The sequence below is a fragment of the Chionomys nivalis genome, chromosome 18 (genome assembly GCF_950005125.1).
Source record: "Chionomys nivalis chromosome 18, mChiNiv1.1, whole genome shotgun sequence".
Classification (NCBI taxonomy): Eukaryota; Metazoa; Chordata; class Mammalia; order Rodentia; family Cricetidae; genus Chionomys; species Chionomys nivalis.
In genome coordinates, this window is record NC_080103.1 from 41,469,101 (window position 1) to 41,613,279 (window position 144,179).

General features: G+C 42.9%; 1 protein-coding gene across 1 annotated transcript; it reads left to right on the forward strand.

The window, feature by feature from the left end:
* The first annotated feature begins 2,983 nt into the window (after positions 1 to 2,983).
* On the forward strand, positions 2,984 to 72,906 carry Papss1 (3'-phosphoadenosine 5'-phosphosulfate synthase 1). Its single transcript, XM_057793988.1, has 12 exons — positions 2,984 to 3,186; positions 16,059 to 16,173; positions 19,049 to 19,284; positions 19,730 to 19,868; positions 22,185 to 22,303; positions 36,516 to 36,629; positions 38,885 to 38,996; positions 41,720 to 41,925; positions 42,952 to 43,087; positions 53,922 to 54,190; positions 63,427 to 63,656; positions 72,036 to 72,906. The coding sequence occupies exons 1-12, from the start codon at positions 3,127 to 3,129 to the stop codon at positions 72,172 to 72,174; spliced, it is 1,875 nt and encodes a 624-aa protein (XP_057649971.1). The 5' UTR covers positions 2,984 to 3,126; the 3' UTR covers positions 72,175 to 72,906.
* Positions 72,907 to 144,179: the final 71,273 nt, after the last annotated feature.

Sequence of the window (144,179 nt, forward strand, 5' to 3'; positions counted from 1 at the left end):
TGTGTTCCCCTTCCCAAAGTGTCACGCTGATTTAATCTCCTTTGCTTCACAGCATTACTTACGTCTTAAATTGGCATATTGTGACAGGTGAGACAGAGGGCCCGTCTTCACCTGCTGGGGTTATAGCAGCAAGGGATTTGCCTTAAAACCCCTGTAGCAATGGGAAAATAAATGAAGTCCTATAATTGCGCAGCTTATTACCCACAGAGACCATTGGTAGAGCCAGTGTAGAGCTCAACTTTATCTTAACTAAAGAGATGGAGCTGGGGGCATGAGGTGGGGAAGCGCAGCAGGGATGGAGGGAGGAGAACATGCCCACAGTGAGATCCAGACTGCAGAGTCCACCTGAGGGAGAGCAGGCAGGCAAACCCAAGTGAGTCAGGCGAATACCCCTTAAACAGGCCTGAGGAGGAATGCCCGGAAGGAGTTTGTGTTCCCACCAGTGCCAGTAGAAAACCTTGGTATGACCCAAGTATTCACAGTGTTTCAGAACAACTGGGAAGAAGTCAGGTCAGGACACTTTATTAACATAGGAGAAAACTTTCTCTCAGGTGTGGTTTTGGTTACGTGGGAAATGATGTCAAAAGCCAAAAGCTCTACAGTTTTTTTTTTTTTTTTAAGACCACACATCAGAGAACCCATTAGGAAGCAGGACTCACCATTTTCCAAACTACTGTCCGATAGGAGTTTTAGTCAATGCTACCCTGGGCAGATATCTATCTGTAGTGACCACAATGATTTGACAGTTGTATTGTGTTTAGTGGCTCAACCTACATATCAAAAATTTATCTGACTCTTGCTTTATGGACACTTTTGTTCCGTTTTGACATTGTTTTGTCTATGTTTTGTGAGCCACATAGCCCCTGTTCCTTCTTAGCATCCTGAGTTTAACCTGCGTTAAATTTGCACACTTGTCTCCCTCAGAGCAATGATGCAGAACTATCTGAACTCTGTCTCCTGTCCTGGAGCTCTGAAGTCCCAAAGTAAACCTTTGTTATTTTTGCAGTCCCTGAGTTTGGATTGACACCGGACAGATGGATAGATAGCACAGGGAAGGGAAAGCGAATGCTTTCTTTCTCTGTTACCAGTTTAAAAAATCAGTTGGCAGACTGGAGAGATGGCTCAGCAGTTAAGAGCACTTATTGCTCTTCCAGAGGACCTGCGTCTGATTCCCAGAACCCACATGGCAGCTCACAACTGTCTGTAACTCCAGTTCCAAGGGATTAGATGCTTTCCTTGGGGCTCTGTGGACATCAGGCACTAATATAGTTCATAATCATACATGCTGGCAAAACTCTCGTGTACATAAAAATAAAAAGCTGGTTCCATAGCAGCTCCCAAGGATAGCCAGTCCTTAAATTATGTTTAGAAACACTGGGACTTAAACACACTTCATAGTTTCTTCATCTTGTGGTTGTCTCACTAGTCTTCCAATTGCATCCTTTTTGATGTGATAAAGCTTCAACGGAGCTTAGCAATAAGAATCAGCTTACGATCAAAGAGCACTCCCATGGCTCAGAGTCTATCTAAGAACCACTTCCCTCATGCAGGAATGGAGACTCTCCAAGTAAGGGCTGGTTCCAGAGGTGACACTTTATTTTCTTTATGTGAATCTTGGAATCTTTTAAAAAGAAAATATTTTTTAGATGCATACAAAAGAATTTTTTTTATTTATGACATTTTCATAAATTCATACATTTGGGCTTCATGCACATTTCCCTGTTCTTTGTTGTCCTTATTCTGGAATGCTCTTTTAGTCTCCTTCCTGTTACTGGCTGAATTTAGAGCTGTATCGGAGTTCAGTCCTACATCCATCCCCTTACATTAAGTAAGAATTCTCTAGATAGAGCTATAGAGAAACATTGGCATTTTAAGTGGTGGAGGAACAAGAATAGAACTGCATTTTATAAGTACCAGTCTGACTCAGTATTGGGAATGGAGAGGGTGGCTAGGGAGTGGAGGGCAGTATGCTGCATGTGTGTATGTGTGTGTGTATAAGGATGACTACGGTTAGATGTGGGGGAGGGGCTAATTTGAGATCTTGTCGGTGGAATAATAGGGGTTGACTGGCTAGCAAGAGGCTAACCTAGCAGGCCTTAGGTATTGCATGTGTCTGTGTGCGTATCCGTGTGTGTGATGCTGGCAGCTAGCTATCGGGGCAGAGCGAACTGCTGTTTGTGTGATTGTGGTCCGGGAGCAGAAGGTTATGGGGATGGGAAGACAGGGACTATAACTCCTGGAGGAGGCCTCTCGCCCCCAGGCTCCATTTTTTTTATGACTGGTCTTGGAATAGACGAGGTTGAAAGCACCCTTTATAGGTGATCATTCCTGCTTGCTTACTAGGGGACTTGAATGCTCTATCAGTAGCAAGTACTAGAGAAGCCCCTCTGCGGTTAGCCAGTGGTGACAAACACTGCATAGAACATCCTGATATGAAGCGGGGAGGGGAGGTCTCCAAGTGGCAGAGCAGGCACCTTAAAAATGCTTTCCAATCGTGGATGAGAAACTATTGATACACTGAGTAGAATTTTAAAGCGATGAGCAACATGAGAACGGGCTAGTCACTAAGATAATTCTTCCTTTTGCAGGGCTGGGAAACATTTTTGGAAGGTGGCCTTGTTGATAAGTGCACAAATCGAGCGTGTGGAAGCCATAGGCTAGCGGAAGCAAACTAGAGAGCAGCACAAGTCCACGTCAGCTTCTTCCCCAAACAGCCTCCGCCCGGAGCATCTCCCACGCCCCTCCGCCGGCCGCCCTCTGGCTCACTCAGTGCGCGTGCCCAGCATCCGGAGAGGTGTCCCTCCCGCCACCCGCCGCCCGCCCACATTAACCCTCAGGCCCCGCCCTTTTTTCCTGGGTCAAGGCGGAGCTTCAAGCGTCCCCCCTGGTGATTGGATTGGACCTTGAGGTTCAGCCCCCGAGCCTCCCGCTTCGCTCCGCCCTCCACGCCGCAGAGACGCCGAACTCAGACCCAGGCGAGCGCTAGTCAGGGCGCACGTCAGCGCGCGCCCGGAGCCCCGCGAGCAGGCCCCGCCCCTTCCCCTGCTCCGCCCCGCCCCCGGCCTCTCGGCTCAGGCTCCGCTCCCGGGTACTCGCTCCGCAGCCCGGCATCCGCGCTTTGCGGCCATGGAGATTCCTGGGAGTCTATTCAAGAAAGTCAAGCTGAGCAACAACGCGCAGAACTGGGTGAGTGGAGGCCGCGGGCGGGAGCGCGAGGAGCGGGGGCGGCTGTGGGAGCCGCGGGCTGCCAGTGCATCCTGTGGGAGCCGGGGGCGGGGACCCGGGCGGCGGCGGCCCGCGGAGGCTAGCCCGCGGAGGCTAGCCCGGGCCAGGCTGGCGAGGCCAGGGCTGCGGCGGAGACGGAGTAAGGAGCCTCTGCATGATCCTCGTTTTCTCGGCTCTGTCCGTGGGCCTGGGCCGTCTTGGGTCGGTGTTCACGTCTCTGCATCTCTGAGTTGCAGTGTGCTGGGAGCATACCCAACAATGTAGCCATTCATGCATTGGGGCTGCACGGAACTGAGGTTCTTTGTGTCTCTGTTTTAAATCGGAATGCCTGACACAGACATACTTTTAAAGACTCGATTCACGGTGACAGTTAGGTGTGGGAAGATTAATGGGTTCTAACATGGAGCAGCGAGTGCCTGTTGGCCTTATTGACCAAGTAATGTACCCTCAGAAGGTTGTTACTCATTGGTGGCAGCAGCTAAGATGGTAAGCGCGAAGGTGGAGACCGTCCAACTTTGGAGGCTGCAAAGGGACTGGTTTTAGGTTTAGATGGAAAATTTTATTCCACAGCTAACAGGATGACGGGGTTTAAATTCAGTCTTGCAAATCATCACTTGCCCTTGGCAAATCATGGAGGAAGAAAAACGCTGTTTCAGGCGAATGTTCTTTCGAAGTCATTAATTTCCCCTGTCTGCTGTCGGGATCAAGAATTCTTACTGCCTCTCTTCATTCTTTTCCTTAACTTCTTAGAAGGCGAGGAGGGACGAGAGATAAAGGGAGATGAGGGTATTGGAAGGAGACCCGGACTTCTGGCGTGGGCTTCAGCCCCAGCCTTGCCTTTTGTAAGCTGGCTGATCTTGAGCAGAATCACTCTGCTTTGAATCTCAGATGACTGAGGGTGTGACAGTGTGACCTTTCCAGGATTATTTTCATGAGTAGAGAAGATAATGAACTTGAAAGGACAATGAAACCTTTCAACAGGTATTTTATGGGCAGGGAAGTAAGTTGATTAAATCGGAATATTTAAAAATGATTTCAGTGACAATGTCTACAAGTCATTTATTTACTTAAAATTTATGTTATTATTTATGTATCTGAGCGTTTTGCTTGCCTGTATGTACATGCACCATGTGTGTGCCTGGTGTCCAGTGAGGTTAGTAGGGGGTGTTGGATCCCCTCAGACTGGAGTTACAGATGGTTGTGAGCCACCATGTGGGTGCTGGGAATTGGGCACAGATCCTCTGCAAGTACAAGTCCTCTTAACCACTGAGCCAATTCTCCAGCCCCAATCTCATATATATATACATATATCACGATTTGCTAAATGAGTTTGTATTTTATGTAGCGATCCATGCTTGACGCGGATATATATATATTAAAAAAAAAATGTGGGGCTTAGTACAGTTGCCCAGGGCACCTGATTGTAAGTGACATTTATCCCCTGATAGGTTTTCATGGACCACAGTGAGAGGCCCAAGACAAGAGTTTTATTGCAGGATTAGAAGGGATGTTAGTTTGGCCCCAGGTGATTTTATAAGTTAATGGAGGACCTCATATTTATGAGGTGGGTGGGAGCCATTACTTCCCTGAGTGGAGACTTGCTTGACTCCTACGGGGAGTTTTTGTTGGGGAGCAGAGATAACGCTGGGGTGGAGCAGGTCTGTGTCCTGTCAATGTTTAGCTACAGAGTTAGGATGATTTTATAGGAGATTTTGAATGGAGCTAGAATTGTTATCTTTCTGAACTTTGTCTTTCCTCTCTGTAAATGGATAGCCTCCTCCAGCACACTTAAATCAATGGATGGATGCGTGTGTAAAGAAGCTGTACTCTGTTAATGCTCCATTTATGTAAAATTGATAATCCAGGAAGACTGCTTTACAGGAGAAATGCAGGCACTGGCTGCATCATAGTGAGGACCAAGGAGACGAGAAGCATGCCCGACACAGGTGGTTGATCCAGTGTGAGCAGATGAGCGGCAGGCTGGAAGGAGCAAAGAAAGGCCAGGGAAGACCAGACTAGACAGAGATGGAAAGGAGAGAAATGGTCAAAGGAGGTCCTGGAGCTTTGATCTGAGACGGTTGAAATGTTGTATCTAGGTTAACTTTTGAGTTTTTGTGATGTTTGCTTGGCTGGGATGTAAAAACAAGGACCCTGATTGAGTATGATGGTGAACACCTGCTACCCCAGAGCTCAAGCTCACCACACTTAGCATCTCTGTTTTATTAATGTAGAAATTGAGATGCTGACTTATTAGGGTGTCAGTTGGGATTTTAAGCCTGTATTTGAAGGACAGCCTTAGTTGAAATATTTTGTAGAGTAATTCTAAGAGAAATCAAACCACCTGTGTAACAAAAAAATTAAAGACCGTGTTAAAATAAATGAAAAATATAAAATGAGTGTCAATAATATATTTTGTTTAGCCTAATATAGCCCAAATATTTTCATTTAATATAGTTTTCCTTTTTTTTTTTTTTTTTTTTTTTTAATTTGAGACAAGGTTTCTCTGTAGCTTTGGTGCTTGTTCTGGAACTAGCCCTTGTAGACCAGGCTGGCCTCGAACTCACAGAGATCCGCCTGCCTCTGCCTTCCAAGTGCTGGGATTAAAGGTGTGCGCCACCACCACCCAGCTCATTTAATATATTTTTCAATATATATACATCAGTGCTGTTTGTAATCAGTGTAATATTGCTGATGTTTTGCCTTTTGTACCTAAGATCTGAAGGGTGTTTTATCACACATCTTAGTTCAGGGTAGGCATTTTGCACCTGCTCTCTGGGCCCTGTGCATACTGTTGTTACAGGCATTGAGTTAGGTTAGGCTAGAAGTAAAGACCTAATGGCTAACTTGAGTAGGACATAGAAAAGATGCTAACTAACATGTTGAGAGAAGATTCTAGTCTTCTGCGAGGGATGGGTAAAAGAAGTGGGTTCATGGAAGACCATGAGTAAGAGATGGGAAAATGTAGTTCTGTGATCCTAGGAGGTGCATTGGTAGATGTCACCACCTACCCACAGGTGTAGGAAAGAGCAGTCAAGAGTCTGGTTTCCACAGGAACCCCCTCTGTGTCATTCTGAAGGGTAAGGAGTATCCGTCTTAGCTGCGCCAGTCTTTCTCGCATGGGGTCACTTTCCATCTGCCCTTTGTAATGTGTCACCTGTGGTCGCTCATTTGAGACTCAGGTGTCACCCACCCTTAGAATCATGCAGCTGAATGCCCTGCTCGGGTTCTGTGGTAGGCTGGGTTGTCCAAAGCAGCTATCAGACTTTTCAGCGACAAGTCTGCAACCCAGCATGAGATTCGGAAGCATAGATAGTCTCATTCTGGGTTTTCTGTTTTCTTCCCCTACCTCTCCCCATACCTCTGTAGCTCAGCACAACTTCCTCTTTACACCTCACATCCTTAGGATTTTGTATTTCCTCCTGTCTGGGCTGTCTTCAACCCTTTAGCGAGGACTGGGATCTTCAGAGCCTTGGGCTATTTTGCCTTAAGTGTGTTGACTCCCGGGCCTCTTACACACACTTGCTCCTGGGTTGAGTCGCTTGTAGAGTCACTGCTACCCTGTCTGTGTAGACATATTTCGTTAGAGATGCTTCATAGCTACTGAGCTCTTACGTGGCAGGAAGGGCGGAGGGGTAGAGTGTGGAGAAACCCGTGTGCTTGTGAGACTATAAATCCCTTGTCTGTTTAAGGGAATGAACGACATATGTGGTAGGATTCAGATTGCAGTTCTGTCCTCTAACCATTGGTGAGATTGTGGGCACATTTCCTTAACCCCCCGTGCATCAGCATTCTCATCTCTAGTAAGGGTCACTAAACAGCCATCACCGTCAGGCTGAATTATGCATCTGCCAGGGTACAGAGGTTTAGTTAGTTAAAGTTAAGGCTCTGTGGTTCCCAACACATGAGTACTATTCTTGCGGTTACTTATTAATTAATTAATCAGATGTTTAACACCTGCTTGTATATGCACGCCTGGGTGGGCAGAGGAAGGGGTGCCGGAAGGAATTCTGCTCTGGTGGATTTTACTTTCTACTCGGGAAACAAACAGCCAAATAAATGACTGAGATAATTCCTCCTCTCACCAGCTTTACCTATGACAGTCTGTTCTCCTTTAGTAGAAGGCTTGCAACCCAGTCTGCAGTTGGGGGAAGGCTAACATGGTACAGAGTGACTCAGGCTGAGGTGGGACATGTAGAACCTCATCCTCCATCGAGACCAGGACAGATACTGGTCGTCTTACCCTCCAAGTCTGGGAGCAGATGCTCCAGGAAGTGCCCAGACGATAGGGAAAGCTCAGATGCTACCAAGGAACATACTTTTAGTGCTGACTAGTGGGCCTTGCATAAATATCCTCCAAAGGATATTTACCCATGGGGTAAAGCCTGGTTACCAGCCCGTGTGCTGTTGGTAGGTGGTAGAATCTTTAAAAGGTTCTGGTGGGAGGAAGTCTGGTCTTTGGGGACATTCATGAAGGGGCGGTTGGACGCCTGCCTGCGTCTGTTATTTCTCAGCTGCCGTGTGGTGAGCATCTTGTTCCTCATGCCCTCACGGTCGCAAGATTTTGCCTTACAACAGTCCCCAAGGCAGCTGGGGACCATAGCCTGAAACTCTCCAGTCTGAGTCTGCCTTGCTGTTTTGTTATTGTATGGGAAGCTGATTAACATAAAGCCTAGAAGGGTCTTTGTTGTCTAGTATGGTAGCCACTAGCCACATATAGCAACTTCATTGGTAAATAAAATAAACTCAGTGTCTTAGTTGCACTAACCACATATTTTAAGTGATCATTACACTTGATGCTTTTCTGCCTGATTCATTTTCAAGAAATCGCCAGGGTACATCCTTTTTAGTGATTAAATAAGACAGTCTCTGTGTCTCTTGTATTTTCTCTCATCTGTAACTTCAACAGTCTATAGTATACAGTTGAGCTCAGTTTAGTAAGAAAAAACAGGAAATACTTCATAGGAGCAAAACAAACTAAAACATGTTAGACGCAGGCTTCTTCTTGTTTTGGAGCTCAGTGACCTGGAAACATCCCCAAACAAAATGATCAAGTCGAACAGGTTTGGTGAATAGAAGCTGGTTACCTTGTAGAACACTCTTCATCCATACCCAGCAGACACCTAGCTTCCTTCTGTGCAGGAAGGTGGGAACACACTCTGGAGAGGTTCTCTGCTTTTCCCAAGAGGCAGTGTCTGTGTCTGGAACCCTTTCAGGCTTGAGATGCAGAGCTGCCAAGCTTTGTTTCCTTACGAAGTGGGTCCAGTTTTCCACAGTAGAGATTTTCTTAATTGTTCAATCTGTGTAGTATAATTTTATTGGAAATACATGCACCAATGGTATTAGTGGAAGAAGGGTGTAGCTTTTGTGCAGTGCTTCTTAAAAGAACTGTCAGGTTATCGCTTTGTTCTCTGAAGCGTTCACCCCTCAGGGCAGTGAGTCGTAAAAGTCAGTTGGGCAGGAGAAGCCTTTCCTGCATAGGATGGTGAAAGGGAAAGTGGGAAGACAGCCCTACCTCAGGCACTTCCTCACAGCGGAACAGCTGGAGCTGAGCCGGCCTGGCAACTGATTCCTTAGAAATAGCTTGGCTGGATAGCTTGGCTGTTTGAGAGAGTTCAGTTCTCTTCCGGAGGATCCAGGTTTGGTTCCCAGCGCCCGTGTTGGGTGTTTCACAGCTGCCTGCAGCTCCAACTCCAGGGAATCTAATCTAATGTCCGGCCCTCTTCTTGTCTCTTTAGGTACCGGCACACACGGAATATATACACAGATACATTCACATATATACACATAAAAAACAAAAGTCCAGCCGGGCGGTGGTGGCGCATGCCTTTAATCCCAGCACTCGGGAGGCAGAGGCAGGCGGATCTCTGTGAGTTCGAGGCCAGCCTGGTCTACAAGAGCTAGTTCCAGGACAGGCTCCAAAGCCACGGAGAAACCCTGTCTCGAAAAACCAAAAAAAAAACAAACAAACAAACAAAAAAAAAAAACAAAAGTCCAGGAGCGGTGGCTTAGATCTATCATCCCAGAGTTTGGGAGGTGGAGGAAGGAGTGTCAGGAGTTCAAGGTCATCCTTGGTTATCTGGTGAGCCCAGAGCCAGCCTGGTGTACATCTCCTGTCTCAAAAAGATAAGAAATATGGTTATTGGTGGACATCGGCAAGATAGCAGGAATTCCAAGTGCTTGTCTTATGGTAAAATATTAACAACATTGTACACAAATTACCTTCAAAAGCCTTGGAAGCCAGGTGAGGTATCATAGCATGTGGGCACAGCGCAGAAATAAGAACAGATAAATCCATAAGGTGTAAACCATACATCACTGTCTCCTGATTCAGGTAGCACAGCTTGGAGAGAAACACCATCTGCTTGGGGCAAGGAGAAGGAGTGAATGCCTGATTTAGCCTTAGATTAGCCCTGAACTCAGGCTGGTAAAATCCAGCGCTGCTTAAGTTCCAGCAGGTGCAACTGAAGTCTCCAGGTTGGTACCCATAAGTGACCTCCAAGCCTGCCCTGGCACCATATAGGATTCTGCAGCCTAGATTCCAAGCTTGCCATATTGTTAGACTAACCTAAGCAGCTTTTGTATGCACCAAGCTTTGGGGCTCACAGTCTCAGAAAGGCTAATGGGCTTAAAGAGACAGACAATCTTGATAGAACAATAGTAGGTAATTTCAGTACCCCACTCTCATTTCTAGATAGGCATTTCTGATGGCTAGTGAAGAAGATCTAAACAACTTTAGCAGCCCCTTAACAACCTAAGGTTAAAGCAGTGGTAAGAAACCTCCCGGCAAAGACTAGGTCTAGGTGGAGTTACTGCTGAGTCTTTAAAGAGCTGACCAATGTTCTACAAAGTGTTCCATCAAAAAAAATGGGGCACCACCACACACTCTCAGTGACTCCTGTCACCCTAAATCCAAGATCAGAAACAACACAACCAAGAAAGAAAATTGTAGACCAGTTTATCTGATAAACAGATGAAAAAAAATTTCAATGAAATTCTTACCAATGCAATCAAAGGCTCTATGAAGACATTCATATACTGTGACCAGGTTGTTTCTGCTTTAGAGATACGTCGTTCTTTACAAAACAGGAGGTGCAACAAACACAGAGACTTCAGAACCTAGACCACCTCTCAATTAGTACAGAAAAGGCCACTGTCACTAGTCACCAAGCTCAGCATCCGTTCATTATAAATGACCTCAGATTAGGAATGGAGGTTTATAAAGGCAGTATATAATAGACCTGTAACCAGCATTCCACTAGGTGGAGAAAAATTGAGAGCATTTCCTCTAAAATCTGGAATGAGACAAAGGTACCCATGCTCTCCAGTCTTACACATCTCCCTTGAAACCTTATTAGAGCAGCAAGCCAAAGAAAGTAAGTCAAAGGGATAGCAAGTCAAATTATTCTTCTTACAGACCACACAATCCTTCAGAGACCACAAAGACTCCTTCAGAAAACAAAGAGCAAGTAAGTATTTTCAGCAAAGTAACAGCATACAAAATCAACATTAAAGCAGCAACATCTTTTTTACGTAACAGTAATGAACTTGCAGCTGGACGTGTTGGCACACACCTTTAGTCCCAGCCCTTGGGAAGCAGAGGCAGACCGAGCTCCGGGTTTGAGGCCACTCTGTCTACAAAGTGAGTTCCAGGACAGCCAGAGATACACAGAGAACTCTCAAAAAACTAAAGGAAATTGGGGAATTGGAGTGGGGAGATCCCCATTCACCATAGAGTTCCAAAACAAAACAGCTGTAGGAGTAAAGCTAACTAAGGTGGTGAAAGTCCTCAACAGTGAAACTCCAGAAGGAAAATGAAGAGGATGCCGGAAGGTGGAAATACCTCCCCTGCTCATGGCTGGACAGGATTAGCATATGAAGATGGCTGTATCAGTGAGAGCAGTGTATGGAGTCAGTACAGTCCTTACCACAATCTCAGCCAACTTCACAGAAGTAGAGAAGAGCCGTCCTGAAGTGCACAGGGAAGCACCGAGGGCCCAGAACTAGCTAACGTCGTACTCAGACCAAAGAGTTGTGCTGGAGGTGTCCCAGCGCCTGAGCTCGGATTGTATTACAGAGCCGGAGTAACAGTGTATCTCCTGACACAAGAGCAGATCTGTGGAGCTGTGGAAGAGAGTCGGAGACCCAGAGATAAACTCAGGCACAGCACAACTGAAAAATATAATTAGAGAAAACGATAACCTCTGACAGTTGTTCCCACATGAACGTAGATCCTTCTCTGACCCCTCACAAAAGCAAATTCAGAACGGATTCTAGGTCTTCATAGAAGACCTGGAGCTTCGGAGCTCCTAGAAGATACTTAGACAGAGCATTCTGAGATAAAGTACAAGCATTTCCTGAACACCAGTGGCACAGGAAACGATCGTAAGAATTGACAGACTGGGTGATATTAATAATATTCTGTGGGTTGTCGAGATGGCTCCTGGTTGAAGGAACTTGGTGCCAAGCCTGATGACCTGAGTTTGATCCCTGGAACCTGCACCCCACTCAAATAAATACATGTAAAATAGGAAGACTCTCCGTAGTGAAGGAAGCATCCCTGGGGTGACGAGAACCTACAGAACAACCTTTGCCAGCGGCGCATCAGCCAGCGTGCTGGTGCGCACCTTTAATCCCAGCAGTTGAGAAGCAGAGGTAGGCAAATCTCTGTGAATTTGAGACCAACCAAGTCTGTATAGGGAGTTTCAGGACACTCAGAGCTTATGCAGTAAGCCCATGTTTCAAAAAGAAGAAACCCAAAGTAAAATCCCACACCCAAATAACCAAACAAGAAAACAAGCGAGGACAATGATGGCAGGGACTGGGTAAAGAGGAGCCTTCATTCAGCACGAGGGAATGGTAATGTGCGTGGCTACTGTGGAACTCAGTGTGGAGGTTCCTCAGCATTCTGAAGTGGAACTACCATGTGGCACCGCTATCCCACTTGTGATGAAACACCATGACCAAAAGTAACTTGGGGAGGAAAGAGCATCCATGTCATCATCGCAGCATCTTAGAGGCAGGAGCTGATGCAGAGCCACGGAGGAACGCTGCTTCTGCCTTGCTCAGCCTGCTTTCTTTCTTCTTCTTCTTTTCTTAAAATTGATTTTACTGAGCAGTACGTATTTCTCTGCTTCCCTCCTTTCCTTTTCCCTCCCCTTCATCTCCCTCCCATGGTCCCTATGCTCTCAATTTACTCAGGAGATCTTGTCTTTTTCTACTTTCCATGTAGAGTAGAGTAAGTCTCTCTTAGGGTCCTCATTGTTGTCTAGGTTCTCTGGGATTGTGAATCGTAGGCTGGTTTTCTTTGCTTTATGTCTAAGAGCTACTGATGAGTGAGTATATATGATATTTGTCTTTCTGGGTCTGGGTTACCTCACTCAATATAATATTTTCTAGCTCCATCCATTTGCCTGCAAATTGCAAGATATAATTATTTTTTTCTTCTGTATAGTACTCCATTGTGTAAACGTACCACATTTTCCTTCTCCATTCTTTGGTCGAGGGACATTTAGGTTGTTTCCAGGTTCTGACTATGACAAACAAAGCTGCTTTGAACATAGTTGAGCACATGTCCTTGTGGTACGATTGAGCATTTTTGGGTATATGTATTGCTGGGTCTTGAGGGAGGTTGTTTCCTAATTTTCTGAGAAATCACCATACTGATATCCAAAAGGGCTGTAACAGCTTGCACTCCCACCAGCAATGCAGGAGTGTTCCCTTTACCCCACAACCTCTCCAGCATAAGTTGTCATCAGTGTTTTTGATCTTGGCCATTCTTACAGGTGTAAGATGGAATCTCAGAGTTGTTTTTCTTTGCATTTCTCTGATGGCTAAAGATGTTGAGCATTTCCTTAAGTGTCTTTCAGCTATTTTAGATTTTTCTGTTGAGAGTTCTCTGTTTAGAGCTGTACCCCATTTTTTTTATTGGATTATTTGTTCTTTTGATGACCAATTTCTTGAGTTCTTTGTATATTTTGGAGATCAGACCTCTATCCGATGTGGAGTTGGTGAAGATCTTTTCCCATTCTGTAGGCTTGTTTTGTCTTGTTGACCATGTCCTTTGCTTTACAGAAGCTTCTCAGTTTCAGGAGGTCCCATTTACTAATTGTTTCTCTCAGTGTCTGTGCTGCTGGGGTTTTATAGGAAGTGGTTCTCTGTGCCAATGTGTTCAAGTGTACTCCCACTTTCTCTTCTATGAGGTTCAGTGTGGTTGGCTTTATGTTGAGGTCTTTGATCCATTTGGACTTTTTTGTGCATGGTGATAGATATGGATTTATTTTCATTCTTCTGCGTGTTGATATTCAGTTATGCCAGTACCATTTGTTGAATATGCTTTCTTTTTTCCATTTTATATGTTTTGTTTCTTCGTCAAAAATCAGATGTTCGAAGGTGTGTGGGTTGATATCTGGGTCTTTGATTCAGTTCCATTGGTCCTCCTTTCTGTTATTATGCCACTACAAGGCTGTTTTCAGTACTGTAGCTCTGTAGTGGAGTTTGAAGTCAGGGATTGTGATGCCTCCAGAAGTTCTTTTATTGTACAGGATTATTTTGTCAGCCTGCTTTCTTATAGAACCCAGAACCACTATCCTACTTTGGTACCACTCACTATGGACTGACCCCGCCCCCCACTACTAATTAAGAAGATGCTCTACAGACATGGCTAGAGTAAGATATTAAGGGGAGGCATTTTTTCAGTTGAGGTTTTTCCTTCTCAAATGACTCCAGGTTGGGTTAAATTGACACAAAACTAGTCAACACACCGTTCTTGGTTATGAGTTTTGGATTCTGAGTCAAGACACCATGTAGATATTGGGCATTGTATGTATGGTTGGTTGCACTATTCACAATAGCCAGGAAATGGAACCTACCTAGATATTCATCAGCAGATGAATGGATAAAGAAAGTGTTGTCCATATAATCAGTGGGATTTTATGCAGCCATACAGAAAAACGTCACTCTTAGAGGAAAATGGACAAAACTGGAGCATTATCTTAGTAAAATAAGCCTGTCCCAGGCAAATACTGCATATTTCCTCTTCCGCCCAAATTTAAAGTTGTAGCACATTTGTTTGTATGTGTGTGTTTATAGCTTACCAGACTAGAAAGGGGATCCTAAGAGAGAAGGAAGAAATCTTAAGGGAGGGTGGCGATTCCAGGCAACAGCAGAGTAAAGTCCATGGCAGCTGCGGGAAGAAAGGGAACGGAGGGAACATGCTGAGGGGGTGTGGTAGCAGGGCGGGTGTGGAGGTTTGAGAGCCAAGTACCATTTGCACATATGTGTGAAGATGTCATGAAGGTGGGTGCTGGGAGTTGGGAGGGGCTGGAGGGGACACTAAGGGAGGGTGGATGTGCTCCAAGTACACTATATTTTTGCTTGAAATTACAAAAAAAAAAATAAAAAAATAAAAATAAAAAATTCCACTAACCCCTTTCCCCACAGAGTTAGAAAAAGCAATCACAAAGTTGGTAAAGGACTTCAGAAAGTGTCAGATAACCAAAGCTGTCTTAGCAGGAGATGGCACACTGCTTGTCTTCGAAATATACGATAAGGCTGGAGGGACCCAGGCACATATAGAGTCCACAGGGGCAGAAGAGCGAGTCCAGAATTAAAACCCACATACAGTCTCTTGAGTTCTGACAGAGGTGCCCAGAGTGTATAAACCAGGAAAGACAGTTTTCAGGTGGTGCTGTAGGGAAAACTGACTTTTCCCATGCAGGTAAGCGAGACCCACACCCTCTGTCAGAGTTGCTATCTTCATCATTCTGCTGGAGGAAGCCCTCACCCCGTACTTTCCCTTGTCTTCTATTCTGCTTCCTTTTTAATGTGATATGTCTAATACAATTTTATCAACTTGATTATCCAGTTAAATATAAGCTCACCAAGGATGGCGACTTCATTTACTTGACATACTAGATGGATCTCAATAATAACTGATTGAATTAATGATTGACTAAATGTGTGAAAAAAATGAGGGCTGGAAGATGCCAGATTGTACTCCTAGTTATGAGATCTTGGGGGGATTATTTAGTAGCTTTTCTCAGTTTAACGCCTTCCATAAAGCTACAGTGGAAAGAGGACCCCTGCCACTGGGTTGCTGTGAGGATTAAGTTGACTGGCAAATGTAAATGTAAAATGCTGAGTGCTAAACATTATGAGAGTGTGTAAAAGAAAATGAAAGTTAGCAGTTTTAGCTTTTCCTTGCTTTTGGCATCTTATACAGTGTAGTCAGACATTTTTCTCAGGACTGTAGGCTTCCCAAGAATGACATGGAGATTTATTATTAATTGTGAAAGTTCAGCATTAGGCTTAGGCTTGTTTCTAACTAGCTCTTATAACTTTTTGTTTTGTTTTGTTTTGTTTTTTCGAGACAGGGTTTCTCTGTAGCTTTGGTGCCTGTCCTGGAACTAGCTCTTGTAGTCCAGGCTGGCCTTGAACTCCCAGAGATCCTCCTGCCTCTGCCTCCCGAGTGCTGGGATTAAAGGCGTGCGCCACCACCGCGCCCGACTAGCTCTTATAACTTAAATTAACCTTTTTCTATTAATTTACTTTCCGCCTCGTGGCTTTATTATCTCATTGCTGTAGTGTCTATCCTGCTTGTTCTGCATCCCTTGGCGTCTCTGCCTTCTTTCCAGTATCCTCTGTACCCGAAAATCCTGCCTAGCTATTGGCCATTCCGCTTTTTATTAAACCAGTCAGAGCGACAGATCTGCACGGTGTACAAAACAAATATTCCTCAACAACACAGAGTATTGATTGTATGTTTACGAGAATATGTGTTGACATTTTAAAGGACTTGTGTAAATGAGAATTTTTTTTCTTCTTTTCTTTTCTAGGGGATGCAGAGAGCGACTAACGTCACTTATCAAGCTCACCATGTCAGCAGGAACAAGCGAGGTCAGGTGGTGGGGACCAGAGGTGGCTTTCGCGGTTGCACAGTTTGGCTGACAGGTATAGTCAAGAGAGAAACGAGTGGGTGTGGTGGTGCATGCCTGGAATCCCAGGTCTTGGGGAGTTCAACATCAGCCTGGACTGTGTAACAAGGCTGTGTCAACGTGACGGTGGCGTGGTCTTGCAGCAGAACAGGGGTGTGGGCACATAGTTGCCAGTGTGCACAAAGGACCCACCAAGGGGGCACCTAATGGCAGGAACAGTGAGGTAGAGGTGTCAGTGTAAGCCATGTCCTTCCGTGGGAATACTGGCAGTTTGTTCCCATGAGGTAAAGTGGATTCACTGCTTTGTTTTCCTAGGAAACTGAAGTACAATGCCATGAAGAATTCTTCTGGCTTCTTCCTGAAACATTGTGTTAACAGTGCGGTCAATGGAGAGAGCCGCTCCTTCCCAAACCCATAGACCACCGTGTAGAAACCAATGGGCAGAAGCTGGCAGGGGCTGTTCATCCACACATCCAGGGTGTGTCACACGGCTCTCCCCATGTGTACAGATGTCGCACAGCCATCAGAAACAAAATTTAAAAGATATCACTTTCTGCAGTTTACTGACTTCTCTAGGAGAGGCCCCTAATGGGAAACAATTCAGATGACTTTTTCTAGAGATGTTTAATAGACCAGATTGTACTTTGATACTGTATCTCTTAGATATTCTTAGAAAATGTTTTTATGTTTCAGCTTACTTTTTCTAGAGGTATTTAGTAGACCATCTTGTACTTTGATACTGTTTCTTGGAAAGTGTTTTTTTACATTGTCTGGTATATTAGTTCCTAGAGCTGTTGTAGCAAATCAACTGAACCATTGACTTAAAGCAACAGCAGCGACTCTGGCATTCCCGGCATGCCTGCAGGCCAGTTACATCCTGGGTGACGGGAGGGGATGATGGCAGTTGGCGGGGGCGTCTGTCCACTCCTTTTCTTTCTTTCTTTTTTTTTTTAAGCATCTGAGGCTTTTAGAAATAACTGTCATTCTGTGGTTTATAGACAACATCACTTCAGTCTTTCCTAACAAGGACATCAGGTACTTGGTTTGGGGCCCAATCTAACCAGCAAAGACTGTATTCAGTTAAGATCACAGTCTGAGGTCCTAGTGGACCAGAGTACTTGATGGGGATGGGTTCTGTCCAACCCAGAACAGACATTTTGTTTTCTTTAGCTTTGTTGAAGCTGATAGGTCTTATGTACATTCATTTTTCTCCCTCTTTGTTTCAGCCTCTCAGTTTTCAGGGATGTTTATTCTTTGTGCCTATATGTATTTGTAGAATATAGATGTGTGTCCATGGGGGTGTAAACAGACTGGTTACAATTTTTGTTCTCTCTCTTGTACACAAAACTTAGCCTTTCAGTTTTAATTTTTTTTTCTTGCTGGCACTTGGTGTTCAACTAGTGTTTAAAACCGGCAACAAAGCTGAGTATAGTTGCCACTTTTAGCCCCCACACCCAGGAGGCTGAGGCAGGAGGCTAGCTCAGCATTTAGTATTAGTTTGGGCTATGAGTTCAAGGCCATCCTGGAATACCTAGGGAAACTCTGTCTCAAAACAAAATAAACAACAACAGCCAAACAAATAACAGCAACAGTAACAACAAAACAGATGGAAAAGCAGTTGAGCCCTCATGTCTTGGCTCCTGCTCTGTTGTTGCAGCACAGTTACCCCAAAGCCTCACCCAGTGAAACAACAGCTCCTCTGATTACTGAGCACCGCAGAAGCAGAATTCAAGGGACTCCGTGGGCCATCTTTGCCTGGATCTCATGTGGTTGTAGTCAGAGAGTCCTTTGGGCTGCTAAGCTGGTGTCCTTGTCAGCTGGGAGCTCAGCTGATTGACACCCTTGACTAGAACAAGCTAGTGATTTCAGTAACAGAGTGGTCTCGGTGCTGTCCATGTTAAGTGGACACTGAGAAGCTACAGATGCCATTTCTGGTCTAGCCTTGGAAGGCTGCACTCCAAGTAGATATAAATTAAATATAGTGCCACTCACTATCTTTTTTGGCTTCCAGGGTCCCTCAGCCAGCCCAGACTCAAGAGGGTGGCATTAGGTACTTTGTGTTGAGGAGACAGTGGCAGGTCACCCTGTAAGGAGTTTGTAGGGACACGCTATTATGTTGACCTCTTTGGGGAAACAGCCTGGTAATGAATTAAAGTAGCTGGCCGTCTGCTGATCCTCTCAGCACGTCATCTTTTCCTTTAGCTTTCTGGACTGCCATAATTTTGTTCTAACAAGATCACTGGCATACTAGACTTCCATGTTCATCTCTTACCTTACCATTCTCTTGACTTTGCGGTCAGTGTCAGTATATAAATGTTTCCTTTCTTTCTCCTGGTCATTTAGTGAATATACGTGATGGGGAGGAGAGTGAACGGAAGCTAGGGTTTTCTTCTCAGGTTAATTATATTGTGACTTGACTCCAGATAGCTCTGTCATGGTCTGTAAGTGGCATGGTCCTGGAGTGAGGAGGTAGCTTTGTAGTTCCACATTGACTTTTCTCCTTTCCCTTTTTCCCTTATTATATATAATTTGGCATTTGACTATAAAGATGTGGCATGTATCTTTCAATAGTGACGAAGTGGATAGACCTACCCAACCATGACACTAAAATTGGTAATTTTTGAATCTTATTGGTGATTTCTGGGTTATTTAAGTTACCAAAGATACATGCTTAAGAGGAACACTCCATATCCCCCCAAAACATAAAGAACCCTAGATGCTTATAGATATTTTGAGTAGATAAAGGGTTAATGTTAAAGAGCTAATGGGCGGGCAGGGGTAAGTCGTAAGTCTCAGACCCTGGTGCTGAGAGTAACGGATATAATTAACCTTGTCCCTAGACTCTTGGTTCTAACTTCTCAGGTGGAATTTGTTTGGACTGTTCCCTCTAGGATTGTCCGGGGCAGGAAAGACGACTGTGAGCATGGCTCTGGAGGAGTACCTGGTTTGCCATGGCATTCCATGCTACACTCTGGATGGTGACAACATTCGCCAAGGTCTCAATAAGAACCTTGGCTTCAGTCCCGAGGACAGAGAAGAGAATGTTCGGCGCATCGCGGAGGTGGCGAAGCTGTTTGCAGATGCCGGCTTAGTGTGCATCACCAGCTTTATATCCCCTTACACGCAGGTGTGTAGCTTCTCCGCCATCAGGTGCAGATTACGCAGTTGAAGTGCGGTATCAGGCAAAGCGCATATTAAACATTGGCCTGTGTTTTGAGGCTGAATCTGACTTTATTATTTCTCTGAAATACAAATAAGTTAAAAAAAATTGATTGATGTGATCCAGTGTGTGTAAAACCTGCTATTAATGCATCTTGAAGTATAGCAAAATTGTTGAGGTGAAGCCATTGGCTGGCTATTTAAGCTTAATACACACACATGGACACACACTCACACACACACACACACGGACACACACACATATGCAAATACATATATACACCATATGTAAACAAACTCAGGTACAAAGTCCTTTTCATTTATTTTTGGTATTGGTTCATCCACCTTCTTATTGCTTCTTTTTATTGACCCCTTCCTGTTTCTGTGCATGTCTTTTTTCTTCTTTTCTGAAGGACCGCAACAATGCGAGGCAGATTCACGAGGGTGCAAGCTTACCTTTCTTTGAAGTTTTCGTTGATGCTCCTCTGCATGTCTGTGAACAGAGAGATGTCAAGGGACTCTACAAGAAAGCACGAGCGGGAGAAATAAAAGGCAAGCAGCATTTTCTTCGCGGTTTCTCTCTGTCTAGAGAGTTCATGCTTTTGTGTACGGGTCTGATGCCCTCCCCCACTTTTAAATTAAATTGTATTTGTCTGTCTGTCTGTCATGTCAGTGCAGTTGCCTGGGGAGGTCTCAGGCATTGGATTCTCTGGAACTGGAGTTGCAGGCAGTTGAGAGCCATCTGACATAGGTGCTAGGAACCAGACTCCAGTTCTTTACACGATCGTTATATGCTCTTAATCACTGAGCCATCTCTCCAGCCCGCACAACTGATACTCTTGTCTAAGAAATTGGGAGTAGTGACTTGGGGCTGGATAAGGAGGGCAAGTGGTTCTTATCCTGTTCCTGCTCCCAGACTTAGCAGCAGTGCCTGGGACTGTGCCCCAGTGACCTTTGCTGACTGTGTTGGAAACCTGCCCACAGGACAGAGCTGGGACTTTGAGAGGTGGCACTGAAACCCCCTTCATATAATCAGGTGTCTAGAGTTAGGTTGCTAGTCATCACTACTTCTAGTCTTCATTGGAGCCTGACAGTGTAGGATGTCCCATAACTATTGGGGAGAATGCCTGAAGTAGAAACATTTTGGTAGAATGAGAATGTCCTGGTTTTAAGACTGTTGAGTTTGAATTAACATATCCGACCCCATGAAAACATCCACACGTTGTTTAGGGTTTAAGGACAGCTCACAGTTTCGTGTGCCACGCCTTAGGGAATGACAGAGCCCGCCTGCTGTTGTGTTTGACCCCAGTTGTGTTCATTCTGTTGGCATTCCTGGGAACAGGACATATTGCGTTAATGAGTCATTGAAGGTAGGTTATAGAATATTCTTTAGGGATGATTTATGCAGGTAACTTGTTTGCCTTCCCAACAAGGTACGATAGCTTGGGATCATTGCAGGAGCTCTGAATTCTAGATTTGGGCATTCAGTTTTTGACACAGGAAAGGGAAAAGGAAAGTGGGAAGGAGAATATTCTTTACCCATTTTTCATCTGTATTTGGGTCTGGGAATAAGCCCCCGAGGCAAACTCTGCGCTGGAGACGTCTAGTCCTGTGGACCAAGCTGGTGCAGGATCTCACTGCCTTGGGGCCCCGCTCATTGGTGAAGCCTCTCATACCTCTTGCCCCCTAAGCTAGCACCTTCCTGACTCAGACAGGCTACTGTTTGGAGTGATTGGCAGTAGGCAGGACAGCAGATTAGTTATTTCACATTTTCATGCTTAATTATTTTTGAGTGATTTTTTTAAAAAAAGAAAAAAACAAACTATCCTTTTTTTATTTTACACACCAATCCCAGTTCCCACTTCCTCCCCTCCTCCCATTCCCTCCACCTACCCCTCATCTGCTCCTCAGAGAGGGTAAGACACATTGCTTTGGGGAAGGTCCAAGGCCTTCCCTACTATATCTAGGCTGAGCAAGGTCTCCATCCAAAGAGAATGGGTTCCAAAAAGCCAGTACAAGCAGTAGGGATAAATCCTGGTCTCACTGCCAGTGACCCCACATTCTGCCTCAGCCATACAACTGTCACCCACATTCAGAGGGACTAGTTTGGACCTATGCTGGTTCCCTCCCTGTCTGGCTGGAGTTGGTGAGCTCCCATTAGCTCAGGTAAGCTGTTTCAGTGGGTGTCCCCATCATGGTCTTCACCTTTTTGCTCATATTCACACTCTGAGTGATGTTTAAGATGACCCCAGTGTTGAAAATGCTGTGTAGTATTGCTATTTTTAATTACACTTATTTATCATCAAGCATGTGTGTGTAGGCCAGAAGACTGTAGGAGCTGACTCTCTCCTTCCAACACATGGGTCCAGGCTTTGAGCTCAGGTTGTTAGGTTTGGTGGCAAGCTTCTTTACTCATCGAGCCATCTTCCTGGCCCTGTAGTGTCTGAGAGCAGTGATGCTGGAGTAGGTCCCAGAGGAGAGGCGTTAGTGTCATTCTCACTGAGCTGTGTTGTGGCTGTGAGGTTGGTGTAAAGGAATCAGTATGTTTGATGAGGTATCTTTAGACAGAAATACACATGACACCCGAGGCTGGTAGGAACCTGGCCTTGCATTTCACCCAGGAGATATGATTCAGTGTTTACTTCATTAGTATTTGTGACAACTTCATTGGACATAGGTACAGTAAATGATGAGAACCGACTGTATGTGTTGGGAGAAATCATGTTTAATTAGAAGTCTCCCAAGAATGAGCACTCAGTACCACGATGCCCTGACAGGGCAGTGTGAGCCTTAGCTTCAGCATAGACTGGTGCGGATGGAATAACCCTTTATGTTTCTCCTCCCTCTGTTGTCTGCTGTTCTCTACAGGCTTCACGGGGATCGATTCTGAGTATGAGAAACCAGAGGCCCCAGAGCTGGTGTTGAAAACCGACTCCTGTGACGTCAATGACTGTGTCCAGCAGGTCGTGGAGCTTCTGCAGGAACGGGTGAGAGGGAGCAGGCAGAGAGACAAGAGGAGAAAACTGCCTGATAACTTGGCCTCTAAAAATTGATCTGATTGAGTAGCCTGTATTTCAGATTCTTCATAAAAGCCAGAAACTTCCTGTATGTTACTATTTTAGCATTGTGGGGCATACGCAATGCATGAAATACCCCAGTTCTTGTAAATGTCAGAAAGGTTGGGAGTCTTAAATTTTCTCATTAGTTTTACCACACTAGTAATAGTGGAGATCTAGCGAATATTCTACTGTATGACTTAGTGTTAGACTCTTTAAGTTGAGGCACACAGAGTTATTAAATTTCCTAGATATTTGACTCCTGCTTCAAATTGGAGATGCACTTACAGCTAGATTTTAGAGGAGGGTCCTGCGGAGGGAGACTTCCTGGACTCAAGTACCTCTCTCTGGCTGCTGGCATATGGAAGCAGAAGATGCGAGGGGACTGAATAACAGATACATGGTTCCCTTGGTTTTTATTCTGGCTTTAGAAATAATTTCCCCTCTAAACTACCTATTATGCCTTTCACTCCACTGTCCGCTTTAGCTGAGAGGATTCGGCCTCTGTGTGGTGATGGAACTTGCATCTGGCTAGTGTTCATCAGCGTGTCTGTGTCCCTACCTGTGCTGGCCACTTCTGTGTGCAAAGCAGGTGTGGGTGTGTCAGCACCCCCATTCTCTTCTCACTGGGTGATAGTGTTTGGACTTCCTTTTTATACACAGAAATCTGATTAGAATCCCCTTTCATCTCCAGTCTCTCACAGCTGTATTTCCTCTGACTAAATATATTGTGTGTGTTTCAATTTTGAAGTTTTCTGTATTATAATATATCTTCCAGGTAGTTAGTATAAGGCTTTTCTTCTGAATTTATGTTTCTTATTCAAGTTCTCTGAATAAATAGAAATAATAGGAAATAGTGACGTCACTGTTCTGACATCTTATGTATACGTTTTGTATATGTGTGTATGCCGCTGATGCCCTGACCGGTACCTTCAGGCCAATGGCATTATTTTAGGAGGGTTTTTTACTTCATCTTCAGTTCCTAGGTTTCCTATTAACTAACGTCTATTCCTCTGCCTTTGCCGTCCCTCAGTCATTTCTCATCCCCACCAACCATATATGAATTAAAACCCTATTACTGTAGTTAGTAACCAACGCAGGCACTAGCAGTGGAGAGGTTAATCAGGAATGGGTCCATCCTTGAGGATTTTCATTGTAGGTCAGAGAAGAAGAGCAAGGAGGTCGTGGCTCCTGGGAAATGTGTTAGAAGCCATGATTCAGTGGTGCGCGGTGTGTCTGGAGGGAGGGAGGAGCAGTGTTTGGAAGGTCCATCTTTGAGAGTCTTCTCCTGCCTGGTCCTCTCTAGAAGGCATTTTGGCCAGGTGAATTTCTCTCTCGCAGTCCTGTAAAGGTGTTCTTCCCTCTACAGTCATTCCATTTGTCTGCGCAGGCTCTTGCTGTGTTGCCCTGGCTGGCCTAGAGCTCACTATGTAGACCAGGCTGGCCTCCAACTTGCCTCTGGCTTCCCGTGCTGAGATTACAGGTGGGTGTGTGCCACCCCCCCAGCACATCGTTGATTTGTGAAAATTCATGGCCATTGCACTGCTTTAAAATGGATCTTCATTTAACTGACAACAGCATCTTACATATGTGTAGCTGTTGTGGCTTCAGTGTATGTATCCGGTGTGTGAGCATCAGTCTCGCCATTCTCTCGTGTCTCTTTTGCTCTTCTCCAGCAGGGACTTCAGTTAGCCATATGTTAAACAGCGAGGTATTATTGCACAGTTAATAAGTAGCTTTGATTATTTGAATTAATTTATTTTTAAGTTTCTTGATTCTTTATTGTACTCAACATATTGGAAAGCTTATAAAGGATTTTTTTTTAAAGCTTTGATACAGGGTCTCTCTCTATTTCTGGCTGTCCTGGTGCTCCCTATGTAGGTCAGGCTTGCCTCAAATTCCCAGACATCTGCCTCTTTCCTAAGTGCTGGGTTTAAAGGTATGCATAACCATGCCTTGCCCAAGCTTTTAAACTGTAATAATCATTAACTAACAGTTTTGGGGTTGGAGAGTTGGCTTGGTGGTTGAGAACATTGATTGTTCTTCTAGAGCTCCTTGGTTTAATTCCCAGCACCCACACAGAGGTCCACAGCTGCTTGTAACTTCAGAGCCAGAGAGGATGATACCCTTTTCTGGCCCCCAAGGGTACCATGCACACACATCATACACAGATATGTATACTGGGCAAAACACTCATACACATAAAAACAAACAAACGAAAAAACAAAACTAGAACCAAAACCAATTTTGTCATCATTTGGCTTTTTTTCCCCTATCATGTACATCTCTGCTGAAGTTCTCCAGGGATTCATGCATGCTGACCACATCCCACCCAATTGTGTGAATCAGTTATCTTACTGTTAGATTCACCATTTAAAGTCTTGGTTGATGGTTGAACTCTGGTGATTTCTGGATCTAGCTCTGATGGCATTGACCCTTGACTGTGGGTGGTTTCCTCCCCCTTTTGGTTATCTCATAACTTTATTAAGTGCTGGATATTGGATCTGAGCATATAACAAAAATTGAGATAGTGGTTTTTCCCTAATTAATTATTTCTTTATTTATTTTGTGTGTATATGTATGGGTAGGTGTGTACAGCCATGGAGCACATGAGGACAGCTTACTGTATTTGGTTCTCTCCTCCTAGGTAGGTTCTGAGGATTGAACTCAGGTTGTCAGCATTGATGGCGAGCACCTTAATCTGCTGAGCCATCTCACTGGCCTGAGATAATGTTTTTCATTTGTATTTCAGGATGGCATTAATACATAACCGGGGATGACTTTGAACTTCTTAAGTAATATGTAACTGGGGATAATACATAACTTAATTAATACATAACCTTGAACTTCTTTATGTTCCTCTGCCTCTCGAGCACTGAGTGCACAGTTGTGTACCACCACCAAGCCTGGCTTATGCGGTCCTGAGATTGAACCCTGGGCTCTGCGCATGGTAGTCAATCATTCTGTCCGAAAGAGCTGCATCACCAAGCTGTCTCCTGCCCCACCCCCTTGTCCAGCCTTTGGTCCAGGGTGCCTATGAGTGTGGCTCATAAATAAAATTAACTTTAGTAAAACATTCTGAGTTTTTTTTGGAGGGATTCATATTATTATTGTTAATACTTTGTCTCATCATTTGGTTGTGTGGTCCTCAAAGGTGAACTGTGTAGGTAACGTGGGAATGTTGAAAGGCTGGACATCCTTATGTTGTAGATGTATCTGTCATGCTGTTGGCGTAGTGTTGAATTTGGTCGGTAATCACCTGTATTGCACCACAGGCTCCAGTTTCTCCAGGGTCAGCGATTCTTCATGCTCAGTATAGGGTGTGGCTACATTTGTCTACATCGAACTTCCTTTGTTTTACTTGAGTTTTGTCAGATGAAAGTTAAAGGGTTGTATGTAGTCTTATTTCATGATTTTTATCTGTGTAATCAGCAGTCCTTAAGCGTTTTGCAGAATCCTAGGAAACTGTACAGGTACTGTTGTATGGACTACAGATAATACTAAAGTCAGCCACGTAGGGGCTGTTCAGCTGGGTGTGTGCTGACTACTGCTGGCATCATCCTCTTTTCTCCTTACTTTGATTTCCTTCAGGGCACTATTTAGAAAACTCATTTTTCGGACTTCATGTTTTGCCTGCGTAAATCCGCCCATGACTCTACTGTTTCTGATACACCCCCTAACGCTTTGTGCTTGTTGGTGATTTGTGTTGTTCCTTACATGTTTATTCTGTGACGATTCCGCAGTTCCTCTCTAAGCCTAGGACTGGCAGAGTCCCATACCCCCTTCAGCCAAATCCCGCCTGTTCCGTTGTCCACGAATGTCCTTTCTACCCAGCATCCCACACAAGAGCGAGCATCTGCACAGGGCTGCTCGGGGCTGCACTGTCACTCTGTAGGATGAGCACAGACTTGCGGGACTTGCGAAGCATGCGATGGACATGTTCCCCACTGTTGGAGGACAGGGTCAATGCCACTCTGCGATTCTGTGACCACGCCTGCGTTCTTTGCCTTTTATTTCATGATGTGTCATTCACAGAATCATCTCTCTGAAGTCTGATCTAAGTATTTCTTTTTTATTACTGATTGTCCCTTTTTTTCATAGGATTAAGGTGATTTGTGTTGAGAATTCTTACATACTTTAGTTCTAAGATGCATACCTTTGTAAGTATTCTCACGTATTATGCCATAGTGTATGTTCCCTCTCTCCCTCCCGTTCCTCCTTCAGCCTTCTCTTCCCATTTATCTTAATCTCTGTAGTCTTAGGTAATGCCTTCCTCCTAATTTATTCCATCTTAATTAGAGATTGAGTTAATTGCCCTTTTTATCTTATGCTTGCCAGACAATGTGATAATTGGACACTTTCATCACCCAGTGTCTCGAAAAGAGGCCTAGGGATATAGTATTCCTCCTCCTTTGCTACTCGCCGAGTTAGATAAAGGGCACACGTGTAGTGCTTTATCCCGTTTACGGTGATTCTTTCTGACCTATAGAAACTGGGGCAGCGGCTCATGTTTCCCTCCCAGTTTATCTTCTAATACCCTCTTCTTTGTCTGTTTTTAAATTAAAGATTTATTTATTTTTGTTTTATGTGTATGGGTGTGAGCACTGCACATATGTCTGGACCATATGTGTGCAATGCTCTTGGAAGCTCGAATCCCCTGGAATTAGAGTTATAGACAGTCGTTAGCTGCCATGTGAGTGCTGGGATTCAAACCCAGGTCCTGAAAGAACAGTCAGTGTTCTTAACCATTGAATCTTTGTGCTCCCCACGCCATTTCTGTGGCATTCCTAAGAGGTCTTTGCTCTCAGTTCTGCCTGTGTGTTGTCTCATTTCACACATGAAAAGCCTTGGAAGTAATTCAGAGCAATTAGATTTGCTTATGGCAGTGTAGGATTCTGCTTTTGGGTATTTCACAGAGATTTTTATGTGTCCTTGGTTTTATTTTTAGAAGTCGTCTTGTTACACTCAAGTCTATGTCTAGAAAGTGATTCTGACCGTATGGGCTCAGAATGTAGACCTTTTCTTAGGAAGGTTGTTTTTCATCCAAAGCAGGGTGTCCATGGAGAAGAAACCCGATGCTCCATTACCTGTAATGTGTTTTCTGGGCATCATCCTTATTTGGGGAAAGGGATTTCAGCAAATGCTTTCCTAAACCAGCGACGTCTGTGGTGCGTGGTGAAGCGTGTTAATTGGAGACCACTCAGTGCCATCTGTGGTAGACACCACAGCAAACATGGGGGCGTGGCAGCCGACCAGATAGTACGGTTGCTTTACTGACCTGCATGTTCGGTCCTTGCCACTCTTATAGTTTATAGTGTGTAGACAGGATGGCCATGCGTACATTAGTTTATCCTGATTCTTTTGTAGCATGATGTAGAATTCAGAATTATAGTTGGAAGAAAACACACAGACAACACTCCATCTGTTTTAACATGGATTCTTGTTGATTGTCCCCTAGTTAACTTGACTCTCAGACAAGCCTTATGGCACATGGAGAAACTGATGGACAGATGCCAGGTCACAGTGGTTAGTTGGTGGGATGCACGCTGCTTTCCCATGGAATGGCGCTTGGTATAATGCACACAGCCCAGCCATGGGCAGGAAGCACAGTTCACCTTCTTTACTATTGCAGCCATGTGTGTGAGACTGCCCACAGGTGGGCAGGGGAGAGCGTCTGGTGGAGTCTGAAGTAGATTGGGGGGGGGGAATGAATGAGTGCAGCGCTGATTTAAAGCCAAGGAGGACAACCCAGTTGGTTTCCAGTGTATGCCTGGAGTGGCGGTGTGAAGACAGGTTCTGACTAATCCGCCGTGTGTCCAAGTATAGCTGTGCCAGAAGAGACTCAAGGAACAAAGGTGAGCATCATGAATAACTCGTTAGGCCTCTTGTTTCTGTGTTAGACTGTGTGGTAGGTATGTCGGTGGCCTTGGTGAATTCATATGTTTTAAAGCCCCGAGGAGCATTTATAGCTGTCACCGTTTTACTAATGAGAAGCAGGGTTGGGTTTGTGATGGAGCTCAGCAGAGTCCAGTAAGGTGGGGTTGACACTGTCACAGGGTGGACTCTGAAGCCCACACTTGGGTTTTTCTAATGTGCCATCATTTCTAGATTATAATTACTCCGTTTTTAGTGTGTTATTGAAATATGAATCTTTTATCTGATTCCCTTTTGTGTTCCTTGGTAGTTGATTCCTGAGTGTAAATGAAATTAAGAAATGGCAAGAAAGGCACTTCGTTGGTCATAGAAAGACTGAATATTTTTATAATATTTAAAAGTACTCTAAAGAAAGCCAAGGGCAGTACTGCCTGGCTTGGAAAAGATGTTCATTATGCAGAGAAAGACACTTCCCAGGTTTGAGTCTAGAGTATGAAATGTTCTACATGGTGAGAAATAAGGTCTTTGAGGCTATTTTTGTTCAATGGTGTGTGTGCTCAAGCACACTCATGTACTCACCTGCATGCCTGCATGCCCACAGAGGTCAACAGAAGGCATTGTGTCCCCCGGAGCTAGAATTACAGGTGGTTGTGAGCCACCCAGCATGGGTGTTAGCAACTGAATTTGGGTCCTTTGAAAGAGCTGCAAGTGTTCTTAGCCACTGAGAAAAGTCCCTGTGAGTATTATTATTATTATTATTATTATTATTATTATTATTACTGCTATTTTAAATAAGAGCTCCCTGGCTACCTGGAACTTGCTATCTAGATCAGGTTGGCCTCCAACTCATAGAGCTCCACCTGCCTCTGTCTCTGGAGTACTGGGATTGAAGGTGTGCGCCACCACACCTTACAGCATGACAGGGCTTTTTAAAGCTTAAGTGAGGAGATTTATTTAAAAGTCGGTTTGAAACAGTTGTCCTTGGCTGCAAGAATCATTCACATGTGTGGTGTGCAGTCCAAGGTGGACAGGTATTGCACAAGTATTTCGTCTGCAAGGTTCTGGCTGTGTTCCGGCAACTGCCTACGGCAGCTCCTGTTATCTCGTGTGCGTGAGGTCCTCTCCTTGCTTGGGATCCTAATAAATCCCAATACTGCTTTATAATGACAACTTTATTTCTGAAATAAACTAAGGGACGTTTTATCTCTCCTTTGGGTTCAGTTCTAAGGGTTTTTGTTTGATTTTCCTTACAGTGGCCAATTTTCTTACCTCTGATATCATTGGAGCATCCCAACAGCTCAGCTCAATTCTTATCCATTCTGGAGTTTGTTTGGCTTACAGGATAAGGACCCAAACTCAAAAGATTGCCTGTTCAGACTTGAGTCCTGAATGCGGTTGTCTAGGTCACCCACCATTCTGCCCAACTGTTTATATAACTCAGGGCTCCTCTCCTTAAGCTTTGTAATTGGTCAGAATAACTCAGGAAAGCACTTTATTGGTCAGAATAACTCAGGAAAGCACTTTATTGGTCAGAATAACTCAGGAAAGCACTTTATTGGTTGCTGATGGTTTATTATCAGTTTAGGAGCAGTTTGATGGAAGAGATGTCTAGGGTAGCATGGGGTGTAGGAGCCAAATTTTCATGACTTCTTTAGGCTGCCCCTCTCTTAGCACCTCCACATGTATTACAATCAGAAGCTTTTGAATTCTCTTGTTTAGGGGTTCTTATGGAGGCTTGAGTTGAAGTTGAACGTTACCAATGTGCAACGAGGTAATCCAGAATTCTGGTGACAAAATTCCATCTTGAAGCTGTTCAGGACACACACTAAGAGTCTCTCTGTATGAAAGACATTGTAATTTAGGAGAGTCAAAGCTTGTAGTTCTGTTAGGAACTGGGGACAAGGACCAAATATCTAGTGCATTTCCCACTGTGTGTCTTTGTGTTAAGAGAGAAGCCGGTGGTCTGAAGGAGCTTGAGAAGGCTGTGCCCATGGGAATAATGGCAGATGGCGTTCTCTTATCAGCAATAATTTGGGGGGACTCTTCTGAGATGAATTCTTCCTCGTATTCTTAACTCATTGTCAACAAGGAAGATACTCATTTTTCATGTTCAAGAAAAATGGATGCTGCCACTATGAGGCCTTTGGTACATGGGTACTTAAGATTCTGATTTCTCTTTCAGTCTGGCTGTGTGATATAGTCGTTCAGATAAAGAATACATGCCACAGCATTTAGTCAAAGGACCTTTGCTTTCTTAGCCTGCTTCATTTCGTATGCATTTACTCAAGAATACAGAAGACAAGCAAGCGTGAGACTTTGTCTTTTCTTTCCACTAACCCTTGAGTGGTCACTAGATGGCCTGCTCGCATTGCGTTTTAACTTGGTCTGTTAGAACACAAGGGAGTAGGCTTCTTGCCGCTGGTTTTAATCTAAAGTGATATTTTAAATGCTGTTTTTAAATCTACCAGGAACTCTGGATTTACTAGTGCTATAAATTATTTAAAGGTTTGTCTTCTTACAAAATGGTGGTTTAGTGCTCTAAATGGATTTTATACTGCACATAAAAACCAGACTTTGTAGCTCAGTTTTAAAGTGTTGCCAGAATGGCGTTTGCTCGTGCTTTAGATGCATGGAGTTGAGATAATAGAAACTAAATAGTCGCATGAAAATGTGAGTGAGCCCCAGCCTTCAGTCTGCCGAGCAGATCTGGCTCCAGGAGAAGTGTAGCAAATATGTCGAGGAAACATGTGAAGTGTGGACTCACTGTCTATTACTAGGCTCGGCTGCTATGTGAGAACCCAGATGAGAGGACAGGAATCGCTAGTTTTAATGGCGATTATTTGTCCTGCTCACAGTGGCCCAGATAAGGCTGTAGATGCTGCATACATCGGTCATGTATAGTGTTGGGTCAATTAAAACAAAGTTTTGTATCCATCTTGCATTTTAAATCAAATGAGTATTTGCATTCATAACATCTACTCTTTCTGCCCTTGGAGGTCTGGAACTCATGCACCCCTCATGCAGGGTGATGTGTAATACGTAAACTGTTCACCAGCCTCTGCTCAGGACACACGAGCAGCCCAGGACTCTGTTAGTCTCACCTGGAACCCTGGAGCCTCTCGGAAGGGGTGAGGTGTCCAGTCATAGGAAGACTTTCTCTGGCCAGCCTTGTGCGCTGTCTTTTCCTTGAAAGTCAGTTTGCTGAAATAACGGGGATTATATGATAACAATGGTACAATGTTTCTGATTGCTAGGTGAGGCTGTGGAAGTCCTTTGGAGTCCCAAATAAGCAATCATTTCGTGTGGCAGGGACTCCACCTTCTGCTCTCTCAATATCCATTCGTACTTTGAGGTGGTATTGGTCCTTTTGGGTGTTTAGTGGTGCTTTTGGAGACTGAGGTTTGTCATTAGAATGTGCTAGGAACTGGCTGTGTCTACATTCAACATAAGAAAATATGCATGGGTGTTTCGTCTGCTTGTATGTCTGGGCAGCATGTGTGTGCCCGGTGCCAGAAGAAGGCATTGGATCCTCTGAAACTGGAGTTACAGATGGCTGTCTGCTGCCATGTGGGTGCTTGGAATTGAATCCAGATCTTCTTAAGTATTGAGCCATTTCTCCAGCCCTGTGTCTGCATTTTAAAGGTTCTCTTTGTGTTTCTGATAATCAGTTGCCTCATCTCTACCCAGAGTCTACACAGAGCTCTCTTCCACTGAGCAGATGTTCCATCTTCCCCTTGACTCATGCCATTGTGTTTGTGCTAATTCCAGAAATATTAACTTTATCTTTCCAGAAGAAAACAATGGCAGTCTCTTGACCCTTTATTTAGCATTGGTTATCCACCAGAAGAATCGCACACCCATATTGTAAGGCTAAAATGAATTTTATGAATATTGTTAGATATGAATCTGCAAAGGGAGGGATTTTGTTGAATGTTTGTGATGAAAAGTTATTTTGACTTAAAAATAAAACATGATACTATTTCTTCTTGATTTTGAAAAAAAAAATGAGTATAGCTCCCTGTTGATACTTGAAAGCAGCACATAATTAAACTTGCATGCTTGCTGAAACGATGTGTGTGACAAAGTCTCCTGACGTAGTTTCTATGAGGAGACACCGAAGGACCTTTAAAGTTGAAATTCCAGCTCTAGCACCCATCAATTCAACTTTATGGCCTTGGGAAGATTTTATTTCTGGCCTCACTGCTTTCCTGCGTGAAATAGAACTGATAATGGAACCCGCCTTAGAGTTTGCTGAGAACTCTATCTGAGTTGATGGACTGACAGCAGGAACCTAGGCGTGGTTCCTCATGTACGATTCTGGTGAGTATCATTGTCATCATCATTTATTACCCATGTGCTAAGTGCAGTGGAAAACAGGTATAGCGGGGTTTGTTCATCTCCTGGGCCTTAGCTCCCTCCTTTGGGGAGGGGCAGAGAGCATAGTTTCTTCTGCCTTGACAGGTAGGTGTTAGGCCACGTAGCCTTTTGAACAGTGTGTTGAAGGCATATCCCTGTAAGTATTAGCCCTACAGTTCAGACACCATGATGTCTTATTCTTACAACAGCCCTGGGGAATGGGTGTCTGGATGTTTTTTAAGTGGTTGAGGAAAAGGAGAAACCAGGCGGTGAGGTGAGAAAGCCCGTCAGGGCTGTGTATTTAGAACTGAAGAAACAGATCACCGAGTGTTAGGCAAAGAATGTTCGTGTCTTCCTCTCTTTCGTCGCAACTGTAAGAACATTAGAAATAACTGACGTACGGACTCCTGCCACCTTCTGTCTCTTCTTGGTTTGAAAATGTGTCCCTTAAATTTTGTGACTAGTTTACTGACTTCGTGTCCTTTCTGTGAGCCTCCCTGTACTCTCCCTTCTAGAAGCCTAACGAGTACCTGGCCTTGTCTATAATTGGTCACTCTTAGCATCTTGCCCTGTGTAGGGTTTCAGTTCTTTATTTCGCAGCTGGCAAGAATATGTATGCCTGAGTGTGCCTTTGGTGTCTTGTGTGTCCGACTGAGCGTGTGTGGTGTGTACAGCTGCTTCGCGCATGCCCCACTGTCCCTCAGGGAAAGTGGATCCTGAACTTTCCCTTTCCAGTTGAAGCTTGGCAGAGACTGCAGACAGGCCATTTGCCCTGTAGCACGTTCATGGCAGAGAACTCTTAAGCGGGACACCAGGCTAATGACAGTGACACACACTCAGGATATAGGGCACCTGCCTACCAAGTGCTCTTTCCACATTTAAAGTAAATGCAGAGAGCTATACCTAAGCTGTTTATCTGGCTAGATTTTTCTTTTCCTTCTGTGTGTGATTTTCCTCTTCCGACGCATTCTTAAAGTCCGTCATTCCGTATAAACTGACTGCTGACCTGTCGTACCCCTCCCTCCGTAAAGCTGACACAAACCTACTTTGGTGTGAGTTCATGTGTGTGTGTGGAAGCCCACCTTGTGAGAACATGATCGCATGTGACATCCACCAAGTCAGACTGGAGCAGCTGGAGCAGCTGGGCCGCCTTGGTTCCCTTTTTTCTTTAATGGCTTCAGATAGTCTTTCTCCTCAGTAAATACAGCAATAACTGTCTGCCATGAAATATGGAATGTCTGGGAGGTTTATGGACAGTTGTGCTGGGCAGTTTGTGCCTTATGTGCTTGCTTCCTGTTTCCTCCTTGATTAGCAGGGCGAGAGGGGCGCTTGAGGGGCAGAGGTCTCTCAGAAATGTTGCTTTGCTCCAGGAGTGAGCCTGTGGGGCCAAACTGGCTGTGGTCCCTCACTGTAGGTTTTGATTTTATTTTTTTCTTTTTCTGTATGTGTAGTCTTACTTGCTCTTGGGTTTATTCTGAGAAGTTGGAGGCCTTGAATATTACCATAGGAGAAATCCGGTTTTGCTACCTGCTTTTTTCTGTGCTGAACTGTGTTTCTCCTTTTTCCCCATTGTGGAGCAGAGCATCTGAGAAGATGGCTCTGTGGGCCACTGGTTCTAGATTCTCAGATCCCCATAGGGGTTGTGTAAACTGCTACCCCTGGTCTTCATGGACCTCTTTTGCGTAGACATGTAAGTTAGCGTTATTAATATTTTCCTCTTTTGCTATAGAACCAGATACAGCTGCCACTTTGAGCACTCCCTTAGACGAGGCATGTTGTACAAACATCTGTAGGTGGTGCTACTCAAACTAAGATGGCTGGGGAGCCACTGGGTCACAGATACCTACAGCACTGCTGTCGTATGTTTAGTCCACCGTTAGCTGAGCGGACTAAGTTACCTGCTATGTGGCAGGTACTAACTGTGAGTAGGGTATGTCCTTAAAGTTTTGATTTTTGGGCTCAGTCAGAAAGGAGCTTGCCGCACAAGCATGAAGACCTGTGCTTAGACCTTCAGTATCCACATAAAAAGCCGGGCACAGCAGCACATGTCTGTAATGGAGGCCTGGGGAGGCAGACACAGGAGGGTGCTGGGTGTTTTCATATAGACAGTCTGGCTCCCTGTTCAGTGAGAGACCCTGTCTCAGAAAATAAGGTGGGAACAGTGTGGACCTCAGCGTGCTCATGGGTGAGCACGTGTGCACGCACGTGTACACACATGTACACACGCGCATGTGCGCGCGCGCACACACACACACACACACGAACAAGATGGAGAGTGACTGAAAAAGACGTTTGATGTTGGCCTCTGGTTTCCGGGTGTTCTCTCACACACGGGTATACATACCTGAACATGTACACACATGCATATGCCCAGAAAGAGAATTTGATTCTTCTATTAATATTTTACTTGAATTACTTTGGTCATTGTTGCTTCATGCTTTAAAAAAAATACTTCTTTTAGTAGAAGTTTTAGCTTCCTGCTAACACTGATGCTGTGTAGTGGGCATCATGCCTTTGAGCATGGGCTTCTTTCATGCAAGTCGCCTCCGGCTCTTGTCCTGGCTTGGTGTGCTTAGGTTTACACAGTATCTGTGCCTTTGTGTGTTCTCACCAGGTATGGGTGGAAGCTCTTGCTCTGCCGTCTGTGCTGTGGATTTTGGTCTTTTTGTCAGGGCAGTGTGATGCTGGGTGTCTTCATAGGCTTTTATACCATCCGTGTATCTTTGGTGAGGTGTTAATTCAGGACTTTCTCTCTGACTGTTGGTGTAGGTTTGTTTTCTTACCTCTGTGAAGGATATCAGTGATACTGTGGTAACTGCATTCCAACCTATAAAAACGGGATTTTTTTTTCCTGTGTGTTTTAAGGTACTTTGTGTATTTTGGCAACAGTTTCCCCTAGGCTTTGGCTGTATCTTTTTATTCTCTTGAGAATTGTTTTATTTCGAATAACAAAATGTTGCCTGTACACATGTATGAAAAACCCGCAATTGGTTCCATATTGTGTGCTGAGAGAGATGACCCGGCAGATTCGATATTAAAAAGAGTTAATGTGCCTGAACCAATTTAGAATTCATTAGGGCACGGTAGTGTCTTGGGAGCCAGTCTTGTGAAGCTCTCCTAGTGGCAGTGTAAGTGGTTGTGTTATGACACACACACACACACACACACACACACACACACACACTGCCTGCACCCCCTCCCTCCACTCTGTGCTCACGCGTGCAGTATGTGTAGGATGTACAGGAAGAGATCCTGTCTTAGTGTCGTAGGTGAGCACTTAGAATTTTGACTGCAGTTCTATTTCATGTGGGATCAAAAAGCACTAGTTTTCGGCCAATATCCCTGGAAGGCTTGCCTGCATCTGAAGAGAAACAGTGGAGGAGTAGTGGGTGGGGTGGGATGTGGATGGGGTGGGGCGTGGGTGGGGTGGGGGAGGAACTGGGAGGGGGAGGGAGAGGAAACCTTGGGGTGTAAGAACAAAAACATTTTTAAAAATTCAGTGGTTGTGGGAAGGAAGCTGACACTTCTGAAATATGAATTTTATGAGCAACATAGCTTCAGTGACACTAAGGAAAAAGTGCATAGGGAAAAATGGTGGTGTCTTACACGGATTGTTTGTGTTTAAAGTTTTCGTCACAGTGTATCTGAGGGCAGCTCTAGTTACAGGTAGCTGAAACATAGAAGATTCTAGGAATGTTTTCTTTTCTATTACGTAGTGGGGCATAATGCTGATTTCTTGAATGTGAGATGTTATTTGGGAGTAGACCAACTAACATTAGGGAAATTGAGGAGGGGACATGGTGCTAGAGCCCCCTTTTCTGCTAGAAATGCTGGTTTCTCTTCCCTGAGATGCCGTTTGGGGGTGCCTGCAGTGCTGGATCTCCTGTCTAACTGCCCTCTTGTCGCTGTGCAGGATATCGTCCCTGTGGACGCCTCCTATGAGGTGAAAGAACTCTATGTGCCGGAGAACAAACTGCATTTGGCAAAAACGGATGCAGAAGCCTTACCAGCGCTGAAAATCAATAAAGTAAGTTCTCCTTCGCTTCTCAGACCAAGTGGTTCAGCCAGCCGAAGAGCCGTTAGCTTGATGAATGTGGGGTTTAGCGGCCGTGTTTGAAGTCGGGGTGGCAGTAGCAGGTCAGGGTGCTGTGGCATATATCACAGTGCCCAGGGATGGAGAATGTGTTTCATGGGGAGCAGCATTCCCACAGCACCGTGACTTTGATTTGCTTTTAGTCACATTTGTTTATTTTGAAATATCAAAGGACAAAGATTATGTGAGATTTGGGGGCGTAAGAGAGAAAGGAATGTTTCTAAAACATTAAGAAGTGCTAACCCATAATAATTAAAGTGAACTTTTACTGCTTTAACCATGTTTCCCAATTTCCTGTCCAACACTTGACTCTCCCTTATATTAGGAAAAATGGACACATTAGGAATTGTTCTGTTGTATATCTGTGTCTGATGCCACCATTAGGTGCCTTTCTCAATTATCAGTTCCTGAGTTAGACTAAGCAGGATGAGAGTGGAAACTGTGACCTAGTCTCAAATCTTAGGAAACTTTAAGCTGTATAATTTATACATATTGTAAAAACAGAAAAAAAAAGCAAAATCCCACAAAGGTAAGAAATAAGAGTATGGAGTAGCAGCTGGCTTTCCCTTCAAGTCTTCATTTACTCCAAGAAGAATCTAGAACACGTGAGGAAGTTTCACCTCTCGGTACTGAGGGTGGAGAAATGAGCTTGGCCTGGACAAAGGCTCCTCCATAGTTGTTCGCTTCTTTGGTCCGAGTTGCTTTAAATGGGCTGCGTGTGACCTGGTGTGAGGTGGACAAGTGTCGGAAGGATGGTGTAAAGTGGGGGCTGTGGCAGTGGCCATGGAGAAGGACCGTAGTTTGCAGAGAGAGAGACAGAGAGAGAGAGAGACAGAGAGAGAGAGAGACAGAGAGAGAGAGACAGAGAGATCTACCTGGAGGTTTACAGCACTACAGAACCCTGAAGGAGAGCTTCCTTCAGTCTGGGAGCATGTGGATTCAGTGTCTGGCACCCACCCATAAGGCACGCTGCTGGTAGCCCATTCCCAGCTTCCTCACAAGTTCCCTTTAGTCATATGGAAGGCCAAGGCTTCAGTAAGGAAGCTGGCAGGAATACAGGCGTTCAGCGCCTAACAGATGCCGTCCAGACTGAGATAAGCAACAACCACTGTCATGGGTTTAGGAAAGGTTTATGAATTGAGTCTGTGTAATTCCCCATGTTGTTTGCTGTTTCCTTGCACATACACGGCCATTGTGCTTTAGGAATGGATGGGAGACTCCATTTTAGTGCACACCATGGCCCATGGGCATAGTCTTTTCTCATTGGGGATCCATTGCTGTATGAGGTATGCAGTTAACCAGTTTTTTACTGTAACCACAAGTCTGGAAGTTTAAGCAATAGTGGTCTTTGTAAGATGCAGTTACTGTCTGGGGAAGAAATTTCTTGGTAAATATTTTGTATAAAGTATCTTTTGGTTTAGGATAGTGACTGTCAGTTGGGTGGTGGTGGTGCCCGCCTTTAATACTAGCACTCAGGAGGCAGAGACAGGTGGATCTCCTTGAGTTTGAGACCAGCCTTGTCTACAGAGTGATTTCCAGGACAGCCAGGGCTACAAAGCAAAACTCTGCTTTGAAAAACAAACAAAACAAAGCAAACAAACCAAACAAGGAGGAAAGGGGATAGAGAGACTATCAACATGCAGCTTCCAGATCTTCACTGACAGCAGTTCTAGGAGCTTGACAGAGTTAGAAGATTTCCACTGCCTTGGAAATCGAATGTGAAGCAATATGCATTTGTTTGTCTGCTTGCTTTGTGACAGGCTCTCGCCACACAGCCTGGCTTGACTTGAAGCTTGCTGTCTATCCCAGGCTGCCTTTAAACTCAGAGATCTGCTCGTCTGTCTCTGCCTCCCAAGTGTTAGGATTAGGTTCGCCCCACCAGACCCATCTAGCAATCAGCACTGTAGCACACCTCCCAGAGGTTGTCTGAAACACAGTAACGTTCGAGAACCACTGGCTTAGGGGAGGCTGTCCCTGTGGAAGCAAGTGGAGGGTAGTGCGTTACAGGTGGGATAGAAGAACGGTTTGTCCTCCAGGGTTCCTGTTCTTTCTTCAGTTTGTAGGAGCCACAGCCACTGCTGACATGTTTGTTGCCATTGCTTTTGAAATCAAATGTGTAACACTTTTTGCTGCCTGGGTTCATAAGTATACGAAATTAGTGGCTTTTTATTTACGATCTAATTTCCTAGGTGGATATGCAGTGGGTGCAGGTTTTGGCGGAAGGTTGGGCGACTCCTCTGAATGGCTTCATGAGAGAGAGGGAATACTTGCAGTGCCTTCATTTCGATTGCCTTCTGGATGGTAAGACGTCTACATCTGAAATTCAACTGGGTGTGGAGGAGGCCCGGCATGACGTCAGGTTTTGTCACTTTCCACAAAGGCAGTCATGGCCTTTCAGTAGTAGTCAGGAAAACTAAGCTCCGCTGGGACACTTTAAGTGGACTGTGGGATCTTATTTCCACTCTTCCTTTTCCTTCCTGTAATTGTTACTCGTTGTGGAGGAAGAAGAAAAAACTGTGATCAGGACAGAAAGTGAGTCATAAAAGCCAGTTGTTCCCTGTGCCTTGCCAGCCTGGCCACTATGGAGTGCTCCCCCCCCCCCCCCCCCCCGGGCTCGGCTCATACACCCTGAACCATTCCTCTACGAAGCCTGCGAACTCAGGGTCTGTTTGTTTGTGTGTTTGTTTTCTGTAAAGATTAAATACTGCATTTTTATTTTCCTCTTTCGAGTCCCTGGTAGTCTTTACTTACCCGCTCAGGAATGACTCAACTTAGAGTTTAGTGCACAGTCATTTATTAGTTTTCCGTCTTAACCTGTTCCTGGTCATTTTAGAAGTGTATCTAGATTTGTTGATGGCTGACAGCTTTGTCCATGATTCTCTACACAGTAGGATTTCTTCTGTGTAGAAATCCCAGTAGGAACTTAAGAGCCTACTCTAATTTTCTAGCCTGTATATGTTATAGTGACTTACACACACACACACACCCTACCTCTGGGTGTGATGGTGCATACCTTTAATACTGAGAAAGGTAGATTTCAATGAATTTGAGGCTAACCTTGTCTATATAGCCAGTTCCAGGATAGCCAGGGCTACATAGAGAGAGTCTGTCTCCAAAACTAAAGAAAGCAATGCAAAGCAAAACACGTAGAACGTCACAGGCTGGGAACTGAGACTGTGCTTTGGGCTCACTGGTATCACAGTTTGAGTAATTGGAACCACTGATTACTGTTTTTGTTTCTTGTTCAGGTACACCTGACATTGGTTTGATTCTGACTATATTGAAAATGTAATTTAAAGGGAAAGGGCTGGGCAAATGTCTAGGTGGGTAGGAGCATTTGCTTTGAAAGAAGAGGGACCTCAGTCCAGATTTCCAGGTCCTATGTAAAAGCTAGACATGGCCATGAGTAACTGTGACCTCAGTGTTGACAGGTGGCTCCTGGGAGTTTGGTGGCCAGGCAGCCTTCCTGAGCTGTCAGTTTAGTAAGAGACCTATCTCAAGGGAGCAAGGTGTAGGGTGTTAGAGAAAGACACATCACCCTTCCCTATATATACACCTACTCATACACACACACACACACACAAGCACGCACGCACGCACCCCAAATGATTAAATAAATAAAAAGAAAAAAACTGGATTATCTTTGTCATGTAAGTATACTCCAGGATACATAATCAATTTGCCACTTGAAATGTAGTTATTTGTGTCATTCTCTTTTCAAGAAAGATTTAACTTTTTCTTGGAAATGAGATAGAGTTCTTGGTCTCATTCATATAGTGGGATGTACAGTGTTATAGCCATAGCCATCTGATGTGTCTTTTGTAAGCTAGTTCCTTTACTTTTACAGTTCTGTATAAAATTTCTCCCCAGGACAGTTGGGTGACTTGTGAGAATTAGTATGTGGTATGTGTTGGTTCTTTCACTTTTCTTTTATTCTCCCTCTCCCCTCCTTTTTCCTCTCTACCCCTCCCTCCCTCCCTCCCTCCCTCCCTCCCTCCCTCCCTCCCTCCCTCCCTCCCTCCCTCCTTCCCTCCCTCTTTCCCTTCCCCATTCCTACCTCTCTCCTTTCCCATTCCCTTCCTCCTCCTTTCCCATCCTATCCTCTCCCCTCCCCTTCCTCTTCCTTCCTTTCCTCCCACCTCTTCTTCCCTCTTTCCCTATTCCATCTCTTTGCTTCCCTTCCTCTTCCTTCCCCCGTAGTTGAATATTTTTCTCTGCCCCCCTGGTGCCCCTGGACCAATTTCTTTATCGCTCGCGGGTCCCTGCAGCTGCTTATAAGATAACACTTAGAGGTTTAATACCAATTGTGATTGCTCAGCCAGTAGCTCAGACATATTACTGACTAGCTCTCACAACTAAATCAACTCATTTCTATTAATCTGTGTATTGCTACAAGGCTGTGACTTACTGGTGATACTCCGGCATGTAACTCCTTCAGTGACTACATGGCATCTCCCTGACTCTGCCTTCCTTCTCTCTGCCTCTTAGTTTGGATTTCCCGCCTATCTATATTTTTCCTGGCCATTGGTGGAAACAGTTTTATTCATCAAGCAATGAAAGCAACACATATGTGCAGCATACAGAAGGGCATCCCACATCATCCTCCCTGTCTTCTTTTTCTTTTTTAACTTTCTGAATAAATTAGTTGCTTCTGATTCTTTTGTGCCAGGTACTCAAGAGACAGTCATTGGCTCTTTAAAAACGTTTGCATTAATTAATCAGTAATTCATTGTATGTATGTTCATGTGTATGTGCCTTTATAATCATTCACGCCACAGCACACATGTTGAGGACAGAGGAAAACTTGTGGCTATTCATCCATTTTACCATGTGGATTCCAGGGATCGAACTCTTGTTTGTCAGGTGTGATAGCAAGTGCCTTCAATTGCTGAGTGTTCTCACTGGCCCTGCTTCTTTAAACAATTTTATTGTTGTTGTTTTGAATTGTGTCACTGAAGACGAAGGTGACTATACTGAGACCCACTGAGTAAGCTGTGCACTTTGTGTTCTTTTGTGTCCTGCAGGAGGGGTCATCAACTTGTCAGTGCCCATAGTTCTGACAGCTACGCATGAGGACAAAGAAAGGCTGGATGGCTGTACAGCATTCGCTCTGATGTATGAGGGTCGCCGTGTAGCCATTCTTCGAAATCCTGAATTTTTTGAGCACCGGAAAGAGGAGCGTTGTGCCAGACAGTGGGGAACAACATGCAAGAACCACCCCTACATTAAGGTCTTGACTCATCTGACAGTAACATTTGTGTTGAAATGTGGCCGTTGGCTGTGTGTTAATTGTTCCTCTGGGCTGTGAAGTTTTGCAGAATCGAGACTGGCTCTTAGATGAGTGTAATGAGCAGCTGGTCTTGTTGTTTTGACTCATCTAAATATTTATTCAGTAACTCTTTGTAGTTTTTTTTTTGAAATTGTTGATGCTGGGGATTAAATCCAGAGCCCTGTGCATGCTAAGCCTGCGCTTAGCTGTGTGTATACTCCAGCGTGTAACACATAGCTTACAGTGTTTGCTGTGCACCAGGTGCTGAGCTCGCCTGGCTCAGAACTCAGGGCTCAGACGCATTGGGCAAAGGTTCGTTCTCTTGGAATGTAGTGGTAGGGAAAGATATTAAAAGTGTTCTTACAAGAAAGATACGAGGGGCTGCAGTGGGGGTCCACAGCAGGGCGGCTTAATATTTCCGGCCTCTTAATATTGCATTCTTGAGGAAAATTAGAGAAACATGATTCATCTCCCCGAAGTGCCTCATTTGTGCGTTGGGTGTGGAAATGTCAGTATTGAAGGTAAGTATCTGTCAGTTGTCTAGTGTTTTAAAGTAGATTCTGAACTTCAGAAAAAATGAAGTGTATGTAGGCACCAAGCAGCGCGGTGTAGGGAAAGGGTAGGCTTCAGGTGTGGCCTGTAAGCGGGTCCTGAGGGTGTTCCACACGAGACTTTCGGGATACCCATAGGTTATATGTCATTCTGTTAACCAACATCTAATAACAGTGGGGGGGAAATGCCTTTTTTCTTTTTTTTTTTTAACTGAAAAGTTATAATAATCATTCACTTAGGTTTTGGTCGCTTTTCAGAAATTCCTTCAAACATTGTATCACGGTATTTCTGCAGTGTCTTTCATCCCAGTGATGTTCATAGGCCTAGCTTGGCCTTTAGGATGGAGACCGGCTTTCAGAAGCTGCATTTAGCTTGTGGGAGAGTAATGGTCCTGTTTCTGTTGTGGTAAATAATTTTCCTTTTGCTTCCTGTTAGATGGTTATGGAACAAGGCGATTGGCTGATTGGAGGAGATCTTCAGGTCCTCGACCGCATTTACTGGAGTGATGGCCTTGACCAGTATCGTCTTACTCCTACCGAGCTCAAGCAGAAGTTTAAAGACATGAATGCTGGTAAGAAGCTGGCCTGCTCGCCTTGTATGAGGCTCCTTGGCGTTCCAGAATTTCCTGACACTATCAAATGTATAGAAAAGGGCGATAACTAAAGGTGCATGAGGCAATGAAATAGACAGAGAAAAGTGGCAATCAGCCAGGCCTCTGTAGGTTTTTTGTATTTTGATACCTTCTTAGAATTTTTTGTTTTTATTTTTGTTTTCTGTTTTTCGAGAGAGGATTTCCCTGTAGCTTTGGAGCCTGTTGTGGAATTTGCTCTGTAGACCAGGTTGACTTTGAACTCACAGAGATCCACCTGCCTCTGCCTCCCAAGTGCTGGGATTGAAGGCATGCGCCACCACAGCCTGCTTTTCTTAGAATTTGATATAACATTTTGCATATGGTGTAAAAGATGGATGTTCATAGCAAATTGGCTGTTTATTATAAAACTCACATGTTAAAGCTGAGCAGAACTATGCAAGAGAATTTATCAGAATTGCTCTCACACCAGGGGTGTCTCATGGAACAAATGATGGAGCAATGCCACCTAACCGTGTCTATTCCATTAACCTGCGTTTGTTGTGCATCTGTCTGCTCCTGTGCCGAGTGCTGAGGTTCAAAAGTAAACGTGAGAAGGGGCTTTTCCGGGTAAAGAAGACATTGAGCAGCAGCAGGATGAAGCTGCTTCAAGAGTGGTCTGGGAGCACCTCCCGAGCTCTCATCATTCTGGGTTGGAGTGAAGCGCAGCACCTACAGTGCTCACATCATTCTGGGTTGGGGTGAAGCGCAGCACCTACAGTGCTCACATCATTCTGGGTTGGGGTGAAGGGGAGCAGTGTGTTCAGAAAGGCCGAGGTGATGTTTTCCGCAGCCTTGTACTCCAAGCGCCCCAGGACAGCGTCTTCTCACCACATGTGCTGCATGGGTGTTGGTAAATGATGTGCTTTCATGTGCACCAAACATTTCTGCCCGCGCGCCTCGGAAATTAAAGGTGCTTTGGTGACAAGAGCATTTCCTTAGACTTGGCCAGACTGTTCTGCCATTGTTATTGTCATCTCTGTCAACCACCAGCAGAGGTGGCAGGCCCGCCACTCCTTAATGCTTTCTGTGAGGATGCCTGGATGCGACGGGAGGGGTGGGTGAATGTGGTGTGAGCAGTGCGGAATGGATGGTGAAAGACTCAGCTCTACCTGAGAGCCTGCAGCCTCTGTCCCAGGTGACAAGAGAGCGATGGGGACAGGAGAGCCCCACATGACCCCAGCAGTCGTCTTGGCTTCAGGTTTTTCAGTCCTGAGTATAGATAGCATCCTGTCTTACCGTTTGGGAGTTTCATATCTTATTTTCCTCTGTAAGGCTCATTGACAGATGGTGAGAACACTTATGGAACCTAATACATAGGGTTTAATTTATTTATTTGAAATAGGGTCTCACAGTAGCTCTGGTTGGCCTGAAACTCATTGTGTAGACCAGGCTGATCTCAAACTCACAAAGATTTGCCTGCCTCTGCCTCCCAGGTGCCACCATAACTGACAGGGTTTTATTTTAAAAATTGAAATGAGATCAGTTGAGTAGCACACTGTGAATAGCACCGGGCACACAGCAGGAGAGTAAGTTAGGCTGGTTTCTGTGTAGCTAGCCTGAAGCTAGGCTGCCTGCATTGGTGTGAAGGTTAGAGAAGGGGTATCTGTTTACTCTGGAGCCTGCTGCACTTGGTTGGAATTTGAAATCATGTGGTCATAAGGTAGTGTAGACATGGAATCTTCTGATGTCCACACCCTGCCCAATGATTCTGCTCAGCCTGCTTCATTCATTGTTAATTCGCATTTCCTGCTTGGCTCCTTCAGTTGCAGGATAGGACCTCCCTGTGTCTCTGAACTTCTCTGTGAATTTGAAGCAGATACTTGGTATATTAGTCAGGGTTCTCTAGAGAAATGGAACTCATAGGATGAATCTATCTATCTATCTATCTATCTATCTATCTATCTATCTATCTATCTATCTATCTATCCATCCATCCATCCATCCATCCATCCATCCATCCATCCATCCATCCATCCATCATCTAAAGGGGATTTATTAGAATGGCTTATGGGCTGTGGTCCAGCAGTCTGACAATGACTGTCTACCAATGGAAGGTCCAAGAATCCATTAGTTGTTCAGTCAATGGGGTCTTAGTTAATTCTAGACGTAGTCAGTTGACAAGAATCCCCATCACCGTGGTTTAACATCGGTGACTTCTGAGTGTTACATACAATGGCAGGCCGACTGCAGCTTCACTTCCTGCTTTCAGACACACCGGGACTCATCTGGCACGTGAGTAATGACCAGGGTTGGGCAGCAGCGGCTTGCAGTTCCCTTAGATAAGTATGAGATTCACGGAGCCATGAAGGCTGCTTCTCGCCATTGTCCTTTAAAGGAGAGAGACAGCTTCCAGAAAAAAAAAAAAAGTCCTTTTTGACAAGAAACTGTATTATCACCAAGAAAGAAAAAGAAAAACCATTTGCCTGCCTTTTTTCCCCCTCCGGGTGCTGTCAGTGAGGACAGAGTCTTTGGAGTTATTGCAGCCATTCTGTGTTCATGAGAATCCCAAATATGTGTTGTGTGTTGACTTTGTCATTTATCTCCAGACTTCATATTAAAGAGATACTACATATTTAAATTATTTAAGACATTTCTAGTCGGGCCTTTTATTTATAATCAGTAATAATAGGTAGGGCATTTCATTTCCTCCCTTCCTCCATCCCTCCTTCCTGATTCTGGTGGTGAACAGAAACACATTTAGAACTTTTTGAGACCTCTTAATTTGTTTTTGCCAAAATCTGAATTCATATCTTGAATCGATGTTAGTCAATTATTTGGCTCTGTTGAGACGTCTTATCATGCTATTATTGTTCATAATTAGAGACTTTACTACTGCATCTGTTTTGTGCTCTTTCTGAGCCAAACATTTTAAGTCATTCAGGGAACTTGTTGCATAATGAGTGATTGCGACTTTGTTTAAAGTAGCTGAGAGCCAGTTATTAGCCTTACATCAAACGAGGAAGATTTGTGGTGTTATTTTGTTTCCTTTTCCATTTTAGACCAAGGCAAATAAGCAACAGACCGAGGGAGTTTACTGGGCAGCTCTTGTTTACTCATTAGGAAGCCAGTGACAACCGGCCTGCCTGCTGATGTGTTCAAGAGAGAGAATGCAGAAATAGTCCCCATTTTCATCTCCAGTGTGGCCATGCCTCTGTTTGCTCCTCTCCACCTCATCTTGAGTGTGTCTGGGACCTGGTGTAGAGTGTTGTCCTGTGAACACGGATGGGACAGTTCAGTGTTGGAGTCCCTTCTGCAGCTGGGAGGATTGAGATTTCCCTGTGGCCTGAATTGCTAATCAGGAGGTGAACTGTTTACTAACAGCAGGTTCTTGGAATCCAGATGATTGACTGACAGGCTAGAGAGAAGGAAGGATTTCACCAGGCAGCCTACGAGTCTGTTATTCTACAGAAAACGTTGGTGTCCTGCTGGTTACAAAGTGAGAAGTTCGTGGACTTCCTTCAGGCCAGCGTGGTGCTGCACAGTTCTGGGCTGTCCACAAGGGCTTTTGTTGAGCTGTTGAATTACAGGCTGCTTTAAAGATGGATAGAGATGTTAGAAGGACATCTCAGGCAAAGTTGAGGGCAATAGAGAAGGTTAGTGAGGGAGTGAAGTTAGTGTGTTTTCTTATGCTGACAGCAGTGAGCTAGAGATGAAGAAACCAGATGAAGAGAATCCCTTTCTAGCAGATTCTGGCTGCAAGCAGAAGCACCCTCGGATGGAGTCTAAAGTTAATGAGATGAGCTTGGGTGGAAGAAGATATGGGTGTAGCTATGGGAACCCAGAAGTAGTGCTGGGGGATTGAACTGGCAACATCAGGTAGGGGCAGGAAGCAATGCCTTGCCTTTCCTTCCTTCCCTCCCTCCCTCCCTCCCTCCCTCCCTCCCTCCCTCCCTCCCTCCCTCCCTCCTGTTTCCCGAGATGCTCTCACTCTATAGCTAGGCTGACTTTGTGATGGTGTTCTTCTGCCTCAGACTCCTACGTACTGAGATTCCAGGTATGAGCCGTGTGCCCAGCAGGGATCTGCGTAGGAGACAGTGCTGTGATGTAGTGCTGTAGGGCGATACAGTGAGATGCTGTGTGTGGGGCTCTGTGAGGAGACACACAGGTCATAGTTCTGTCAGGAGTTGCTGTGGGCATGGTGGGCTTGGCTGTGAGCTTGTGCAGAGGCCCGGTGAGGGCTAATGTAGGTGTGGTGTGGAGGCATTATGGGTTGGCAAGGCTCCTCCAGATGTTTCTTCCTAATCCTCTGGTTGCCAGCCAGAGCCTTCTGTCCTTGACACAGGAGCTTGGTGCCTCTCCCCAGTAAGTCCTGGAGAACCCTGTGTATCCTGGCCAGACAGCAGAGACAGGTGTGGAGAGTAAGCACACAGAGACCAGTCAGTGAAAGAGCTGCCTACCCAACAGTTTGAGACTGGCAGCTTCTTGTCGCCATGCTTCAGGGTGTGAGAGTACCAGCTTGTGAAAATTGGTGGCCCATATATGTGCATTAACCCGGGTGCCCCTTTACTGTTTTATTGATCCCTCCCTAGTTCTAACCAATATATGTGTGCTTACCCAGGCGCCCTGTTACTGCCTTACTGATCCCTCCTGCTGACGGTCCTGATGGCAGAGGGACGATCCTTCCCGTCCCTTCACAAAGACCCTCTTGAAGAGCCCCGACTCCCTGCATGATCTGTCAGCTGCGGACTCTTGTCCACGCTGTCTCGTTGGGCTGCTATGTTGGTTTAGGGAAAACAAGCAGTGCCTGATCTTTGAGTTTGGGGTGGTTAAAGTGGCAGTTAGTAGCCTTTTTCCGGTGGTGTGTGGACACTTACTGAGAAGAGAAGAAAAAGCAGAAGTTGTATCTGTGGGTCCCACTTGGGGCTGGGAGTGAAGCATGGGCCCGAGAACTCTGAGGAAGAATGGCTGACACTTGGGAAGACTTTCCTGCTCATTGCCTCGTTCATTCACTCAGTCATTCATTCACTCCTTCATCCAGTCAGTCCCTCCCCTTCTTCCCTCCCCTCTCCTCCTTTTTTTCCCCCTCCCTCCCTCACTGACTGCCTTTGTCTTTGGTCACTCAGCTGGAGCAGAGCTTGGTCCTTCTAGCTCTTTGCAGTAGGTTCTGCCAGTTCCTGCTGCCCGTGCCAATCTGTGGGTTATCACGTGACCTGTGCTATACACATCAGGGAGCCGCTGCTGTTTTCGCCATCAGGAAATGCTGACACTGTCCTTTACTTTCTTAGCAGTGAAACGCAGTTCGAAAAGGGCCTTCTCTGCTCTCCTCTTCCCCCTTCACTTGTGAAAGGAAAGGGCTCCAGTTTCCCTTGCTTCTTAAAGGAGAGCTTGCCACACTGAGCTGTCCTTTACACAGACAGCTTTACATAGGAGGTTGGGAAGGAGGGCAGGAATGGACTGAGTGGACTGGGGTTGAGACGTTGATGCCCACGGTGGGAAGACAGAATGGATTTAGCAATGTCTATAGTGAGGAGCTGGGAATCGGGCCGTAGAGATATGGCTGAGATACCACATAGTAATGGAGTACCACTGATGGTGAGGTGTGGGCAGTTCCTGAGTGAGCGTGGCAGTAGGGCAACACACAGCCTGGCAGTGAGTCCTGCTGCTCCAGGTGCAGTGAGAAATGGGGTTAGGCCCAATGGAGCCTGACATTTTATATTTGTTTGATTATGGTTGTATAAAATATGTGCATGAAAATTAATTAGGAGACTAGGCAAAACCAAGCATGAACCCCAAAGACAGCAATACTGAAATAGTCTATCTACGGACACTCTCCCCTCAAGTTCTCTGCAGTGGCTCCTGCCTTTTATTTTAAAGAGGGCTTAGGTAAGAGGCTGGTGAGTTTAGAAGCCCAGGGCCCTGTGTGACGTTTGGCCTGCGAAGGCAGTGGTAGACGTTCACACAGAGACAGAAAGCAGGGCACCTTTGGCATTTGGTGAGCTGCTCATGCTCACTGGGTGGCAGAGCAGGAAGAAACCAGTTGGCTGGGTGAACGCAGCCCAGCAGTCCCACGTGGAGGTGAAGAAAGAGGCCATGTTCTGCTCCTTCATCACATCCGCTCCACACTGTCAGCACCCGTCTTTCCAAGCAGTTCTAATCCTTCCCTGCAGGACTTGAAAGAACTGGGTGTCTTTAACCACATGCTTGCTCTTTCCTTCTCCGAATAAACCGCAGACTCCCGAGGCACGGGAGCCCCACCGTTACCCCACTGTTCAGTGCTTGTCTGAACTGGAGCTTTCTTCTGTTCGCACCCTCCCTGTCCCTGTCCACTGCGCGGTCAGACTGCAGAGAGAACAGTCAGTGCAGACCCACGTGGACAGATGCTGGTGTCTGAGCACATGCGCAGGAGAAGGAGAGCTGGAGCGTTCTGGACGCGGGATTAGGTACCGTTCTCCAAAGCTAGGGGGTAGGATGGGAGATGGGCGCAAGGCAGCAGGAGTTGAATCTAGGGTGATATTGGGGCACTAAGAGGCAGGTTGGAGAGGTGATCTGAGCTTGGGGCCAAGTTTTGCTGAAATAACCAATTTGCAAGTCAGTGCTACAGAGCCCAGCCTAGTACCCTTGGCGCTTGTGACCTCATCATGGTGTGCAGGGTATATATATATATATATATATATATATATATATATATATATGGTCTATCAGGTGAACTGGCCCTGGGGGACACATTGATTAAGGAAGGAGATAAAATGGAACCGTTGGCAGAGTTCTGTTTTATGTGGAAATGCGTCCAGCAGTTTTATCTCTAGTATCTGTACCCCCTTCCTTTCTCCTGTGTCAAACTTGTACAGTCTCACTGGGCCAGTTCTCTATTGAATGTCACAGGCTACTTCATGTTCCATTTCTAGCCCTTGCTTGGTACCAGCATCCTTTCCAAGAAGCAGTCAGAATATAATGTGATTGTCCTGTGCCAGGGTTTACATCCAGCTATGTGCCCTCCATCCTTGACAGAATAGATGATTTTATGTTCACATCCCTCTGGAGAGCAGGAATGCCGCCACACGTTTCCTCCTAGCTGGAATTTTTTTACTTTACTTCTTCCTGTCCTGACTTATTCTGCGAACTAGCTGGCACACTAAGTCGGGCAGTCACATGTACTAGTAGCTAGCCAGAGATAGCCAGGCTAAGGGTCCAGGTGCTGTCCCCAGACACTTTTGCACTGTGGCATTTGGGTCGAGTGGTTGCAACAGAGCCCTGTGGCTTGCAAAGCCCTGAATGCCTTCAAGGCTTCTTAGAGGTCAAATTTGCTTTCATATATGATCAGAAGTCTCCTGGTAAACTTTGTAGAAGTGAGGGTTATGTAGCTGGATCTAAAAGCAGCTCTGCTTCAGATCCCCCACATGTGTCTTCTCTTTTAAAGCATGTTGTTACAGGGACTTTAAATCATTTGCAGAGATCACAGTGCACTGAGTCCCTGTGCTTCTGACTCAGCTTCAGCACTGCCTGTCGGGTTGTTCTCCTCTCATCTCTGCCACAACTTCACCTTTCTGAATGTCCTCATCACGTTCTGAATCAGAGCTCAGTTCTCAAGCCATTTCATCGAAATACTTACGTGCATATCACTTTAGCAGTAAAGGCTTCCAAAGCATAACCCTAGTGCCACTGTTTCACCCTGAGAAATACCAGTTTAAGCCTATCAGATGTTTAGTGTCCAAACTTCTAGTATCGTCATTAGAAACAGGAAAAGATAACGATAGTATTTCAAACATTGAGTATTAAGAGATATGACAAAACCAAACACCCGTATCCTAGTCACTTGTAACAGCTTTCTGCACTTCTGTCATGGTGATAGAGGGGTCAGAATTGAAAACAGATTGAAGATGATTCCACTGTGAAAGGTGGGATTGGAGAGGTGGCTCCAAAGAGAGTTATACTGCTCATCAAAGTGACTTGCGTTTGGTTCTCAGCACCCAGGTTGGGTGTTCAGAGACCAGTTCACAACTGCCTTAGTTAATTTCAGCTCTAAGGAGATCCAGCACCTCTGGTTTCTGAGGGCATCTGCATTCATGTGCATATCCCCTGCACAGACATACACGATGCACATACTTAAAAATAATGAAGGGAAATCATTGATTATTTTTAGTAAAAGTAAAAATGAATAAAAGTAAATAAATTAAAGTTTCTGAGTCAAGTCATCATGGCAGGCGATATGGCAGGTGATGGTTGATGTGGCAGGTGGTGGGCGACGGAGCAGGTGGTGGGGTGATGTGGCAGGTGATGGTTGACATGGCAGGTGGGGCGACATAACAGCTGCTGGGGTGATGTGGCAGATGGTGGGGTGATGTGGCAGGAGATGGGCGACGGAGCAGGTGGTGGGTGGTATGACAGGTGCTCAGAGAACTGTGAAAACCGCTCCTGTGCCAGGACAGTTCTTCTGTTCTATGAAATTACTCTATAACTCAAGGAACCGTGGTTTCTTTTTTCTTATTTTATTTTATTGAGCTCTACATTTTTCTCTGCTCTCCTCCCTGCTTCTTCTCTTCCATTCAACCTTCTCCCATGGTCCCCATGCTCCCAGTTTACTCAGGAGATCTTGTCTTTTCTACTTCCCATGTAGATTAGATCCATGTATGTCTCTTAGGGTCCTCATTGTTGTCTAGGTTCTTTGGGATTGTGATTTGTGGGCTGGTTTTCTTCGCTTTATGTTTAAAAACCACTTATGAGTGAGTACATATGATAATTGTCTTTCTGGGTATGGGTTACCTTACTCAATATGATGATTTCTAGCTCCATACATTTGCCTGCAAATTTTAAGATGTCATTAATTTTTTCTGCTATGTAGTACTCCATTGTGTAAATGTACCACATTTTCCTTATCCATTCTTCAGTCGAGGGGCATTTAGGTTGTTTCTAGGTTCTGGCTATGACAAACAAAGCTGCTATCAACATAGTTGAGCACATGCCCTGTGGCACGATTGAGTATCCTTTGCATATATACCAAAAAGTGGTCTTGAGGAAGGTTGTTTCCTAATTTTCTGAGAAATTGCCATACTGATATCCAAAGGTGCTGTATTAGTTTGTACTCCCACCAGCAATGCAGGAGTGTTCCCTTTTCCCCACAACCTCTCCAGCATAAGTTGTCATCAGTGTTTTTGTTCTTGGCCATTTTTACAGGTATAAGATGGAATCTCAGAGTTGTTTGGATTTGCATTTCTCTGATGACTAAGAATGTTGAACATTTCCTTAAATGTCTTTCAGCCATTTTAGATTTTTCTGTTGAGAGTTCTCTGTTTAGGTCTGTACTCCATTTTTTTTATTGAATTATTTGTTCTTTTATTGACTAATTTCTTGAGTTCTTTGTATATTTTGGAAATCAGACCTCTGTCTGATGTGGTGTTAGTGAAGATCTTTTCCCATTCTCTATAGGCTGCCGTTTTGTCTTATTGACTATATCGTTTGCTTTATAGAAACTTTTCCATTTCAGGAGGTCTCATTTATTAATTGTTTCTCTTAGTGTCTGTGCTATTGGAGTTATATTTAGGAAGTGGTCTCTTAATGCGCTCAAGTGTACTTCCCACTTTCTCTTCTATGAGGTTCAGTGTGCCTGACTTTATGCTGAGGTCTTTGATCCATTTGGACTTGAATTTTGTGCATGGTGATAGATACGGTTCTATTTCATTCTTCTACATGTTGATATCCAGTTATGCCAGCACCATTTGTTAAATATGGTTTCTTTTTTCCATTTGACATTTTTTGCTTCTTTGTCAAAAATCTGGTGTTCTAAGGTGTGTGGATTAATATCTGGGTCTTCAGTTCAGTTCCATTGGTCCTCCTGTTTGTTCTTCTGCCAACACCAGACTGTTTTCAGTACTGTAGCTCTGTAATAGAGTTTGAAGTCAGGGATTGTGATGCCTGCAGAAGTTCTTTTATTGTATAGGACTGTTTTGGCTATCCTGTTTTTTTGTTTTGTTTTGGTTTTGGTTTTTTTTTTTTTTTTTTTTGGCTTTTCCATATGAAATTGAGTACTCTTCTTTTGAGGTCTGTGAAGAATTTTGCTTTTGCTGGGCATTGCATTGAATCTGTAGATTGCTTTTGGTAAGATTGCCAACTCAAGTCTTAGGGTCTTTGGAGGACTTGACTGAGGAGTGCCATTGGCACACTGACCATGAATTTGTATTTGTTGTAAACAGATGACTCTGAGGACCGGAAAGAGAGCCTGGCAGTTGCTTTCATTCCCCCTGCACACAGGAGTAACTGCTTTATGTCTGTGGCTCCTGTGTCACACGTCCTCAGGTGAATGAGGGCTGGTAATACTGAATAGTAGCCGTAGATGTCTGTTGGGGACTGCAGACCACCAGACACTGAATTTCCTGTAAACAACCTGTTTTCCTCTGCTCTGGGCAGCCTGCAGCTGCTCTGAGCACGAGACCATGATGACAGGGGAGTGATTTCTGGTGGGCTTGCAGCTAAAAGATCCCGAGAGCTGGGCCATGGCCAGAGCACTATATAAGCTGTCCCTGAACACAATAAAGGGGGCATTCATGTTTCAAGGATGACCCATGTCTCTTTCTGTGATTAAATCTCCAGGCTCTTGCCCAAGACTTGCTAACTGTCCTACAGTGCTGGTGCCACACTACAGGCGTAGCACTGCAATACACAGAGTAGCACGGATGGCACAGATGTTGACTGTCCTGGAATAAGCAGTCAGCAGTCCGTGGCTTTACCCATTCTGATTCCGAGCTTGCATGTTTGTACTTGTAGCCCTCGTCAGGAAAGAATGGCTTACCCCATGCAGGGCGATGCTGGAAACTCCTAACCCTGGAAATTCTCTTTTCAGATGCTGTCTTTGCATTTCAGTTGCGCAACCCAGTGCACAACGGTCATGCTTTGTTAATGCAGGACACCCACAAGCAGCTTCTAGAGAGGGGCTACCGGCGTCCCGTCCTGCTCCTCCATCCCCTTGGTGGCTGGACGAAGGATGACGATGTCCCTTTGATGTGGCGTATGAAGCAGCATGCTGCAGTGCTGGAGGAGGGCATCTTGAATCCTGAGACAACGGTGGTGGCCATCTTTCCATCTCCTATGATGTACGCTGGGCCAACCGAGGTAGGCTGCTTTTAGGATATCAGTGCAGTGTGAAAGTCACTCTTGGGAACACTGTAGCATCACCAGTTGACATACTGACCTTTCTTTGATGACTAGGTGTGTTCCAAACATTGAGTAGAGTACTCCTCTGCTGTTGGGAATGTCCTCTAATGCTGCCCCCTGTAGGCATCCAGTCATTGGGAAGGTTGGGAGAGGTTTCTTTGGGTCTTTATGGTTCTTGATCCCAGCTGCGAGGAAGACATGGCAGCGAGAACAGTGGAACGGCACATGGTTGTTTTGTATCCACCAGCCAAGGTCCAGACACGGCTAGAACAACACTGATTTTGTTCTTGCAACGGAGTCCCGGAGCAGGGGACAGAGCAGTGTGACATTTGCTTTTTCTAAATTTTTCAAGAGCTAAAGAGGCTCCAGTGTGTCAGCCAACTGTTTTCACTGTAGCAAACACCTGAGGTAACTAATCAGCTTATGAAGAGACAAGGTTTATTTGGCTCATGATTTGAGCGCTTTAGTACATAACTGGTTGGTCTTGTTGCTTTTGGGCTTGTAATAAAGATGGCACATAGGGGTGGGAGTGAATGGCAGAACAGAGTGTTTGCATTGTGGTCTGACAGTGAAAGAAAGAGGAAGGGGCCGGAGTCCCACTTCTGTTAAGGACGGGACCCTATGACCTCCCTTTAGTCCCTTAGAGGTCTCACCTCCTCCCAGGAGTTCCAATACGTGTGTACCTTTAGGATATCTTTGCAGAACCAAATGATTGTTTTATCCCTGGTCTCAATGGCATTCTTGTACATGTGTCCATCTGAGTGTGAAATGCATTCATTATTTTAGGAAAGTGTCCAGCAAGACAGTCATTTCCCAAAAAGATTATATTTTTAGCTTTGTATCTGCGTGTGTCTGTGAGGTTGTGTGCGTGCACATGAGTACAGGCATCTGTGGAGGAGGCCAGTGGCACTGGATCAGTAGTCAGCCACCCAACATGGGTTCTGGAAACCAGACTTAGATCTTTGAGTCTTCTGGAAGAGCTGTATTGGTTCTTAACTTCTGACCTTCATGGAGACAATCTTCACGGTTCTTTTGTGAAGGACTAGAATGTGATTGAATGAGGAAGTAAAATTGCTTCCTGATAGGAGGGCAGGGTTTTGGAATTCTGCCCGTGGTCGAATGGAATGTTAGATCTTTTTATATTCGTGCGTAAAGATGATGGAAATTAGGTTTCAGTTTCAGGGCAGAGTAGAGTAGGCTTTCAAAATATATTTGCTGAATGAATTAATAAATCAGCTGAGTGACCTCAGAAGTGGTGAGTGGGAAATTCCTAGCCAGCTTCTTGTGTTTTCAAGATAAAAACGGAATGCACATTATTTCCGCACTGTTTCATCCTTCCCATAGAGGAAGATGAATGCGCTTAGATGTATCTGAGAGTCAAACTCATTTCTAAAAAGATCCAAGTAATTTAGTGAAACAAACCCTTTCCAACATTTTAAAAGCGAATCCAAGCAATTGACTATTTAGGATGGAGCTTATGAATCTTTATTGGAGCTTCGTTTATGGGGCTGAATTCTCTGTTACCTCTTTATGCAAGAAAAGCAGACAAACAGAACCGCAGGCTAAAAGATGAAAATGTGATCTCCTCTTCGTTTGGGGCCTGTTCACTAATACACTGCCACACTGTATGAGTTAACAGCCCTGCTGCTCACCTTTCTGTGGGAGTAAGGTGTTGGTTAGGATCAGTCAGCGATGGCCTCGGTGTTCACCGTATTCTTCCCTGACCTCTATCTGGTTCTTGCATTTCACGTTTTGTTCAGCAGTTCCTCTAGTTGGTACTCACCACCGCTCTGGAGGCTGTAGTAGGGCCTGGGAGAATGGAGCCGATACGTGAGGCAGACTGCCCCAGAAAGTTTATATGCTGAGGGTTAAGAAAGGCCACCTGAGTAAAGTTCTCACAAGTTCAAGCTGCGTACAGTCACAAGGACGAGCCACACATGGCAAAAACATGTTTTTCCATAACGGCATGAAAGGATAGTCAAACATTTAATTGAAAAATAACAGCAAGCAGTAATGAGCAATCGGAAGTAAATTCACTGCTCTCTGCTACACCTGGGAGGAGCAGGAAACCATATTCCAAGAGTGTTCCCCTGGTTTGGAGAAACTGAGATTCCACAACCCTTGTCTTGTTTTCTTGGAGTGCTTCTACAAGCACTCAGAGTTCTCCCTGAACCACTGTGTTTCTGCGCCACGTTCCGATAGTCCTGATGACACTAACCTTACCATGTTAAGCAAGTCCTTTGACCTGAGTTTCTCTAGGATGCTATCAGTGTGAGAATGACCCAAATGATGTTCGGGCAGTGTGCTGGCTAGTCTTTTGTCAACTTGAAATAAGCTGTCGTCATTTGGGAAGAGGCACACTTGCTTAAGAAAATGCTGCTACAAGATTGGCCTGGAGCAAACCTATGGAGCATTTTCTTGATTTATGATGGATGTGGGAGGGTCTAGCTCACTATGTGATGGTGGTCCTGTGTGTTACAAGAAAGCAGGATGAGCAAGCTTCGGTAAGCTGACACCCTCCATGACCTCTGCATCGGCTCCTGTCTCCAGGTTCCTGCCTACTAGAGTTCTTGCCCTGACTTCCCTGGATGATGGCTATAGGTTATGCAAGCTGTAAACCCTTCCCTTCCCAAGATGCCTGGTGCTTATCCCAGCAGTAGAAATCATGCTGTGACCGGCAGGAACAGGTTTATTAACTTTATTCACCTTATTAACTTCCAGCTTGGAAAATGAGCCTCCTTATTTGCTACCTGTCTTGCTCTCTTTGTGATTCTTATGCCCTGTCCTTTGAAAGTGGGGTTGCTGTGGAATTTTATTCAGTAAGGTAACAAGTAATTTTTTTTTTAAATGAGAACGGGAGGATATGTGATGAAAGAGCCTGTCATAATAAACAGAAAATTCTTTCTTGAGTTAGAAAGGGGTTTGGCGGGCAGAGACTCAGGTATCCCAGGCTGGCCCTGAACTCCAGGTATCTCTGCCATTCCTCCCAGAGAACTGGATTTGCAAGCCTCCTGCCCTCCGTCCAGCGTAAGATTGGGAAGATTTTATGTTTGAAGTTTTGTCAGTTGTGCTTTTGAAGGAAGATTCAGCAGTGAAAGCCGGGGCTGGAGAGATGTTTTGAAGATGCGAGTTTGGATCCCAGTACCTATTAAAAAATGGGTGTGGGATGGCTATACACACACTGATGACCTAGGCCTGGTGGAGCGTGGAGACAGGAGGATTGCTGTAGGCTGCCAGGTGCCTGGCTCTAGATTCAGGAAGAGACCTTGTCACGGAGGAGTAGGGCAGAGGGCGATAGAGCAGGCCATTCAGCATCCTCTGGCTGCCTTATGCGCATGGCCTTCACCTCCCCATTGGATGCACATACAGCGCAGACAGACAGACAGACACAGGAAGAACAGTGAAGATACCTGAGGGCAGGCGTCTCACTTTAGCAGGCACAGCTGAGCAGCTGGTGGTGTATTCACCCTTTCTTCCACCTTGGGTTCATGGATAAGACATCCCTTACAGAGAGGTTAGTGAAGGAGAGCATGCATATTTATTGATTCAAGTCTTCCATGCCACAAGAGCCTTTAGAAATAAAGATCCGAGGAAGGCAGTGTATCATATGCCTGAATCTGATGAATGGTGGACAGTTGTGCAGGGTGAGTGAAAGAAAGAATATGATTGGCTAGTGATGAATCTGGGGCTTCGAAAGGCCTATTGTTTATGTTCTTCTCTGCTCCCTTCTCTTTAGAGAGAGGTGCATTTCTTTCCCGCATGTGCAGAGAGCCTTTTTACCTACTTTAGAGCAGTTCAGCTGGACTTAGCAGCCTTCTCTCAGGGAGAAGGTGGAAGAAGGGAAGAGCAGCCTTCATGCTTCTGGCCCTGGACTGGCTCTGGCAGGACCTCCCCCGACCTCTGATTGACTCTTGTCACCACCTACAAGAGCAAGTCTAGTGACCATAGTAAGGATACAGGCATGTGCTGAGGGCTGTGGCGTGAGCCTGCACTGTTTGCCCCCAGCTCCTTTGTAACCTGTTAGACTTCCTGAGCTGTGTTTACGTGCACATGAGTGCTTGGTTATAGGATGCATGATAGGATTAAGTATTCTTATATTCAATTATGTAATTTTCAAATTTATCTTATTTTAACTTCATATTGAACTATACATAAGAAAAAAGGGACACATTTCCTAGATATTCAGTGAAGCTAAGTTTTCCAGAATAAGCGTAACTATACACTCAGCTTCCGGAATAAACATAACTATACAGTCGGCTTCCAGAAGCTCTTGTTCTGTTCCTTCTGCTCCACACCTGTCCTTACCACACCAGTCACTGTCTCACTTGCAGCAAGAATCCAGTTCCCTCTTGTGGAAGGTTGTGAGTACTGGACAGCGGACGAAGAACAAGGCTAGGGTTTGGAGATTCATGAGAGCCCTCGCTATCCCATGGAAGAGAAGAGAAGGAAGGGAACTAGACAGGGCCCAGAGAAAAGCTGAGCTGCAGTTAGGTCTCAGGCATTATAGATATTAACTAACTCAACCCTTGAGCCACAAGAGAGGATGTGCTGCTTTTCAATCTTTAGGTGAGGACAACCCATGTAGAAAGGTTACATAGCTTGCTCAGAATCACATTGTAGTAAATGATGGAGCTGGAGTCTGAACCGGTGTGCCCTGGGGTTCAGGGAGAGTCTTCAGAGATGCCCTGAGTTACCTAGAAACAGGCATCATAGGTGTATTGACTAGACATTGTGTGCTAAGGAAGGTGCCTTCTTTGGACCCACAGCTCTCTACAGCAGGGGCTGTAGTGATGAGCAGCCGGCAGGCCTGCTTTTCGTCCTGCTCGGCTCCTGCACGGCTAGCTTTACACCCGAAATAACAACACACAAACTGTATTCATTTAAACACTGCCTGGCCCATTATATCAAGCCTCTTCTTGGCTAACTCTCATATCTTGCTTAACCCATTTCTAATAATCTGTGTAGCATCACGAAGTGGTGGCTTATCCGGAAAGATTCAGCATGTCAGACCTGGTGGCTGGCTTCATGGCATCTGACCTCACTTCCCTTCTTCCCAGCATTCTATTCTGTCTACTCCACCCACCTATGTTCTGACCTATCAGGCCAAGCAGTTTCTTTATTAATTAACCAATGAAAGCAACAGATAGACATATGACCTTCCCACATCAAGGGGCTGTGTCTGAAAAGAGCCAACGGCTGTGGGTGCCTGCTGGCTGTGCTCCCAGAAGCAGATGCTTGTCTCATCTTCCTGAAGTAACAAAGACTGCCACAGCATTAAGCCAGCTTGGTGTGACGCCTGGCAGCTAGAGTCTGACTTTGTGGTCTCTTAAGCCTGACTTCTCTCACTTTACTTAACCTTACTTTGTGGAATAGAATATTTGTTCAACTATGTAAAGATGTGTTGCATTTGTTTGTGTGGCAGAATAATTGTTTAATTGTGTAAAGATGTGTTGCTTTTGTTTATCCTGCATTTGTTTAACTATGTATATGTGTGGCTGTTGCACTGTGCCTGCCTTAGGCAACGGATTGGTCTAATAAAAAGCTGAATGGCCAATAGCTAGGCAGAGGAGTGATGGGCAGGGCTGGTGGGCAAAGAAAAAAGAGGGGCCAGATCACCGGGGTCCACCAGCCAGCCACAGAGGAAGCAGGAAGGCACACAGACAGTACAAAGATGAGGTAAATGAGCCTCAGGGCAGCACATGGATTAATAGAAATGGGTTAATTTAAGTTAAAAATAAAAGCTAGAAACAAACTAAGCTAAGGCTGAGCCTTCATAATTCATAATAAGTCTCTGTGTCATGGTTTGGGGCTGGTGGTCAGAGAAAGCCTGCTGCACTGCAGGTAGACTGCTCTCTCTCAGGCTGTGTTCCCGTGTGACTTCAGCATCCCTGCCGAGGGCCATCCGGGCTGTGAACATGTGCTGCTGCGGGTTTCAGTACCTCCTTATGTGAATGTGCCTTCTGGGGATTGCTGAGTAGAATGGCTGCATTTGGGTGTGCATCTGTTTGGTGTCCGGCAAGGTCTCCAGTCCTTTCTTACGAAGATGTGTCAATTCACACTGCACAGCATTGTGTGCCCACCAGTTCTGGGCTGTCTTGTGTGGTCACCATTTGGGCCTTCTGATCCCGACTCTTTGGCCACATGCTGTATAATACTGCCATTTCTTAACCAATCTTCAGGATCTTCTTATTGGATCAGTTTCACTGAAAAGGGAGTAGACATTGGTTATACATTAGCATAGTTCTAGGTGGTGATTAAGAAATGAAATATCATAACTCACTAAAAGTTTTTTATGTGTATGGGTGCTTTGCCTGCATCTATGTGTGGTATACCACATGTGTGATTGTTGTTCACAGAGACCAGAAGAGGGTGTCCAATCCCCTGGAACTAGCGTTCCCAGTGCTTCTAAGTCACCGTGTAGGTTCTGGGAGTAGAACCTGGGTCCTGTGGAAGAGCAGCCAGTGCTCTTAACTACTGAACCATTTCTCTAGCCCCTAGCAGCTCATTTTGATTGAGCGCTCGCTGTATTTTCCAGATAATATTCCAAGTGATTTACATATGTTAATTTAGTCCTTATAACAATGATATGAGGGCAGGCACTGTTATAATTCAGTTTACATATGAAACCCACGGTGGATGTTAAACAGTTGCTGAGGTCAGGCAGTAAGTCAGGGAGATGGAGTTTGCATCTGAGCATCTGGTCCTAGAGCCATGCCCTGCAGTTCCAGTCTCTTGGTATCCGTTAACATTACAATAGCTGCAAACTGTGCAAGCGTGTGTGTTTTGAAGGCAGACTTGAAGCACATTCGTAGAGTTCTGCAATAGTGAGTTGGCATGGCTCTGGCAGACGTCTGTAGAGATGGACTCTCCCGCTGATCAGCTTACATACCTGCTCATCACAATCCAGAGTGGTGTTTTGTACTTTTCTCTGTATAATCTTTATTCTTTATATTCTAGGAATATCATCCTCTTCTTATTAGTAATATCTTCCTGTGGGTTTTGTGTTTAGACAAGGTCTCTCTGTGTAGCTTTGGCTTAGCTTGGGACTCCCAGTATTATGTCATCCAGGCTGGTTTTGAACTCACAGTTTCCATTAGCCTCCACAGTGCTGGTATTAAAGGTGTGTGCCACCACACCTGGCCCTGCCTGTGTTTTTGTTACTGGGTTTGTACCTCACTGTCTGGCTGATACTGTATGTAAAAGTTTGTGCTGCTGACTGACTGGAAGCGTGCCATTGCTTTGCCTCGAGTTCTCACCGTCCTGACTACACATAAAGGCACTGCCTGTGTCTCATAATGGTGCTCTGTAGACTTGTTTAAAAATCCTAGAACTTGGAAATATGGCAGAGAGCCTGGGATGACTTGTTCATAGATTTCCTGTCAGAACACACGTCCTTGGCCTGATTTGGGATGTCCTTGGTGTCTGACTGTATAGTGCTGATAACACAAGGACAGTAGAAGTAGCGGTCTTTGGGAGCCTGTGTGTGATCCACACACTGGATTGATGCTTTGCATGTGTTATGCAGCCCACAGCTCCATGAGACAGGGATTTAATTCCCACTGCACCAGTGAGGCTGCTGAAGCTAACTCTGTTACTCAGCTGCCGTGTGTCTGAGGAAGCTAGAGCGGAAGAGCAATTTTTAACTTCCCATCCTTTGATGAGTAAACTAAAAGTTCTAGCAATTGTTTTAATATTTTAAGTAGTGAAGTACTTCATGATTTAAGTGACTTATGAAAAACTGTCTATTCTTCTTGCTCTCTTCTACCCCTGCCTCTTACTTTTTGAGATATGGGGTCTTGCTATGTAGCCTAGGCTACTCTATAACTCACTATGTGTAGTCCAGGCTACTCTATAACTCACTATGTAGCCCAGGTGACTGTGATCATAAGAGTGTATACCATGCCTGGCTCTATTTCTTTCTCTGTAGTACCTAACTTCTGTGTTTGGCTTTTTTTTTAAATGAAGATTTTTTTTTTTTTAAAAATAATAACCAACAAAACCCACCTCATTTTTGTAGTTTTTCCAGTGCATCAGGACCAAGTCTGCCAATAACACATATTTGCCAAAATTGTCTTACTAAAATACAAACAATGATTTTTCTTTAGTCATTCTCTGGTTATTTAGAAGGCATTGGGACCAGGTTTGTTTCTTTTGCACAGATGCATTTCAGAACAATGAGCAGCTGTTAAGGCTGTGTGGTTATCAACAGGATGTTCCTCGTTTTCCAGTCTATAAAGACTTAATGGCTCGATTCCGAAATTCCATCCCAGGAACAGAGTTGGAACTGTGGCAGGGAGAATTTACTTTCTAATGCTTGAACTGGTGTTGGGAATGTTCAATTTTATTATCTGTATGAATAATTAGTTGGGAAATTGAAAATGTTTGGCTTGTCATTAAACACTCAATCTAGTTCCTAAAGAATAGTTAGTGCTTCCTAAGAGCTGTTATGTGAAAGTGTCAAAAACAAGATGGGTTTGAGAATGCATAGCCAGCAGCCTTATCCTGAGCATATGAAGTTGTAATGAGGACTTTGATTTAGTTCTTTTTTCTTCTTGGAGAGGGAAGGAGCATAATGCATTGTTGGGGGTGGCAGCTTCCCTCCGCCAGGAAAGTTATTTTCCAGTTGTTAAATGCCTTTGTGAGCAGAGGCTTGCAAACGGGAGCAGTTGAAACACCTGCTCCATGGATTCCCGTGCATTTCCTTAATTAGGTTATGTTTTAGACCAGCATCTGGAATGGTCAATACTGTCTCGTGAACCTTCCCTGTTGATCCCTTCGGAAGGACCCCAAAGCCTTACTTATGTTCATGGTCAGCCCCCATCTAACTTCTAGCCTTGCAGATTGGAGTTTGAGCTCTGTGAATGACTGCTTATGTGTATGTAAAAATCTTACACATGAATATGTGCACACCCACATACCTCATAAGCAGATAATCCATAAATATATATACCTGTATATTCATTCCCTTTTATGATCTTGGCTTGTGGGCCTGATTTTGATTCTAGCTTCCCAGGAAGCTGCATTAAGTTGTTGGGACTTCCTCCTATTATGTGATGATGAAGTGAGCCGTAGATGAAGGCGCAGCTCTGTGGGAAAGGGTTAAACTCAAGTGCACGTGCATTTTTTATCCATTGGCTCTTTCTCCCCAACCAGTCAGCAGATGCTAGTTATCTAATACGTAGACATCTTTCTAGGTCCAGTGGCATTGCAGAGCGCGGATGGTGGCAGGAGCCAATTTTTATATTGTTGGACGAGACCCTGCTGGCATGCCTCATCCGGAGACAGGGAAGGACCTCTATGAGCCAACCCATGGAGCCAAAGTGCTGACGATGGCCCCCGGCCTCATCACCCTGGAAATAGTTCCCTTCCGAGTTGCAGCTTACAACAAGAAGAAGAAGCGGATGGACTACTATGACTCCGAGCAGTAAGTGTCTCACCGCCCCCACTGAGCCGCACTGCGCTGAGTTGTGTCTCCAGGTTGAGCAAATCATCTGGTCCGTACCAGTCCTGATGCAAGGCTTTGTTGGATCCATCTCAGGAAAAGTCAAGAGAACTAACTGTCATTATTCTAGAGTCAGAAAGGGAAGTTAAAGTTGGATCTGAGCTGGATGTGTTTGTGTACTCTTTGAATCGAGGCACTTGGGAGGCAGAGGAAGCTAGAGCTCTATAATTGGAGGCCACCCGGCCTACATAGTGAGTTCCAGGCCAAGCAAACAAACAGCAACAACAACCTCCCCGACAAATACACACTGGCTCCAGAGTTAGTGGTTTGGGGAGTGCTGTTGTGTGGTCCTTAGGGACAGTGTTAATATTTGTATGTCTGTATGACTGCTGCCAACTTTCAGAAGAAATGATCGGAGCGCCCAGACTGGTGGCAGGGGCTGGTCGTCTCAGCTTGTTAGAGAACTGCGGCAGCAGGGTCACAAGAATAGCCCTGGGCAAGGCAGGGAGACAGTCTCAGAATAAAAAGTAGAGTGGGCTAGGGCTATAGTTCAATGATAGTTTCTTAGCACGCACAAGGCTTTGGCCACTTTCTGATATTGCCAGTACATACATACATATGCACATACATACTTGCATACATATGTATATACATAGTAATAGTAAGTATATTTCTATTTCTTTTTAACAAACAGGACTATGATATCAGTGTTAGTTTATAGAGGCAATGTGAAACTTAGTTACAGGGTCTAGTCCTGTCTTTGCAGTATGACCTGAATTTGAAATCTTTTCTGTCCATATTTCCCCATCTCCGGAATGATGGCAGAGGATGAGGAATTCCCCTCCCAGGTCTTTCTATAGTTTCCCCATGATCTGCAACACCAAGTTACTTTCTTAAGATAGGGTATTAGTCTGCAGTCCCAGCTGGCCTGGTACTCACTGTGTAGATCAGGTGGCCTTGAACTCAGGGATCCATTTGCCTCTGCCTCCTGAGTGCTGGGATTAAAGACATGTGCCACTGGCTGATTTTTTTTTTTTTTGTATATAATATATACATAGGGGTTGTTTTGTTGACCAACTCTTGGTTTATTTATCTGCTTTTTAGGACAAGTTACAATTCATATTCAGCAGTGAAAACAGATAATTCATGTAGAATATAATCATTTTTAATTTATGTTTATCAATTTCAGTTCTACTGACAGCACTGACTGAAAACTGATGGTGGCTTAGACACATCCAGTCTGAACAATAGTGCCCCTTTTCCATGGCTTTTAACATTGACTTTGTGTTGAGGAATAACACTGAGCCTGACCCAGTACCCTCATTTATTGCGACCCATTTTGTCACAGAGAGGACAGGAATGGAAAAAGAAATCTTATGAAAAATGAAAACCACACTTTGTTTGTAAAAGGCATATTAGTACACACCTACAATCCTAGCGCGTGGAAGGTAGAGACAGGAGGATGGGTGGTTCAGGCTCATCCTTGCTGCATAGAGAACTGGAGACCAGCGTGGGCTACATGAAACCCTGTTTCAAAAAATTAAAACAAGTAATAAGCAGATAAAGTAAATAAGTAGGAAGGCCATGAAATGGCTCAACAGGTAAAGGTGCTTGCCACTAAGTCTGCAGATCCGAGTTCAGTCCCTGGAATCCACATAATGGAAAAAGAGATTAGATTCCTTCAAGTTGTCTTCTGATCTCCACATGTGTGCGGACACACAAAGAAGTAAAATGTGATTAAAAAATAATTTTAAAGGATATGAAGCTTTGAATTCCTTTGAGTTAAGTAAATCATCTGGATTAAAAGCTGTCCTTGCCACTGGAGACCAGAAGATGTCTTGGCTTCACCCGTGTTGTCATAGCGGGTTTAGAGACATTGCATTTCCAATGAGTGATGAGCTCTAGCTGAAACCCAGGAAAGCCTCAAAGCCTGTGGGCAAAAAGGTTTTCCTACAGGCACAAGGAAGAATAGACGGACTCCTAATGGCTGCCAGTGGCCGTGTGTGAAGTCAGGATGGGAGCTGTCCCTGCCTGTTTGCCAAAGGCTTCAACTGTGATGACCCAGGATACTCTGAGCTCCTCACCGTTTTTACACAATTATGTTCCTAACCACGTGGACTTATTCTTTAACCTTTAAGATGTCTGTGTCTGTGTGTGCATATACACATTTGTACATACACATACATGTACGTATAAATTTCCCCATCCCAAAGTACAACTCCAAGGAGATGAGGTAGAGTCTGTTAAAAGAATGTTATAAATTATAAACTGTATCACCTCAAAAGGTGATGGAATCTAAGTAGAAATGACAAAGGAAACTGAAAGCCGCTTGGGTACAGTCCTGCCCTTTTGTGGTTAAATTTATGTAGCCCACCATCAAAGAGCCAGCCTTAGTCTGTGGGGAGACCTGCTTGTCACCCTGCTTCGAGCTCCTGAAGAAGAAAGGCCTTCCTACAAACCTGTAAGCCACACACCATGTCAGAGGTAGGTGCTGGGGTGCAGTACTTTTTGCTTCTTACCCTGACTGTAATTTATTTAGTTTGTGTACAGTATTCTTGACCTTCATTTTTTGAGTGAGTTATGTTAGAGGCAAGGGTGAACAGGAAGAGAAAAGCAGAGCCATTCTGCCCATCCCTTTGCTTTTACTGTAGAAGAGGTTCCATGTTGTGGGATAAAGCAAGGGCCTGCAGAGATAGCTTCGTGGGTGAAGGGCTTGCTGTGCAAACTCGAGAACTGGACTTTGATCCCCAACACCCATGTGGAAAGCCTGGTGTGATGGGACCACACAGATGGCTCAGCATTTTAAGGACAGGTACTGTTGTAAAGGACTTAACTGTGGTTCTCAGCGTCTACATCAAGTGGCTCGTAACCATCTGTAACTCCAGCTTCAGGGGATGTCTGAGACCTTGGGCTTCTGCAGGCACCAGCATTCCAAGTGCATATGCACACACAGATATATAATCACATACATATTTAAAAATAAAACATAAGAAAAGTCTGGTATGGTGGCATGTTCTTGCAACCTCAGCCTTGGAGGCAGACGCAGTCAGATCCCTTGTGTTCCCTGACCAGCTCAGCCTTCTCTTCAGTCAATCCCAGGCCAGCAAGAGTCCTTCTCTCAGTAAGCAAGGCAGATGACTCCTGAGGAATGACGTCTGAGTTTGACCTCTGGCCTCTGCAGCCATGTGCACATCCATGTGTGTCTGCACCTACAGCTGCCTGCACACGAGTGTCCTCGACACACACGCGCACACACGTGCGCGTGCGCGTGTGCGCGCGCACACACACACACACACGTATGCACATGAAGAAAACCAAGCCAAATAAAGTGCCGTTTTCCTTTCCAGCTCCTGGGCCTATGTGTTTCGTCCCTGTGGTCCCTCTGCGTGGCCAGCTGCTTTCATCATACTTAGAACCCTAGATCCATCTGTACGCAGTTGATTAATGTGCTTCTAAGACCCTTGATAACTTTGATGTTTAGCTAAATTTGTGTAGTGCTGCTTTAAGTCTCTCTTTTAATCATTTAAAAGCTAAATAATTACATCATTTCTCATAAGATTTTCCAGAGATGAATTTTATGTTAGTCACATGAGTGGCTCATTTCCTTGGAATTTTTTTTGGGGGGGGTTACCAAATCTTAATAAGTTGTAACTTGGGAAGCTTTAAAAATGCCTTAGTTTTAAAATTTTTCGGTATTTGTGTTCAAATATAATTAAGTTGATGGGAATATGTTGGAAAGTGATTAAAATTTTGTGGAAAGGCGATCGTCTTTGATGTGCGAGAAAACAGTTATTAATTATGCACATATGAGCCTGTTCATGTTTGATTAATGGACATTACTCAATGCCAGCTTTTATGTAATTAATGATTTTGTAGCTTTTGGTTTGATTGAATGCTAGTGTAAGACAAGGCTTAGGGAGGGAAATTCCCTGAAGACTTCAGGCAAGATAATTATTGATAGGAATTATGATAGAGTCATCTGTTTACATTTAGGAAGTCAAGGAAGCCGTGTGAGCTTTAGAAGTGACTCAGCTGTAGGAGCTCCGTCCCATTGCAGATAGTAACAACGATTGGGAATATCTTTTTTTTTCTCTTTTAAAGGGTAAATGTTTATTCTGAGTAGACAAATGCAAAATTATTTAGATTGTAGGACCAACATGCTCGCTTAAAGGGAAGTGCGTTAGTGAAAGGTGCCCATGGGGCTGAGTAAACGAAGTGATGGAAGGGTAGTGTGCCCACTCTGGCATCATCGTAACAGGTTTCTTCCTGTTTTAGTGGCAGAGTGTACTTGAACTTGTGTACTGCTAGAGAGAGCACTCAGCCATTAAAGGTGCCCCTCTTACCATCTAGGGGATACCCATTACCATCTAGAAGAATCCCCTTACCATCTAGAAGATGCCATGACCCCTTACCATCTAGAAGATACCCCCTTACCCTCTGGAAGATGCCCCTTACCTACCGTCTGGTAGATGGCCCCTACCATCTGGAAGATGCCCCTTACCTACCATCTGGAAGATGTCCCTTACCATCTGAAAGACACAGTTTGGCTATTGGCTTTGGAAACAATGACTGCACACCTCCTTCAAGGTGTTTTTGGATCTCTTTCCTCTTGTGTACTTTCACTGGTGAACCTACCTAGTATGGTAGTTTTTGAGCTATGACTATTAAACCTGTATGGCAATGCTCCTCTCTTACTGTCAGTTTCCTGTTATTAAAATAATATCCTTTTGGACAAAACAGCACATATATCCACAGATCATAAAACCAGGTTGCCTGTCCTCTTGCCAGTCCAGGCTCTTGTGTGAAGTCTCTAGAGTGCCCTCCCACGGTGATCCTTGCTAGCAGAATTCATTTTCTTGCTGATGTAGGATTGGGGTCCTGTTGGTTGATGATTGCACCCTGCTCCTAGAGGCCCTATCAAGCCCTTCCCTGCATCATCTCCATTCAGCAATATGGCCTTCCTCTGTTACATGTGATAGAATCATCTGGGATCATGTCCATGGGAAATGCCTGGTTTGCATTAACTGAGGTGGAGACCGTGCACCTGTGGGTAGCACCCTTCCCTAGGTGGGATCTCGTACTGTGCAAGTCGAGAAAGTAAGCCGAGAGGCAGGAAGATTTAGCTCTGTTTCCTGACTACTAGTCAGGGTTTCTGTTGCTGCCATGAAACACCGTGACCAAAAGCAAGCTGGGGAGGAGTGGGTTTCTCTGGCTTACGCTTCCGCAGCACTGTTCATCACTGAAGGGAGTTAGGACGGGAGCTCAAACAGGGCAGGAGCCTGGAGGCAGGCACTGGTGCAGAGGCTGTGGAGGGGCGCTGCTTACTGGCTTGCTCCCATGGCTTGCTTAGTCTGTTTTCTTATAGGAACAAGAAGCAGCAGCCCAGGGATGGCACTGCCCACCATGGGCTGGACCCTCCACATCGACTACCAATTTAAAAAGAAATGCCTTACAGGCTTGCCTATAGCGTGATTCTATGAAGGCATTTTCTTAATTGAGGTTCCCACCTCTCGGATGACTTTGGCTGTGTCTGGTTGACTTAAGACTATTTCAGCACACTTGTGTGCAGATGCAGTGTGAGCACCTGCTACAAGTTCTTGCTGCCTGACTTCTCTTCCAGGATGGATTGTACCTTGACTTATGAGCCACAACCAGCCCTCCCCACTTAAGTCACATTGGTCAGGGTCTTTCATGACAGTAACAGAAAAAGAAACCGAGACACAGTTGCCTAAAACCTTGTCCGAGACAGAGTCCCTTTGCTGTTCTGGTCAGCACTGCAGAGCCAGGCTGGCTCTCAGGAACTTCCATGGAGTCACTTCTGCTTCCCATCTTGCTGCAGGGCTCTGGAATTACAGATGCGGTCTACTGTGCCTGGCGGTATCTAGGAGTGGGATCTATGTGGGATCTAGGAGGTCACAATGAGGTCTACTCACTTGTGCAGCAAGCACTTCCCCGTTGAGCCACCTCCCCAGCCCCCAATTAAACTTTTCATCTATTTCATTTAGTCTTTGGTTTGAAATAATAGGAAAAATAATAAAATTGTCATATATGATGCTATCCAGTGCATTTTAGTCTCTGAAAGAAAGCCACAAGTAACTGTTTATCTGGTTTTGAAAAGATCATTTTAAATCATACTCTTAAGAATTCTTAGTGTTTTGATGTGTTATAAATGACCGGCTTTCAAGTTGGATGAAACATTAATTAGAATAAAAAATAATTAGACCCACTTATAAGTCACCACCATTAGTTTTGTTTCTGTCAAGAGAGAACTTCCCTTTTGCTCGTCTGAATTGCTATCTAGTTTGCATCCTGGGAATGCTGGGGGTTTGACTGTGAGCCTTCAGGAGACAGACGTGAAGGCCATCTGCTGACCCCAGCTCTTGTCCAAGTGACTAGCTTGTCCTGGTAGCTCTGAAGGCTGCATGTGTTGACTGAGCGACAGCAGATGGCTGTGCAGATTTACAGTCGTCAGCAAGTGGCTAGAAGTCATCGTGCCTTGGAGGGCTTCAAGCTGCTGCCCACATGTGGCTAGTGCATCTGTGGCCTCATGTAGGCTGCTGGCTCTCGGGTTCACTCTATCCTCCCTGATGTCCCAACTCTTCTGCTGGCATTCTATCTGCTGTAGATTATAAAGAATCTGTAATCCAGTGGCTTTGAAAAGAAGAAGAAGAAAAAGACAAACATACTTGGGGTTTCCTTTTCCAGGCTGCCACGGAGGATTAGTTTACTGATGTTCTGAAATGACCTGAATTTAAACTGCTGTGTAGTGAAAGTGAAGGGCCTTTTCTGTTTCTGGCAGATTCCTGATTATTCAGAGGTAAAGTTTTAGAGCTAATTTTAGATCATTCTAGAAATTGCTCAGATTCTATTTTATGCAACTATTTCTATAAAACCATCCTATTGTGCAACTCTAATTTAATTATAGACTGTGACTTGAACCTGGCCTCTGATAAAAAGTAAGATCCATATGTAACAGAGATAGACATGCAAGAATGGGCTTAGGGCAGTGTATTTCCCGTAGCCAGGGTGGAGAAGCACCACCATGTGGAAACAGAAATCCCATCTCAGGAGAAGAAGGGATGCCTGGGGCATGCAGAGCAGATGGTAGGAAATGGCTTCAGGAAGAGGTGCCCAGGGCCCTTGGCTTAGATATGCAATTTCAGAAGGAATGCAAGCAAGTTGGGATTTCAGACAGTTTAGCGTTCTCTAGGACGAAAGGACTTAATTGGTCTGGCTTTTTCCCTTTAATCAGAGACTTCAGGCAGATCTTCCAGGAGCACCTTGCTCACTTATTTACCACCACCAGAACCAGAAATTCATGTGTGTGACCTGAGCTCTCGTTCCTGAAAGTAAAACTTCAGTTTTACACGAGCAAAAGCTCCAGGACCATGCCTTTCCTCAGGGAGGTTTCTTTAGGGAGCGTGAGTACCGCTTCCAGGGAATGGAGACAGCCCTTGCCGACTGATTCTCAGCCACACTTGCCTTCCATCACATCGTGGTGAGCTCGCGTAGATTGTATTGGAAGGTACTCTCTGGCCTGAAGACGATCCAGCTGACTGCTGACAGATTCATCCACACAGGTGCTTGTGGCCCTCAGGGCAGCTTGGCAGAAATCCAAGAGCTGGGGCATGGCTATCAGTTAAGGATCCCTTTATAAGCTTCCCTGGAGCACATTAAAGTTGACATTCCTGTATCAAGGATGACCCGTGCCACTGTCTCTCTGTCTCTGTGTGTATGTGTGCGTGTGTTTTTAAGTTTCCAGCCTAGTGCGCGAGACTTGCAAACTGTAGCATGTACCATCCCATAGTGCAGGCGCTACACAACAGCATTTCCCAGGGCCTGGGACAGACGTGAGTGAGACAGGGACATAGGGTGAGGCCAAGAATGGGATTGGGAACTGCCCAGGGACCTCGCAGTGTCAGATAGCTGAACCTGGGTGGGTAATTCTCTGGACCTCAGTAGTCACTCAGAAAAGAGGATGACAGCTGAGGAGGCCTGAGGGTCGTGGCAGTTCATTTCTGTGCCATTACATCATTGCAACAGTGTGCTGTGCTGGGCAGGATGTCCCTGTTTGGAGGGACGAGTTATCGGGGACACTGAGTCTTGCTGTGCGATTTTTTTTATAATTTTCGTAAGGCACTGATTGATCTCTGTAATAATTTCAGTTGATTTTTTTTGGTCCTAGCTCTAACACTGAAGAATGTTCAATTGTGTGGTGGTTTTCTCAGTGACAGATTAGACATTAGATTGATGCTTTTTCTCACTAGTACCCTAACATGAACTGAAGGAACAAATGCCCCTTAAAATTTTCTTAGTAACTTTGTTAAACAGTACAGTAACTGGCTCTTCTCTCTCTTTCAGCCACGAAGACTTTGATTTTATTTCAGGAACACGGATGCGCAAGCTGGCGCGTGAAGGCCAGAAGCCTCCAGAGGGTTTCATGGCTCCCAAGGCCTGGACTGTTTTGGTGGAGTACTACAAATCCTTAGAGAAAGCGTAGCGGCTGAGCCAGCCACTCCACCTGGGATGCAAGACCGAGTGACAGAGGGGACCACGCAGTCAGCGACAGTGTTTCTTTGTGGTCCTGTCCATCTGGTCACACTTCCTAAAAACAGACCATTTTCCTCCGTGTGCATCAGTTTTGGTCTGCCTTTGGATTCTGTTTTGAACTATGTAGCATCTCTGCTTGTAATGTGTCTTTCCCACGTATTGTTAACATTCTTACAATAAGATTGAAAACTCTTGCCTTTTTATATTGTATTTATGCCTCTGTCCTAGGATTTTCCAAGCTGATTTATTAGTTATAACCAATAATACACACATCATCTAACTTTTAATTCTCTAAGAGAGGGGGGATCGCTAAATAGTAAACTTGGCTTGTTTGGAGAATTTTACAAGATATCTGTAGCAATTAGGGTTTTTTATTTTACATTAAAAATGTAAACTGCTCCCTCTTTTGCAACCCAATATGCTGAGGTATTCTTGTAATCTGAGTTAAGTGTTGAATGAATGCCTTGATTCAATAAAATTAATTTTGGGGGGCTTCTTATTTATGTTTTGTGTACATTATACCCTTTCCTTGTAAAAATCCCTGGCAAGGGGGGACTGTGGAAAGCATTTTTAATTTCTGGGGTCTGATGCATAGCTCCTAATACCATGGTGTTTGCTGAAGTTCTGCATAACAGGAACCTGTACTCCGAATTATATAGGAAAATTATATTTATATACTTCATGTTTATGGGTGTTTTGTCTCACGTACGTACACACACCAGAAGAGGGAATCGGATCCCATGGGACTTCAGTGATAGGTGGTTGTGTGTCACCTCGTGGGTGCCGGGGATTGAACTCAGGACCTCTGGAAGAGCAGTCAGTGCTCTTAACCACTGAGCCATCTCTCCAGACGCTTGTAGGAAAATTATAAAGAATTCTTAGTTGATCTGAAATCTCAGTTTTGCCACGTATATCCTCAATATTCTTAAACAACAGGATCAGGATGGCAACAGAGTCTCACTGCTTTTTAAAACTGTAGCCACGGTGTAGGTCATAGCTGTTTGAAGTCAGGAAGGCTGGCTCCTGCTCTAGCTGTTCCATCCACGTGGGCAGACACGTGCTTTCTGCTCTTCCATCCACCTGAGCAGGCACGTGCTTTCTGCTGTTCCATCCACGTGGTCAGACATGTGCTTTCTGCTGTTTCATCCACGTGGGCAGACACATGCTTTCTGCTCTTTCATCCATGTGGGCAGGCATGTGCTTTGCCTACTGTGATCATTCACATATGTCTATGAGGCAGACTAGAAAGACAGGAAATTTTGGGAACATGAGAAGAGCTCTTCACAATCTGATTGAAGCCTCTTACCAGACGGAAAGCAAGAATTCCAGCACAGTGGACAACTACTGAAGACTGCAACCCTTCTCAGGTGCAAGCCCACAGTTTTCTAGGAATTTCACCAGAAAACCATTTATAGGAAAAGGATATGTTCCAAACCCCTTGTACAAACCTAGTGGCTTCTGGTTTTATCTTATAAAATTATAACTTTGTCAAAGGCATCTCCAGAGCCACTCTATAATCTCACTTATCAAAAGAGAAAAAACAATGAGGGAGTGTTCAGTAGCCTTTAGAGATTCGAGAGCCCCCAAAATGCCCTATCTGGCTTATGCTAAGATAATAAACAGTGTGTGTCGCTTGAGGAACCCACCCCACACTTGGATATGTCCTCCTGAACTCCCTTAGAGAAGCTCACATCCATGCATCCATCTCTGCCACTTTGTGTGTCTATGCCAGTGAGAGATTTCAGAAGAAAACAGTATAAATATTGTACACATCTAGCCCTGGTGCCACATGCCTGTAGCTCCAGACTTTTAGGAGGCTGAGGCAGGTTTGCAAGAGTAGCAAGTGAACCTAAACCAAAGTCAGGCCCTGTCTAGGAAATGATCACACATGGGCTCTGAAGTATTTGGGTTCAGAAGAGCCAGTGTTACCTTCTAAGTCAGTGGGGGCAAAACTGATCTCACAGCCCCACTCATGTGAGTTGGGAAAGACTTCTATCCGAAAGACCAGCAGAACTGCCAAACTTCAATGTAATGTTTACTGTCAAAACGTTTTAAAAATTAAAATTCAGGAAAAAGGTATTTTAAAAATGTCATTCATAAAATAACATTGACCTTAGTTGGTGGAAGCAGGAATACTTTGAGTTCAAGGTCAACCTGGCTTACATAGCAAGTTCCAGTTTGGGGTTGTTCAGAGACCCTATCTCCAGAAAGAAACCAAACCCAACAAAAGAAGACTTAGCATTTTTAACCTAAGGCAGGAAGACTGACTTCCCCAAGCACTGATCCTCCTTAGGGATAACAAGGTTGCAACCTGGGATATGATGCTGTCTTAGGGTTTCTATTGCTGTGAAGAGACACCATGACCACGGCGACTCTTCTAAAGGAAAACATTTAGCTGGGGCTGGCTTACAGTTTCAGAGGGTTAGTCCATTATTGTTATGTCAGAATGCATGGTGGCATGCCGGCAGACATGATGCTGGAGAAGTAGCTGAGAGTTCTACATCTTGCTATCCAGGTATCAGAAGGTGACTGCCACACTAGGACCTAGCTTGACCTCAAAGCCCGCCCCCACAGTGACACAGGTCCTTTAACAAGGCCACACCTTTTAATAGCACCACTCCCTATGGGTCAGGCATTCAAACACATGAGTCTAAAGGGGCCATATCTATTCAAACCACCACGAAATGTAAAATGGGAAGATGATGTAAATTTTTATTGAAATAAAGTGCCTTTGGGGATGGATGCCATCTGGGGCAAACTGGTCAAGCATCTTCGTAGAACTAGTTTTGTGCCAAGCTGTGGTTTGGCAGAGTATCGTCATGGACATTTTTGATATCAGCTAAATATGTGTGAAGACCACCCACTCAGTCAGCACTTCATAGCTCATTAATTTCATTTTCTTAGGGCTTAATAACTCAGTCCATTTTAATTCTAATCATTTCATAGCACTCTTTGCATTTGTAATCACAGCTTTTACAGAATTCAGATGTGGCAGAAATGAGACTAGGAGGGATAAATTAGAGTTTAAAAAGTCACCTTGCATTTTATCAGGTAGCTGGGCTGGGCTCCTGCCCACTAAAACACATGTGGTGAAAACATGGCTTCAGACCCCATCCCCCTGGGATTAACCACCTACTTGGGATTTATAAAAACATTGAAGAAATAAAAGCAGCCAGTAACTTCTATCAGTTCATAGACTGGCATGTGCTTCTAAAGCTGATAGATGTGGAAATTTTATTTTTCCCCTTCCTAGTTTATAAAAAGAGACCAAACCAATCTTTAAAACATCCAACCCTTCTGAGGAATGCCTGCTGCCAAGTGGTTTCAGAAATCTAAGTGTCTTTTAATCTATTCATCAACTGGAGAAGGGAATGGAAAAATGATTTTTTAAAGGAAAGTGTGATGGTCTTGGCAGAAAGAGAGTGTCTTAAATCTGTCCGTTCTCTCTTCCACTGTGATAATCAAGACCACATATTTGAGTTTCATTTCCATCCAAGAAGGGAGCAATTATACCTATCTCTTGGAAGCCAGCCTTCAGATGCTTAATCAGGAAAAATTCGGAAGTTGTGTTTCCACAGCTGGCCTATCTTTAGGAGCACATGTGCGTTCAAGAATGGGTTGGCTCACGAAGTAAGGAGGTGTTTGCCCACTGGGTCTCTTACATGTAGTGTATATGAGCCTCCAGGCCTCTTTGCTTGTATTGCTGCTAGATGCCATTTCTAATTGTACAGTATTGTTCCAAATATGATTAGCGATGTCTTGCAAAGACCACCCTGCCCGCAAAACTTCCTGGGACGAAGTGAAAGCTGGCTTCCTTACAACTACATGTTTGTGAACTGTAATTCTCCTCATCTTCACTTCCTGCCTCCCTAGGTTCCTAGGGAAAATGGCATCAGGATTTAGGACCCAGCACTTAAGAGTAATTGGAGGTCAGAATGTGTGGCCTCATAAATAAGTCATAGCTGGAGTACCGAGTGCTGGATCCAGAGTGAAATCTGGGCATAGACTTCTCTGAGGGGCAGCCGATCCTCTTCTTGCCTGTCAAGGACAGGGGACTCAGACACTTGTGTCTCAGAGATGTCTGTTTCCCTCATGTATAAGAAGCCCTAAGAAGGCTTCCTTCTGCATCTGTTGGTGTTCTCCTTTATCGCAGTGCAAAGTGATCTGTTTGACAGTGTTGTACACTGGGGTGATGTGTTCTTGTTCTCCACCCTGAGAACACTGAGTAAGGTTCATGTGACCCAGTATAACTGTGCTCACCAATTCATCAAGGTTGGAAAATTTGGTGGCGGTAAAGCCAAATAATTTGAAGCAGGAGCTAGAGAAAGCCTTTACAATTAGATTAATAGATAAATTGACGGTGAGCAAGAGTGTTTCAAATCAAGCATCTAGGAACCTACAAAATGGAATATGTCCTCAGTACACAAAGGAAAACCCAAAATGGACTAGCAAGAATAATTCTCAACCTTCAGTGGTTCTCAGCCTTCCTAACGCTGTGACCCTTTAATGCAGCTCCTCATGTTGTGGTGACTCCCAACAATAAGATTATTTTTGTTGCTACTTTGTAACTAATTTTTGCTTCAGTTATGAATTGTAATATAGATATCTGATATGCGACCCCCGTGAAAGGGTCATTGGACTCCCAAAGGGGTCACGACCCACAGGATGAGAACCACTGCTCTAGAACCAAGTTACTAAAGTGACCTGGCTGGCTGCTAGGCTTTGTAGATTTACAGCAACACTGTCAACATCCTTTTGGAGCTGGAAGGCAGGGTGGCAGGTGCATCACAGCCTTCGTACTGTCTCAGGTTCTTATGGAAGTGTGTTCTTATGCGTTCTAATGGAAGTCTCTTTATTTCTCAATTGTCTTGCCTATTTAATGAGAGATTGGTATTTGCTACGACAAAAATATCTGGAAGTAGTTCATTCATAGTTTCTGTCACAACAGAAAGGACCTGCAAATATTCACTGAATTCTCCGATAATTGTTCTATGTTTCCTAGTCAGAGCCTGTGACCCCTCTCATGTGGCACCATGCTGGGAAAAGGTGATCTGGACCACGAACACAAAAGGAATATCAGCTGAGGGACAGCAACCTGATCCATTTCTGCACTCTAACACCAAGTCGGTGACGTATTCTGAACATGTGGGATTCTAGGGATATTTATAACACTAAATACCATCAATTTTAAGCCAGTCTTTGGGTCTTACAGAGATAAAGCGTGTGGGTGGGAGGCCTATTGTCCTAATCCATGGACTCTATTTTGGGATTAGGAGTTGGGATGGAAAGATCATTCTAAAGCAAGAATGATGATCTGGCTCCGAGTGGTATTAGGAGCTCCTTGGCAAGGAGCATGTCAGGGCTTTGGGGGTCTCCTTTGTTCTCTCAGATCCACTTGCCAAGGAAGATCTGAGCGAGGAAGATTGGTCTTGTGCCTGGAGCTGTCTCATCAGCTTTTTATCCTATATTTCTATTTTCATCCATCTGGGTTCAGACTCTGTGTAGAAAAGAAGTAATATCAAAGAGAACTGACAGCCTCCTCTTTAGCCAGTGTGAAAGGTTGTCAGAATTTACCCATTGATCTCTAGGAGTTCTTTGTAAGACTCCTACGTCTGGCCATTTTTGAGAAGCTCATGGTGGTCAGCTAACATGGCCTTTTCCATTCCCTTCATTGTAGGGCTTTAGGGAAGTTTGCGGAGGGGAAAGTGTTTGCTTTGGTGACTCTCTGGGTACCTGAGCCGTATTTTTCTAGCCTCTCCGACTCAACACTAGTCTAGAGTTTTCTGCCTTCATGTTCCTACAGGCCAGAGTTTAAAACCTGGACAACGCGAATAAGCTATATAAATTGTATGCCGCTTTCAAATTATCTAAAGAACCGAACCCATCCATATATTTGTATGCATATTTTCTGTGCATTTTTCTAATAGATTCTCACACACATCTGTATTGTTTCCCCCCAAATGTTGGGGATCACTGGATAGCATGACATCAGCCTTGCTGTGTTGGACTGCACCATTGGGCATCCGTATTTTATTTTCTAGAAGAGGGTAACTGCTATTTGCAGCTGATATTGTTATGTATCTCCATACAGGCGAATGGTAAAATTCACTGAGTTTTGGAATTTAGAATTGACAAGAATGGGAATCTGACCCATAGGCTTTGTGATCATGTGACTTGGGACAAACTACTTAAACACCATGCCTCCACTTCTTCAATTGCTCAAAGAATCCTTCCCTTTGTGGTTCACAGGGAGCTTAAAAGAAGTGCACACCTAGCCTTTACTTTCTAATGAGTTTTTAATACATTTTTAATTTTTGATTTGCATACTGGGTAACAAACTGTATGCTGAACTATAAACAGATTTTGCTAACTCACAGTTTTGTGTGAAAATTCTGCTAAAACCACACAGCAGTGCATTGTAAATTTTTAGTTAGAAAGTGCTGATTAAGGGAAAGTAGAGAACTCTGGTAAGGCAAGAAGACATCAGTTACAGTCTCACAACACATGCGCCTCTGCTATCCCATGCATGCCTTCAAATCTTGTATTCATGAAAAGGTTTTTAAAATAGGTAGTCATGATCACAGTGTGTTTCCTCTTAGTTCTGACAGCCTGTGAACACACTTTAGCTCTTCCCTTATTGTTGGGTTTTAAGTATGTTCATTTTCAAAATGCTAGTGATTTCTCATTGATCGTTACAGATAAGAGTTTTCTTCTGAAATTGTGTCTCATGCTGTAAACCATCTGCCTCTGCCTTCCAAGTGCTGGGATTAAAGGCATGGGCCACTACATCTGGCTTACATGTTCCATATTTTGAATTTAAGGTGATCCTCCTGCTTCAACATTCTGAGTGCCAGGATTACAGGCATAAGCCAGCCACAACGCCTGGTTGGGATAAAATGTTTTAAAGAGTATAAATGCCTGTGGGGCAGATTCTTAAAGGTAGAATTAGTGTAACAGAGAGTTTAGGCTATCTTTAAAATGCACACAATTGCAGATTGTTTTCTCTGACTTTCACATTATGCAGTCAGATTTTACACAAGTAGAGAATTACACATAGCCACAAAAATAGCTTGTTTCTTTTTCATTTATTTTTTAATAACAAAGCAAAGCCCAGTTTGCTTATATTGCCATTGCTGGAGATCTGCCCTCACACTCTCGCCAGTCAGTCTTTTCCTCGTTCCTTGTGGAAGAAACCACAGTATTGCTGTTATTTATAGTTTTATCATTGAAACATACACCCCCCAAATACTAGCTAAGTTTCGCCTGCTTGTAAAACTTTATATAAACACAGTCGCACGGCATGCGTCCTTTGGTCTGACTTTTAATGTTTGATTTTATATCTCTGAGATCCATTGATGTTTCATGTAGCTGGCAAGCTTTTGGTGTCTCCAAATGTGGGTGACATTATACCCTGGGTCCACTCTCATCTCACTGTTATGCCTAAAGGGGTTGTTAAACTTAGGAGCTCATAAAAAAGAACAACTTGCATTTGGACACCATTAATCTGAATGTGTAAGGAAAAAAAAAAGCAAGTGTGTTTTGTATGTGTGTTTCGGCTTTTATTGTGTGGAGTGTGTGATAGGGAAAGTAATTAATATACAGCATATGTAAGATAATCTATGCACAAATACATGTTCTTTACTTTTATTTATTTATTTATGTATTTATTTATTTATTTAGAGACAGGGTATCACTATGCAGCTCTGACTCTCCTGGAACTCACTCTGTAGAACCAGCTGGCTTCAAAATCACAGAGAACTGCCTGCTTCTGCCTTCCAAGTGCTGGGATTGAAGGCATGAGCTACTATATCTGTCTTACATGTTTCTTATTTTGAAGACAAAAGTTTATACATGAGTGTATATGTATGTGTTTGTTGACATAGCTACAAGAAGTTTTTCTTGTGGTGAGAAAAAGGAAGAAATGTTTTTCAGGGTAGATTGCCACTGACTTATTGCAATGTGACTGAGGTTGGTGTATTTGGTACCCAAATGAAGGGAAAGGGTGTGTAGGAATCATTTTTGCAATGACTATAAACCTGTGCACTCCATCATTCTGCTTCCTTGCTGCAAATAACAATGGAAGATATGATTCTTGTTCATTAGAATATACATACATATATAATTTAAAAGCTTCCCTTTACAAACTACAGTGAGTTTTAAGTAAGCACCTCTCCTATTTTTCAGTGACTTAGACAGATCTATGTTTACAAACTGATTTCTGTAAAATTCGACTTATCTTCCTCCATGTTACAGGGTCTCTTCCCTCATTCTTCTTTGACTGAAGAGTGATTCTTGCTATTTGTGTGTTTCTTCAGCAGCCTCAAAATCTAAATTAGAAGTGCCACCTAACAAGGGTAGTAACTTTCTGTTCTCTTCTGTGGTGATCTGGCAAATGGGCCCTTCAATTGACTACTTCATTCTGTTCTAAATGCTACCATAGTATGTGTCCATCCACTTCTGACTGCAAAGGTTTGGGGGGGCGTTCTCTGCTCAGAACTGTATTCAGACAAGGACTCAACACAGGCAAATAGGACGGGTCTGAATCACCACTGAATTCCCAGTTCCTGCCAGCCCATAGCTGTACCAGCATTTGTTGCACCAGCCACTGGCGTCCTTGGGAACATGGGCAATGTGACAAACACTTCCTAGTCCACTGAATCAATACAGTATCTTGTCTGCTTACTTACTCAAAAAGAAAAAGGAGAAATCTTTTGTTTTTTGACTATTGTGATTTTTATGAAACGAAGTACCAAGATTTAAAATAAAACGTCAAAACATGTTGATTTCCAGAAGCTTGGAATTTTTTTTCAAGACTAGGCAATCTCCAGGAGATCCTTGAAGTTCTTAAAATAAAATTCACAGAACCTCAGCATCAATCATTCATTTCTGAAACTTACGATTCTGTGCGATTAGTGTGACTGGGGACTATTCTCCAAGTCTCTCAATAGAAATCACAGTATGCATCATTTCACAATGCAGACACATTCTACAGAACACAGTACTAGGCCCATTTAACCTTATATAAACCCATAGAGTGAATTTACAGAAACCAAAATGGCTACAATGTAACGGTATCGATGCTAGCCACTGGGTTCGAAGAACTCAAAATTTTAACATCTAGAGAAAAGCATTCTGAGGGAGCTTCTTATGAACTCTGAGAAGAAACACTGTTACATCACCTTTGTAACAACATCTGATCCTGAGGAATCTGTCCTACATATTTGGAAATTTAATTTAAGGAGATTGTAGACCTCTGGAGGGAGAGGAAGTTACCAGACAATGGTACTGGGGGAGGAGGGACCCTTCATCCATATTATCTACTGTAGTCTGAGCTCTTTCCCAGCCCAAGAGTGCCCGTTTTAAATGTCAGCATCTTTCTTTCTTCTTCTTCTTCCTTGTTTTTGTTTTGTTTTTTATAGACAGGGTTTCTCTATGCAACAGTCCTATATGTCCTGGAACTAACTCCCTAGACCAGGCTGACCTTGAACTCACAGATATCCACCTGCTTCTGCCTCCAGAGTGATAGGATTAAAGGTGTGCGCCTCCACAGAGTGAGTTTCAGGACAGCCAGGGCTATACAGAGAAACCCTGTCTTCAAAAACTTTTTAAAAAATTTTCTAAAATGTCAACATCTTTAAGAATGTAAAATTGTATGTATTTGGGGAAGAATGAATGGGTTTTGAATTTTCCATACCAAAACTTGCTAGTCTATAAGGCGAATAAAGAAAGTTAGATACTCAAGGATCAGCTGTCCCTTGAAGGCAGCAACTCAGCGAAGAGGGAACTGTGCCTGCGCCTTACCAAGTGCTCTGTGCCATGTAGCCATATACAGTCAGCACTGGAAAGAGGGTGGCTCTTGCGGTCTGCTTTTCACTCTTCCCTGATTTATTTTTTGTGACCTCCGATTTCCAGCTCCCAAGCCTTTCTGTTTCCTTTCCTTTGGGAAACTTCTTCCATTTTTAGAGTGTTTTGCAAAGATTCTGCCTTCAGCTAGGTCCCAATGGGTGCTTTCCTTCAGTTAAACTGGGAGATTTTGAAAGAGAAGAGGAAGCTCCGTCCCTGAGGTATGAGCAATAGGGAAATCGGCACAAAGCCCCATGTTGTGAAGGCCTGGTTTATCACAGATATATAAAGTTAACATGTTAAAGGGCACATGGGCCCCCTTACCCCCTAACCCCCATTCTTGAGGTTATAACATGACCCATAGCCACAGATCTCTACTTTCATGACTAGCGCAGTTCATGCTTCACTGAAATGCTTCCCACATGGCTTATCCACCATCCACTAGCAAAAATGCCTCTGTCTGTAGCCCATGTGGCTGTCTTGCTGCCAACAGCTGAGGTGAAAGCTAGGTCAGCTTGTCGGAAAAATCTGTATGGTCAATGCACTTAGGTAAGACAAGGCAGATTAATCAACTCATCATCCCGCCCCCTTTCAGAGGACAAAAGGGCAATGGTCTCTTGGGCAAGGAATAATTTCCTATTAGTTCTGAGAACCTACTTTCTCATGTTCAGTTTTGCACATGACTGGTGAGGACGGGCTTCCATTCCCACCTTTTGCATCAATTAAGGTTCTTGTCACATTTTACACTCATAGGCCCAGATGTAGCGTTCCTGAAGGGCAGCAGCCGTGGGCCTTGCACATAGAGACACAAATAGCTTGATTTTTAGAAATTGTTTTAGAAGACATACTTGTACTTAATAATTTCTATTCGTCCGTGTTTGGATGAATAGCGTTTCTATGTTGACTAAGCTGATCTTGGACTTGTGAGCTCGAATGATTTGACTTTCTACCTCAGTCTTCCAAGTAGCTTGGGATAGTTGGTACATGCCATTCACGGCATCCAACTCAAGCCATAATTAAAAAAAAATATTCAATTAGATTTTTTCATTTATGTAATTTTTAAATAATTTTCAATTTGCTATTCTGATATTAAGCAATGCTTTTATTTTACCTTTTCATTTCTAGACAATTTTTGACATTTACAAAAAGCAATGGCTTTTAAAACTATGTAATATTTTAACTATTTCCTACTTTGGATGAAAATATTTTTAATTTTATATCTCATGGATATAATTATGTTTTAGTTTTTAGCTATCAGATCATGACTGTCTGTAGGTCTCAGCTTCCATAAAAAATCTTTACTCCAGCAGCATGGCTTATACAAATCTCACTGATCTAGGAGTAGAAAATCCAGACAGGAGGATAAATCTGCTGCGTGGCTGTGAGCAGCAAAATGGAAACTCTCTGGAGTCATGATCCGAGCATAAGAACCTTTTCTAGATCCGATAATGTGGAAACACATTTCTTCTTTTTATCTACTGGATAGCTTTATGTCAACCTGACACAGGCTAGAGTTATCTGAGAAGAGGGAATCTCAATTAAGAAAACGCCTTCATAAGATCGGGCTGTAGGCAAGCCTGTAGGGCATTTGTTTAATTAGTGATTGATGGGGGAAGGCCCAGCTCATTGTGGGTGGTGCTGTCCTTGGACTGGTAGCCCTGAGTACTATAAGAAAGCAGACTGAGCAAGCATAGGGAGCAATCCAGTAAGCAGCACTCCTCCATGGCCTCTGCATCAGCTCCTGCCTCCAGGATCCTGCCCTGTTTGGGTTCCTGTCCTGACTTCCTTCAGTGATGGACTATGATGTGGAAGTGTAAGCCCAATAAACCCTTTCCTCTCCAAGTTGCTTTTGGTCAAGGTGTTTCATCACAGCAATAGTAACACTAAGATACTCCTCTAGGTATTGTGAGAGACTTCTTTATCACCAGCTTAGCCTCCACTCTGCTCTCATCTATAGATGAGAACCATAACAGCAGCCATAGACAGCAGCCACCCCACCTGACTTCCTTAAATTCCCTCACAACCACTTAACCCACTTAACAAAAGACCCACTCCTAGAAGCCCCTCCCAGTTCTTGCTGCTCTGCTTCCTCCTCCTTCCCCTCCTTTTCCTTGATCCCCCCCACCCCATTCTGAACCCAGGTCCTCACCATGCAAAGCAGGTACTAGCTCTACCACTGATTACAACCCTAGCCCTTCTGCTTCCCTCTGACCCGTGTCTCCATGGTGACCACAATCAGTGTGTTCCGGCATCTTTGGATTGATTGCTAGTATCGTTGTCTGGGTCCTACAGAAAACTGAGAAGTCCATTCTGGGTGTGGCTTCTGGTTAGTTAAGCTTTCTCAGTAGCAAGGGCTATTCTCTCACCAGTACTTAAGGATCAATACGTGCCTCACAGACATTAAGGTCAAGTACTCCTGTTAAAACTCTCTCTTTAGCCTCCCCCTTGTGATATGACAATATTGGTGTTTTTTATGGTGTCTTATGGGAAAATCCAATCAATATTCACTAAATACCATCGTTATGGTGACTGAGGGGTAATGGCAAATAAAGGAATAGACTTCAGGACTTGGCTCTGTTCTCATGCTATGGAGCTTTATGGGGTCTTCCTGCTTCTAATTAATAATAGCAGGGTCTCCATAGCAAGGTGCCAACAGTTCTCGTTACTGGGAGCTGGTGAAGTCTGGCCAAATGAGAAGCAACTGATATCCTGCCCTTACGGCTCTCCCATGCCTCCTCTCAGGGCCTTTCCTTATTGAGGATAAGGAGGGATGTTTAAACTTCAAAACATACAGACATACGGGACTTAATTCTCCCAATATAGGTGAATTCTCTGTGTTGACAGCATGGTTATTGTTATCAGTAACATGTCTTTTTATGCAAATGACATGAAATTAAGAAGACATGGTTTCAGCAGAAGGGTGCTGACTTCATATCTAACATCGTGCTGGCACTATTTAGGGGAGTCAGGAGTTTTCTTTATGGCTGGAACAGATAGCTTTAATCGTAGCACTGGTAAGACTATCCCCAAATCTAAAGCAATGCAATCCAAACCCAATTTAATTTGACAAATTTGTGGTGCATGTCTTTGATGAGGAAGGATAGGATCTTTCACTTAAGGAGATTAAAATGCTTGGAAAACACAAGTGGACATTTTCAAGATAGTACTTATATCTGATCTCAATAAATGTATGGGAGAGTCTATAAAGTTCACCATATATGCACGAATAAAGCAGCATGGTTAGTAATGGCTCACGTATAATAGCGTCTACAATGTGGTTTCCATTATATTTCTCATCTGCTAGTAACTTTCTCCAAATTAAATTTTTTTAGGTTGAAATTTTCCATGCCCTATTTAAGCTCAAAGTTATTTAAAAATGATTTTTTAAAGCCTCAAGGCAATTACTTTACCTATCATAGAAACCTCTTCAATTTCAGTAAAGGCAAGAGACGTTTCGAGAATTAGGGTATCATGGTATGGCATTTGTGCCTCGAAATTAGATCCCTGAATCCCACGCAGCCCATACCTACAGCCACAGCATTGAGCTCATTCCCTAAAGTAACTAGACAGGCCGCCTGGGACCTGACGTGCCTGGACCATTGCACAGTTAGTTAGTCTTCCACATGGAAACAGAAGTTAGAAAGGTCTTTAGAGATTAGATGCCCATGATGTTGAAATACAGCTAGTCAACTGGTAATTGTGACGAACCACAGGGTCATAGCTCAGGCCTTCATTATATCCCTCTCTTCTTTCCTTCCCCCATGGAGCAAACAAAACAACTTTTAAAATTCTCAAGTATCTTACTATTATAAAATATGGGCGATCATAGATGTTTGAGTTTTTTTTTTTTTATTGATAAAAGATGCTTCTGGTGTTAGTTGTGGAGCAATATTGCCAGAGAGGTCTCAGAGATGACCTGTAGGCTCTACTTTTGACCTTGGATATCTATCTACATGTATAGTTATAGTGCATGCCTCCCTTGGTTGGGACAAAATAAACACATGTGCCTCACGAAGGCCTTTGCTTGCTCACGCTTGCTGCTGAGTTAGGAGAGACAAGAAGAACCAGAGGAAAGAAGCCATGGGTTCATCTCTTTCTGATTGTTTTCCCACACAAGAAAAATGATAGTCCTCTCTGTCTTCTATTTCCCCGTGTGTCATGGATCTTTACCTTATACTTGATTTAAACATTACTTTATCATGTCCCATTAAAACATCATCACCTTTGAAATTATCTAGCTTAGTATTTATTTTTTAAAAAGCAACTATTGACTTGCCCTAGGACTTTTAAAAGATGGCTTCTTACTTGTGTCCTGCTGAAGGGATAAATAGCCATGTGTGTATCTGAGTTGCTGGTTTGCGTGTCTGTCTAGTCTCCTCCTGTAGGTTCCCCATGTAGACATCCGCATACACATCCACGTAGGTTCAGAATTTCCCACAAGGAACAAAGAACCTTATGATGAAAAGCAACATTTTCGGTGGCTCTGTGCCAAGGTACCAGGTCCTTGTTCTTCTCCAGTTGATGTATCCTGACGATTCGCTGTCAGGCAAAACCTCTGCAAGTTCTGCATGTCTCCTCCGATTATCGCATCTGCCTCGGCATGGCAGGGCTCAGTTCTGTGTAACTTTTCCTCTTGGACCCTACCTCATATTTGGTGACATACTGAGATTAGTCGTAGCTGGGTGCGGGGGAACATAATTAGCAGCAACAACAGTAACAAAGAGTTTTTCTTCATAGGTCTCAGGCTTCAAGTATCCCTGGGTAAATTCACCAGCGCTCTGTCTAGTTGGAGCCTACCGTACCGTGTCTTTTCTCAGTTCAGGCTTCCGGGTGTGATTTGATCCGTTTTCTGCTTGAGAAGGTAGAATATATGGTCGATGTTTCCCTTTATCTTTAACGTTCTCCTTGGAAATGCGGGCAGAATTCCGGGCTGTCTGTAATTAATCTCTGCTAGAACTTTGTACTGCTGTTGGGAATGTGTATTAGCCTGGGAAATGTGTCTTGTATGACTGAGAAACGGACTTTTAAATACGATTTAAATGCAGTTAATTCTGATTTAAGTAGGTGCATGGCTAGGGATCACTCTGTTTCACATCCCAAGAGTGTAGGGTTTAAATCTTGAAAACTGGGCAGGGATTTTTGGCAAAATGCATGACTTTTAATATCTACTACTATTAACAAACTATTCCAAACCTAATAGCTATAAACCATATTTTGTTGCTTTTTATTAGAATATTTGTGGACTAGCTATGCTCAGTTTTCACTTTAGGCCCGTGATATGTGGCAATCAAATGTCAGGTGGGGCTGACTCTGTCTGCCATCAGTCTGCCATCTTCCTTGGACATCATATTCAGGGTCCTGGACTGAGGTATCTGGACCAGGTTGGGGCACCCTGACATCCCTCTCTTCAGGGAACTCCTGTGTGTGACCACTATGGTTTTTCTCATAGCATGGAAACCCCAGAAAGTTAAGGTTCTTATAAAATGCCTAGCTTTTCCTATGTTCATGTTTGAGGAGTTGGGGAGCTATGATGTCATGTTCTCCAGGCATGCAGAATGGCCTAGCATCACATCTGTGACGTACTGCTCACAGCAGTGCTGGAGTTTAGAAGGAAGTGGCCTGAACCTGACCTTTGTATAGGAAAGGGATAAAATAACTGTGTTTGTGTTTAGTTTTCACAATTCCATTGTAATGGTATGTTCCCCTAAGTACGAGCAGAAGAAAATAAAGGCAAAAGAAAAAAAATAGACTTCCCTTCTCTAGTGACTAGTTGAATGAGTTCAGTTGCTTAGCTGGGGATTAAGAAATGGTAAGAAAAAAGAATTCTGTTGTTCTAATGGCGGTTTCGACAGTATATAAATGGAACAGGGGGATGTCAGAGTGAGTACAAATTAATTTTCCCCCCTAAAGTGTCAGTGATCACTATGAGAGAAGCAAACATCATTAGATTTAGGTCATTTTCAAATTATTGGGAAATCAAATTCTGACTACAAGACCTTCCCACAGTTCATGTATACAAATGCACATGCGTATTTGTGAATATAATTACATATATTTATAATCATTCGTTTGGTTAATAAAGCTTCAGTGCTTTGTTTTTTTCTCTCCCTGGGCATATATGTGTACATGTATGTGTGTGTATGTGTGTGTGTGTATGGTGTAGTGTGCAAAGAGGCCAGAGGAGACAGTCACATAATTCCTCTATCTCTCTCCACCTTATTTGCAAACGATTTATTACACTTATTCATTTATTGATGTGTGTGTGCCCTGGCATTCGTGTGGACCTCAGAGGATAACCTTCAGGAGTCAGCTCTCTCCTCTTGTGAGGTGAGTCCCTGAAATCACACTCAGATCTCATCAGCTTGGTAGCAAGCGCCCTCGCCCGCTGAAATATTTATCTCACCTGCCAGCTTCAGTGTGGTTGGTTTAATGAAGCTTTTTTGGCCGGCTGTGTTTAGTGTGTCAGGCTGACTTTTTCTTAAAACAGCGATGACTAATCCTATGCGAATGAATATCCCCCAGTTTCTGTGAGCACTGCATAAGCGTGGTAGAGCTCTGGATTTTTCACGCAACACAACAGAGAAGTTGGCTCCTTTGATATTGTCTCATTTAACGTTCAGAACATTCTGGTCTGGCAACAGCTCTCGGTTCAACTTTGAAACACTTGCATGGCATTCTGCTGGCAGCCTGCATTCACCTGTCTCATCCAGGAGAACTATGTCCGGGTACCATGGCTTCTGTCCTTGAAGGTAGCCTGCATTGTCAGGACTGCTGGGAATAATTTTGTTTAACCATTTGGTGTTAATCAGTGCTGTTCATGGGACGCCGTGAAAGTCTCGAGTCTAGGTGTCCTCATCATGTGGTGGGTTTGCACTGGCCTCAGATGGAAGGACTTTGGCTTGTTCCTGGGACTCTCCGGATCCCAGCTGTGCTGGGATGGAGGCCGCCTAGAAGATGTTTAGCTACGCTTTGATTTGCGTTTCTGCTGTTTCTTAGATCTTTGTGGTAGAGAGTGCCTTTTAGGTAATCAAATACAACCAGGCTTTAAGGTCTTCTTCGCGGAAGGAGACTGGGCTTTGTAGGGCTTATGGGTGCTCACTGATTAAAAGAGTACTCTTCCCACCGTGGTTCAGGGCCAGATTAAGGACTGACTGGGATCCTGGAGAGTCTTTGTTCCAAGGATGTCATCTTCCCCTGCTGTCACCTCCTCTCTGATTCCACAGGAAGTCACACACCCCATTCGCATAGGTTTTGCTAGGTCTGCTTGGCTTCCATTTCCTTTGGTAGGTGTGGCTGAGGCAATAGCCCTCTCTTTCTGACCTGTAGCTGTGCCATCTGGTACCAGGTAGGATCTTTCTTTTCTTTTCCTTTTTTTTTCTTTTCTTTTCTTTTTTTTTTTTTTAACTGCAGAGAGGAGCAAGTGTATAACAGATGTGGTTCAGAGCTGGGGATGTTTCCAGGGTGGAGGTACCTTTCTCTGGAAGCTAAGATGTGATCCTCAGAGCCTATGGCACAGGAAGTCACACTGCATCCCTCCCTCACAGCTACCAGCTGCAGCTGATTGCCAGCAACCCACCTCCCCTTCTTCTCCTCCAAGACAGTTTTTACCCACCACCAAAGAGACCCCATGTGACCTGATGGGGGGTTCTCCCCTCCACCCCTTCCCCCACTGCTTCTTACTTCCATCTGCATAAATTCAAATGTCCTCACTGCAATCGAAATATTGTGTGCTTCTCAGAGGTAACTCTTGTGTCTTAGGGTTTCTATTGCTGTGAAGAGACACCATTAGCATGGGGATTCTCATAAAGGAAAACATTTAGTCGGAGTAGCTCCTTACAGTTCAGAGGTTTAGTCCATTATCATCATGGTGAAACATAGTGGCATGAAAGCAGACATGGTGCTGGAGGAGCTGAGAGTTCTATATTTTATCTGAAAGCAACAGGAAGTAAACTGAGACACTTAGCATGGCCTCATGTGAGAACTCAAAGCCCACCCCCACAGTGACACTCTTCCTCCAAAAGGCCACACCCACTCCAACAAAGTCCCACTTCCTAATAGTGCCTCTCCCTATGAGTTTGTGGGGGCCAATTGTATTCAAACTACTACATTCCACTTCCTGGCCCCCATTAGCTTGTAACAATATCATAATGCAAAATGCATTAGTCCAACTTCAAAAGTCCCCCATAGTCTATCACAGTCTCAACCATGTTTTGAAGTCCAATGTCTCTTTTGAGATTCATACAATCTCTTAATCTCCCCTGTAAAATCAAAATAAAAAAATAGCAGATCACACACTCCCAACATATTAAAGGTATGTACCACCACAGCCTGGCTCAACTGCTTTTCTAAACCAAAGTCCCAAAGTCCATATTCCTTCAAATAAAAGCAATAAAAGCATGGTCTGTCCTATCATAGCAATACTTCAGTCTTTGCTACTAACTTAACTTAGTTAGGGTTTCACTTGCTGTGAAGAGACACCATGACCATGGCAACTCTTAAAAAGGAAAACATTTAATTGGGGTGGCTTGCTTACAGTTCAGAGGTTTAGTCCATTATCATCATGGTGGAGAAATAGCTGAGAGTTCTGCATCTTGATCTGTAGGCAACAAGAAGTGAACTAGACACTGGACATGGCTTGAGCATATAGGAGACCTCAAAGCCCACCCTCACAGTCACACACTTCCTCCAATAAGAACACACCTTCTCCAACATAGCCACACCTCCTAATAGTGCTTATGAGCCTATAGAAGCCAGTTACATTCAAATTAGCACCTCTTGTTAACTCTCATGCACTCATTCATCTCCTATATATCTTTAAGCAAGTGATGTCATCTCTTCTCAGCAAGTCAGGGGTTTGCTTATCTACTTATCTCTTTTTCTGGTGACTCTTTTCTTGACCCTTCAAACACCAACACTTTGACTATCACTGCTTTCTAGAAATCACCTCTGGCTTTGCAGGCTGGGTAGACTCACCTGTCTAAGACACTTTTCCCCTTTCTTCCTCACACTCATCGAGTTCCCAGTATTTATTACAGCTCTTTGTTGTTTGGCTTTTTACCTTGCAGGTATGGACCATAATTTTATGTGATAGAAGGATCTCAGAAAGAAAAATACCACATGATTTCACTCATTCATGGGATTGAAAATAGTTGACCTAGCAGGGCTGGAGAAATGGCTCAGTGGCTAGGAACATGGGCTGCTCTCCGAGGGGATAAGGGTTCAACTCTCAGCACCCACATGGCAACTCACGGCTGTCTGTAACTCCAGTTCCAGGAAATCTGACACCCTTACACAGACATAGGTGTGGGCAAAACACCAATACACAGAAAATGAAGATTTTGCTTTTAAAAAAAGAAAATAGTTGACCCAGCAGCAGAGAGAACAGTGATTTTCAAAGGCCAGGAAGGTTGCTGGGAGATGGGTTAAAAAATATAACTAGAAAGAAAGAATAAATTGCCGGTTTTGTTGCACGTTAATGTGAGTACAGTTTTCATCTATTTATTACATATTTTATAAGATACTAGAAGAAAGGAAGTCAAAGATCCCCAACATTGGAAATTATAAAGCTTTCATGAGAAGGACATAATAGGAGAAGGACAGTCTATTTATTCTGGTTTGATCATATGACAATATATACATGTGTTGAATTATCATACTCTACCCCATTAGATGTATATTTCTAATGTATCAAGACGAAAGAATTATTGAATAGTGACATGAATTTCAAATTATGCTACAAATATCTATTTACTTGAAGAAACCTTATACAGAAACTTCAATTTTATAGAAAATGTTTTTATGTTTTGACTTAACTTTTAGTGATAGCTATAAAATGTATCTTTGAAGAAGTTTATAGATCCACTGTGGTGGCAGTGCCCAAGATATTTTTAGATAGTACTCATGTACAAAGACAGCTGTATGTCAAAGATAACACAGAGAAAAGAGTTTTCCTTTTGTAAGTACATTGCTGGGCGTTGCCTTGTGCGGTTCATGCCTATCTCAGCCTGGCTTACATGGAAGGACTCCACTGACTTTTAATAAACCACATGGTAAGTGTAGCCACACGTATTTCTTCTGTTACCTCCAGGCACCGCTGCACAGCTGGTATTCATGAACAAGAATGTCTAGTGAAATCTCAGTATGTTGTTGCTAGGGAACAGTTATAGCCAGGAGAATGACAGGGTAGCAGGCAAGAATACGTGGAGATAGCTCAAGGATTAACTCTGTTCCCTGATGGAGATCTTGGGAGATGAGATGAGACCACTACTTCCAATACCTATTAAAACTGCTTCAGTTGTTGCCTCTTAATGAAGCCACTGGGAGGGCGTAACCCAGAAAACAGACTGGCTTAAAAACACAATAGTGCAATACTTTGTGACATTGTTTGTTTATAATTTCCATCTTCTCTTGTATAAAAAAATTATTTCTTCCAATTACATACGTTAAAATTTTGAGAATGTTGCGATTCAGTTCCTGTGATAGCCTTTTAAGAGATTCATTCTTAAGCCATCATCCAAGTGAAGGGTGTTTCCAGGTCCATGGGGTCTTTTTAGCTTTCCGTAAGACTCAGCACTTTCACTAGCTAATACAATACACAAATAAGTCAAAATAAAGTGAAATACAAGCAGGTTGGGTACTTTTTGTATTATTCTGCACTTTCCATTGAGGTTTCCTGATGAAATGAGAGAGGAAATGTCAAGAGGACTGACTTTTGAACATTTAGAAAAGTTGATTATAGGTTTATCTAAGACAAAACAAGGCTGGTGGCATATTGAGAAGAAAGGATGCAAAAATTATATAGCTTATAGAGTAGAAAAAATAAAATTAAAGTAGAAAGGATGGAAAGAGGTAAAGGGAGATGGAGAGACACACAGAGAGAGACAGAGAGACAGAGAGAAATAAAAAGAGTAAGTCATCATTGTCAATAAATGGACACAAGCTTAACTGGCCTTTGAAAAACAAGAGAAGCTCATGGACAGCCTCAACTTTATGTTGAATGTGAGGGATGTACCTAAGGCAATAGAATTAAAAAGACTGAAAATTGATTAGCAAATTTATACCAGGCTGTCCTGAACCTCTTGTCAGACAAAGCAAATTTTGTACCAATAAAAGCATTAACCAAGGCAAAGAAAGGCAAAGTCACAACTTACAAGCAGCACACAATAGTTACATGTGTTATACCAGGCTGTCCTGAATCTCTTGTCAGACAAATTTTGTATCAATAAAGCATTAATCAAGGCAAAGAAAGGCTAAGTCACAACTTACAAGCAACACACAATAGTTACATGTGTTTTCATGACAATCTATACAACTATTAGTGTTAAAAAGCAGAAGCTGCAAAACGTAAATGAAGAATATGCTGAAACACACAGCCAACGAAAGACTTTAGTCTCACTTAATACAGAAGGCAGGTCAATAAATAGGACAAAGGAAAAGATTAGACTGTCACCAATGACAAAGTTGTTTTGATATAAAAGATTTCACACACTAGCAATAGAGAACTCCTTTTGCACACTTGCACATTGTGTTCATAAAAGTAAACTGTATTTTAGATAATAAAGAATATATCAATACATTTGTATAGCAAAAATATTATAAATAACATTCCAAGATCATCTTGTGGTATAACTATGAACTTAAAATGAATTAAATCTCAAAAGACTCTTACATGCTAATATTAGAAAATGTTTTATGGGGTTAAATCTTGGGTGAAAGGGAAAATGCAAACAGCAGTTATAGAATTTTTGGAAAACAGTAATGAGCACTCCACAAGCACATCTGGGAGTTATATGTAAAGCAGTGGCCAGAAAAAAAAAGCAATAGACTCAAGCATCTTAATAAGTGCAAATAAAAGACTAAAAATAAAGAAAATCCCTACTAAAAATATCCAGAAATAGACAACAAGCCAAATAAAATGAAAGCACGTGGAAGGGTAGAATAAATTTCAAAGAACAAAAAAGCAGTGTATAAAGTTAATAAATAGTAGTTCCAATTCCCTAGAAAAATTTTTAATATTCAGAAACCAATGGCTACGTTAGTAAAGAAAAAGTATAGCACACTACAGGGAGAAAATAACTGAGTACAGGGGAACTTTCATATCATAAAAAGCAAATTTGAATATCTCTATGCAAATAACCTTAAAGTCAAATTTACTAGAATTGATCTCAGCGAAATATCTGGATTTTTCAGCAGGTCAATATTCTTAGGCAAACTAGAGTCACCAAGGAAGGGGCACAAAGCGGGAGCGGGGGAGGCCTAGGATCATTCACAGGGAAAAGGTTGCAAAAATCTTAAAATTAGGATACAGAAAGTAAAGAAAGGAATTGCCCAAATTGTCCAAATTCTTTCAAAGAAGTACTAGGTTTTGTTAGCTAAGCCCGACAAATAAAGTGGGAGTGTATCACTTAGTAAGAGTGATGAAAATCACAATAAAATATTAGTGAGTAGACTTCACCAATCAAGAGCCAATAAACTAGGTCAAGTGCAATTTATATCAAAATGCAAGGATGACCTGGTATTAAAAAGGTTATTAATCTTAGTGTATTATTAATCAGTAAATAAAATAAATTAGTATATTTATTAATCTTAGTATAAAAGGTCTCCAAAGGAAAAAATATGATATTTCCATAAATACTAAATTAAAAATAGCTTTTAATAGTTTTATTCTAATAAAAACATTATGAAAAGTAGGAATAAAAGATTAACATAATAAATATTTATTAAAATACCAAAATAAAATTTCCAAGAGGTCCTAAAATGAGGAAATTTACCATGTCCTATGCTATTTGACATTGAAGGCAATGTGATTAGGGAAACGAAAACAGAAATAAAAGAACTGGAAAGAAAAAGAGCTAGTCGTAGGGGGTAGATAAAAGTCTTCCAGAGTCAGTGATAAAGCTAATTCATGCATCAAAAGAAATCAACAAAAACAAATGGCTAATATGAGCACTTTTAAGTAAGCAAATGACTTCATGGAAGGAAAAACTGATTTGTAATATCAAAAAGTATTAATTAATATGCTTAAGGTAAAGTAAGAAACATACAAAACCCATGAGAATTATCTGTACTCCTAAATAACAGAAGGGGAAACATTCACTGCTCCTAGCCAAGCTTCTAAGTATCATTGTCCATACATCAATACATTGTAGATACTAGTAACACACCAACACATGTTTACCTGCGGGTCAAGTTGACTGTGAAGTTCCTACAGACTAAGACATAAGAATAGCGAAGAAAACAATGAAATTGAAGAACTAGTGACTGATGTTTCACTGGTTAGAAAAGGGTTTTGTATGAAAAGGGGTTTTGATAATTAAGGTTTTTATTAATTAAAATATGTGGTACTGGGCATGAATACCCAGACCAATGGAAAAGAATCTAACGTTCAAAGGAGACTTAAGAATGTGTATAAGTTTACCACTGAATAAAACTAGTGTCTGAAATTTCTGAGCAAACATAGAACAAACGATACCAGGACAACTGGGCAGTTCTTTGAAAAATGTTCGAAGTATTCATTAAACCACATACAAGAATAAATTTTGAGCCGATCAAAAATAAAATATGAAATTTGAAATAAGAGTAGATGTTGGAGCCGGGCGGTGGTGGCGCACACTTTTAATCCCAGCACTCGGGAGGCAGAGGCAGGAGGATCTCTGGGAGTTCGAGGCCAGCCTGGTTTACAAGAGCTAGTTCCAGGACAGGAACCAAAAGCTATGGCGAAACCCTGTCTCGAAAATCCAAAAAACAAACAAACAAAAAGTAGATGTTGGATTTCTTTGTAAGCCCTGCTAAGAAAGGACCCACATGGCAAAAAGATCCCAGTGCATTACAAGAGCAGATCAGTCAGCTTGACTGCATTAAAAAATACTTCCATAAAAATGGAAAGTTTGTCAAAGTACCTATGACAAGTACTAGATTGTTCAGACGTCTGCAATATATTATACCATGGACATTTCTAATACATTCTGTATGCACGGTATGCTTCAATTTATTCCTTTGACAACATTTTTAATTACTATGTGTAAGTTCATAGCCACAGTCTCTATCTGCAAACTAGCATGTAAATGTATCATAATTTAAAAATTAAAAATTTAAGGGGTATTTAGTTTGTCTATAGTGTGTGTGTATGTGTGTGCATCTGTGTGTATTCTTTTGAAAATCAAAAGAATTAAAACAAATCTCCCCGTCCAGTTGCATAACAGGCAAGAGATACAAACTGACCATTTACAAGGGTAAAATAAAAAGGCTCTCACGCATGTAAAGACACTTCCAGCTTTTGTCTGTATAAAAACCCCAAAGTGATAATTAAAACTTCACTAAACATTTCTAACCTACAAAGTGGAAAAACCCAAACACCAGTGCACCATTGATGCTCAGTTCATGAAGCTGGATGCTTCAACAGTGCTAGTCTGGTGCTGAAGGCCTGGAGGATTTCTGGAGGACCACTGGTCTTCAGACCGTATCTGAAGACTGAAGAATCTGGGTTCTGAGGGCAAGGAAGGCTGATAGCAGCAGTGGTGGCCACAGCAGCTCACCAGCAAGTCACCAACACAGTGCATGTGTGTGTGTGTGCATGTGTGTATGCGTGTGTGTGCATGTGTGTGTGGCCCATATCTAGGGTGCCTATTCCCATTTCAGTTAACCTAATTCAGAAAACTCTCAGGCGTGTCCAGAGGCTAGCTTAATCCAGATAATCCTTCATAGGTGTGATCGATCTTGTCAAGTTGATGATGGATGTTTAACCACCACAAGGGCATGGGAAGTAAGCAAGCACACTGCAAAAAAAAAAAAAAAAAAAAAAAAAAAAAGGGACCAAACCTACAACCTGGGACTTTGAAAAATAGTAAGCAGTCAAGATCTGGAAAAAAACAACCTATGAAAAATAAGAGAAACAATAATAAATAAATAAATGATAAAACAAGACTCTAAAGAGCGTCATCCCTCACGATGTCAACTCAGACAGGAGGGTACTGAAAGCTTTTGCAGAAGGTCATGTTCAGCAAGTTCTTGGTGGAGACTCTTGACTGCTTTGGTACTGTGCTCTGTGTTTCAGTGCCTTCGTCCTTTTAGGTCCCAGTGTTAGCCTGGCCACCCCCTCATTATTTGCATGATTCTCTTCTCTCATGAGGAAGCATTACCCCTCCAAGCTCCAGCCTTAACCTTTTTTCCTGCTTCCTTGGTTCTTCTAAACAGGTTCCTTTTTTTTTTTTTTTTTTTTTGGTTTTTTGAGACAGGGTTTCTCTGTAGCTTTGGAGCCTCACAGGTTCCTTTTAAACCTTGTCAGCTGCATCCCATCTTTTCGCTCTGCATAGGAAAGCATTGCTTTAGAGAGGGGCTAAAGGTAAGTCTCAGGGAAACAAAGCCAGTGATTCGAGACTATGCTGAAAGAATGTTTCTGCACACCCTCAATTCAGTCATGATCAAACAATAGACATTTTAGGGTTGGTATCTCAACCCTGGTTAGGGGGCAAAGTGTTGTTTTACTTGAACTCCTCTATTTCAGAGTGGTAGTTGTTTATTGTAGTCAACATTTGGGGAGTTAGCTTAATGCAGAACAATGTATGGTGGATATATTGGACCAAAATGGTAACCGGAGATGCCTAACACAATGGCCAAACTCTTCACATACAGGCCTTTACATTTGTTTCAATTAAAGAACCAGTTTGTTTTTCTCTAGCCCATGACTTTTCTTTCAAACATTTGAATTTGGTAAACTCTCAATGTGTCTTGTTAGACACTTTTTGCCTGTAATTCTTTAAAACCATGTGTGACTTAATCCATATGCTTTTCATTCATTTACAATCAAATCATCAAAACACAGCCTTAAAGAGCTATTTGATTTCAAAGAACATTTTTTAATAAGCATTTAAAGCCCTTTGAGAAATAAAAACGGGATGCCACATCTTTCTAAGCGTAAACACAGCACAACCAAAACCACACTCATGGCTAGAGAAATCCAGGCTTCAGAGTTTTCATTTTTTCCCCCCTGTTCTTGGCTAAATGAGCCATCCTCTATCTCCTTTTAACTTTCAGTGAAGCGTGAAGTGTTTTGAGATGAGGAAATAGTACTTTCCAAATTATTTAAAATTCTGCTCAGCTACCATTGAGCAGTTCCTGTTGAGACATGAGCTCCCAGGGACTGAAATAGTTCAAGAAAATCCTTATTTTCCTGAGTTTAGATTTCACTCATCTCTCAGACATGTGTAGAAGGTACCAGATATTCCCGATGGCTTGAAAAGGAGGCACTTATGTGTCTGTGAGCTCTGACCTCTACTCTTACAGGTGTTTGGATGAATGAAGATGTGGTTCTTGGCTTATGGAGCCCTGAGGTTTACTCTGATGTCCTTTGCGTGTTATTAGGTCATCACATACAACTGCCACATTTTGTTCTCCTGTGGATATGATATGATTTTAAAATAACACAGGATAAGAGGAGTTAATTAATGTTTTACTTGGAGATGTAATATCATGTTAGGACATTTGAGAGGTCAATGAAGGAATGCCATATGGTCTTCATGGGAACTGGCTATTTAGTAAACAAATAACACGAGTTCCCCACCCCCCACGTTTTAAAGAGATGTTGAGCTCAGGGTACAGAGTGGATGGTTTGGGTGATAGACAGAATGCGAACGTCAAAGACTTCAAAGAGGTTAAAATTCTCTTTAAAAGAGTAAGGGTGAAAAATATTGACTGGTGCATGAAGATAATTATTTAGAGACTTGAATATTAATGTTGCCTCATCTTCCTATTAATTCAGCATCCAGTCTCCTTTCAGCCTATTATGTCTCTGTCCATTTCTCCTCATGTCAACTTAAGTTGGTTAGGACTCCTGAGAGAAACAGATGCAACATTTCCACATGGTTAGGGAGGCTGAAAATTCCAAGTCAAGTTTATAATGGACTGTCAGCAATGTGGAGCCGCGGGTGAGCTGATGCTACAGTTTCAGCAGGAGGAAAGAGACCACACCCTGGCATGAACTGATGCTCAGTAGGCATCCACAGGCAAGAAAAATCCAGTTTATCCTCTTTGGCTTCCATTGTCCTCATTTTTTAAAAATGTATGGTACTGGGATTAGGAACAGCAGAGGCATCTAGGAACTTTTTGGAAATTTGAATTCTCCGTTGCTTGCCAAATGTGCATAATCAGCCGCAGGTCCATACATTCTTCACACTCTTTCCCGAAGATTCTAATAGACCAAACGTTTATGAACTTCTGTCCTACAGATCCATTTCACTCTTTCATCTTGATTGCTTTTCGGCAAAGCTATGCTCTACATATAAGCTTGCTTATACTAACAGGAATGTGCTAAATATTTATACTTTTTATAGCTGTACTTCCCTCAATGCATGAGAAATCTCAGGCATTAGTAAGAAAAGCTTAAAAGGAAACAGTTTGTCCATAGACTCAAAATAGTCACTGTAGTGGCTCTTCAATTAACAATTAGAAACATCCTTGAAGATTATTCAATACATGGACCAGGAGCTATGGTCATCAGCTGTCAAACTAGAACTCGGAGCCTTTGCCTTGTTAATACTATCCTAGTTTTCTCTGAGTATTTTGAACATTAAAAAATTACACGTTGCTGTTTCAGTGAATAAGCGTGTTTTCTGAGCAAGCCTGATGACCTGTTGATACCTGGACTCCCCTTAAAAAGGATACTGTGATATAATTCTCTCATCCAAAACTCTTTCTAGTGGATGAAAGGCAGAGGTGGAGGAACTATAGAAACTTACTGGACAGTTGGCTTGAAACACGTTTCATGGTAGGAACAACACAAGAGACTGCCTCAAAAACAAAGTAAAAAGAGAGAGCCAAATCCCAAAATTTTCCTCTAAGAACATATACAAGTTGTGGCACGAGACTGTACACACACACACATACACACACACACACACACTTTAAAATGCTCTTTGTGATTAACACATATTTATGATGGACTATCAAGGTTTTATAAGTAGATACTATAATGAAGTACAGTGTTTCAAGGTCATGTTAGATTTCTATCCCTTCACATGCCTGACCTAACTGTAAATAGAAGTGGCTTTGGAATTAGAAGGACCAAGGTCCAAACCTCAACTTCACAGTCTGCCAACTGGGCAAACTTGGCGAGTCTAACTTCTCTACAGATTGGTTTCTGTGTTCCTTACTGACTTGGCACTAACTATCAACTTGACCAAACTTAGAACCACCTGAAAAAAGTTCTTATTGAATAATTGTTTTTATAGGGTTTGTTTTTGAACGTGTTTATAAGGGACTGTCTTCATTTTTGTTTTTTTTGTTTTTTTTGTTTATACAAAAGGGCTCAGGCTGCCGTGGGCAGCAACATCCCTAGGCACGTGTATTGGGCTATATAAGAAAGCAAGCTACTAGCCGGGCGGTGGTGGCGCACGCCTTTAATCCCAGCACTTGGGAGGCAGAGGCAGGAGAATCTCTGTGAGTTCGAGACCAGCCTGGTCTACAAGAGCTAGTTCCAGGACAGACCCCAAAACCACAGAGAAACCCTGTCTCGAAAAACCAAAAAAAAAAAAAAAAAAAAAAAAAGAGAGAGAGAGAGAGAGAAAGCTACTATAAGTCAGCAGGCAGTGTTCCTCCCTGACTCCTGCTCCAACTCCCCTTGATGATGGATTGGAAGTAAAAGCCAGATAGATGCTTTCTTCCCTAAGTTGCTTTTGGTGAGGTTGTTTTATCACAACAACACACTGACACAGGAACACCTATCTATAATAGGAAGTGAAAATGAAGCCATTTTGCTTCAATCCCCAGCTTCCTGTAGACCATTGCTCTTGTTTCTATTGCCTTCCAGCCGAACAATGTCTGCTGTAGCTCTTGAAATTCTTACAGTGACTCTCTAATTTTAAGAAAGTATCAGGGAGACAATGAGATGGTCAAACAAGCTGAATAGTTTCACTCGTTCTTTGCAAGATGACTCACCTGGGAACCTGCTTCCTCACAAGGAGGACAATTTTGCCCCTGAACTTCTTTGCAGATGCCTGCAGGAATCACTGGCCCTGGGAATATACAACCTACTGATCCATGTAGCTCCCCCACCCCCCTTGGGAGCCATATTGACACAGTACTCATGTATGAAGTTCTTACAATTTTTTTTAATAAAAAGGGGGAAAATCATCTCAATTTATCTTCTCTGGCCTTTTGGCTCCAGTTAGGTGTATGTACAGACAGCTTAAATAGTAATAGTATGCTCCCAATAATAATAGTGATTGGTTTAAGTATCTACCAAGTTTTGAGTCAGGAGTTAAATTTAGTCATTGTATATATGAACAGAAAATTTGAGTTAAAATGTTTTGAAAACTGTGTTTCTTCTCTGAGTGTGTGCTGGAAGAAGAAACCAGTCAGAAATTGGGCTAATCTGTCAGTTTCTTCCTGAAGGTCCCTAGGAAACTGCCTACCCTAGCTGACTCAATTGCCAAGTACTTTCTGGAGCCCCACACTGGATGGGAGTTAAAGGAAAATTCATCAGACTTGAAAGGCAGGAGGAGGGGAACAGAATTATGGCTGGAGACTGTATCTGCCAGGATCTCTCTGCCTCAGCATGCTGGTTACAGGGCTCACATTTCAGCCTATTTTGCCTTTTAACTTGTTTCAAGATGGGGGGCAGTGCCAACAATATTTTAAAAATAATTTGAAAAACTCCCATTGTTCATAATAACCTTTGCAAAAGTTGGAAATTCTCTTTGAACTTGTTTTGTCCCTTTCAATTTGGCAAAGAGACCTTTGAGTTTCCAATGGAACTTTCCATTTAAAAAGAAAAAAGATTATGTGCACAATCTTAGTGTGAACGAAGCCTTGGCTTTCCATTTGGTGCCCATCTGCCATTTGCTGAAGACCAACCCATCCACTTTGCTTACATTTACGTGAGATTGTGTGTAACAGAGGAGCCTGTGGTATTGATCAGAAAGCATGACCTTTAATACAAAGGAAGGCATTCTTGGAAAATGAGGGTTTCTGAGGACTGTACAAACTTCAGGTCAACTTTCAAGTCTTAATTTTGAGAAAAAATTTCTCACAAAAATTTAGGTATCTGTGATGTATAAACATGGTAGATTGTGAAGGCCTTTTGTGTAAGGGGGTCTTCTGATACAATTGAGCTTTTTAAATTATAGAACTTTAGAAAAGTTTATTGCTACTAAGACTTCATTAGCCCCCAGTCTCCTGGACATTCTATATAGTTTATATTCAGGATTTTTTTTTCAGGGATTTCTGATCTCAAGTTTAAATAGAATGTCCCATATAGGATCAATGAAAATCAGATGTCATTATATTGAAAGAGACTAGTTAGTATTATTTTCAAGACCAGTTAGTATTATTGGAATGTGTTATATTACTGGAATGTGCTAACATCGTATAATAGGGGCTAGTGAGATGGCTCAGCAGAGGGAGACGCTTGCTGCAAGCTTGCTGACCTGAGTTTGATCCTTTTGGTTCACCTGGTAGAGGAAGAGAACATATTCTAGCAAGTTGCCCTCTGACTTTCACGTGTGTGCCATGCAGATCCCATCCATGCAGGTATTCTCTCTCTCTCCAAACAAATAATAACCAAACAAGCCAACAAACAAACATAGTAAAAGAATCCAATAAAAATATAGTATCAGGATTAGTAGCTACTAATAGTTAATAATAATAGCTAATACTAGTAATAGATGTTAATAATGAATGTGGCAGAAGGCCTTAAGAAAAACATGAGTTTTATGCATGGTGATAGGTATGATCTATTTGCATTCTTCTACATGTTGATATCCAGTTATGCCAGCACCATTTGTTGAAGATGCTTTCTTTTTTCCATTGTATAATTTTAGCTTCTTTGTCAAAAATCAGGTGTTCATAAGTGTGTAGATTAATATCCAGGTCTTTGATTCAATTCCATTGGTCAACCTGTCTGTTTTTATGCCAATACTAAGCTGTTTTCATTACTGTAGCTCTGTAATTGAGTTTGATGTCAGGGATGGTGATGTCTCCGGAAGTTCCTTTATTGTACAGGATTGTTTTGACTATCCTGGGTTTTCTGTTTTTCTATATGAACTTGAGTATTGTTTTTTCAAGAACTGTGAAGAATTGTGTTGGGATTTTGATGGGGATTTTATTGAATCTATAGATTGATTTTGTTAGGATTTCCATTTTTATTATGCTGATCCTACCCATCGAAGAGCATGGGAGATCTTTCCATTTTCTGATAGCTTCTTCGATTTTGTTCTTAAAAGACTTAAAGCTCTTTTTGAACAGGTCTTTCACTTCTTTGGCTAGTGTTACCCCAAGATATTTTATGTTATTTGTGACTATTGTAAAGGGTGATGCTTCTCTAATTTCTCTCTCAGTTTCTTTTTCAGGAGGGCTACTGATTTTTGAGTTGATCTTGTGTCATACAACAATACTTGTTATGAAATTGTGTTATTCATCATTTGTGTGATGTTGTGATATGTGTTTATATAATATTTAAATCAAATACAAACCCATGTACATATTTATTCAAATATTTATATTTTGTGGCAGAAACAGTAAACATTGTCTCTTCTAGTCTCTTTAGAGTTTTAAAAGCTATTACTACCTTTTTTGTGTTTTGCCTGTGTATGCATGTGTGCATTATGTGTGTACAGTGCTCACAGAGGCCAGGAAAGGGCACTGGATTTCTTGAGGCTGGAGTTGCAAATGGTGGTGAGCTGGAAACTGAACCCAGGTCTTTAGAAAGAGCATCCAGTGATCTTAACCACTGAGCCATTTTCCAGCCCTTTTGAAACGTGATAAATCAACATTGTCTATAAATCAACATTAGCTATCTAATTAAAACTTAGTACCCCTTGACTAGCCTTTTTCTAGTCCCTTCTTCATACTCTTCCTAGCCTCTGGTGACCACTATTCTCATCTAACTTCTAGAAGACCCCTTTTAAAAAATCTCACATGTTAGTGTAGGAGCGAGGGTTGCTTGTTGGTTCCTGCTGCCCAGCTTTCGGCCACTCGCCTAGCTAGCTTAGTCCTGAAATAATCACACAGAAACTGTATTAATTAAAACATTGCTTGGCCCATTAGCTCTAACTTCTTATTGGCTAACTCATACATTTTAATTTAACACATCTCCATTAATCTGTGCATCGCCATGAGGTTGTGGCCTACCAGCAAAGTTTCAGCACGTTTATCTCTGGTGGTGGTGGCTCCATGGTGTCTTCTGATTCTGCCTTCTTTCTCCCAGCATTCAGTTCCATCTTCCCCACCTACCTAAGTTCTTCTCTATCAAAAGGTCAAGGCAGTTTCTTTATTTATTAATAATAATCACAGCATACAGAGGGAAATCCCATATCATGTTAGTGAGATTTATTTATCTTTATGTTTCTGTTTATTCATTCACATTTCTTCCTCCAATTCCATCCATTCATTTCAAGGGATAGGAATTCGTCCCTTGTAATGGTTGGTTAGTATTTGGCTGTGTATATGCACCACCTTTCTTCATCCATTCACCAATCAGTGGCTACTTGAGTTGCTTCTATATTTTGGGTATTGTGAATAGTGCTGCATTGAGTATAGAGGACAGAGATCTCTTCAACCTGCCAATTAAATGTTATGTCATAATGACATATCGACTAGAAGTTTAGCAAAAGTGTCTCGGGAGGAGGAAAATGAGAGATTATACTGTGTGGATCTGGATTGTATATTATGGAATTTTTGAGTATGTGTGCAAATTCTTGAATTACAACTATAGTTCAGACTTAGCAACTATACAACCTTGGAAAATAAATAAATTTATTAAACCCAGTTACCTCATCTGTAAAATAAGATTATCTAATCTAAATACTCTTACTCTGTGCCAGGTGCTGTGTTCAGAATTTGCCAGATATTATTACTATTACTCTTGTCTCATTTTTCTTTAAAACCTTTTTTACACACAATATATTTTGGTCATGATTCTCCTCCCCCAACTCCTTCTAGTCCTACCCACCTCCCAACTTCACATTCTTTCTCTTAGCAACATAAAAATAATGAAAATCAAAGTAAACAAAGAAAAACCCAGTAAGACAAAAAAAATACCAAAACAAAGCAAAATGAAACAAAATCCCACACAGCAAAACATGCAGTTCGTTTGGTGTTGACCAACTACTGCTGGACACGGGGCCTTCTCTGAAGGGTGGTTGACCTAGTGACACTCCCTTGTGGAAAACTGAGTTTCCTTTTCCCAGCAGGAATTGATTGTTAATAGCTTCTGGGATAGGTGTGGGGTTTTGTGTTCACTTCCTGCTGGAAGTTTTGTCAGGTCTTACACATGTTATCACCATCTCTGTTTCCAGAATATATTTTCTGTTATCCCTCACCTCTGATTCTCATAATTTTTCTGACTCTTCTACATAGATCCCTGAGGTTTGAGAAGAGGGGTTTGATGAAGACATCCCATTCTGGACAGAAGCTCTCGCTCTCTGCATATTGTCCAGCTGTGAGTATCTGTATTAATTGCCATTTGCTGAACGAAGAAGCTTCACTGAGCTGATGAGGGTTGAACATTTCTCTGCTCTATGGGTACAGCAATGTGTCATTGGGAATCATTTGATGGTTATGTTCCTTTAGCAGAATAACAGTAGGGTTCCCTTTGGGTCTGTGACCTATTTAGTATCAGGTTTTTAGCCACTTTAGCAGTTCAAGTTGGGTTCCAGACAATAAAAAATAAAGTGCTCTGTTACTCCCAGGACATTTTTGCCACTACACATCAGCAAGTCTAGCAGGAACATAGAGAAGTTGAGTTGATGCCAAGCTAGAAGTTTTAACTCTATTTCATAGCATGCATGGTCCTGGAACGCTGTATGCTGCTGGAGGTAAAAAGCATACATTAGTCACTTGTCTTATTTTTCAAAGGAGGATAAAAATATTGGAGAAATAAAATAACTTGCCATGGTCATGTAATAGCAAGTACAAGAGCCCAGAGTTATTGGATTTACCAAAGTCTCTTTACTAGAATGTGTTCTCCTTATTACCCAATGTACTTTTTTGGATTGTGTTTATATCCTTATCCTGTAAGTACAGAGATATAGAAACAGTCTATGGCACTTAGCCCAGTGTGTAACTCAGAAATTATCTATCATTATTGCATTTTATATCAGGCATTATAATATTTTACTATATAAAACCTTTATCCTTAAAGTTAGAACCATCAACTAAGGACGCTAGGAACCACTTAGATTGATAAAGTTCATTCATTTAGCTACTAAGAAGCCAACTGTGGTTTAAAGATTTATTTCAATTTTCCTAATGTGTGTTTGAGTGTGTCTATGTGTGGGTAAGTATACATGGGAACATGACCATCCATGTGGAATTCAAAAGAGAGCATCAAGTCATCTGATGCTAGAGTTACATGGGTTTCAAATCTTTGAATGGATGCTGGGAACTGAACGCCAGTCCTCTCAGATACTGAGCTGTTTCTCCAGGTCCCTGACTTGCAGTTTAACTTATTTTGCTCATCCTGGATACTGAATACTTTGTTCTATTATGGTCTGCCACATTTAGGGGTTTTTGGAGAGGCCAGAGTTAGTGTAGACATTCCACAAATTTATGGTGTGCTAAGCCTTGCCTTGGTCTGCTTCACTCAAAATATGTAACATTTTCAGATGTTTTATGACTGATGTACAGAAAACTATCCTTGTAGTTCAGAACATGTAAGTTTGTTGATAGAGATATGCAAGAAATTATGTATCATTATGCACATTTCTCAGCGCTCAGATTTCAAAACCACAGTTACTATAATGTGAAAATGCATGATGAATTTTGATGTTATGTGAAGAGATTTAGACGTAAGTGAATTATGTGGGTTATAAGCCTCCATAGTTAGCAGAACTATGTTAGTGTAAGTAAACTGACTGGTCCATGGACACACTTCACTTGCCCAATGTGTGTTATCAGAAGGTTGAAACTGTGCACTCTGTGCACAAACCAAAGGGGAAGAAATGGGAAGCTGCCCATAGCATCTTGTTCATTGACACACATCATAAATATGCTCCGAGATTTTAGTGGTGGACACAAGCTTCTGAGGAAATTAAGAGCAACAGATTTGGCTATGGAAACAAAACTACCTAAATTGCTGAAGCTTTATTCAAGGTTTCAGAAGTGTGATTTCTATTAAAGATGATGAGAATCACATGGCACTAACCCTGACAGAGTGTAAGAATTTTTCCTCTAGGGTCAGATGAGTTATGGACATTTGAAAAGCAGAAACCTAGAGTTAATTTTCCAGCTCACCCTTACACTGGGCATGACTGGATAGGAGAAAGTGCCATTAGCATACAGTGCAATGTGCAGTGTTGACGGTCAGGTAGGGTTGCTCTGTGTCCCCGGTGCTGTGGGGGTCCATGAATAAAGAATGTGAAGTAACTGTCAGCCCTCTCCTTGGTGTCACCAAGTATGAGCTCCACTTCCAACTTGGACGCTACATTGTGTTTGTAATTTCATTTCAGCCTGGTTTTGGCGATATTCAAATCAAGCTTGTTGACTTGCAGAATGACAACGGAAAGGACTTGAATAACGACAGATGCACGGAGCTACTAACTCTTATTGAGTGCAATGATTCCAGATGTGCTTTTAGCTCAGGAGTCCTCTCTTCAGATGCTCTCTCCTGTGCCATCTGTTACCTGTGTAACCAGGTAAAGGATGACAGCCTTGAAGGAAGAAATGAGCCCCCATCCGCTATGAAGACCATCTCTCCAGCCTTGACTATACATGGCCTTTGGCATGTATTAACAACCTTGGAACATTTTATTTTACACTCCCGCTTCAAAGGCATTCGAATCTTTAAAAAAGGATAAGTTTCCTATTAAACCATTTCCCAGATTTTTATTTTGATAGGAAGTTTATTGTGTACCTCCTTTTCTTCCTCCTTTTTGTCTGTTGGTTTAGGAGGCTAGCCTCACATATCACAGGCTGGTTTTGATCATGTGTAGCTGAGGATGACCTTGAACTCACAATCTTCCTCTACCAAGGGCTAGAATTATAGGCATGCACTGCCATATCTGGTTTATGTGGTGCTGGCAATTTGAGCCAAGAACTTCCTGCATGCTGGGCCAGCTCTGTGCCAGCTGAACTCAATCCCTGGTTTGGTCTTTTGGAAGGAATGATTAGTCGCCATCTAAGAGATAACAGGTTTTTTCACGGCCTATCAGTCCCAGCGAGTGGGAGGAGTAGTTTTCTAGGGATTGCATAGTTCACCACATACCATTCCATGTCTGTGCAAAGAAAGAGTGAGGGAAGATGGGAAAATTTCAGTGATGGAAACCAAAGTGGAAGCGCTTGGGAAGGGTTCCATCCCACACAGAAAACCTGGGGAGCAGACTCAGGGGTTAATTCTCAGTCCCTATTCTACTGTGTTTTTCAGTACTTGTTTGACACAGTACACCCAGTTTTACTTTTGGAATCCTCCTTCTCTGGATTTCCTTGGTGCTCTCCTACTTGCCTGGCTTCCTCCTTCTTGGTTGTCTCCTCCCTGTCTTGAGAGCATCCATTTCCCCCACCCCACAATCCACCTACCTTGCTGTTATTCACCTCTACCAACCTCTCTCCTTCTCCCACTTTCCTGCACCATACCTCCCTTGCTGATTCTTGAGCACACATGCATGACCCACATTTAACCTTAGTGTTTTCTTTCCTCTTTATCTAGTACCTTTCTCAGACGTGCAGGTCTAACTTCTTTGTTATGTTTCAGTGTGTTCAAACATCCCCACTCTAACCCCATTCAGTGACATCCTAAATTTTCTTACTCTTTTGTATTTTTTCCCAACATGATAATCATTTCAAATGATATAATTATTTTTATTTTTTACTTACTTTGTCTACCTTTACTAAACCAAAGCTTCTCAAGGCTATGGACTAGGTCCATTTATGCACTGTTATATCCTTAATTATTGGAAGGGTGTCTGGGATTTAGTAAGGGCTTAAAGTTTTTTACTTACGTGGTAAATATTTATGAGCTGGACAGACCATGTAAAATGACAGTGTTTTGCATTAATTTAATACAGAACAGCCACACCACTGATTTTCATTGCTCAATAGCCATAATTTGTAAGCAAAATTCTATTTTATAACATTATACATTGTATCGTCATGTTTTAATTTTATCCTATGTATGACCTTTAATGTAAGAGTCTACCTTTAAAATAATAGGTATACACACACACATGCACATGAATCCACAGTGGTGTGTTTATGCATTTTATGAAAACACGAGCACATTTGCACACATCACTGGGGTCCAGAGCTCATGCACAAATCGAAACCAGATAGCCTACAAGAGTTACTTAAAAGTAAACAGAACCTGTCATTTAGCATAACCATCTTCTCCACAGAACAATGACACACATTTTGACTTCCACAGTAGCACAAAGATACATTTTGTTGTTATGATAGATAGATAGATAGATATCCCTGGTTCATGTTAGTGTTTTTGTTAAGTAATCAACCAAATCAAGAGTATGCATTAGATTAGTACTAATGTCAATGACTGGGATGTTTTGTAGAAGGTATGGTAGTTTGAATAGTAATCTCACAGCGGGTGGCACTGTTAGGCGGTGTCTGTTTGAGAGAGTAAGGCACTGTTGGAGGAAGTGTGTGCGGGCTTTGAGGTTTCCTATGTTCAATACCTCCCAGTGTCTCAGTTGACTTCTTACTGCATGCAAGATGAGAACTCTTAGCTACTCTTCCAGCACCATGTCTGCCTGCATGTCACCATGATCCCCGCCATGATGATAATGGTCTGAACCTTTGAAACTGTAAGCCAGCATCACAATTATAAGATCTGTACTGTTCGTGGTGTCTCTTCATAGCAATAGAAACCCTAGCTAAGACAGAAGGTCATAATTTATATTGATTCCACTTTCAGCATTCATCAATAAAGCAATTGATTGCACCATGAAAAAGGGACTGGACTGTAAAAGAGAAACCATGTCTCCACTTTGCTAATGTGGTCCTAGGGGATGAGCTGTAGGGATCTCTCCAAGGTGGGCGTGTTCATGTAGCTTCTCTAAGGCAGTGTTATAAACGGTCCTTTGTGCTCACCAAACCCCTTGTGGTGATAGTGATGACCATAGATGTCCCCAAATGTTACATCTCCATTTTTCATTTGACCAAATGCTGAAAATTCTCTAAGTATGCATTACTGTTGTAAACAGAAAAAAAAAATGCTGAGATTTGGAAAAAAAATTGTTAGAAAGTAGAACTAACATTTCCATGTGGGATTCATACCATTGAAATATCCTCCTCTGTTTTGGTGTAACACAGACATCCAACTAAATCAAGTTTTTATTATTAGGTTAACCCACAAGCTCAGAGGCATCCACCAGTTAGTTTTCTAGAGGTTCAAATGTAAAACAGGCAAAGTCGTCTCCTCATTCAGACAATCCTATTTACAGGAATGCTAAGGAGTGTATCCCCTGTCCACAGCACAGACCCTTTAGGAGGTAAGTGACTTCTCAGAGAGTGAGCAGGCACATTGTGAAGGATGATGAATGGTCCTCTCAAAGATGAGTAAGCATGGGAAGCATATAACTTCTGGTCATGTATAGTTTGTCTGCCAGATGATGCTTCCCTGGATCCCATCCCTCATTCTCACCCCATCCCTGATGCAGCTTCATTCTGGACCCCTGCTTAGTCCCAGCTTTGCTATCTCAAGGGGTGGGGAGCTAGAAACAGAGAGCTTTAAGGCTGCATAGAGGCTTGATAATGGGAAAACGATGTCTGTTTCACACATTACCGCTAACAGACACAGCTGAAGCTCTGGCATTTTGTTCTGGGGACCGTTTACAAAGCCCCCTGAATGACACAGCTGTTTCCTTGTGCGGCTGTGCCAAACAGTTCTGTCAGGACTGTCATAGATGCACATATTTTCTCCTAAACTGTCTTGTGCCAAGCACACTTTCTTATGTCTCTCTTGCCTCCACAGGCACATGGCTGTGCATAGTTTATAGCACATGCCTGGTAAATGCATTTAAGGGGAAAGATTTAAGTGAGATGCCCACTTGACACGTGGCTATGCAAATTGAATGCTATTTTCAATTTGGGGAATTCTACGCATTTAGGATACCAGAGGCCATAGTCTGAGTTTCTTAACTTTACATGCCTTAAGATTGAAAATGGAAGTCATACCAAAAACAATCTACAGATTCAATGCAATGCCCATCAAAATCCCAGCAAAATTCTTCACAGACCTCGAAAGAGCGGTACTCAACTTCATATGGAAAAGCAAAAAACCCAGGATAGCCATAACAATCCTGTACAATAAAAGAACTTCTGGAGGATTCACAACCCCTGACTTCAAACTCTACTACAGAGCTGCAGTACTGAAAACAGCCTGATACTGGCATAAGAACAGACAGGAGGACCAATGGAACTGAATCAAAGACCCGGATATTAATCCACATACCTTCAAACACCTGATTTTTGACAAAGAAGCAAAAAATATCAAATGGAAAAAAGAAAGCATATTCAACAAATGGTGCTGGCATAATTGGATATCAACATGTTGAAAAATGAAAATAGATCCATGTCTATCACCATGCACAAAACTCAAGTCCAAATGGATCAAGATCTCAATATAGAGCCAGCCACACTGAACCTCGTAGAAGAGAAAGGGGAAAGTATACTTGAACGTATTGGCATAGGAGACCTCTTCCTAAATATAACCCCAGCAGCACAGACACTGAGAGAAACAATTAATAAATAGGACCTCCTGAAATTGAAAAGCTTCTGTAAAGCAAAGGATATGGTCAACAAGACAAAATGACAGCCTACAGAATGGGAAAAGATCTTTACTAACCCCACATCAGAGAGAGGTCTGATCTCAAAAATATACAAAGAACTCAAGAAATTGGTCATCAAAAGAACACATAATCCAAAAATGGAGTACAGACCTAAACAGAGAACTCTCAACAGAGGAATCTAAAATGGCTGAAAGACACTTAAGGAAATGTTCAATATTCACCAGAGAAATGTAAATCAAAACAACTCTGAGATTCCATCTTTCACCTGTAAGAATGGCCAAGATCAAAAACACTGGTGAAAACTTATGCTGGAGAGGCTGTGGGGTAAAGGGAACACTCCTACATTGCTGGTGGGAATGCAAGCTGGTACAGACCCTTTGGATGTCAGTGTGCGATTTCTCAGAAAATTAGGAAACCACCTTCCTCAAGACCCAGTAATACCACTTTTGGGATATATCCAAAGGATGCTCAATGGTACCACAAGGACATATGCTCATCTATGTTCATAGCAGCTTTGTTTGTCATAGCCAGAACCTGGAAACAACCTAAATGTTCCTCAACTGAAGAATGGATAAGGAAAATGTGGTACATTTACACAATGGAGTACTACACAGCAGAAAAAAATAATGATATCTTGAATTTTGCAGGCAAATGTATGGAGCTAGAAATCATTATTTTGAGTGAGGTAACCCAGACATAGAAAGACAATTATCACATGTACTCACTCATAGGTGTAATGGTAAAAATAAAAATGCTGCAGATCCCCGAGTAGCTGCAGTGGCAGAAACGCTGCAGGTCCCCGAGTGGTGGCAGGCAGGGGACAGTGGGTCCTGAGAGCAGCCAGTCCCAGGCAGGGATGGTGCATGATTCCATGCTGCAGGTCTCCAAAAGTGGCTGGTCCCAGGCAGCAAGCCATGTGTCGGCAGTGGGTGAGAGACAGACAGATAGGCATACCATGCAGAGCAAAATTGGACATTTATTTAGGGGGTTATGAAGGAGGAAGGGAGAAGGGGAGAAGAACAGAGAGGCAGAGAGAAAAAGAGTGAAGAAAGAGAGAGAGCGTACTTGAGTTACTGATTTAAAAATGACAGAGAACTTACTTGATTGGCATCTATACTCCTCAGGGTCCTCCATGGTTACTGAAGGTTGTAGTTGCCTTTTGCTGTTTAGCACAGGGCCTGACTTGTGGGCCAAGATATCTGTAGGAAGTCAAGCCTACCTTGGCCTGAGCAGCTAGGCTGTCGATTCCAGAAATTCTGTCCATGTCTGGAGATCTTCAGTTTATATGAAATGCAGTTTTACCCAGTGGTCAGTGCTTGGCAGTTGAAGCAAATTGCAGATGGACATTTTTCTGTGCCCATTTGTCTTCTGTCTTCTTTGGAGGAAGTAAAGTGCTGCTAGAAGCAAAACTGTCTCTTTTTGTTATGAAAAGTTTTTTTAATAATTAAATATTTAAATGCCATATTCTCCAGATCTCTGGTCAGTTGAGAGCTGTTTATTAGTTGTAACTACAGTATAGAATTTGCCTGGAGAGCTGGGTCTGAGCTTGACTGTACTGGCTCTCAACTTAACAAGTAAGATTTACACATGTAAAAAGACAGAAGAAAAAACTGCTTGCAATAGAAGGTTAATGGCAGAAATGACAATAGTAGAGAACATCTTAATATATTTTAAATGAGGTTTGGATTAAATATAAAGTATTTTTGTAAGAGACTTAAAAGTACATAACAGTTTAAAACGTGACTTATTGTTTTTGTAGTCTGAAATGAGATTCAATGAACTATTATAACATTAAGCATAGATGCATTTAACTTACATGTATGAACACACACAGAGAGAGTGAACAGGAATTGTGTGAAGTGGATGCTCTGGGTGGGTCAAAGGCATGACACTGCGCAAAACACACATGCAACAGAGTCAGCAAGAGGAATTTAGAGACAAAATCATAAGTAAACTGGGGGACCAGGCAGGGGACACAGTAAAGATGGCAGGACTTGGTCAACTGACTTGGCTCTCAATTAAGATGGTGGTGAAGTCACCTGACCTCAGTCAAAATGGAAATAGTCACATGTTTAATGGAAAAGTCACTCAGTTACGATGGTGGTGAAGTCATCTGACCTCAGTTAAGATGGTGGTAAGGTCACCTGACCCCAGTCAAAATGGCAGTGGTCACATGTTGTATGGAAAAGCCATTCAGTTAAGATAGTGGTGAAGTCACCTGACTTCAGTCAAAACGGCAGCGGTCACATGTTGTATGAAAAAGTCACAATTTTTTAGCTGCAGGAATTTTAAGGTTAACTATAAGAGAGACCTAGAGGCGTCATCCGCCCTGTCGCTGAGCCACCATGCCAGAAGCTACAGCAGGGAGCAAAAGGCTGGGATTGAAGAAGCCGCTTCATGGATCCCACCAATCTTGTTGGCAGCAGCAGTGGTGACAGGGTCCATTTGCCTGTGTGCTGACAAGTGTTAGAAAGCTCCCATGAAAGTGGAACTGGCAGGACACCAGTGGAGTGAGGGTAGGAGCTGAAGAAGTAGGGCATTAAGGTCTGGGGTTTTAGGGCCTCTAAAAGGCATCCATCACAGGGGACAGACATGGATGACTTGCTACCCATAGCTGAAACCATGAAAACCCGTGAAAATGGTGACACCAAAAGGCCTATAATGGGACATCTCCCCCTATAGGTGGGGTACAAATTAGTGCAAACACCCATGGGAGATTGTCCTCCATTCCTGGGTAGGGTGCTACAGCCTGACTGGATTCGGTTGGGGCGACTTGGAAGCCAGAGAGGCCAGAGATCGCTCCCAGCGGCCTTTCACAGCAGGGGGATAAAAGAAAAGAAAAAGAAAAAAAGAGAAAGAAAAACTGAGGGACCCTGGGCCCCCAGTCGAATGCACTGCATAGAGTGTGCAGTGCTAGCGTGGGAGGACTGACCCTGGGTCAGTCTGGTCACAATTTTAGCTAAGGGAAGCAATCCAGAGATGAATGTCAGTGAAGGGCTTAACTGTCCGTGGTTGGGGGCTGTCTCCCCATTTCTAGGAACACTAGAAGATTTCTGGGAGCTTACCAGTAAATTCCTCAGGTTTGGAGAAATGGTTAAGCTGAACAGATTGGGGGGAACTCACCAAAAGAAGCAGGTGGTGTGACTAGAAATCACGCTGTAGAAATCACGTGCAGGCATATGGAACACTTGGTTGTTGCAGAAAAAAAAATACCTGGTTCTGGATCCCGATTCTGGGAGGGAGGCTCGGAGTGGGAGAGCCATCCAAGTCATGACACCATATGTAATGGTAAAAATAAAAATGCTGCGGATCCCCGAGTAGCTGCAGTGGCAGAAACACTGCAGGTCCCCAAGTGGCAGCAGGCAGCGGGCCATGTGGCGGCAGGCAGGGGGTAGTGGGTCTCCAGAGCAGCCAGTCCCAGGCAGGGACGGTGCACGAGACCATGCCTCAGGTCTCCGAAGGTGGCTGGTCCAGGAAGTGAGCCACATGTCCCCTCCCCTCTTCAACCTTCTCCCAAGGACCCCATGCTCCCAATTTACTCAGTAGTCTTTTTCTACTACCCATGTAGATTAGATCTATGTATGTCTCTCTTAGGGTCCTCATTGTTGTCTAAGTTCTCTGGGATTGAGATTTGTGGACTGTTTTTCTTTGGTTTATGTTTAAAAACGATGTATGAGTGAGTACATGTGATAATTGTCTTTCTGGATCTGGGTTACCTCACTCAAAATGATGTTTTCTAGCTCCATTCATTTTCCTGCAAAATTCAAGACGTTGTTATTTTTTTCTGCTGTGTAGTACTCCATTGTGTAAATGTACCACATTTTTCTTATCCATTCTTCTGTCAAGGGGCATTTAGGTTGTTTCCAGGTTCTGACTATGACAAACAATGGTGCTATGAACGTAGTTGAGCACATGTCCTTGTGGCATGGTTGAACATCCTTTGGATATATATCCAAAAGTGGTATTACTGGGTCTTGAGGAAGGTTGTTTCCTTATTTTCTGAGAAATTGCCACACTGATATCCAAAGGGGCTGTAATCCCAGTACTTGGGAGTCAGATGCAGGCAGATCTCTGTGAGTTCAAGGCCAGTCTGGTCTACAAGAGTGAGCTCCAAGACAGGCACCAAAGCTACAGAGAAACCCTGTCTCAAAAAACAAAAACAAAATAACATAAACAAAACCAAAAAATCTAATGTTTAATCTTTAAAAAGAAAAACAACTCTGTTTGCATGTGTGCAATGTGTGAGCACGCATGTGCATGCCATTGTGGGTGTGTGGAGTTCAGAGGATTGGGGTAGCTGTTCCGGTTTTCCACCTTTCAAGAGTCAATGTCTCTTTGCTGTTTCTCAGTCCCATGAACCTCTAGGAATGCTGCTGTTTGCATCTCTCATCTCATTGTGGGAGCATGGGGGTTCCAGATGATCACCACCACTCCCAGCTGTGTGTGGGTTCTGGGTATACTAGCTTGGGCTCTCATACTTCTTCAGCAGGTTTTCCACCCCACTGAGCCCTCTCCCAAGCCCTAATGTTATCAATGGATAACAAAGAATCTTTTGGATGACTTGGTAAATATTCACTGGTTCATTTTTCAAAGTAACGGTTCCTTGGAATTCTTCTTGTGTAAAAAACAATGTCAAAGAGTCTCCATGTTATCACAAAACAGAATTGATAACATTTTAAAACAATCTCTTATATAATTGGTCTTAAGCCAGATGTTTGTAAATTAAATGGTTGCAAGTGCAATGAATCAATTTATTTTATAGAATCTAGAGTAATCCATTCATAAATTTGGAAGTGTGTCCAAAACAATAAGTAGACCTTTCTCAAATAATATTCAGGGTTATATAGAAGAATGTTCTTTTTGAAATGGACACCAGTAAATAGCTGAATAGTATATATAGCATGAAGCAACCATTATAATTCTCTAAAGGTTATTTATAACTTAGAAAATGATATCGAAGGAAGGTGTCTCAGGGAGGGTTTCTATTGTTGTGAAGAGACAGAATGACTACAGCAGTTCTTATAAAGGAAAGCATTTAATTTGGACTGACTTACAGTTCAGAGCTTTAGTCTGTTGTCATCAGAGTGGGAAGCATGATAGCATGAAGGCAGACAAGAGGATGGAGAAGTAGGTAAGAGTGCTACTACATCTTGTACACCACAGAAAGTCAAGTGAGACACTGGGTCAGCAGACAGCAGGGAAGAGAGGAGAAACACCGGGCTTGACTTGAGTATCTGAAACCTCAAAGTCCACTCCCAGTGACACACCTCCTCCATCAAGACCACACCTCCTCCATCAAGGCCACACCTCCTCCATCAAGGCCACACCTCCTCCATCAAGACCACACCTCCTCCATCAAGGCCACACATCCTAATAGTGGCCCTCCTTGGTGACCAAGCATTCAGTTCTATGAATCTCTATATATGATCCATTCTTATTCAAGCCACCACAGGATAATACACAAGTTAGTTGTTTCTGTGTTTTTTCAACAATAACAGTTTCCAAATTCTTCCTTATGTGCTTTTATATCTGGGTCATTCTTCTGAGATTTACCTAATAGGCAGTAGACTCCCAGCAGTCCATCTGTTAATGGAGTTTCTGAAGACCACAGAAAATAACCTGTCCAGTTTGTAATGACAGGAGATATTGAGCAGTGGGAACTTCTGCTTGCCTAATGCAGGTCTGGAACAGCATGTTCCTACTTCTCTTACCCTTTATGTTTTTAATTAGTACTTTCCTGGGTCCAGAATAAAATTTCTTGTAGAATTGATTTGTAGCTGGGTATGTATGTATGTACGTATGTGCATATGTGTCTAGTGGAAGGGCAATCTGGTGTTATACAGACATATAAACCATGAATAAAATAAAATTAATGCTTTTTCTTCTCTCTGAGAAGAACGCTTCTTCGAAATATATATATGTATATTTTCTTGAGGGAAGAAATTGTTAAAGTTCATGTTGGATATGGTCTTGTGTCTCTGCAAATTGGTCTATTGGGAAGTATTAAGATCAAACAAACAAACAAAAAGCAATGGGCTGGTTTTACCTTGTACGTACTTAACAACTTTCACATGAGAAACGAACCTCATATTAGACCAAGTATGATTAAAGGCATGAACTGAGCAAAGGGGATTTAAGTTAATGACCTCCAGAATGCGGCACAGGGAGCCTTATTTGTCCGTTTGAGACTTGCCTTTTTGTTGAATTCTTTTTGGTTTAGCATGCATTTTCCTTTCTTTTTGAATTCTGCAAACGGAGGCATCCCCAGTAAATTCTGTTCAGTGGAAAAGAGATTCATCTGTGCATGGCGGTGTAATGGAAAGAAGCCGGGAGTTGAAGCTTGTTTTCAGATTAACCTACAAGATTTTCCATTATTTAGACGAGTAAAGTAATACTCAGATGTAGTGTGTGTCCAGAATGAAAAAGGGAAAGTCTAATTAGCAGTCAGCTAAGAAATCCCTAAGATGACATGTGAACGTGTGCCTGCCCTGGTAGAAGTGTGAAACTCAGGACTTGCAGTGGCTTCACATTCGAAAACATCCTAGGGTACTCTGTGCATGAAAGAGTGTGAACATGACAGTATCCTCGCTAGATCCCCTCTGAGGCCACAGCAGCAGGACCTCAGTACTTTGCCTGGCCATCTTCCTTGGCCCAGGTCACGGCAATTTCCTGCACTGTCCTATTAAGTTCACCTTTCATCTTCTGGAGAATGTCAGCAGCTTTGGTGGCTTGTCTGGAAGAAGGAAATGAAGAAGAACAAAGGAAATCAAGCGTTTGTACAGAATGTCAACAGCAAGGATGCTGTGCCCTGGGAGTGATTTCTGTCATAACAGAGAACTCAGCTTTGACAGGCTTAGTAAACAAAAGCCGTTGCAGGGCTTGTGCTATTGAAACAGTGCAGGGGTGGAAGCGGCTGAGGTGAGGTTTGGTTTGGGTTCACATTGTGACTCTGTTCACCCCCATGCCTCAGCACTGTTGATGTTTGGTTTTGTTTTCACCCCCATCTTGGTGATCACATCATGGCTTTGGTTTCTTGATGTGTTCCTAGACTACAGGCACAGGTCACATCGGGTATAACATGAATTGTGGGCTCTGAGAGGAGTGACAAGCCCTGATGTCTGTATCCCAGGATTCCTAGCAAAAGTTACCTGGATTATTCCCATGTCTGGTCCAGCAAAGGACCCACAGCCACCTACAAAACGCTCATTGTGCCATGGTAATGGGATGCTTTGACTGGCTAAGTATAGGAACCTGGGACTTAGATTTGAGGCAACAATTTGAGTTGTTAAAAGAAACTGGGTGTTATTTATAATTTTAAATTTTCCCTTAAGTTTTATTTTCATGTTGGCATGTGATTTTACATGATTACAGGGTATGCTGTTCTTATACATGGATACATTATGCAATGGTCAAATAGGAACAATTACATAAAATAAGGAACAAGTCATCAGTTCCAGTATACATTTGTGGCAAGAATATTTAAAATCTTTTCTTCTTGCCTTTGGAGATACGCGGTGCATTTTTATCCCTGGTCCCTCTGTGTCTCCAGCTGTTTTGTTGAGCAAGAACACAACCATGAGCTTTTGTGTTTGATCAAATTATGATCTTTGGAAAAACTCTCTGAGTAAGGTTTTTCAAGAATAATTTTCAGAAATTATTTTTCTAAGCTCTTTGTCCTTGAAATATTTTATTGGCTTAAACTGGCTGAATATTAAAGGGTTTTCAGCAGTGTGTTTCTAAGCTCCTGTAGTATATTTTGCTGGCTTTTCAAATTGGCTGAGCTCATTCACAATTTTATGCCTCCCTTTTGGCAGCTAGTGTTTACTTGAAAAGTCTAATGACAAGCTGAGAACGTTTAATATAAGTCCTCAGTGTGTTTGTCGGGTTTTCTAATCTCTTCACTTTTTAAAAACTCAAACCCTGATAGAGCATTCTAAATTTGTCCCCTAGAAGACTGATTTTATTTTTTATAAGTGATGTATTGTTGCCTTTTATGAGGTTATAATTATATTACTGAATTTTAATTTTTTAGTCCTTTATTTTCACATGTACTTTCTTGTTTGACTTTTATTTTTTTAAATCTGAACTCCTTTCTTTTTCTTGTTTGGTAGAAATGATATCGTGCTGGCTAGTTTTTTGTCAACTTTATAAAGGCTAAAGTCATCTGAGAAGAGGGAACCTTAACTAAGAAAACACCTTCATAAAATCGTGCTGTTGGGGCATTTTTAAAGTTTGGGATTGATATGGGAGGGGCCAGCCCGTTGTGGGTGATGGCATCTCTGGGCTTGGAGGTTCTATAAGAAAGCAGGTTGAGCAAGCCATGGGGAGCAACCAGCAAGCAGCCCTCCTCCATGGCCTCTGGGTTTCAGTCCTGTTTGAGTTCCTGTCCTGATTCCTTCAATGATTGATGGACAGTGATGTAGGAGTGCAAGTCAAATGAACCCTTTTCTCCTCAAGTTGCTTTGGTTATGGTGCTTCCTCGCAGCATTGGTAAGCCTAGTTAGGACACACATCTACTTATACTCTGTAGGGATATACAATTATTTAAAAATATTTGCTGTATGTTTTTTTCCGAGTCATTATTGAAAAGCTCGTTTCCCACAAATTATAGTATTTTCCTTATAGGCCTTTCTGCCTAATGGAAAAAGCAAGCATTCATAAAGTAAATTGTATGAGTTTCCTTTGGTCCTATTCTCTAGCCAGTGGTTCTAGAAGAATCCCCTCTTATATACGGAGGCAAATTAATATGCTTTGCTAATTCCACTTACCGAGACTTTTAGGCTTTGATCTATTGACTCGAATTGGTTTCAACTAAGCTTAAGCACTCTGAACGTAAACAGAACACGGTGGCAGTGATGGAGGGATACACTTCCCAACATGCCCCACAATTATGATTTTCCTTGACGTTTAGTTCTGTGGGTTCTTGCAAGTTGCTTTCTCCATTCTGTTATGGAAAAATGATGGGTTGGTGGAGGTGGCAAGAAGCCATGGCTCAGTGGCCTTTACAAAGCAACATTCAGGAGTTAACTTTCTTATTTCCTTTTTGGTACATAGGGTGAAAGAATGGTACCGACCTTTGAGCAAGTAGGTAGAGGGAGGTCAGGTTTTGGGGGTCTGTTTTGACTGTACAGTATAATGTAAGTAGACATCTCCTTGTGGTTTGAATGATTCTGGCCCCCATGTGCTCATTGTTTAGAATAAGTTGGAACATTTTGGAAAGGATTAGGAGTTATGGTCTTGTTGGAGGAGACTGACTTAAAGATTTCAAAAGCCTATGTCATTCACAGTCTCTCTCTTCCTCCCTCTCTTTTCTTCCCTCTTCTTTCCTCCCTCCTACATACCCTTCCTTTCTCCCTCCCCCTCCATCCCTCTCTCCCTCCCTCCCTTTTTCTTCCCCCTTTCTCTGCTTTATATTTGTGGATCAAGGTGTAAGCTCTCAGCTTCTACCCCAGCACCAAGCCTTTCTGCCTGTTGCCATGCTTCCCTCTGTGATGGTCATAGTCTTGCCCTTCAAAACTGTAAGTTTTGAATACATTTTTCTTCCTAAACTGCCTTGGTCATGGTGTCTTATCACAGTGATGGTGGTTTGAATGATGTTGGCCCTCAGAGGTTCACAGTTTTGAATAAGTTGGCGGAACTGGCTGGGAAGGATTAGGGGGTATGGTCTTGGAGGAGATGCATTGCTGGGGGCAGGCTCGAAGGTTTAAAAAACCCATGTCATCCTTTCTCCTTCATGCTTATGGATCCAGATATAAGCTCTCAGCTACTGCCCCAGAACTATGTCTCGCTACCTGTTGCATGCCCCCTCCATGGTGGTCATAGCCGCACCCTCCAAAATTGTAAGAACCAAATAAATTTCTTCTATAAATTACCGTGGTCATTCTGTCTTATCGTAGCAATAAAATTAAAGTAACTATATTGAGTCCAAGGGATTTTGTCTTTGTGACTTCACAGAAGTTATAAGGAGTCTTTTCCCCAGGAGGAGTAGCCATCTGTTTTGGTTTCCTTGTTGCTAAAACATAGCCTTGCTGCTGTCTTTTGCTCTCTTTGGCAGTATATCTCTGATCCTTACTTCTAGATACCAGAGAACTACCCTAGGACAGATGCACAACAATACTGGATGTCTCTACCCAAATGTCACCTAACAACCTCAAATATATCTTTTTAAAAACTTATTTTATTAGTACAGCTGCTTTGTTTGCATGTAGACTGTGCACCACTTGTACGAAGTACTCCCAAAGGCTAGAAAAGGGTGTCAGGTCCCCTGGAACAGGGGTGACAGACAGTTGTGTGCTGCCATGTGGTTGCTTGGAATTGAATCCATGTCCTCTGGAAGAGCAGTCAGTGCTCTTAACCACTGAGTCATCTCTCCAACCCCTCAATTCTTTCCTCTAATCCCACGTCCTTATTATATATTGTTCTTCCTCTTTGGTGGCACAACATTTAATCCTTCACCCTGGTCAGAAACAAGGATGAAAATTCTATTTCAATTGCTTAACCATTTAAATCTGTTTAAGAGTGTCTACCAGTTATTTAGCACTTATTATATATACAGTATTCGCATATATACAGTATCTGTATATACACAGTATTCACATATATACAGTATTCACATATATACAGTATTCGCATATATACAGTATCTGTATATACACAGTATTCGCATATATACAGTATTCACATATATACAGTATCTGTATATACACAGTATTCGCATATGTACAGTATTCGTATATATACAGTATTCACACATATACACTATTTGCATATATACAGTATTCACATATATACACTATTCACGTATATACAGTATTCACATATATACGGTATCTGTATATACACAGTATTCACATATATACAGTATTCACATATATACAGTATCTGTATATACAAAGTATTCGCATATATACAGTATTCATATATATATACAGTATCTGTATATAAACAGTATTTGCATATATACAGTATCTGTATATACACAGTATCCGTATATATACAGTATTCATATATACAGTATTCACATATATACAGTATCTGTATATACACAGTATTCGCATATGTACAGTATTCGTATATATACAGTATTCACACGTATACACTATTTGCATATATACAGTATTCACATATATACACTATTCACGTATATACAGTATTCACATATGTACACTATTCACATATATACACTATTCACATATATACAGTGATCACAGGAACTTTTCATATCTTTGCTATCTTAGTGTAAAGATGGGTCCAGCACACCTTGCCAATCTCCTGCTACTTTGCTCTTCAGTGTCTCCCTTTTTATTTCTAGCACTTAAATTGTCACTCTTTCTTGGGCTACTGTGATTTAAGAAAGAAAAAAGTGGGCCCTGCATTAGCATAGCTTCTGTCAGAACTGTGGTCCGCAGTATTGCTGGAGCTGGCCCTGTGGAAATTTAACTATTGAGGCCGGACTGGGTTTCGTTCTCTTTAGCCTTTCTGCATGATTTGACTGAGTCTGGTTTACTTTGTTCCAGAAATTTAAAGATGAAAACGAAATGTGTTTTCTGGACTCAGCAAGTAAATGGGAAGACATTAAATTTATACCAATTGCCATTTCCCTGTGATTCCAAACTGAGTCTTTTAGTATACCCGTGTTTCTCCCTACAGATTTTTTCTTAGCTGGAATAGACTTAGTCTTTCTAGCCTATGGCTTCACTGTATAGATTCTCATATTTCTTGGCCAGGGAGATCAAGAGGCGTGGGGTTAGGTGGTGGGGTGCCACTCTAATGGTCTGACCACGCTACCGTTTACAGGAGACCTATTTGCCGATTGGGGACCAGTTCTCATCCATGGCTCTTCAACTTAAGCTGGGCTTCATGGCTCCAGGCTAAGTTTTCACTGGGCCTTCTGTTCTGCAGCTGGGCATCAGAAGAGAAGTCTGCGTTTCACTGATTTGTTTATCCTAGAACTCACACAGGGGAATTAATGGGAATTAGTAATTTTCTCTTAATCTGATTACGATAATTTAAGCAGTTAGCATTAGTGATGGACGATATAAAACATTTCTCTGGCTAGGCCTCATTGAGCAGTCTAAATGTTCTCTAATCCATTGTATATTTCAACTTCAAACAGTCACTCTTAGTTTTCAACAGGTCATTGTGATTTTTGCTTTCTTCCTTCAAGAGGACAGAAGTAGTCATAGAAAAATTTTCAGACTTAGTCCAATGCTTGCCTCACACTTAGGTTTCAATCCACATGAGTCGCCCATATGACTTGAAGGCATATAGAATTGTCTGTTTAAATTAGAAGTCTGATCGTGGTGGCCACAGCTAACATGTACAGGGGCTTTCCTTGTGCTAGGCACTTTCTGGGTTCTTTGTGTACGTTAACACACAAATTTCAAAACTCCTTTGTGAGATGAGTGTTATCTTTATTCCCACGCAACCAATGGGGAAAGTGGGGCAAGGGATGGTAAATATCTTATTCATGTCATTCAGATGTCAAATGCCAGCACTGAGATTTGACCTTGAGTCTGACTTTAGCTTCTCTGATGTACCTTTTAAAGTTTTCTGTTCAATCTTATTTTCATGTGCTAAAGAGAATGTTTCAGAACACATTCCCCTCTATCTTTTGATGTGCCGATTTATCAGTACTCTATACTCATATATATGTATATATGCCTGACCCAAGATATCTTCTTAAGTCTCCCCATCAACTCCCTTCACTGTCTATCTGGTGATCTCTTTCCCTTTCTCCTTCTCTCTTCATCCACTTTTTCTCATAGAAAGGTTCTTTCCTAGCTGGGTGGTGGTGGCGCACACCTTTAATCCCAGCACTTGGGAGGCAGATGCAGGAGGATCTCTGTGAGTTCGAGACCAGCCTGGTCTACAAGAGCTAGTTCCAGGACTGCTAAGAGTGCTACACAGAGAAACCCTGTCTCGAAAAACCAAAACCAAAAAAAAAAAAAAAAAAAAAAAAGAAAAGAAAAGTTCTTTCTGAGCTAGTTTTTCTGCTTGCATCTGCTAGCATCTAGTTCCTCCTGGCCCTTCCCTCCTTTTCTACTTCTTTTCTACAGAGTGCCCTGGAGCAGCACATGAGTTCCTATCAGAGGGGAAGCTCGTGCACAGTATGGATCTTACAGCGAGGGGACAGCCTAGAAGGGGCATTTGTAAAGAACAGGCATTTATCTCTCATATTTCTGGAGGATGGGGTGCCAGCGACCACTGTGCTAGCATCTGGTACTTGTACTGTGTCCTCTCGGTGGGAAGAAGCCCCGTCTCTACCTGCTGAGAACTCAAGAGAGGCCAGCATTCTTCTTTTCCGATTAGGTTTGTGTTTGATTTAGGAGTGTCCACCTCTCCTTTGTGATGGAACAAGCGAGAATCCCTCTGTACCCCCTTTTATGCCATTAATCCCACGCACAAAAGGATGGCCCTTATGGCCAGAGCAGTTCTTAAAATCTCACCTCTTCACCCTGAGAGACATAGACATGGATCTAATCTGCACAGGAATTAGAAAAAAGACAAAATCTTTTGAGTAAATTGGGAGCGTGGGGATCACAGGAGAGGGTGGAAGGGGAGGGGAGAGGAAGGGAGGGGAGCAGAGAAAAATACATAGCTCAATAAAAACAATTTAAAAATCTCACTTCTCCATACTGTCACAGTGGTAATTAAATTTCAGAGTTTCCGATGGAACAAGATTCACGCCAAACAGCATTTGACTGGGGAGCGTGAAGAATCCACCTGGTTGTCTTTGAAATGCTTTCTGTCCTTCTGGCTGTGCTCTCCTCATTTTCGCATTTTAAGAATCAAAACTGCCCTTGGAATTACCTAATGCACTATCTCTGCTTGAAGCATAAGGAAATTCTCTCCTAGAGAGGTAAACGGCCAATTTCATAGGTTATTAGTGATATTGAAGCCAGAGCTTTACATATGCTGAACAATTGCTTCATCACTAAGCCTTCCTTTTTACTTTTTATTTTGAGACAGAGTCTCCCTTTGTTGCACAAACTGGCCTTGAACTTGTAATCCACTTGTTGCGGCCTCTTGAGTAGCTAATATTACAGGCCACACCGCCAGGGTGGCTACTTCTGGGCTTTTACAGCCTAGTTGAGTCAAAAAGAGAAATGGAAGTGTTCTCATTTTATTTCTGGGGATGAGATCTGGGCATGCTGACTTCTTTTATTAGTGCATGTCTGCCTAGACCCTCACTTTATTCCATGGTGTCCATTTCTCATGGGCGGCGACCTCCTTTCCTCCTTCAGCCCGCACTTGGGATTTGGCTGTTTCTGCTTTGCATTCTGACATGTAGGCAGGCAGATTCCCTCCCAACTCTCTTCCTTGCTCCTAATCCTCTCCCCCGGGCTACCTGTCTCTCCCTAAATCCCAGATCTGTGCCTCTGATTGCCCATAACAAAGCATCATGCCCTCTATCCTTTTTTATTAATCTTTGTGGTATTTACTTCAATAATGCTAGCATAAAACGGCAGGAATCCTGTGCTTGTCATATGGAAGGCATGTGGACTTTCATTGTCCATTGTTAAAACTAAAAAGTTGTTCGAGATTTTATTTGCATATGTGTATAGTAAATAAAACAACTGGACCCTTGGAAAATAGAAACGAAGTTTCCGCTAAGCGTCAATAATTGGGTGGTGATTTCTTTCTTATGCAGATAAAACAGTCAAGGAATAAGGAGGATTGCACACATGTGCCAGAACTTGCCGGCTGGGCTAGTAAATGGTTATGGGGTCTTATCCAGGACACTGTAGGTCAAGATCACAAGAAAGAAAGTAAGTTGACAGGCACCAACGAAATGGAAACTATGTACTGACAGCCAGGGGTTTCAAACAATAGCATGGATCCTAGAACCACTTCAAAGGGAGCTGGCCAGGAAGGACACAAGTAATGAATTTGAATTCTTCTCAGATTCGCAGCACTCAGAGGCGGAGGCTTCAGATAGCTACATTAAGGTAGATCATGGGCAATTATTTCACTTCTGGGAATAGCTCGGTCTTTTATGGAAACCAAAGACTTAAAAGCATTTTCTTCTGCTTTTGATGTGTGTACTGTTTGGGCCTTGGGGCAAATTAAAAAGAATAAATCCCAAAGCCTTGAGAAGAATATGTTGTGCCTGAAACAGAATATGTTTTTCCTGGAAAAGAGTCTTACATGGCTTCCCTTCCCTACCAGGTAAAGACAGCAACCCTGAGCAATTTCTTTTCTCTTTTGGTGATAGTGGGATTGAACTCACAGCCTTGTGCCTACCTGGCAAAGGCTCTACCATTGAGCTGTTTCTCTAGCCCCTTGAAATACTTATTTTATTTTTATTGTTATTACTTTATTGTGTGTGTGTTTGGGTGTTTTTCTTGCAGGTACACCAGTGCTTAGTGCCTTCAGAGGCCAGAAGAGGGTGCTGGATCCCCTGAAATTGGACTTAAAAATGATTGTGAGCCTCCATGTGGGTGCTAGGAACCAAACCCAGGGCTTTTTAAAGAGCAGCAAGAACTCTTAACCACTGAACAATCTCTTCAGTTCCCTCTATCAGGTATTTCCTAAACATTTTTAATGCTCAGAAGCACACCTGGCTTCATCTAGGTTTTGAAAGTCCTAGTTTTGGGAGAATATTCAGGCAGGAATTAGCTTCAGGGGCAACATATTGGCTTTTCAGTGGTCATAATTAAGTATCACGCTAACAAGTCGTAATGAGCACATAATGAACGGAAGTGGTGTCTTGTGAGTTTGGGGATTTTTTTGGGAGGGGACGGACCTTAGCTGAAAATAGTCTGCACAAATAACACAAACAACGAAGGCCTTTAGGGTATAATTACTCAAAGTAAAAACAAAATGATTCCACTGTGGCTACTTAAATTTAACATTTGCAAGAATCATTTCTCAGGGCTACTTATTTTAACTAAAAAAGATTTTTTTTTTTTTAATTCTGACATCACAATGGGCATTGGTCTTTCAGAAAACCAACCACTCTTGGGCTCTATTCACAACCCCGTGTTTGGAAGTGATCTTGAAGGATAAACACAATACCTGGCTGCAATCATTTTCTAGTGTGCACACGTGGACTTGCCTTCTGCATATCCTTGCCTAGAAAACTTCCCACAGGGAGGCAGTGTGGGCTAGAGAATGAACCCCAAATTAGCATTCTCCTGGATTTCCCAAGGTCTTTTGGGTGATTACCTCAGTCTTGGGATTTTTTTTTTTTTAAAAAGCTTCCTCTAGATATTTTTGTCACAGACCCTTCTTCTTTATGTGTAAAACTTACCTACTTTACTCAACCAGCTCTCGTCTTTTTCATTAGAAGTAGGCTTGTGTGAAAGATGAGGGACCTTTCTAGCTATGTGATAATGGGAAAACTGGCAAGGGTTCAGTTAGGAGCATGCAATGCTTGTTCTATAGGTGGGTCTTTGCTCCTGTGTCCCATATTGCCCATCCATGCGTGTCCCTGTGCCTCTCCTCCACACCATTGCTCCTGCATAGAAGATGTGGTAGAGCTTGGCAAAGGGATTTCCATTTCTTCATACACATTTGGAGAGGGCAAAGAGTGCTCATGCACACAGATAAGCTCTGGAGGAGCCAGGAAAGTGAAATTCACAAGCGCCCCCCAAAGGAAAGAGATGTTTAAGCTGTGCCCTCCCAAATGTAGTTTACACCTTCTGACCCCTTGCTGTCTGATGAGCCAGGCTTTGCCCATATTACCCAGAATATTAGGTTTGTTTATCGCAGACCGTTCCCCTCTAAAACCTTGAGCATCGCTTCTAGGCTAGAAAACCCATCCTTGGGAGAAGTGTCATTTGTACTGTACAACAGGGTAAGTGACTTCTGTGATCTTAGGGCCAGGCATCATGTTTATCTCAGCCATTCTCATTGTTTCTAAGTCAACAAGAGCTCGTCTTACGAATGACGCCATATGTACTTTGTAAAGAATTTCAGTGTAAACATGAGCTTTGTTGTACTCAAGGGACTGAGTTAATTGCTATCTACAAACCCTTCCCCCAAGTTGGGCTTTGCTTAAATATGGCAAAAATCGACAAGCTGTGGTCAAACTCTAGAAGTCCTGGCCCAGCACCGGTACAAAATCTGGGCTGAATCCAGTTTCATTCTTGTCTTTTCGGGGAGCATTTCCCTGCCGGAAATTCATTTCAACCTATTGCAGGCGCTATGCTGGATGCTGGGGATAAGCGGATAAACGATTGTCTTTGAGTGTAAGAGACAGAAAAAAACTCTGCAGAAAACCATGCAGCATGGGAAAGCATCCTCTGTTCTAAGGGCTCCACCCTGGGAGCTGTGTACAGGTCAGTGTTAGGGCCGGACACACATGAGGGTAGATCTTTTGTGAAGAAAATTTAAAATTTATAATAGTTAGATTTGCTTGTTTGTTTTTTGAAACAGGGTTTCTCTGTGTAGCCCTGGCTGTCCTGGAATTCACTCTGTAGCCCAACTCTGTAGCCTTGAACTCACAGAGATCTGCCTGTCTCTGCCTCCCAAATGCTAGGATTAAAGACGTGTGCCACCACCACCTGGTAGTAGTTAGATTTTAACAGAAAAACATGATTATGTTTGCATTTCTAATAATTATGACCTCCAAGTCTTGTGCCAACCTGACATACCTATGAGGTCTTACATACAGATTTCATCTTCTGGGTGTGAGCCATAGTGGCAGGAAGACATCTTTATGCGTGGTATTCCCCTCTGTATGCTGTGAATACCACTGATAAATAAGAAAACTGCCTTGGCCTGTTGATAGGGCAGAACTTAGGTAGGCATGGGGGAGGGGGAGAACTAAACTGAATGCTGGGAGAAAGGAGGCAGAGTCAGAGAGAAGCCATGGAACTGCCACCAGAGACAGACGTGCTGAAACTTTGCTGGTAGGCCACAACCTCGTGGTGATGTATAGATTAATAGAGATGGGTTAAATTAAGATGTAAGAGTTAGCCAGTAAGAAGCTAGAGCTAATGGGCCAAGCTGTGATTATTTCAGGACTGAGCAGCCGGGAACCAACAAGCAACCTCTCACAACATCTTTATAGCTTGCTTCAGCCCATTGCCATTGCAGCTCATTCTCCTCACCCTGACTCCCCTCCCGCGTCCAAATGCTGTGTGCCACAGAAGACATCGGGGTTGACTCTTGCCTGAGTAAGTGAGTCTATGCTAATCTGCTCTTGAAGCTTCAGAGTTTCAGAGATCAGAGCCTTTTAGATACACTGGACATTTTTGTGTTTGAGTGGGTTGACTTTACAGGGATAGATGTCAGGGGAGAGCTACAGAGGCATGATTGCCAGGCTGGGTAGGAAGCTAGCTGATCAGTTTATTAAAACAAAACAAAACAAAACAAAAAACCTTGGACCTTTCTCAAGTCACCCTTGTGTTGAGAAATTAAATCAGAACGTTACAAACCAAGTCTGCTATGGGTCACAAGACAGGAAATTAAATTTGACCTATAAATGTATGCTGAGGAAACAGAGCTTATAAGAGGAATTGCACCAGAACCACTATAATGTGCTCACTCACATTACCCCAGCCACGTTAGCTTCTTCCTCTTCCTTGCAATCACCAAACTCGCTCCTTACCTTCACGTTCCTTGCCGCTCGATCAGCTCAAGTCCTTTTAATTTAAATACACACAGGGTTCAGTGTCTCATGCTGGTCCCTTCTCAGCGAGGCCCACTTCATCTGGCATAGTGTCCTCCCCACTGTTCTTTAGTTTTGATGGGACTTTTCTTCGGAGTACTTCTATGTTGTTGAATAGCGCATTTATTTATTTCCATCATTCCTCTTACAAGCTATTAGTGCTCAGAGATTTGCTTTTCTGAATTCTGAAAGTGGGGTTTAATGTTTTAATAGCTTATAAGAGAAACAATGGAAAGAAAGTCATTACTCAACAATATATAAGTTCATTCTTTAGGAACAGACCTTGAATGGTGGAACTGGGCATGGAACTCAGGTATTGGTAGAGCTAAGGCAATCTCCATTTTATTCTTCAAGGAAGTTTTCTTCTGGCTTTGTGTTCATATCCCGAGGCCACTGTGCCTCTCCTCTATACATCATTCTGTGCAAGTGCTTCTCATCAACGCTTGTTAGTAGAAATGACTGTCTAGAAATCTGGGGAGATTTCTAGGACTGATAGTTTCCCGCGTGTGTGTGTACCCATGTTTCTGCTCATGTGTGTACCATGTAGAGGTCAGAAGACAACCTCAGATGTTGGTCCTTGCCTTCTATCTTATTGGAGACAGAATCTCTTTATTATTCCTCCAGGCTGGCTGGCCTGTGTGCCTCTGGAGATTATCCTGCCTCTGCCTCCTATCTCACCATAGGAGCACGCCTTCTATCTTATTGGAGACAGAATCTCTTTATTATTCCTCCAGGTTGGCTGGCCTGTGTGCCTTTGGAGATTATCCTGCCTCTGCCTCCTATCTCACCATAGGAGCACTGGGAATAGAGATATGTGCTACTGCACCTTACATGGGTTCCAGGGATTTGAACTCAGGTCCTTATGTTTATCTGTTAGCAAGCACTTTACGAATGGAGCCATCTCCTCAGCTCTGGCTTCCATGTTTTACAGCCTACTGAGTGAAATGGACTGCTGCATTCAGGTTCCCAGACTTCTAGAATATCCTTTTATTCAGAGGTTTGAGCTGAGGTTTTCAGAGGGCAAGCTACATTGAAAACACTGTTGCAAGGCTGGGGATGTGGCTCACTGGTAATGTGCTCATATAGCATGCACACGTCCTTGGATGCAATTCCCAACAAAACAAATAAAGCCCCACAAATACTATAAAATGTTCTCCAGCCTGATAGAACATATTTGTAATCCCAGTCCTCTGGAGGTGGAGGCAGGAAGACCAGGCATTCAAGGCCTGCCTTGACTACATAGAATTAAAGGTCAGCCTGGCCTATTGGAGACTTTGTCTCAAAACAGAACAACAAACACACTCACAAAACCACTGTAGGGAATTCTGAGACTACGCAGTCAGACTTTAAGGCACGGTCACGCAACACCACACTCACTAAGGCCACTTAGTGAACACACCACTACAAAACTCTAGGTCCTTACCATGAGGCAATCTTTACACACCAGACAAACGGAAAATTCTGTGTAAGTTCTGCCATGTGGTCAATGCAGCATACTTCTTTGGGCCATGGGCAAGACACAATAGAAGAAAAGTGGAGGATAAAGGGATGGGAAGAAGATCAGAATGACCGTGAGTTGGCATGTGCATGTCAGTAATCATTTTGATTTCTATTTCTAAGATTGTGAGGATCCTTTTGGTCCTCCCTGTGAGGGGAGGAGACCATGGGAAGGCACAGGATGGACAATTAGAAAAGCAGTGTTTACAGAAACTTCCAGACCCACTACTTCTCTCCAGAAAGATGCAAGAGGTTTTCAGAAATGTGGGTCATCAGTTGACTTCAAAGAATGTAGGGCTCTGGAACATAACATTCAGGGTTGTGGTTTTTTTGGGGGGGAGGGGAAGGGGGATTGATTTAAGTGTGTGTAAACCACTTAGCCATGTGCTTGGATAGTAATTAATAATCACAATAAATAATAGTTACTGCTGTTCATACTCATGGCATGGTTGAGGAGGGCTTCTTTATGCTTTGTTTCATCTGAAGAATTTCTCAACTGGGTCCAGCCTACTGTTAAAAAAAAAAAAATAAAAACAAGGTTTCTATAATACATGTAAATTGTCTTGAGGGTTTCAGGAAAAAAAAAAAAAGGAAAAACAACCTTACCTAAATGGCTGCACATTCATGTCCATCACCATTACCACTTATGGGGTCCTCAGAAACCTCCAACCGCTCGCTTAAAGACTTAAACCCAGCAATGTCCCCAATCTATTTGGCCAAATGCTTCATGTTTCAAGCTGCGTGTTTGGAAGAAACTTATTCCACATGCTATTAATTACTGTACACATAATTAAGGCCTTCCAACAAGTTAAAAGCATTTCAGAGATCTGCTTCCCTTTGGAAACTGAAGTTTCTTTGGATTTACTTCTGAGCTGAGGCACTAACCATGCTGGCTCTCCCCAGCCAGGCCACTGCGTGTAGCTGTTGTTTGATTACCATGTATTCCAAGTCATTAACACGGGGTTTGGCATGCAGTAAGCGTTCTGTATTTATGGGATGAACGAAGCATCTGATGGCTCTGGTGTGTGTGATCCTGGAATTATCACTCACAAGTCCTGACGTTAAAAGAGCTGCTTCCCTCCTTAGGAAAGTATATGAGCTGTAATGGGTTTGTGAGTTTCCTAATGCTGTTACATTGATCTAGATAGATCAGCACAATAGAAATCTATTCTTTCATAGCTCTAGAGTTAAGAAATCTAAGACCAAGAGCTGTGTTCTCTCTGCTGACTCTAACGGAGACTCTTCCTCACTTTTTATAGTTTCGGGTGACCCAAGTCCTTGATTTGTGGCTGCATAATTCTGTTCCCTGCCGCTCTCCTCTCAGGCTGTCCCCATCTTCTGTCCCTTGCAAGGACAGTGGCTGGGGGTATTCTTTTTTGTATTTTTGAGACAGGGTTTCTCTGTGGTTTTGGAGCCTGTCCTGGAACTAGCTCTTGTAGAGCAGGCTGGTCTCGAACTCACAGAGATCCTCCTGCCTCTGCCTCCCGAGTGCTGGGATTAAAGGCGTGCGCCACCACCGCCCGGCTGCTGGGGGTATTCTTGAAAGAAACATTTGAAATCCATGCAGCCAGAGTGTTCCTTTTCCAAATTAAGTACACTCATAGGTTCTGGGTTGTGGACTTAGGTCTTGGAGGGCCACCCTCCACCCCAGAGAGTTCTTGGAACTGTTTGGCATTCACAGTAGGGAAGTGTTCATTTCTCTGATCAGTTTCCTCACTATATCTCTGGACTTAGATATTCTGGAGCTTTTGTAGCTAAGAAGGCTGAGGATGTAACCACATGATCATGTCTAATTTAGAATAAAAGATGGGGGTGTGAATCAACATTTCATCCACAGATGGGAAATGTTGACAGGGGTTTGTTGGGAGAGGAAGTAGTGTAAGTGATTGAAAAGTGATGTTCTACCCAGCCCGATGATGTCTGCTTGATGTACTGGGGGCTGGTACTTGAGAGGTGAGTGATGACATGTACAGCATAGTGGTGGTTAGGATGGTATAAGGTTGATTTTGCAATTATCTCAGTGTTTGGCCCTTTAAGAGGGAATGCTGGTTTATATGGAAATTAAGTCATAAAGACAAGGCCAGAGATTCCTGTGAGAAACAGCTTGAAATGAAAGCCTCATGAAGAATTCTGATCAGGAAGGAGACCAAGGGTAGACTGTGGTTTCTACGTGGAAGCCATCTGCATCCCATTTGGCAGTAGTAAAACGCAAGGTCTTGGAATGTACAAATATCAAAAGAAATAATCCATCCGTGGCAAGCTATCCTAGCATTAACTAAGGAGCCAAGGAGGGCACATTCCAAGTTACCGTCATTCTGGTAAACATCTTTTTGAGGGGACATTGTAGAAACTGACAATCTTCAACAGGTGGGACTAAAGTGACCATTCCTTTCAGCCCCGGGAGAATAAAGGTCTTGCTGAAAAGTGAATCGGCACTGACTAGGTGAAAGGATTCTCGGGGAAAAAAAAAGGAGGACATTGAAGGGAAAACATCCAGAGGTGGGGAAAACCCATGAAATAGGTTAGAAATAGACTTTGAGCCCCACAGGATGACCTTGATGGCAAAGCTAACAGCTGGTGAGGCTCTAGGGACTAATTGGAATAGAGTTTTTGTTTTGTTTTTGGTGTTGCTTTAAAGTTAAATTCATTAAAATGATATTTTACACCATTATGAAAAACATGTAACATCCAGTGGCAGACAAGTCATGCGCAAATATATAAGCAAAAGTAGAAAGCACCTGTAATTTTAAATGTTTTAAGCTGGGGCATATTTGTGATATCAAGGGGAAATCGTAAACTTGTCTCCCCCCTACCCCCGCCTTCGTCATTGGGAATTTACTTTGGTGAATTCACTGCTGTGCCAAAGTTGTGAAGATTACACTGTAAAGATTCACATGAAGAGACTGGAGATTTATACAGAAGTGAAGCACACACTTGCCAGTGCAGCAAGTGACCCTTAGGTCTGGTCAAGTTAATAATAAAATCTAAACAGTACAGGGTAAGAGGGTGAATCCAAATAGCAGAAGCAAACGCTAAAGCTGTAAGGAAGGTTTTATACCAACACTGTGAGGCTCAGAGTATTGATAAGAGGTTACCTTTTTGGTGTGTGCACACAGTGTTGGTATAAAACCTTCCTTACAGCTTTAGCGTTTGCTTCTGCTATTTGGATTGACCCTCTTACCCTGTGCTGTTTAGATTTTATTATTAACTTGACCAAACCTACGGGTCACTTGCTACACTGGCTAATTTTTATGTCAACACAAGCCAGCATCATCTAGAAAGGGAGATCCTCTATTGAGAAAATACCTCCATCATATTGACCTATAGGCAAGACTGTGGAACATTTTCTTGATTAATGATTGATGTCGGAGAGCTCTAGCCCATTGAGGCAGATGCTACCCTAGACAGGTGGAACAAGCTTGTAAAGAAAGGAAATGGAGCAAGCCAAGGAGAGCAAGCCAGTACTCAGCACTCCTCCATGGCTTCTGTTTTAGTACCTGCCAAGTTCTTGGCTTCAGGTTTTCTGCCTTGAATTCCTGCCTTGGCTTCCAATGAAGATGGAATGCAACCTATAAGCCAAATTCACCTTTTCCTTTCCAGTTTGCTTTTGGTCCTGGTGTTTTATCACAACAATAGAAACCCTAAGACAGCAGGGAAGAAACAACCACCTTTGCCTCCCTACTAGCGTCCCATTTAATATCTGGATCAACCACACACGTATATACTTTAGAAATAAATATATATGTACCATGTACACAGCTTAGAAACTTCCACAAACGTTTAAAAGTAGATTTTCTCTTGATATATTTGCATATTAAACTTTTGGCTTTAATATCTTTTAAGGAGTAAACAGCTGAGTCTGTAATGCTTTTGGACGTTGAACTTAAAGTTGTTTGGCTCTACACAACCCCTTCAAGTTTCAGTTCTCACATATGTGACAAAGGACGCATCCTGTGTTTGTGGGCCACTGGATCTGGCTGTGGAAGCTTTTTGTGCTTCAGTACCGGGAAGTAAGTGTTCTCATGTTTTGGGGACTGGAGTTCATGTAGTGACCCCAACAAGGCTGCTGGCTCTTAGCCACTCAAACAATGGCTGGTTTTTACAGCTGCATCTGTTTTGAAGAGTTAGTCTATTATGCTCCCATCTATTCCTTTTTTTCCCCTGCTTTTGCCTAATTGCCACATTAGAACACCCATTCATTTAAAATTTCCTCTTTGAGTGGAGTGGTTCATCCCAGCCGAAAAGCGGAAAGCTGCCAGATCCTAGCTCTAGCTGGAGGTTCCAATTCTGTGGAGTTTGTTTTTTCTCTTCGTGCTGGACAGGGATGGATTTTAGTGTCTAGGATATGACAAAATTAGCTTCGAGGGTATTCTCCTGTCGTGGTGAATCATTGTGTCGCTCTCAGTCAATATCTGTCTTAATATAAATTTTGGGAGACTTAACTAAAGTCTATTTAAAGTAAAATGTTTATTATTTATCAAAAAATAGTCAAGGAGATATTTCAGTTGGTAAATTGCATGACATCAACCCAGGAGGACCTTGGGTTGGTCCCTGGCACCCATGTAAAAGGTCAAGCATGGCAGTATGCACTTGTGCCAGTGCTGGAGGTCGGGGTGGGCAGCTGGGGGCCTGGAGCTCCCAGGGAGGCCAGCTCAGTCTAACCCAGGAGCACCTAGACCCAGGTTGATGGGTCCTGTTTTATATCCTAGGCTGACCTCTGACTTCAAACACACACACATGTACCTGTTTTATACATGTGCACACATGCACATACATGACCCCCCCCCACAAAATAACAGTAGTTATGTGTTCATTGTGTTGGCATTTCCCCATGTTTCCTGCCATGACAGCTTATTAAGGTTTTCTCAAAAGAAGAAAACTGTTTTTGTAGGTGCTTGAATCCTTATTTTCCCTCCCTTCAATTAAAAGCGATTGATGAGCACATGCTACATTATAAACACTGGGCTAAGGCACGGAGAATGAAGCAATTATTGAAACACACCCAAACTTTTAGGGTCTGGCCACCTCTCAGGCGATTTAGATGATAGAGAAGCGATTGAGTTTTAAATGAATATTGCAAAATTCAAGATGTCGAGTGTCTTTTAAAATATGTTGTAAAGGCATTTTGTAATCATATTTCCAATACAAGGGAGCAAAGATAGCCTTTCAGACATTTTACTTTTTCCTGCCCTTCTGCCTACCTGTTACCACATCCTTGTTAGTCCCCTCTCTCACACCCCAGCCTCTCTCCCCATTGGGCTCATTTCTCCCTTCACGTCTCTAGTGTTTCACTGCCCCCTCCCTTACCATGTTTCTTTCCCATTTCCACCAATGGTTCCTTTTAAAATTTCCTATGTTTTACAAGTCTCCACGTTAAATACATAAATCTAAAGACTTGACACCAGGATCCTTGTATTGACTGCGAACGTGAGACATTTGTCTTTCTGGGTCTGGGTTTCCTCAGTCAGTATAATGTTTTCCAGTTCCATCTATTTACCTGCAAATTTCAAATTTTTTCTTTGCAGCTGAATAAAATACCATGGTATATTGGTACCATGCTTTTATTATCTGTTCACTAGTTAATGGACATCCAGACTATTTGTGTGTTCTAACTATTGTGAAGAGAGACACTACTGAGATGGATGAGCTTGTGTCTCTGCAGTAGGAAGCAGAGTCCCTGGGAATATGTCCAGAAATGGTATATCTAAGTCATAGGGTAGATCTATTTCTAGCTTTTTGAGGAAACTTCATACTGATTTCCATAGTGGCTGTACCAGTTTTTGCTCCTACCAACAGCACCCAAGGGTGCCCCATTCCCCACAACCTTGCCAGTATTTGTTGTTTTTTGTTTCTTTATTTTTAGACATTCTGAATGGAGGAAGATGAAATCTCCAGGTAGTTTTAATTTACACTTTCTTGATGGCTAGAGATGGTGAACTCCTTTCTGAAATATTCCTTAGCCATTTGTATTTTTTCTGAGAATTCTTAGTCCTGTTACTTAGCCTACTTTTTAATTAGAGTGTTTGTTTTCTTGGTGCTTAGTTTTTGAGTTCTTTGCATATTCTAGACACTAAGGCTCTGTCAGATGTATAGCTGGCCAAGATTTTCCCCCATTCTGCAGGCTGCCTTTTCAGTCATTTGGCAATTTCTTCTATAGTACAGAAGTTTTGTAATTTTGTAACAAACTCCAACTTGATGACCATTGATTGTATTTCCTGGGCAACTGTAGTCCTATTCAGAAAGCTCTTTATTCAGCCTGTGTCCTAAGTGTACTCCCTGCTCTTCCTCAGTTTCAGGGGCTCAGATCTAACTGCTGAGATCTTTTATCCTTTGTTGGGTTGGTTTGTGTGTAGAATGAGAATGAAGAATCAAGTTTCGTTCTTCTATGAGTAGACATCTAGGCTATATTGGATCTTATGTGTTTCCATATGGATTTACAATTTATATGAAGCATTCTGTTTTCTAATCTAATCTGCTAGTTTGTGTCATTTGATGGATGAAAGAGATTGATGATTGAAAGATATGTATTGTTGTCTGTTAGTTTACTGATTTTATGCTAGTTTGTACTTATATTGTCTTCTTTAGTCTATTTAGTATCACAGAATCATTTTGTTTCTCCTTCTCTTCAGACTAAAGCATTTCTTCCAGTATCTACTGTAGGACTAACCTGGTGGTCATGAAATCCTTTAGTCCACTTTTATCATGGAAAGTTTATTTTTTAAACATAATTATGACATATAGGTTTGCTGCGTTTGTTAGACTGGACTGGTGATTGTGATCTTTTAGAATTTGGAAGACATCACCCAAAGCCCTTTTTGCTTTCTTGGCTTGAGTTGAAGTGTCAGCATTTGTCATGATGAGCCTACCTTTCTACATGACTTGGCCCTACTTTTCTCAACTTTCAATACATATTCTTTGCTCTATAATTTAATGTTTTAGCTATAAGATGACACAAAGTTTCTTTCCTGGTTCTGTCTCTTTGGTGTTCTGTGTGTCTTTTGTAGCTGGATTCTCTTCTCTTTCCTTAGATTTGGAAAGTTTTTGTCTATGATTTAAAACTTATTTTTTCTTAATTTTTGAGAGTTTCATACGATATATTTTGATCATATTCATCCCAACTCACTCCCTTAAAGCATCTCAGGTCAATTCCAACCTCCCTATTCCCAAAGTTTTATTTCCTTTTTTATAAAATCCGTAACTTATAAACTCCAGTTTGTACTGGCTGTATATATACTTCTCAGTATGAGGCATTGGCTGTAGTATGACCGATCTACAAAGAGCCATATTTTTTTGAAGAAAACTAACTTTCCTTCCCCTATCAGCCATAACTGTCCATAGCTTCTCAGTTAAGGGTGGGGCTCCTGAATCCTTTCTACTCCTTGATCTTGTGAGGTCTTAATCAGGCTACATGTACTTACTTATTCACAGCTACTGTGAGTCCATGAGTTCAGAGGTCCTGTCATATCCAGAAGATACCTTAACTCTGGCTCTTACAGTATTTCTACCTCTTCTTCCATGATGGTCTCTGAGCCTTGTGTCTTCTATGATTTTACTAAGAGTTTTTTTTGTATCAATTCCTTCCTCTTCTTTTTTAAATACTTTTAATTAGAATTATTCATTTACATGTGAGTATTTTTCCTGCATATATGTATGTGTGATACATGTGTACTTGATGCTCAAGAAAGTCAAAAAAGAACATGGGATCCCCTGGAGCTAGAGTTACGGATGGTTGTGGGTGCTGGAAATAGAACCTCTCTCTATCTTTGGAAAGAACAACACTGGGCACCCTCTCCAGCCTCCTCTTCTTGTATATCTGGATTTAATTCTATAACGCATAAGTTTTGCCTTTTTGTGGGGTCCCAGGGTTCTTTCATGTCATATTCATACATTTAAAAAAGTTTATGTTTGTCATTTACTAATAATCAATTCCTCTATTTGTCTGCATAGCCTGATATTCTATCTTCTATATGATATGTTTATTGGGGAGGCTTCCCACTGAACTTTTTATTTACCTTAATATATTTTCATCATCATTTTGGTTTGAGTTTTCTTAAGCCTTTCTTCATTCCTTCCTTCCTTTCATTTTTTTTGTTTTTTCTTTCTTTCTTTTTTTTTTTTTTTTTTGAGACAGGGTTTCTCTGTAGCTTTGGAGCTTGTCCTGGAACCAGCTCTTGTAGACCAGTTTGACCTCAAACTTACAGAGATCCATGCCAGTCTCTGCCTCCAGAGTGCTGGGGTTAAAGGTGTGAGCCCCCACCATCCAACTTTCTTCAGTATTTCTATCTCTTCATAAAATTGTATTTGCATTTCATGGACTACCTCCTCATTTCGCTCAGCTGTTTGTGTTCTCTTGGAAAATATTGGAGTCTTCTTTGAGCTGTTTTTATGAAACATTTATAATTATTCTTTTGACTTCTGCATCTAGAATTTTGTGTAAGTTATTTTAATTAGTGCTCATTAGTATGGGATTGCTAATTTTTGGAGGAGACAGGTTTTCTTAGTTTCCGTGTTTTTGCTCTGGGGTCTGGGTTCTATCATTGCTTAGGATTTGTTGTTGTTGTTCTTGTTCCTTTGATTTGAGTTGTCTGCCTTCTTTCAGTGGATGTGTTTATAGCGTTCAGGGGAGACCGGGTAGTAGTGAGTACAGTGGTGACGTTTTCGTCTGGTAGACTGGTGTTCCGCAGGCTCTGTCTCCAGTCTGCCCCTGTGGGGTGAGGCTTTCTCAGCAGCAGTAGTTAACTCAGTAGTTACCCCACTCTGACTGAACAGGGGAGCAGATGACTGGGAAGCAGGCACTTGCTAAGTACAGGTTTGTTCGGGAAGCAAAGCCCCTCCTGGTACAGCCTGTGCTGAGACATTAGTATGAGGGAAAGGAAGGGTGAGCGATCCCAGCAAGTCTGGTGATAGGAGTGGGCTTGTAGATGAGAAGTAGAGGAGACGCCTTTGTAGGCGTGGCAGTGATTGAGGCCTAAGAAAAAGCGGGTAAGTGTGGGAGCTTCGGTTAGCAGCAGACTTTTAAAGAGGGGTAGAGATTTGGGCCCAGATGTTGTAAACCGGGTCAGCCTCTGGACGTTGAGAGATGTGACAGCGAGAGGAACGGGTATGAGAAAGAGAAAGGAGAAAAGGAGAGAGAGAAGAGAATCATTAGGAGAACTAACAGTAGGGAATAGCGTGCCCCACTGTACTGTCTGGATTAGACTTAGCTGCGGGGAGAGGGGCAGCTGAGTTGTGACAGAAGATAACGGACTCCAGGCAGATGGAGAATAGTTACAGAGGGAGACGAGAGTAGGGTAGATGTAAGAAAGTAATATTGCTGCTCTGAACGCTGATTTTGACTCACGGATCAGTTGTTGTCTCTCTTGGCTCTGTCTTGCTGTTACCCTTCTTCTCCTGTGGCTGTCAGCACTCTTGGCATGCAGGGTTTTCTGGACTGTTCTGTGATATGTGCCAGCACAAGCAAACTGACCAGTTGAGGTTGTTGAGACCCCATGGTGTGAGGAGTGGCCAGTCGTGAGGTCTCCAAAGTGCTTTCACGTAGTCCTTGTAGCTAGCTCGCCTCTCCTGTCTGCATGCTAATGGTGACCCTGGCAACAGTCATGGGCAACCCCTACTATGAAATCCTCACCTGAATCTCTTTTGTAGATTTTTGAATGGAGCCTTTCAGCCAGTTTGCTTGGGGCCAAAACACTGCCATGGTGGTACTGGTTTCTGGCATAGTAGAAAGTCCAGTCTAATGGCGAGGAAGTTTGTGGATCTGATGGTAGAAGAAGTTTGTTGGTTGGGGAGGTTTTGGGGTTGGAGAAGTTGCTGATGGAGTGTAAAAAAAACATTCTTGGTATCTTTATTTCCCAAACTACAGTCAGCCAGCTATTCCCTCACAGCTTCCAGTTTGCCATCTTAGCTGGAAGCCCACTTTGAAGAACCATCTAGTTGTGTTACCTCTGAGAGAGAAACAGTATTGGCACCAAAGAGTTTGTTTTCAGGACACATGCATTACCTATTAGGTATATTTGTTGTTTTTTAAAAAAAATTATCTTTATAAATACAAAAAATTAAGCAACTGCAATCATGGATTTGTCTATGGAGTCACATGGAACTCATTTTTGGAATTGGTAGTCACCGTGGTGTCCAGTAACCCTCTCGCTATGGAGAGCTCCAGAGGGGGACGGAGCAAGGTGGAACAGAACCTGGAGTCCAGCTCAGGGCTGCGTATTCTCAGCTTGCTTGAGTGCTCCAGCTATATTGTTTTCGTAACCACAGACAGGCTAGGACAATGCCATGGAAATTCAGTTACAAAAGATTAGGGGAAGAAGTTTCAGCGAGACTTCTACAAACACTCTTAATTTAATTGTTTCAGATCATTATTTTGCTAACTACGCTTTGTGGGCTCTTTCTTCAAACAGATTTCGGAAACATTATATTACATAAAATTAAGTAGGTTTTCTTTCTTTCTTTCTTTATTGTCCTTTTTTTAAAGAAGGGCTTTGCAGCATCTTTAAAGCTTTAGTGTGCCTTGTGCCTTAGGAGAAAAAGAGTATGTTGGCGTTTTTCTAATTTATCTGACCCAAGAGTCATTCTTCTGAGCATCCCTATTCAGAGTGCACAGAGAACAACTGAGAAGAGATGGCAGTTCTCACAGCATGCCTTTCCACTGGGCAGAATGCTATGCCTACCTGGGTGGTACTTCCCTTTCCAGGAGTGTGAAGCGGCCACACCGAGGGGTGGAGTGCTTCTGGGGAAAAAAAGATCTCGGAGGAAAAGCACGTATGTCTTCGTGTGTTTTGAAGGATGAAATGAAATCATCACTACGTTCGTGGGGGTACAGAGGGAAATGCTTCCTGTACTGGAATTACTGTCAAGCATTTCCTAAGGTTAAGTGAGTGGAGACACGGGAAATTGGCCCCAGACAGGGAGGAACTGAAAGAAGCTGGCTGCAAGAGGACTCGCAGGTACCCTAGTGACAAGGATTCTGTCTGTGACCATGCATACGATAAGTACAACATGGAGCCGTTGTGTTAAGGCCAACGTGTGACAGAGGAGGTGTGGCAATGGTGATTTGGTGACAGGCACACCCCAGCAGGGTGTTCTCTCTTCACAGTAGCCTTGTCCTTGGGGAGTTCACTTGGCTCTTCCAATGTTCCCTGTAGCCTCGCTTTCCCCTACTTCTCTAAGGTCATCAGAAACTACAAAACCAGAAATGTATTTTGGAGTATGTTTCTTTCGATTCGTTGAAAATTTAACACACGAGAGAGATTTCATAGTCACTCATCCCACTAAGGGCTTATTTCGAAAACTTAAACAGCAAAGAACTAGAATTACTCTCCAAAGGCAAGTTTCTTGGCCTGTGTGATTTGCTCTAACCAGTTTTAAATATGTGATAAAGTTGAACCGATTGGTCTTATGTTTTTAGATTGCTTTCTGTTTATTACATCAAAGCAGCTGACAGATAAGTATAATTTGAAAAAATATTCATTGTCAAAACCCAGTTTGTGGGCACAAAAATTATTCGGTGTCCAATTTGATATACATAGCCCACAATTGCTCCAGGTGAACGGTAAGTGACATTTGACTCGGAAGAGGCCCAAATCCACCATCAGATCACGGTGGCTCCCTCGAGTGCTGCAGAGATTTGTCTTCACCTTGGAGATCTAAGTAGAGCATAAAGCAGAGCCACAGGTGCTGAACAGGCCTGCGAACCAAGCGTGCACCCCGTGTATCACACATGGCAGCCTCCTTTGCTAAGGTCACGTTGCAAATGGATATCGCAAGCAGCACATTTGTCCGTAACAAGTGCTGAGCTGTGGCGGAACGCCCTTCTCCCCCGAGACACGAGCTTGCCGCATTTCTCAAGCACATCTCAGCAATAGGTCAGACACAAAGACTTCCCCCTCCAATCCCTGCCCCCACTGGGTGCTTGTACACTTAAAACCAAACCAGCAAGCAATAAGTAAAATACAGTCATTCAGTGCACACTTCCCGTCAGGATATCCCTATGACAGTCACCGTTCAGTGACTCTACCCGCTGCCCTAAGATCTGCTGTGATTCCTGGTTGAATTATTATCTCCTCTGGGTCATGGGCACACTGAGAAAATGTTTCCTGAATGGCTGGGGTTGTAGCTCAGTGGTTGAGTTTTTGTCTAGGAGGTGCAAAGCCCTGTTTGTCCCTCGGCACCCCCCCAACTAAAGAAATATGCCCAGAGGTGTGCTGATCCTTTTGTATTATAGGAAATATTTTTATGATGAGAATACTTTGGCTATTTATTTGT

Bases quoted from the DNA above. Each gene is read 5' to 3' on its own strand.
- Papss1 (XM_057793988.1), top strand. From the start codon at position 3,127: ATGGAGATTCCTGGGAGTCTATTCAAGAAAGTCAAGCTGAGCAACAAC. The intron at 38,997-41,719 runs GTAAGACGTCTA...TGTGTCCTGCAG, and splicing joins TTTCGATTGCCTTCTGGATG to GAGGGGTCATCAACTTGTCA. The intron at 43,088-53,921 runs GTAAGAAGCTGG...TTCTCTTTTCAG, and splicing joins GTTTAAAGACATGAATGCTG to ATGCTGTCTTTGCATTTCAG.